The sequence below is a fragment of the Macaca nemestrina genome, chromosome 4, assembly GCF_043159975.1.
Source record: "Macaca nemestrina isolate mMacNem1 chromosome 4, mMacNem.hap1, whole genome shotgun sequence".
Classification (NCBI taxonomy): Eukaryota; Metazoa; Chordata; class Mammalia; order Primates; family Cercopithecidae; genus Macaca; species Macaca nemestrina.
In genome coordinates this window covers 3,735,182-3,875,789 of record NC_092128.1, presented here as the reverse complement: position 1 = coordinate 3,875,789, position 140,608 = coordinate 3,735,182, and the positions used below count along the sequence as shown (strand labels likewise).

The 140,608-nt window shown below is 49.8% G+C and overlaps 1 protein-coding gene and 1 long non-coding RNA gene across 11 annotated transcripts; both read right to left on the bottom strand.

The window, feature by feature from the left end:
* Positions 1-22,550: 22,550 nt before the first annotated feature.
* Positions 22,551-107,316, bottom strand: LOC105474961 (canopy FGF signaling regulator 1). 8 transcript variants are annotated; one of them, XR_011621825.1, is made up of 7 exons: positions 107,235-107,305; positions 82,414-82,526; positions 44,866-45,069; positions 42,982-43,078; positions 39,027-39,111; positions 34,613-34,699; positions 30,769-30,872 (listed from the first exon to the last, which is right to left on the bottom strand). XR_011621825.1 is itself a non-coding variant. In XM_011729904.2 (6 exons), the coding sequence occupies exons 2-5, from the start codon at positions 82,510-82,512 to the stop codon at positions 39,074-39,076; spliced, it is 438 nt and encodes a 145-aa protein (XP_011728206.1). In that variant the 5' UTR covers positions 82,513-82,526; positions 107,235-107,308; the 3' UTR covers positions 22,551-30,754; positions 39,027-39,073. The 8 variants fall into 8 exon arrangements, 5 of the variants coding, with proteins under 5 accessions (XP_011728206.1, XP_011728204.1, XP_011728207.1 ...); XM_011729904.2 differs by lacking the exons at positions 30,769-30,872; positions 34,613-34,699 and adding an exon at positions 22,551-30,754 and having other exon boundaries at positions 107,235-107,308; XM_011729902.3 differs by lacking the exon at positions 30,769-30,872 and having other exon boundaries at positions 33,697-34,699.
* A 5,405-nt stretch (positions 107,317-112,721) lies between these two features.
* Positions 112,722-139,891, bottom strand: LOC105474962 (uncharacterized). Of its 3 annotated transcripts, none has more exons than XR_011621823.1 (3): positions 138,770-139,891; positions 113,953-114,120; positions 112,722-113,274 (listed from the first exon to the last, which is right to left on the bottom strand). It is a non-coding gene; the product is annotated as an uncharacterized lncRNA (long non-coding RNA). The 3 variants fall into 3 exon arrangements; XR_011621822.1 differs by lacking the exon at positions 138,770-139,891 and adding an exon at positions 121,645-125,311; XR_011621824.1 differs by lacking the exons at positions 112,722-113,274; positions 138,770-139,891 and adding exons at positions 113,304-113,664; positions 121,645-125,311.
* Between the last annotated feature and the right edge of the window lie 717 nt (positions 139,892-140,608).

Below are 140,608 nucleotides of genomic sequence, written 5' to 3'. Positions count from 1 at the left end.
AGAAACTCAGAGACTGACGAGGATCTTCTGTTATGGAAGGCGACTTTTCAGGCGTTTTCTGTTTCCCCAGGCAGCTGGGCCGTTGGCGTTCCCAGGCGGAAGCGGGGCCTCTGGGCTGGTCCTCTGCCCTGCCAGGAAGCGGTCTGGGGGCGGCCCCTCGGGATTTTCAGATCCCTGGAAAGAGAGAGCTGGGATCTAACCGCGGAGACTCCCGAGTTCTCGTTGCCTGGGCCCGAGCTGCGCCCCAGGGTCATCACTGATGGGGCAAGACCACGCATTCCCCACGACCCCCGACTTCTGAACATTTCAGAAAGTTTGTAGTTTAAAAACCAAACAAAAAATACTGGCACAACTTCTATTGCCGTATTGGCCTCTCTCTTAATAAAAATACGGTAACATGAAGCGATCATTTTTTAAAAATCTGTTTTCAAATTATAACACCGAAAAGGGGCAAGGCACAGCTTTGTAAGGTAATGAGTTCCCCGTCCTCAGAGGCGTTCAAGCAGACACTAGGCTTACAGTGGCATGGAGAGTGTTCTTTCTCTTTGGAACTGGATGAGCCCTCAGACCCTTGAAACGCCGAGTTTTTTTGTTTTTTTGTTTTTGTTTTTGTTTTTGTTTTTGTTTTACTCCTATGTTTATTACATTTTAATCCAACAGCATATAATCTAAACTGCTCCCTCACGGAGAGCCGCGGCTGTGCCACCTGCCTGCTTTGGCCACGGAGACCGGAGTCAGGCCTGCGGGGAAGAAGGTGTGCCTTCCCAAGTCCTTAGCCAGCTGGTTGCCCCCGGGCCTCCCGGACTCTGCGTGCCGTGGATCTGGACCCCGACTGCAGACACCGCCCCACGACTGGGCCTCCGGCCAGACTGTTGCCCCACAGGAGGAGGGTTCCCTCAGTGTGCAGAAGAGGAAAGTTCATTTATAAAGAAAAACCTTGCTCCTTCGAACTGAACGACCCCCACGCCCGAGGCCTAGCTGTGTCCCGCCGGGCCCAGGCGGAGCTCACTCCACACTACTCCATAGCAGGGCAGACACTCCGAGAGGGCCTGGGAGTCCTGGCCTCAGAGGACCCACCGCCCCGCAGGCCTGCCCAAGCAGGCGCCCCCGAGAGAGTGCGGGACAGAGGGCCTGGCGGGGCTCCTTGGTGCTCAGAGCCTTCCTTCTCCGCTGCACCCAGCTCTGCCAACGGGGCTGGATGAGTGGGGGCTGGAGTCAGAATCCCAGGGTCCACACCCGCCGACGGCCGCAATGCGGACCCGCCCCGCCTTTCTCCTAAGGGGAGAGGGAAACAGCCCTGCGGGTGACCCCAGCCTGACCACCAAGAGAGCGCCAGCGTTTCTGTTTTCCTAGAGTGAAAACGTCAAATCGATGGGGGCTCCTACGCCGCTGGACACAGGTGTGCCCGGGCGTCCAGTGCGCGCAACACACGCCCAGACACTCTATATGCAAATACGCCCGCCGCCGCGGGGCCGGCCGGGAGGCAGCGTTTGTTCGCTGGGGCTCTGCTAGAAGTCATTCTGTCTCCCGCTGGTTTAATATCCGCCCTCTGCGGTCTCCGCTCGCCTCGGCCGCTACCCAAGCGCCCCCGGGAGGGTCCCGGCTCCGCCGAAAACTGCAGCCTGCCAGGCGGAGCCGCCGCGCGCTGGGAGGTTAACAGCGACTGACGACAAAGGGCCAAGGTGCAATTCCGAAAGCGGGGATTCGCCGGGCGAGGCAGAAATCGGCCTCCAGGGAGACGGGTCCCCCCTTCCCGACGCGCCACTACAGCCCGGCGCCGGGCCTCCGGGCGGGGATCCTTCTTCCAGGCGTCGCGGCCCCATTCGGCGGAGAGCTAGGCCCTCCCCAGGCCTCCGAATAGGGAGCGGACAGGGGTGGTGGGGAAGGGAAGCCGCCGGCGGGACGAAGAGTGGGGTCCCCTGGACCCTGGGGCGGGCAGGCCCGGCGCGCGGGCAGCTCCGTTGCACTGATTTGTGAGCGATGCCGATGGCCTCACTGCCGCGCGGCGCGAACCCCAAGTAGACCATTCATGTTTCTATTAATAATCTCAAACACTTCATGATATTTATGCTGCCTGCCCAGAGAAAATAAAAGGCCATTCTTGAACCCGCCTGAAATGTAATAATATTCATTAAAGCGGCTCCTAATTATGTGATTTAATCAAGCGTGGTGCGCCCGCGCTCTCGGCTCTCGCTGGAAAGGCTGGCGATGACGGTTATTATTACTGCTGTTGTTAGTGGCCTCGTGCTAGCAGCCGGCCAGCTCTTCAGTCCAGGCCCAGTTTCCTCAGAGAGACTCGAGGAGTCCCACTTTGAGGGGTGGGGTTCCCCGGAACGACTCCGAAGTCCCGGAGACCAGGCGCGGCCCAGGCCCGCTGCCCTTCTCCAGCCCCAGCCCCAGCCCCAGCCCCAGGCCTGTGCAAGGCCTGGGCAACTCTCCCAGGCCGAGGGTAGGGCTTTCTCCAGACCCTTGGGGCCCTCTGTGTCCCCAGGGGACGCCCGACCCGGCTTTCTAGGAGGAGGAACTCCGGGTCCTGAGCCGGGGCCCCGCCCCGTTGACTGTTCCGCCCCTCCAGGGCTGAGCCCGGCGCAATGCCCGAAGCACAAACAAAGAGTCGCCGAGATCTGCCTCCTGGGCCGCCTTTTCACCCGCTCAGCCTGGAAGGCGTCCCAGAGAGGCCCCACCCCCAGCCTCACGGAGACCCAGGAGGGAAGAAGAGCCGGGACCCGGTAGCCCTGAGGGGCTTTCTCCGCCGCAGAGGGGTTGGGTGGGAGACGCAGGCGGGAAGGACCCTGTCCCAGCCGAGGGTCCTCTGTGGGGACGAGGAATGGTGAAGATCACTGTTGGCACCAACTGTCTGGAAGGAACGGGGCGGCCAGTCGCTCGACCCCATCTGTCGAGATGTGAAACTTGGCCTCGCGGTCCGGGCGAGCGCTGCCTCCGCGGAAGGAGCTGCCTCCCTCCTTTCAGCCAGCGCATTCGGGGTTCTCCCCTCCCGCCAATTCCTTTGTCTGGAAAGGGACTGGCAGGCTCTGTCGTCGTGGTGTGCCCCCCTCCTTTCCCTAGCCTCTACCCCCTCCACTAACTTTCCTTTCTTTCCTTCTCTTTTCTTCCCTCTCTGGATGGGTAATCACAGGCTCCGCTGCCAAGCGCGCTGCGAGGAGCTGCTGCCCGTTCCCGTCGGTGCCCCCTCCCCGCGGCAGCCTGGCCGCGTCCGCCCAGCCTGCCCAGGACATCCCTGGCCCCCGCGCTCGGTTTCATTCAGTGGCCATGGGATGTTGCATCTGAGTTTTTCCTTTACACCAAAACTTTGTGCCGAGGTTTTTCTGAGAGGGTTTTATTCTCCTACTCCAACAGCAACAACAACATGTAAATTCTGAAAACCAGTATTTCTTTAGATTCAGGCAGTCAGGGAAATGGCAGAATCACCAGCCGTTTGTAGAATTCTACGCTCGCCAAGGCGAGTATTATTAGCATATTTTCTCCCATTTTTGTTGTTGTTGTTGTTGTAAAATACACATGACAAAATTTGATCTTAACCATTTTAAGTGTACACTTCAGTGGCATTAAATAAACCCACAGTTTATTTAATGCAACATCGCCACCATGCATTTCCAGAACTCGTTTTATATTGTAAAACTGAAGCTCTGCACCCATGAACACAACCTCCCCACCCCCCACCCAGCCCCTGCCACCCACCACTCCACATTCTGCCTCTATAACTGTGACTGTTCTAAGTGCCTCATACAAAGCTCTTACTATGTGGCTGCAAGTAAGGATCCCCAGTAAGTCATGTCCATTATAACACAGAGGCTGCCTGGGTCAGCCTCACCATGCCTTCCAATGCTCGTGAAAGTTGAGAAACTCCCAGTCACCCAAATGAATGGTGGAAAGACTGTAGCCTGCCTGCAAAGAAAGCTTTAGGTTGAGCTCTTCAGATGTCCAGGAGTTTGCTGTTGCACACTGGCTTAGGACAGCTTGGGTACCATGTTTTTCATGCAAATACTTCTACAGCATCACTTAGCACTGAAAGAAGTGTGGTTCGGTGAAAAGCATAGAATTTTGAAATGAGACAGCCCTGTGTTCAAATCACAGCTTGACTGTTCACTAACTCCTCCAGAGTCCAGCCATTCTCCTCTTACTCAGAAAGTTCATCTACCTAATGAGTTTCTGGTGACATTGTTTTGGGAGGTGAGGAACACACAGCACCTGGCATAGAACAGAGAGGGGATAGGGAAGCGAAACTCTCCCAGGTGAGCCTCTGCACCCCCCAGCAGTGGCACCCTCCACAGCCCAGGTACGATTTTCAGTAGAACCCTTACACCTCCTTGTTTCGCCCAACCCATGAGGCATCCATGTAGCTACTTAGGAGTAGGGGAAAGGATGTAATGCACGCAAGAGGCAGTGTCCACACAGTGAGAAAAAAAGTTGGACAGAGGCAGGAGGTGCGGGAGAGTGGGACAGGATTCTGTCCATGAGGCCCAGGATGCTGGCCAGCCCTTCCAGGAACAGAACTTTCCTGCTCGTTGGAAACTGCTGTGTGAGTGCTTGTTTGTTGCAGGGCTCAGACAGGCAAAATCTTCATTTCAAGATTTTTTTCTCCACACTTGTCTTGACCCCCAAAAAAGCAAGGTGTTCTGCCGTGGGTTTCTATAGACACCCAGTACTTTACACACCACTCTCTTTTCCATTGCAAGTGATAATGGCCACACTAAGCAGGAGCCCATCACAATGAGGATTGGACTCAAAGCACAGACAGGAGTGTTTCCCGTCGCCAGGCACCAAACCAGGCAAGAGGGCAACAGGCAAAGCCAGCCTTGCCTGTGTGTCGGTCAGTGCACGCCCCACGCACCGTGCCACCCCATCCCAGCTCTTCCTCCAAGAACGAGTGGGCGTCCTAATGGTGGGATGATCTATTTTGTCTAAAAAGCAAAGAGTCTCAGTAACCCTTTTAAATTAATTGCTGTTCCTATAGCTAAAAGCATAACAGGCTTTGATTACATGCTAAATAGAATGAAACATAATCCTGAGTTAATTACATGGAGATAATTTTATAATTATATCATTCAATTTAAGAACCAATGTATTGCTAACCTCCAACTTTAACAGAAGTGATTATTCAAAACAAAAACAGTCACAAATCTGAACCTTTTGAAGGACCCAGCAGAGCCATCTCTCCTTTCCCTCAAGTGGCAGAGAATGCGCATCACTCAGCCATCCATGGTCCGTCCCTCTACCTGCAAGTCCTCCCTCTGAAAAAGTGAAAACATTGGAAACTCCCAGAAGAAAGGGGCTGTCTGCGGAGAGCATTTTCCAGCATCAACCTGCCGTCATCCGCTGGAGCAGCCAATCTGCATTTCTGTGCTGCCTGGCTTGTATGTGGAAGTAATGTCCTAGGGTCCCTGACTCCAGGAGCCCCAGGCAGGATGCTTTGGTCTCTAATCAGGTATGAATGGAATCTGTGGCCAGAAGCTGGGGTGAAGGTCAAAGCCCCACCACCTCTACAGGTGGATCACTTCCTGTCCCAAATACTAGTGCCCTTGGATGGCAGTGGCCACTACAGCTAGCAGGACCAGGACTGGTCATCAGTTTGTACCTGTAACTCCCTGTCACAGTGTCTCCCCTGCCCCACCCACTAAGCTTTAAAGGAAGAGGCTTCTGGTGGCCTTCGAGGTGAGGTAGCTTTAGCAGGTGCAACTCCAGGGCCACTCTAGGCCTATTCCCATGATGGGTCCGCCTTTCTGAACGAAGGCCAGAACATCAGGTCTGGATGGACAGTTAAATGTTCTGATTCTTTTAAAGGTGATCAAAGACCAGCTGGGCCCATCGCCCCTGGGAACTCAGTGAGCCTTAGAATTTATTTTCGTGACTGCCTCAGAGCAGGCGATTCCACCAGTGACTCATCACCGGGAGAAAAACATCTTTTATATGTAGAGACTGGAACGCGCCCTGTGGATTCAGAGCCCCAAGGAAACAAAAACAGCACGTCAGAGGAAGAATGTCATACAAACCCGCTGGAGTCACAAGGCAAAACAGCCCCCATACCTAACGCCCAGCGTGACAATGGCCTTTGTGCCTGGCGCCACCGGAGGGGAGGAGTTGGGCGCCTCGCGGGCGGGGCAGGCGGAAGTTGGACACATTTCCACGCAGGTGAGACCATCTATGGGGCGATGAGGGTGTTGGGGCTCGCTGCTTTCGCTCCATGAAGATTTGCAGCCCCCCGCCAACCCACCCCGTCCCTTCCCCCCACAGGGGTGTTTCATCCACGCTGTTTTTTAAATGCTTCCTAGTCAAACTTGAATATGCAATGAGACGCGGGAGCTTTGTGGCGGAAATATAATTAAACTGGGGAAAGATGTAAAAGCTGAAGAATGGGATGACATCAGGCTGATTTCACACTCGGCAGTCGGATCGCTGGGCCCAAGCCGCGCTCTTGCCACGCAAGGCAGATCAAAGTGCCCTGCCACCGCTAAAAAGGCAAAAGGGGACTTAAGTATGCTAATCCCCAGGACAAATATATTTTAATCTTGTTAGAATACAAGTTAATGCTGCAGCTCAGTGGCTGAACTTGGTCAGACTGTAGAGATCCATTTTTATTTTAGCTATGAATGAGCTAGACCTCTTGGTTTATTCATCGGTAATAAAAGTAAATTTACAAAACGAACCCCTCTTTGGGCTGTGTCACCCCCACCTTGAGCTCTCCTTGCTGGGGGTTGGGGAATTCCAGAGGCTCCCAAGATGGGAGTATCCCTAACACCATCCATCCCTCTCCAACCTGTCCCCTTCTGTAGAGCATCCTGATGGCCGAGGAAGGAACTCAGCTCACGCAGCAGAGAAGAAACAGGGAAACTCAGAAATTAATTAAAAGATTCTCCAAAGCAATGTTTCCCTTTAGGCTTCAGGTTTGACAACCACACCAATTCCTTTCTATCAGCCCTCTCACTTTAATTTTTGCAATGTCAATTTTCATTACTATTAATTATTTGCCGAGCTCCAACTGTACATTTGGCATTGCTCTGATGAGCAAGAAGCTCTCAGGTTCCTGCCTCTTTAAGTGTCTATTCCTGGAAGATATGAATATGCAAGTTTGTGCATGTGTATATATGTAAAATGTTGTGCACACGTAGAAGAAGAAACATCAGCCTGTAGAGTTCCCCTTGAAATAAAACCACTGTGGTAAAATATTAAGTGGAACCACCGGTATATCTGCACAGCAGAATGTGTGTGTGTGTGTGTGTGTGTGAGAGAGAGAGAGAGAGAGAGAGAGAGAGCGCCAGCCAGCGAGCCAGCACTTAACTGTAAGGTTACAGAAGGTTAAACTGCCCTGCAGAGCCTGCCTGCTAAATATTGCTGATGGCAGCCGTCTAAAAGGCAATTTCTGTCTTTCTGCTCTAGTGTGTGTTAGAATTCCCTCTGCCTCAGGCAGAAAACCTGACTCTCACTAAAGTGTGCTGCACAGCCCTGCATTCCAAAGCCCGTCTGTGCCCTTCCGGCTCCCTGGCCTGGGGGCGGGGTTCGGGGGGGGTGCAGGAGGCTACACACACACACAGTCCCCCAGGCAGGCCAGGCAACTGGCAGCTCGAGGGGAGGGGCAGCTGGCAGCACTATCCCTTCCCCCACAGAGAGCTTGGAAGGTTGGGAGGAATCCACCCACCGACGACTGTCCCTGGTTTCCAGGACTTGGGAATGTCCATCCCTGCCATATTTCTGTCTGTGTGAGAAGCAGAGACACTCACTACTGTAAGCACACAATTGATAAATGATGGGTTTTCAAATTCCCAGGAAGAAAAGCTGGACAAAGACCCTAGAAGGGAAGTGTCTCCTGTGTTCCCATTTCTCCTAATCCCTTCAGTGCTCTGCCCTTTAGCTGTAGCCAGCTTAGTACACACTGTAGCACTTCCGTTGTGGTTCTTGTTCTGGAAGTCACGTTTGCCAGGCATTGGTGTAATGTCTCTTCCTGTCTCAAATAATAATAACACCCAATATTGATTGAGTTCCTACTAGGTCCCGGTGTAGGAATTTCTGAGGGCTGCCGTAACAGCAGCACACACTAAGGGGTTCACACGACAAAAGTCTATTCTCTGAGTCCTGGAGGCTAGAAGGCCAAAATCGAGGTGTCAGCAGGGCTCTCTCTGAAGGCTGCAGGGGAGCCCCTTCTCACCTCTTCCTGGAGGCTGGCAAACCTTGGCTGGCAGCCCCTCACTCCAGTCTCTGTCTCTGCCATCACACGGCCTTCTGCCCTGTGTCTGTACCCAAATTTCCCTTTTCTTGTAAGGACACTGGTCATATTGGATTTGGGACCCCCTTAATTTGATGTGACCTCCTCTGATCACATCTGAATGGCCCTATTTCCAAATAAGGTCCTGTTCATATATTCCCAGGACATGAATTTGGGGATACACTGTTCAACCCAGGACAGCCAGTACTCAGTATTGTATGTGGGTTATCTTCAGTCCCTCTCTTAATGCACCCCACCAGGTGGCTAGTGGTCTTAACACCATTTTACGGGGAAGAGGACTGAGATCAGGGAAGGAAAGCTTTCTGGGCTGGCCAACGTGTGTGGGGCTGGGTGAGCTCTTATTTGCTGTGTGGCATTGCTCTCCGTGACCTTGGCTGGTTTACATCATCAACAACATAATCCTGACTTGGTTCAGGCCTGGCCAGATTGTGTGTGTGTATCCCCAGGGAGACACTGTCCCCTGGCACCAAAGAAATGCATGTGAACTTGCCTCGTAATCTTCAAGGGTGAAGCAAACACCGATGGCACTGGTGTCATGCCTGCTGTGCCTTTTCCTCTCTGGGCCTTGGTTTCCTCATCTGAAACCTGCAGATAATAGAATTAACTGGAAAGCCTGCAGTGACAATCACATGAAAGAGTGACCATGGGCACTGGGATCCCACCTGGTATACAGTGAGCACTCAGTAAGCGTCTGCCAGGGCTGGCCGTGATTTTCTAACTGCAGACATAGCAAATAATGAACTCGTGTGTGCTATCCTTCGGTTGTTTCAGTTCCACGTAAGTCCCGCCTCTCTCTTCCTCCCTCCTAGAGATCTGAGGCTCTGCAGCAGCCTGATGCCACCTTCAGGGCTCTGGAACCAGCAGGCCAGAGGGAGACGCCGTACAGCCTGCCCTTGCTCCTTAACTGCTGTGCCTTGGTTTCCTCTATGCCAGATGGGGGAATTCATCTGCCTCGAAGGACTGTTGAACTTAGACACGTAACAAGCCCAGCACAGAATAAGTGCCCGGTCAAAGGCAGTGACTGTTCTTACGGAGGCAGGAGCCAGCTGGGATCCTCCCTGCCCACTGCAGGTCGTACCATCTCAGGATCCCCTCGGGTGCTCTGTGTTGCACGTGCCCAGTAAGGTGCTGAGCAAATGGAGAGCACTCACCCACCTATTAACATGGAGCTGTTACTGTTGCTGCTATTATTACTGCTTGGCGGACTTCCCATGCAAGGGAATCTGGTTCCCATAGAGCAGACCCATAAGGTCTAGAGCTGAACTTCTCAAAGCGGAAGCTAAAGAGCTTTGTATGAGGCTGTGAAATACAGGTACATAAAACTGAAAATGACTGGACATATAATTTTGCACCAAATCAAGCACCATGTTATTTTCGGCAGAGAGTAAAGGAAGATGTTCGATTATAATATTTGGGGGAAAAGCTAAAGATGGAGCCCTCCCTTTCCCAGCTTCTTCAGTGGCCCCCGGAGCACATCTGCAGTGGAAAAAAGCTGCAGGAGCCTCCCTTGTCTGGGGCTTTGCCTGGCCTCTGTCTTCGGCTCTTTCTGGGCTCCACCAAGCCTTGGCCTCAGGGTGTTGAGAGACCAGGGATGCGATTCGCTTGCCTCCACCAAAGGGGCACCATTAACAACAATCATGAGCATCTGCCAGGTGCTCAGGAGTGGGATGCGCTGTGCCAGCCACTTCACAGGTCACCTCACTGTCCGCTCACACATCCAATGAGGTGAGCCCTGGGACTAGTACAGGACAGTCCTAGGGAGGCATTGAGAGGGTGAGCAAGCGGCCCAAAGTCACAGAACTGAGATCTATCCCTCCCCAAGTCACTGCATTTTAGAGAGAGTCACTGAGAGGGCAAGGGCGACACTAATCCCAAGGAATAGCTAGTCCACTATGGAAATGCGGGCATGGGCACTCAAGGACAAGTATTCGGTGAAGAGGACCGTGGCATGGAGTGTGCTCCCCAGACATTCCATCTGCACCTGCCTGTTTCCCAGCCTCCTTTGTCGTTAGGTTGAGGACATCAGCTTAGTACTGACCAATGGTCTGGGAGCAAAAGTGACCCAATAGCACCCTTTGGTCCAAGACTCTTAAGAGTGGATGTGGTTCTCCATGTCCTTTTTTTTTTTTCCTGCCTTTACACCTCTGGATGCCTCCAGTTAGACGATGTGGTCAGCACACTGAAGTGCACATCCCCTTGATCCCTGCATGACTGTGTGAAGCAGAGTGCCTCCAACTCACCTTGGACATATAGAGTTAGGTCAATGAGATGTCGCAGTTAACTTAGAGCAGCAAAGGCCAGCTCACTCTGGCCATACATGATCTACCTGGAACCCTGCACAACACGACAAGGTGACAACAGCCTGGCCCTCCTGGCACTAGGGCCAGCCCCTGTCCTGACAGAAGACTCCTTGTCCTGACTCTTTATATTTATATTCTTATTCTTTCCCACTTCTTACTCTACGTGCCTAACCTAGACTAGACTCGAGGGGCAAGATTATGTTTTGGACATCGCGCCCAAGTTGTTCCCTTTATGATAATGACTGGCTCCCACTGTTATAACTACTCAGTGTTCAATTAGGAAATGGCAAGATGGCCCATCTGAAAATTTTTCTTGAGGACTGAGAATGTAAAGCTGAGAATGAGTTAAATGACATACCGTGTCTTCCTAGTATGTGTTACATCTGCTGCTGTGTTAAAGCCGTTTGAGTGATTCCACACACCCTTCCCTCACCCAGGGTTCTGATGTGACACTGTTTGAATATGTTGACTTTAGCACCATTCTTGTGATCTTGATATCGTAAAAAGCAAACGCTAACACAGTTCAGTGCTCTTCCAATGCCTCCTTCCGCTGCCCGTGGAAGGTCATGATTCTGGGTGACACTTGCCTAACTCAAATACACTTACATTTTCATCTCTACTCACTTAGTAGGAGAAAGTCCTATATTTGTGCAGACTTGTATGACCCCCCTCCACTCAAAAATATAAAGTGTGCACACACTACGGAATACCATAAGCAGTGAGATGTTTTTTCCTTGTTTTTCACAGTGTTCATTAACCTACATTTGGATTTTCATATTTGCTAGTATAGAGATAGAAGGTCGTGGAGAAATAGGTTGCCCTGCACAGTTGAGCAGGTTGTTCACTGCACAGAGCAGCCTGCTGAGGTGATCAAGTTAAAACCCGGCTTAGATTCTGTTTGCTAAGCTTTGTGTCCTGGCATAGGGCAGCATCCACCTTGGGAAGCACAAAGGCACCACCCACTCACCAAGGTGTGACTGCCCAAAGAGGGAGAATTCCTCTAATTGGTACAAAGACATGAGTGGGTTCCAGTAGCCTGGTAGAGAGGGGTCTAGGGAGTACAGAAAAAGGAGGTGGAGAAGAGGCAGTGACTACACTATCAAGACAGGAGTGCCAGCACCTTATTTTTATTTAAAAACAAGACGAAACTCAAAAACAAAAAAACTGGCCGGGCGCGGTGGCTCAAGCCTGTAATCCCAGCACTTTGGGAGGCCGAGACGGGCGGATCACGAGGTCAGGAGATCGAGACCATCCTGGCTAACACGGTGAAACCCCGTCTCTACTAAAAATACAAAAAACTAGCCGGGTGAGGTGGCGGGCGCCTGTAGTCCCAGCTACTCGGGAGGCTGAGGCAGGAGAATGGCGTAAACCCGGGAGGCGGAGCTTGCAGTGAGCTGAGATCCGGCCACTGCACTCCAGCCTGGGGGACAGAGCGAGACTCCGTCTCAAAAAAAACAAAAAAACAAAAAAACTCAACAGCTGCAAAAGCAAACAGCCACTGCCAAGGTCTCTTGAGAATTGGGCTTGTTTTCATGTACAGCACACAGAGGCAGTCAGACCTCATTTTCTTGTACCCCCTTTATCGTGCTTCACAGAGACTGTGTTTTTGCAAATTGAAGGTTTGTGGCAACCCCGTGTCAAGCAAGTCTATCGGCGCCATTTTCCCACCAGCACTTGCTCACTTCTTGTCCTGTGTCACGCTTTGGCAATTTTCACAATATTTCAAACTTTGTCATTGTTATGATATCTCTCATGGTGATCTGTGATCTTTGATGTTATTCTTGAAACTGTTGTGGGGTGCCATGAACGACACCATATAAGATGATGAACTTAATACATAAATGTAGTGTGTGTTCTGATTGCTCCACTGATTGGCCGTTTCTGGTCTCCCTCCCTCTCCTGGGGCCTCCCCGTTCCCTGAGACACAACAACATTGTTGGGTTTCAACAAGTTTGAAACCCAACCACAACCACAGCCTGTAAGTGTTCAAGTAAAAGAAGAATCACATATCTTTCAGTTTCAATCAAAAGCTAGAAACAATTAAGCTTAGTGAGGAAGCCATGGTGAAGGCTGAGATAGGCTGAAAGCTGGGCCTCTTGTGCCAGTTAGCCAAGTTGTGAATAAAAAGAAAAGTTTTTGAAGGAAATTAAAAGTGCTATGCCAGTGAACACACGACTGCTAAGAAAGTGACACAAGCTCCTTGCTGATGTGGAGAGAGGTTTAGTGCTTTGGATAGAAGATTAAGCCAGCCACAACATTCCCTGCAGCCACAGCCTAATCCTGAGCAAGGCCCTAACTCTCTTCAATTCCGTGAAGGCCGCGGGAGGTAAGGAAGCTGCAAAAGAAGAGTTTGAAGCTGGCAGAGGTTGGTTCATGAGGTTTAGGGAAGGAAGCCGTCTCCATAACATAAAAGTGCATGGTGAAATAACAAATGCTGATGGAGAAGCTACAGCAAATTCTTCAGAAGATCTAGCGAAGACCGGCAATCAAGATGGAGCCACTAAACAACAGACTCTCAATGTAGACCAAGCAGCCTTCTATTGGAAGAAGATGCCTTCTAGGACTTTCATAGCTGGAGAGAAGTCAATATCTGGCCTCAAAGCTTCAAAGGTCAGGCTCACTCTCTTGTGGGGGAGATAATGCAGCTGGTGACTTTAAGTTGAAGTCAATTACACCAATCCAAACATCCTAAGGCTCTTAAGGATTGTGTTAAACCTACTCTGCCTGTGCTCTGTAAATGGACTTACAAAGCCTGGATGATGGCACATCCGTGTACAGTATGGTTTGCTGAATACTTTAAGCCCACTGTTAAGACTTACTTCTTAGGAAAACGATTCCTTCCAAAATATTACTACTTACTGACAATGCACCTGGTCATCCAAGAGCTCTACTGGAGATGTACAAGGAGATGAATGTTGTTGTTTGTTTGTTTGTTTTTGAGAAGGAGTCTCATTCTGTCACCCAGGCTGGAGTGCAGTGGCGTGGCGTGATCTTGGCTCACTGCAACCTCTGCCTCCCAGCTACAAGCAATTCTCCTGCCTCAGCCTCCTGAGTAGCTGGGATAACAGGTGTGCATCACCACGCCTGGCTAGTTTTTTGTATTTTTGGTAGAGACAGGGTTTCACCATGCTGGCCAGGCTGGTCTGGAACTCCTGACCTCAAGTGATCCACCTACCTTGGCCTTCCAAAGTACTGGGATTACAGGTGTGAGCCACCATGGCTGGCCTGAATGTTGTTTTCATGCCTGGTGACACAATATCCATTCTACAGCCCATGTATCATGGAGTCATTTCTACTTTCAAGTCTTATTATTTGAGAAATACATTTCATAAGGCAATAGCTGCCATAGATAGTGAGTCCTCTGATGGAGCTGGGCAAGGTAAATTGAAAGCCTTTTGGAAAGGATTTACCATTTGAGATGCCATTAAGAACATTCATAATTCATAAGAGAAGATCAATTATCAATATTCACAGGAGTTTGGAAGAAGTTGATTTTAACCCTCATGGACGACTTTCAGAAGTTCAAGACTTACATGGAGAAAGTATCTGTAGATGTGGTGGAAACAACAAGAGAAATGGGATTAGAAGTTAAGCCTGAAGATGGGACTGAATTGCTGCAATCTCATAATCAGACTTGAACAGATAAGGAGTTGCTTCTCATGGATGAACAAAGAAAGTGGTTTCTTGGCCAGGCACAGATTACAGGCTCACCCCTGTAATCCCAGCACTTTGGGACACTGAGGTGGGCAGGTAACTTGAGCCTAGGAGTTTGAGACCAGCCTGGGCAACATGGCGAGACCCCATCTCTACAAAAAATAAAAGAAATTAGTCAGGCATGGTGGTGCACATCGGTAGTCCCAGCTATTCGGGAGACTGAGGCAGGAGGATCACTTGAGTCTGGCAAGTCAGGACTTCTGTAAGCCAAGATCGTGCTGCTGCACTCCAGCCTGGGCAATATAGTGAAACTCCGTCTTAAAAAAAAAAAAAAAAAGGCTGGGCGTGGTGGCTCATGCCTGTAATCCCAGCACTTTGGGAGGTCGAGACAGGTGGATCACTTGAGGTCAGGAGTTCGAGAGCAGTCTGACCAATGTGGTGAAACCCCATCTCTTCTAAAAATACAAAAATTAGCCATTCGTGGTGGCACATGCCTGTAGTCCCAGCTACTTGGGAGGCTGAAGTGGGAGAATTGCTTCAACCCAGGAGGCGGAGGTTGCAGTGAGCCGAGATCACGCCATTGCCCTCCAGCCTGGGCAACAGAGTGAGACTCCATCTCAAAAAAAAAAAAAAAAAAAAAAGTGGTTTATTGAGATGGAATCTAATATTCCCGGTGAAGAGGCTGTGAACATTGTTGGAATGACAACAAAGGATTCTGAATATCACGTCAACTTAGTTGATAGCAACAGGGTTTGAGAGAATTGTCTCTAATATTGGAAGAAGTTCTACTCTGGGTAAAATGCTATCAAACAGCATCACATGCTAGAGAAGTCTTTCATGAAAGGAAGAGTTCATTGATGTGGCAAAATTCATTGTCTTATTTTAAGAAATTGCCACCACCACCCCAACCTTCAGCACCCTGATCAGTCAACAAGACCCTCGACCAGCAAAAAGATTATGATTTAAGATTCATATGATTGTTAGCATTTTCTAGCAATAACATATTTTTAATTAAGTTTTCTTAGAGTTGTTTACACTATACTGTAGTCTATTAAATATGCAATAGCATTATTGTATTTTTTTAGAATAATGTTATTGCAGGCCGAACACAGTGGCTCATGCCTGCAATCCCAGCAATTTGGGAGGCCCAGGAAGGTGGATCACTTGAGGTCAGGAGTTTGAGACCAGCCTGGCCAACATGGTGAAACTGCATCTCTACTAAAAAAATACAAATATCAGCCAGGCATGGTGGTGCATACCTGTAGTCCCAGCTACTTGGGAGGCTGAGGCATGAGAATTGCTTGAACTGGGAGGTGGAGGTTGCAGTGAGCTGAGATCATACCACCGCACTCCAGCCTGGGCAACAGGGTAAGATCTTGTCTCAAAAAAAAAAAAAAGTTATTGCATATCTAATAGACTACAATATAATGTAAACATAGTATAAGAAACTAAAAAATTCAAGTGACTCGATTTACTGCAATATTCATTTTATTTAAGTGATCTGGAACTGAACCCACAATATCTCTGAGATATACCTATATATATTTATATACAGGGTATCTATTTCTCAGCCAGTAATCACTTCTCTCCTCCCCTTGACCCCTTCTGTGTGATGAAGTATGCTTTCCCATGCTCTTTGATGTTGAGCTTGGCTGTGTGACTTGCTTTGGTCAATGAAACATTTGCAGATGTCTTTGGCTTTACTTTCACTCTCTGGTGATTAGCTATGAAGGGAGCATGCTCCAGGTATCCTGGACTCTAGGATGAACACATGTAATGCAGACCTGAATCCACTCTGCGCCCCTGCAGCAAAACAGCCCCACTGAGCCCATGCTTAGGTCTACTGCAGTGGACCCGCAGACCCAGGAGCATAGGGGGAAATGCCTGCTTTTAGCAGCCACCAAATCCTGCCCTGATTTGCTGATGCAGGATGATGATGGTGATAGCTGACTCGAATGACCTCTATCAAAATTAACTCCTTGTCCACATATGGAAGTTGGGGACTGATTTTTGGAGGGTTTAAAATAATCATCCTGACCCAGCTTTGATTTTAAATTCCATGTAAAGTTTAAGCTTGACATTTCAAAGTTTCTGATTTCTATTTAAATTCTTGGCTCTTAGTGGTGTCTACTCACTGCTCATTGAGAGTTACCTGTAAATCTCCCCAATTCACCACTACAAAATGATTAAGTGCTGATTCCCATTGTTCTCTTCCAATGGTAAAGCTAACATGCAGTCTCAGAACAGTCATTAGATGTGAAATGAAGCCGAACACAACTGGGGACCTGGTGGTGCTGGGTCTAAGCCCTCCCAAGTGGATTCCCTCTGTATAAAGTTCTTTCATGTTTTTGGGTGCTTTTTGGCCCATATATTTGTCCCAAGCCGTGTAATAAGCTTTGCTCATGGTATTCCCTAAGACAAGATCAAATAATTTCCCAAAGTTCCTCACCTACACTAGAGGACCTGTGTTTCTCTGCTCCCCGTAGCCTGGCAGCAGAGACCTGGAGTGGACTAGGGCGAGGCTGTGACTGCATCACCTGCCCAATGCCACATCCTTCTTCCTCATGCACATGGCCCATGAAAGCCAGACTATGCTCAGAACATGCTCAGAACATGCTCAGAGCACACTCGGAACATGCTCAGAACATGCTTGGAACATACTCAGAACATGCTCAGAACACGCTCAGAACAGGCTCAGAACACACTCAGAACATGCTCAGAACACGTGCAGAACAGGTTTGGAACACACTCAGAACATGCTCAGAACATACTCAGAACACGCTCAGAACAGGCTCAGAACACACTCGGAACACACTTAGAACATGTCAGAACACACTTAGAACATGCTCGGAACATACTGAGAACATGCTCAAAACATGCTCAGAACAAACCCAGAAGAGGCTCAGAACACATTCGGAACACACAACACTCTCAGAACACCCTCAGAACACCCTCAGAACACACTCAGAACATACTCAGAACACAGAACATGCTCAGAACATGCTCAGAACACACCCAGAACATGCTCAGAACATGCTCAGAACACACTCAGAACACGTTCAGAACATGCTCAGAACAGGCTCAGAACACAGAACATGCTCAAAACATGCTTAGAACACAGAGCAGGCTCAGAACACAGAAGATGCTCGGAACATGCTCAGAACATGTTCAGAACATGCTCCGAACACACTCAGAACACAGAGCATGCGCAGAACATGCTCAGAAAATGCTTAGAACACAGAACATGCTCAGAACATGCTCAAAGCATGCTCAGAACACGCTCAGCTCTGCTCTGTGTCAGCTTCCTAAGTAGCCCCACCCGTGACGCCTTCAGAGGCAAGTGGGGGCTTTCCAAGTCCTCATTCAAGCTGCTTTCCAGTGCAAGAATACTGCCTCATGGAAACATTAAAAATACCATAGAGAAGTAGAGAAAATGCCAGGATTTTTAGGAGTAGACTTGACAGACTTGCCTCACGTGTGAAATGGGTGGCTCTAGGAGGTGTCCGTCACACTTCGGGCAGACGGAGAAGCTCGTTCGCTCATGCCATCAACCTTCACTGGGTATCCAGCAGGGGCCGGACACAGGTCTCAGTCCTGGGAGTGCAGGGGGCACACGATCAGGTAAGCCCCAGCTTTCAGCGAGCTTGTGTCTCAGTGAAATGCCAGGAGAGGGCCACTTGGGGAGCACTGGTCACTTACACGGGGTGATAGTGGTGTCCCCCAAGACAGGAAAGTAGGACTTTTTCCTACACACATGCCACTCTGAATCTAAGCATTTATTTTGTTTCTTTGATGTCCAGACCCAAAGTGTACAGCAACTTTTCCTTCTTGCTGCTTTTCCTCTCTGCTCTTATCACAGACGAAGCCCTTCCAACCGGACCCTCAGTCTCTCCCTCCCTCCATGGCTTCCTGCTTTCTCTTCCACGCTGTATTGATTTTCTTTTCCCCCAACGTGGGCTTCTGTGCTAATGCCTTATTCCAGTGAGGGAGGCTAATAGCGGGATTTCGGGGACTGAGGCAAGGCCATGAAGATCTCGTGCGCGGGGAGGCCTTTGTTCTGCAAATCTTAGCGTGCAGCTTGCACTCTCCATTCAATTAGGATCAGACTTGAAGAGGAGACGGGGCAAAGGTGACTCATCCTGTCTTTTTCAGTTTCAGCATTGTGTGTAACACGATGTTCCAAATCAATGTAAAAACCGCAATAACAAAATTGTTACTTGCCATAACTGAAGCCCATCCTGTGGCCCACAGAGAGAGCCGGGGAGTCTCAGGTCTGTATGTGCGAAAGGCTCAACTGTTCCTTCCACTGCCTCCTCGTAGAAGGACTGGGGGCTGGCATCCAACAGTACACAGTGATAGAAGGAACTCCTGTGAAGAATCAACTCAAGAGGTGTTCGACAGGGCTGCGTCTCAGAGACTTCCTTTTGGTACACCCGCCTCTTAAAGCCTAGCACATAAGTGGAGCCTCCTCTGGAGGGAGACAAAAAGACCAGAATGCATTGCACGCAATGTGCTGCCTCAAACCGGATGTACAGGAGTCTCCGTAGTGGGAATCCTGCCCTGGGCACTCACAAACCACATCTTTGACCACACAGTGAGCTTCAAGTTTGTTTAAAAAAAAAAGTCTGGCCCTGTCTAAGTGGCTGTGCTGGAAGCTGCAGCGGAGGCCCAGGTCACTGTGGACAGCCCAGGCAGCTCTGGGTCTCCTGCAGCTGTGCCGCATTGCCACTGCCTGGGACCTGGTCATCTGCCAGCAGGATGACCGCCGGAGTAGGAAAGACAGCTCCCTGTCATGACAGACACACGGGCGAGCGGCCGTGTGCACGCGTGTGGGTGTGTGCATGTCCATGCATGCGTGTGAGTGAGGCGTTTGTGGGGGTGAGGCCCTGTTTCCCTGTTGGATGCCAAATGTTAATTGCTTTGAGGACCAGAAATCAAACTGTGATGCGGTGAAAAAGAGGACAAAACAGCTTCCCACAGGCTTTTGGGGAACTAACTGGGCAGCCACTCAGAGCCTCTGAGTTTCCATCCCCTGCTGTTTAAAGGATGTTGAGGGTGGGGGACTCCCAGTCTCTAAGACCAGGAAGGGGGCTGGTGACCTGCAAGGCCAGCAGGGCTCCTAGGGAAGTTCAGGGCTGGTACACGAGGTCCAAGGTCTAGGGAACCCCCACTGCACTTTTGCCAGGCTGGTGCCACAGCACAATCCTCAGTCCCGCCAACTGCACCCGGCCAGCCTCCAGCTTTCAGGGTGGGAGAAGAAACCAAATTTGGGAACAATTCTGAACAAACAGGAATACCTCCCACTTTTTTCCCTGCACACACTATAGTTGTCTTCCTTGGTGTGGCTGGCTCCCTGCGTTGAGTACGAGGCCTTAAGCGCCCAAATGTGAGGGCCACAGCCTGACAGAAGCTGTGCTTGGCCACCTGTTCACTGAGGAAGTCCATGATGAGTACACAGAACAATGAATTCAGTGACGCTTTGGAATACAGTGATCACACCAGCGCCTAAGGCCTTTGAGGGAGAGCATGTTGTCCAGCCTTGTAGGCATTGCTTCATGTAAAACGGACTTACAGCTGTCAGGCCAGCTTCGTCACAGTCACAGAAAAGACCAACCCAAATGGGCTTAGACAACAAAGGGGAATTCTCGATCCACCAACCCCAAAGTCCTGCAGCCAGACGGGCTTCAGGTAGGGTTTGACCAAGGCTCAACAATGTCCCCAGAGGCTGGTTTCTTTTGGTCTCTTCCCTTTGCCTTCCATGGTTTAGGCTTAATCCTGAGGCTTCCTCCCTGCATGGATACAACTTGGCCTCCAGCGAAATCGGCCCGTGAGCTTCCTGGTTTGTATCTGGAGGAGAGGAACCCCCATCAGGTTCCATCAGCTCCCAGTGAACATTTGTGGATGCCTCATTGGCTCACATGGGGTCATATGCTTTTTCCGAGCCAATGACTTGAATGATGCATGGACGGCCCATCTCCAAGGAGCTGGGGGCAGGGCCACCCTTGCAGACCTCAGCCCTGGAACCTCAGCCCAGGACCCTGCTGAGAAGGAGGGATGTAGGGACTGGGTTGGCCTGGCACATGGCTGAGGCAGCCCCCATGACTGCCAGGGCCTCCTCTATCCTTCTGTTCAGTCACTGTCCCCTCCTCTGGCCTAACCCAAAGGACACTGTCCCTTTGCTAATTCCCTGGGGCCCTGTTTCCATCCCAGGAGGGATGATTTTACCACCTGCCCAACTCCTGCTTTTGGGCTCAGATTTAATAACAATTATCCACCTGCTGACATCCATCAGATCCGCACTCCACCCCCAGCGGCCGCCCACCCTCAGCGGCTGCACCTGGGCAACTTTGGCTTCAGGAAGCCAGCAGGTCCTCCACTATCCCCCCAAGGCCGGCTTTTCCTTGCCAACAGCACATCCTGGGTTCTTCCAAACTGCTGCCCTGGCTCTGTTGCTTCTCTGTAGGCTGCACCTCCCACCGCAAAGCCCCCTCCCCATCTCACTCACCCCTCCCCAACTCCTGCTGAGTTCTCTGTCCTCCCTAAGGTCACAGTTACTCAGGAAGGTTAGCATGTGTGACTCGAACCCCGGCCCCTCTATGGGTCCCCGTGCTGTGTCCACAGTCAGGTCCAGTGGAACCCCAAAGCGGGGGTCAGAAAACGGTGTTCTTCATGGGGGAGGATTCTAGGGCCGGAGGCTATTCACTCGGTCCTTCGGCCTTCATTGGCTACAGGGGGTCCAGGGCTCCAGGAGGCGATACAGGGATACAGCAACACTGAGCTCCCACTGGACAGACGTGGCTCTGTTCACCACGTCCCCGTCGCGGTGGCCCGGGAAGGACAGAGAATCATTCTTACTTAGCACAAGGTGCTTGTTGACCTATACAAAATTAATTTCTTGACTGTCGCTGAGAATTCCCAGCGGAGGTGTTCACATCAGGGAGAACTAAGCGCACGATCGCCTGTTATCTGACAGCCTGAACAAAGGCTAGCAGGTGCCTGGCAGGCTGGGAAGACCTGGGGTAAAGGGAGATTTTTCCTAGTTCAGTGGTGAGGCCTCCATGAAGCAAGACACGCCTCCATTGCTGCAGCTCCACGTGTCACTCCAGCCACCACCGAGGTGTCCAGAGTGGGGCTGGGGCCAGGGCGCCTGGCTCTGAAGCTTGACTGTACCTCTCCTAGCTGTGTGCCCCTGGGAATGGGACTCAACCTCTCTGCGCCTCAGGTTTGGCATCTGTAAAACGGGGATGGGAAACTGAGTGCTTTCTTCAGCTGGGGACTCTTGTGTGCCTTAATCACTTCAAATCATGTGCTTCACCTATTGCTTTGTACCCAGGCCAGTGGGCAAAATCCAGCAGTGCCCATGGCAGCTCCAGGCATAGCAGGGTGCAAGAAGCCAACCCGGGAGGCCTCTGTCTCCTCCACAGACCCTACTTGTCGCTCTCATCTGGTTCCATGATTCCCAAACTTTGCAGGTACAAAGATCTCTTTTTGGCTGGGAGCGGTGGCTCAAGACTAATCCCAGCACTTTTGGAGGCTGAGGTGGATCACCTGAGGTCAGGAGTTCAAGTCCAGTGTGGCCAACATGGTGAAACCCTGTCTCTACTAAAAATACAAAAATTCGCCAGGTGTGGTGGTGGCGGTTGCCTGTAATCCCAGTCACTCAGGAGGCTGAAGCAGGAGAATCGCTTGAACCCAGGAGGCAGAGGTTGCAGTGAGCTGAGATCACGCCACTGCACTCCAGCCTGGGGGACACAGTAAGACTCCATTTCAAAAAAAAAAAATATATATATATATATTTTAATATCCACAGACTTTGAGGTCTGTAACCAGATGGTAGTTTATTTTTAGTACTTTCTAAGAAAACATACAAAGTCAAAAAAACAACTCTGAGTTCTAAAGGGCCTTTGAAAGGCTCTGCATTTTCTCAGTCACAATAGCACCCACCTATGCATTTGAGGCCTGATTTATATACACACGAATAGGCCTACAACAAACACATATGCATTCAGAAATACATACATCCACAATACATATGTATAAATACATACATCCACAAATACACATATGTAAAGCTTGGGTGGCTTAACAGAGTCTCCCCAAAATACAGTGACCTAGGGAACGCAGGAGTTTACTTCTGTCACGACATCCTCCTGCTGTTAACGGGCCCCAGACCATGGGGCAGCTGTGTTCCTAGGGGTCATTTAGAAACCCAGGCTCAGCCGGGCACGGTGGCTCACGCCTGTAATCCCAGCACTTTGGGAGGCCGAGGCGGGCAGATCACAAGGTCAGGAGATCGAGATCATCCTGGCTAACACAGTGAAACCCTGTCTGTACTAAAAATACAAAAAAGTAGCTGGGAGTGGTGGCGGGCACCTGTAGTCCCAGCTACGCAGGAGGCTGAGGCAGGAGAATGGTGCGAACCCGGTAGGCGGAGCTTGCAGTGAGCTGAGATTGCACCACTGCAGTCGTCTGGGTGACAGAGCCAGGCTCCTTCTCAAAAAAAGAAAAAGAAACCCAGGCTCCTCCTGGGTGCTGCCTGACAGACTTCCTGTGACGACAGAAGTGACCTGAGCAGGTGCTGTCCCATACTATGGCCACCAGTCCCTGTGGCTACTGGGCATTTGAATTGAGCTAGTGCAACTGAGGAAATGAATTTTAAATTTTAGTTAATTTGAATTGGTTTTAATAAAGTGGCACATGGGGCTCGTGGCTACTGTGCTGGAGAACACGGCTCTCCTCGTCCCCAGGGCCTCGCTGCCATCTGCCCAGCTGAAGTTGTGAGTGGCCTCACTGTCCGGCCTCCGCTGCTGGAGGTGTGGAGAGGTGGCACGGCCGGTGTCTAGAGGCCAGGCCTGACCTTCCTTGAGAACATGTCACCACATGATCACACTCAAGCACGAGGAGGCAGGGAATGTGCTCCGACCAGGCAGCAAGTTGCTGGCTCCAAGTGCGGGACTCAGGAAGGAGGGAAGGAATCCCGGCGCTCAGTGAGCTGAGCCGGGCCATCTAAACCCAACGCCCGCTATTTCTTCCAGATCTGAAGGCTGTTCATCAGGACTGTACGCCCCCAGGGGTCTGTGGTGAGAGGATGGAGACCACTTACCCAGCTCAGCTGCCTACTCAAGTCCCCATTCACTCAACACCACAGGCGAGTGTCAGCTATTCTTGGGGTACAGGGAGCCCTGGGGAGTTCCCAGGAGATGATGTGGCCCCTACTGCTGGCCCTCCTCTGGCCCCTTCAGCCTCTGGCACTAAGACATCGTCTGTGGTGTGGCCCTCTTTTTAAAAATCGTGTTTCTGTTATTTGGGGTATATACACCCAGCCATGGAAATGTGGGCCATATAGTCATTCTAGGTTTAGTTTTTTGGGGAGCCGTCATCTGGCATTCCACGGTGGCTGAGCCATTTTTCACTCCCACCTGCAGGGTACAAGGGCCCCAGCTCCTCCCCATCTTCACCAGTGCTTGTTATTTGCTGGTTTTCATAGCTGTGGTCTGGGCCTCCCGGCAGGGCATGATGTCCTCCCAGCAGCGGGAGACCCCGGGTCATTCCCTCTCTCCTTCGGCACCCAGGCACCCACCATGCTATCTCCCGCAGGCGCCCGTCGGTACCCAGGGACTATGGACAGCGAGGAGTTGTAAGAGGTCCTGCCCCTCCCTCCGATCACACCGGAACAGTGACTTCTCTGAGGAGGAAGCGGGTGTGGGGCCCTCTACCCAGGACAGGGCGTGGAGGGACACAGGCTTACAGCCAGCCCCGGCTGGGTCCAGCCGTCAGCCCCTGGACCTCAGTTTCCTCCTCTGTAAAGGAGAGATGATGGTGCCTACTTTGCCTGGCTATTATGAAGATTAAAGGAAATCATGTTCACGAAAAGCTTAGGACAGCCCTGGCATGTGAAGCGCTGGGGAAACATGAGCTGTGGTTATTACTGTTGCACAAGTCGGCATCTCTGCTTATACAAAGCCATTGTCTCCTATTGTGCCCACACCTCTCCAAGTCCTCCAGCCAGCGTGGGGAACCCGAGGGCATCCTGGGTGCTGCTCAGCAGCAGTGTCTCCTCCTCCTGCTCCCTGATGTGGCCTGGGGGCTGCAGGACAACCCTCACCCCTTCTTCAGCCCTGCCCTCTCCCCAGCCCACTGCGTTGCCGTCTGGACTCGCGCTGGGCTTTCCTCCTAACTCTATCACCTGGGTGGGGTGATCTTGGCTCGAGCCTCTGTACTCACAAGGGAGCTAACAGTCCAATAGTGCTCAGCGCCTGGTGGCAGGAAGAACTCAGGCAGCAGCAGGCTGTGGTCACTCGCACGTTAATGGGGCACTGGGCTGTCAGACTGCACTCCGCTTAAAGGTCTGTGCCCCTGGAGGCTCCCAGCTGAGGGGGAGGGCAGGTGTGCATTTGGGTGGTGGTTGGTTTTGGGTGGGGTAAACTGGTCTCCAAGCTAAAATAGTCTCCTTTTGCCAGAAAATTAACTTTTTGCCCAAGACAGACACCTGGTGGCTCTTGTCCAGGAGTCATCCCTCCAGGTGTGCAGGAAGGCGGCAGAGATCCCCTGGCCTACCCTCAACCATCGTCCTTCTGTCCAGCACCCCGGCCCCATCCTTCAGCCCAGTGTGGGCCAGTTCCTCGCCCTCTGAGCCCAGGCCCTCCCACCCTTGGTGCTCAGCTGCTGTTGACACCCATCCCTGCAGCCGAAGGGACACCCCACCCCAGGCCTGGACTCAGTGGGGCAAGGCCGCATCCTCCCATTGTATTCTCTAAGCAGTGTGAGGATGAGCCCTTCATCGCATTCCTCCTGCAACCCTGAGAGGGATAAAAGGGCTGTCACCACCTCCCTGTGGGGGACACTGGCAGGGTGAGGTGACTGCCCAAGCCACGCCAGCCACGCCCTTTGGAAATGTCCTGCACAGCGAGCTCTTCTCTCTGCAGTGATTCTGCCTTCGCTGCCTCCACAGCCATCTTCCAGCCCTGTCCCAGTCTGGGACCCTCTCACCACCCACAGATGCTTGCATGTCACATTTGTTACTTGGCCGCTCCCTGCCACTTCCCATTTAGTCTGGTAAGAAACCCGGCTGCTTAACATTTTACTCAGTCTATAAATACTATTTGCTGAGCGTTTTCTATAACAATAGGAGCTGGAGACTCCCAAATCTGGCTGGCTCGTCTCATGTCTGTTGCCCTGTCCACTCCCCACAACTTCTCAAGCAGCTCCCTTTGAATGATAAGCTCCGTGTGTGTCTTAGAACTGACATGGCTGCGTCCCATGTGCCAGGTGTCGTGCTGTGTGCTTGAAGTTACAGCAACCCCTCACCACAGCTCTGCGAGGCAGCGGCGACTTCCATCCTTTTTACGGCAGGAGACGCTGAGGCTCCAGCCTCCACGGGGACTTCAGGGCTGAGTTTCCCTCCTGACAAGCAAGGCACTGTGCTGGGTGGGGCAGGTACGACCGGCCTCCCAGAGTTCAGGAGCATAGGGGTCTGGGAGCGAGATCCCCCCACCGCACACACACTCCTGCAGGGACGCTCTCAGGGAACCTGGGTGCCCTCCTCCTGGCTTCAGCCAGGTCTCAGCCTCCTGGAGATGCTGTTCAGGCCAACCCTTGGGATGCTGCCCTGTCCTGCCCCTCCAGGGCAGGCCTCCATGAGCAGGGGCCTGGACTCTGTGGGTAGACAAGGCTTGTGTGGATTGAGACCGGGGCTGGTAAGGCTGGGAAGGGGCGACTATAGGCACTGCCCAGGGAGGGGCAAAATCATGCCATTGCCCGGTGATGCCAGGTACACAAAGGCAAAGCTGGAGGGACAGCGTGGAGGCCCAGACTCATGTGGGTGCATTGAGAGCCAGTGGAGGCATGCAGGGCAGTGTGATCATAGGACTGCTTCTCGAGACTTCTCTGGCAGCGGGTGGGAGGGAGGCCGCCACTTTGAGGCTGGGACAGAAGGGTGAGGACCTGCACTGGGCATGAAGGCAATCGCAGCCACATGCAGAGCCAGGGAAGCCAGAGCTGTGGAGCAGATCTGTGCCCAGAGCCGGTGGGGCAGGCTGGCTCCTCCTGGGGCTCTGTGTCTGTCCTCTTTGGGCCCAGGCTGTATCCAGCTTGCCAGGCAGTGGGAGAGAGGCAGCATCCAGGCTCCCCTTCCCATATACCAGGGGAGCGGCACCGGATGGGACCACCAAGCTGCCCTGGCAGGACAGAAGAGTATGGTCACTTTCACACTGCGGAGGGGAGGCTCCCTCAGTCACAGCCTCCCATCACAGGAGGGAACTCAGGACACAGAACCACGGGGACAGGGGCCCAGCTCCCGGCCTTGCCCCGCCCAGGGAGGATTGTCCTGAGAGCCACTGCCCAGGCCTTCATGCTTCAGAAGCCACCAGAAACAGAGGCTGAACGCGGCTGCCCTGGCCATTGCAGAGCCCAGGAAGGGCAGGGCGCTGAATGGCCCGCCCAGCTGCACGCATGGCTGCGTCTTCTGTGTGCCCTGGGAAGAGAAAAGGAGGGACCTCTCAGGAAGTGGCGGGGCATCTGCTCCCGCAGGAGAAACTCTTTTACATTTCTAATCAGGAGCCTGGGCTAGGGAGTGTCCTGCCCCCGTGCCCGCAGGGATGGGGGACGAGGAGGCTCCTCAACTGTTCCAGGGTAGCCCTTGCAGGCAAATCGGAGAAGGCTATGGCTTCAGAAGGAAAAGGATCAGGGAAGAAGTCCTCGCAGGAATAGACCAGGCCTTGGGCGAGGCTGAAATTCTTCCTCTACGCCAGGACTGCTACAAGAGGTTGTCTGGTTTCTCTGCTGGTACTGTCTTCACACACTTACAATTAACATTATTAGCAGCAAGTGTCACTAAGGAGCAAGGAGCGATTTCTCCAGGAATCGGAAACTCCCCTCTGCCCCCCGGCAGCACCCGGCAAACTGGAGCTGCCTAAAAGCCTGCCACAAGGGGCTGGGTTTCTGGAATGTTCTTTCATCCCCTGGGAGTCCTGGGCTGCTCCGTCCGGCCCTCCCTCCGTGAGAAGGGGAAGACGGGGCTTGGATGAGCTGCCCTGGCCGGCTCCGGGCTCCACCCCCTGCACCCCGGCTGTTGCCATGGTTGGCCTCAGGCATCCGGCTCGGCCTACAGGAAACACGCTTATAGGACTTGCTAGGGCAGGAGGGAATGGGGTAATGAGGAAGATGGATTTTTTTTTTTTTTTTGAAATGAGCAAACTGTTTAGAGAACCCCACAGAAACAAAAGGGAAAAAGAAGGAGACGATCCAACAAAAGCCACTAGAGCGAAGAGCATCAGTGACAAGACGCAGCTACGAGGGCGACCAGGTGGCGGAAGGGTGTGGCCGCAGCGGGTGTAGAGACCGCAGGGGGCCAGGGTGGGGCAGGGCCTGCGGCAGAGGGGTTCCCGGGACCAGGGTGCGGGAACCCGACAGGCAGGGAGACACCAGATGGGAAACAGGTGGACAGACAGACCTCCAGGGCTGAGGCTGAGAAACATGACCCAGGCTGGAGAGGGGAGGGCTAGAGACGGCTACCACCACAGCACGTGGGAGTGGGTGCTGGGAGTTCACGGAATCGTGGAGTCATCAAAGGAACTCAGAAACCATCCCGCGGACCCTAGATTTTACCGGGTTTTCACAGAAACTGAAGCCAAGGGGTCCAGCACACAGCCCAGGGCCATCCCTCTGGCCTGAAGCAGTGTCCTCACCACACCAGGTCTCCGTGGCCAGCTCCTTTCCTGGGCCCACCCGGCTTGCTTTGGAAATACCCAGATGTACTTGAATACCGGGATAAAAAAACTGGAAGGAGACAGGAAAATGCAGAGAGAGGGGGAAGGGTTAATCCAAGAAGGAAGAAACAAGCAGGGCAGGAAGCAGGAAGGAGGAGGAAGCTGGGGCAGAGAGGAGAGGGACCTGGTGACGTGGGGGGCTGAGGGCGCAGGGACCCCCTAGGCATTCTGGGTGCCATCTCTGTACATGACAAATCTCCAGACTCAAGCTCACATCGGCCTCTCTCAACTGTCTCTGTGAAGCAGGAGAAGGGGCTGTAGGGTTATCCATGGCTGAGACTCAGAGGACGGGGGGAGGCAAAAAGAAATAGAGCCGAGATGAAAGTCAGGGGACAGACAGAGGAGACCAGTCCGGAAATGGCAGAGAGGGAGAGTTTGTCTCCTGGGAAGGTTCACCGTGAATGGGTTAGGACGTCTTTATTATGGAAAGATGACTGTGGTATCGTGCAATAACCTTGGCGGGTCGTGGAAAAGAAATCGCTATGGGAACTTATACTTCTGATTTACGATAGAGTGAAAGAGTTACATTACCCATGCTTTCATGTAGATTATTAGTTAAATGAGGACATAACCGCAGACCATTCCATTCTATTTGGCATACATTTCTAGAAGTCTATGAAATCAATCTGTATTTGGGAAGACCACTGCCTCCAGAGTGCTTTATTTTGTGAACTATTTTGGCCCCTGAGGACCCAGTGGTCATGGTCCCCTCTGCCACAATAAATGGAGTTTACAGCTGACTTCTGTAGAAATGTCCATTTCCTTTAAGTGTGGATATTGGTCTGAAGGATTTCTTCAAACAGTCTCGTCACTAATTTTATCACGTGACCAAAACTGAGCACTGGACATTGGATTTTCAAGATTTTCTCTGATAAAAATGAATCTTCTAATCCTCCCTAATTGAACAATTCTGTGTGTGATTTGGGTTTGAATTGTAAATTATAACCCTTTTCCTATTTTCTAAAATGCTCCTTTAAAAGTCTTATAAATTCACCAGTAGTCTTCATCATTTGAGTAGTAAATATAGTCAATTAGTCTTTTTGGAAGCATTTTAGGATGAAACTTCCAGATTAGTATTCATTTTAAGACCGAGAGTTAATGAGGAAAAAGCTGGAGATGGCACCAGCCAGGCAATGTATTCAACAGAAGCTCTAATTTGCTGTGCTGTCTTGGACCAAACACTCAGCCTCTCTGTGTTTCGGGCTCCTCTAAACAGGATTACTTATTTCTGTTTACTTTAAAGCAGGTGTTTTAAATCTGGATCCTGTGAACTTGGATGGGAAAAGTTCATCCTTGTTTTTACTAGTCCATCTCTAACTGGAATCCACTGATTCTTTTCATTATGAAGTAGACATCAAACCCTTGCAGGGTTTAGCAGTGCCTGTGACATTGTGGCTGATTTAAACCACAGATATTTTCATATCATGTTATACCTACAGATATCTCAGAATATCATTTCTGCTCCTCACTACTTCAAAATTTGCCAATAGACCTGCTGCTACATCTTGTTATTAAAGATATTAGTAAAGAAAGATGCATCACAATGAAAATACATTTTGTAACTATTTAAATCTGACTGGTTCCCTTGAAATCCTGTGTATGTTATTGCATGCATTTAAATATATTCATCTCAGAAGGGTATGTCAGTAGGCTTCCCATGGCTGCCCAAAAGATCCATGGCATTAAGAAAGGTGAAGAAGCTCTGGTTTACAGGAATATGGAAAGGCGAAATGAATATTTGCTAAAAGGACGTCAGCTCTCTAGAGCCAAAAATAAGGAAGAAAAGTAAGGTCAACAAATCAGTGCTACCACGCTGAGGAATCCATACAATCAATAGCTGTGCCAGGTAAAGGGTTTGACCCTGTGGCCACACTCTAAAATTATTTGTATTCAAAGGAGTCAGTCCCCGCAAGGAGGATTTCTGACACACTTGGCCCTGTGTTCCTCTCTGGGTCAGCAGTAACATGTGGGTGCTGTTTCTGTTCCCCACCACTGGGCCATGTGGGGCCTCAGGGACCCCCAAACGCCTTGTGCTGCCACGGAGGCCTGGGAATGAGCATTGGTTCTGTGGTCTGCTCTGCTGCAGCCACGACGCTGGGCCCCCAGCACACCTTTGCGGTATGTGTTCCTCAGGGTGCCCTCCTGCCTCTCGTTGGCATACATGTTCACACCATGATCTTTAAGAGAGATGTCACCACGGACAAGCCCACGTCCAGCCTGTCCTGATGAGCAGCCGCCAGGCTGCCCAGAAAGTCATGGTCTTCTCAAAGGAAATGCTTCGGTGCTGATGTGTGACCCCACCACATCCGAGTGCAGAGCCCTGCAGCCTGGATCTCCTGACACCCTGCTCCTGCGTCAGAGCCGAGGGCCGCAGGCACTGTCTGGTCCAACCACTGCCTTTACAGGGTCTGGCCCATGAGAGCAGGGAGGGCAGGAAGCCCAGGTCTGGGGTCTTTCTCTGCCTGAGCGGCCCCTCAAGGGAGGCACGGGCGTGCTGCAGAGCCAGGAATCTGGCCTTTGATCTGGGCCACTTGTAAGTCTCCAGACCCTGGTTTGTTCTTTCCAACGTGGAGATGAAAATGGCACTTCTCTACAAAATTTGTACAAGGATGAAATAAAATAGTGCCCTCGGGAGGGACGTATAAACTGTAAAGGGCAGTGCTGAGCTCGCCACCATTGCTGTGCTAGCAGGAGCCGTGGCGCGCTGGACTCACCTGGCCGAGGCTCAGCAAACAGTCCTGCCGCAGAGCGTGGGCGGGCGGGGTTCGGGTCCGTCCGGGTTCCCTGTCCTGGAACTGAAGATGGGAATTTCCCATGGGCAGGACTCTTCTGCCTCCTCACCTGTCCAGTGCCAGGTCTCCCTGGAGGACTCAGAGTCGCTGGAAATGTGGGTCCAAATCTCCCTAGACCTTCCTAGAGCAGCAAGAAACCTGGTACCACTGGCCTGCCCCAAGCCAGCCTCTCCCACCATCACCAGCTTCCCAGCACCGACTTCCCCGGGAGCCTTTCACCTCTGCAATTTTACCTGACGGAAATGTTCTTGAATTTGCTAAATATTCTCTTACAAAAATTAATCTCTGCATTGTTCTCAATAATAAACACTTGAAAATAATCGAAACGGCCTAATACAGGAGATCTGTTACATAAATGTGGCTTGCAATACGTGAAATAAACACTTTGCAGCCATTAAATTTTATGCTGTAGAAGAATTTGAGTGACATGAAGACAGATTCACAATACATCAAGTGAAAAGGCCAGGTCATAATACGGTCGATAAGATATAATCTAATTTATAGATGTGTGTATATACACACACACGTATTAACAGATTTGCATGTGTATATATAGGATGTAAACAATTATTTGGATGATGAAATTTTGAGAATTTTTATTTTCATGTTTTTAAAATGTGTTTTCTAAATGTTTGTATTTCTCTTATAAGAAAAAATATATATTTTTCCAATTTTCATTTTGTTTTATCTGGTTTTAAATAAGAAACCCAAGCTAAAGAGGTTGGCAGCCCTTTTCCTCCATAGTTTTCCTGCCTGAGCAGCCTGAGGTGGTAGAGACCGTCTGCCCCATCCAGGCTGGGCCTGCTCTGGTCGAAATATCCCTCCAGAGGAGCAGAGTCTCAAGGCTCCCCAGAGCAAGGCTCACACAGGCCCACCCTGCTCCTCTGAAGGGTTGGGGAGGGCAGCTGGGACAGTCCAGCTGCATCTGCAGCACGGGAGGAGGCTCAGATGAGCATGAGTTGGTCTCTAAAGTGGATGCAGTGGAAAGAATTAGAAACATCCCCTCAATGGGCACGAGGCAGGAGGCTAAGCCCGCTGTCGAAGCAGGCCTCAGTGAGGAGCTCCACGCAGTGGCAGTGATATCTTGAAAGGAGAGAATCCCCCGACCCAGGACCCTCAGGTACCAGCCTGTGTTGGAGACACACTCCCTAGGCCTGGCTTTCAAAGGGAAGCTACCAGGATGCAAATTGGCTTCAGGCCCACCACCGAGTCCATGTGTGCCGAGACAGGTGCAGCGACCTTACAGTCAGAGTCTGTGTTTAGCTTGAAATTTCACAGCACCTGTCCTCCAAGGTCTCCGGGCTACCCGCGGGCACTTCCTGTGGACATCCTGTCCCAGGCACGGCCCCTGGGGTCTACGCAGTGGCGTGGGCAGGGGGCGGTGCCTGGAGATTCCCAACACTCTTAATCCTCCTGCAAAACCAAGTCCCTGCCTGAGATCAGGAAGTTCTCTGTCACACAGCCTGGGAGCACTTGCCCTGGTTTTTGGGCTAGGACAAAGCCTGGCTGGGTGAGGCATTCTGGGCCACCATGGGGTGGGGGGCGGGGGAAAGTTCCCTTCTGGATCTTCCCAGCTGGGTGAGGCATTCCAGGCCACTATCGGGGTGGGGTGGGGGGAAGTCCCCTCCTGGGTCCTTCCAGCTGGATGAGGAGTTCAGGGCCACCATCGAGGGTGTGGGGGAAGTCCCCTTCTGGGTCCTCCCAGCAGGTACTGAGTCCTCCTGATCTGACTCCTTCACTCTCAGGCGAGAGACTCCAAGGGGCTCCCTTATTCCCCGACGTCACTGGAGCTCTTGGCCTGGCCTCCTTCCCTCATGGCTACCACAGCCCACCCAATCAAAGAACACGTTTTTTGACTTAAAGTTCTCCAATTTTGGTGTTTTGTGTAAGTGCTTCCAGACAGCCAGCGGCCTAGTCTTTCGTGGTCCCTGCTCTCCTCGCAGCTCAGGATGGAGGCCCTGTCCAACTAAGCAGAGCACCACCCTCCACATTAAATGTCCTCACCAGGCCGCACCACAGGTCGCCCTCCTGCTATGCTGGTCTGACCTCGGGGGCTCCTCTCCCCATGAGGACCTCTGTGCCCCCCCTGCACCACTCCTTCTCGGCACCCAGCATGGGGCCTCAGGTGCACTAGGGCTTCCCGAGTATTTGCTTATTTAAGCACAAACCCAAAAAGGCCAAGGGCAAGGGTGAGTGTGTTCAGAACAGTGAGCACGGCAGGTTTTAGGGGGCTGGGCACTCAGAAGGGCCCACTGGGCATCTGAGTTCTCTGCGGAAGATTAAACCAAGAGGAATTTCAGAGAGGAGCGGTGGTTACTTGGAAACCATCATCGGCTACCAAGCTCAGCTGCAAGACCCCACCCAACTGTTCCACAGTCCTGGAGGGGCTGAGGTGCACTGCCCCCAAGCCAGGGGTGCGGGACTGGATCACCAGGAGGCTCCTCAAGCCCTTTCTCAGGATTCTGCACCACAGGTTCCATTCAGATCATGCCCAGGGGGAAGCGCTCCTCAAGTGGGGACAGTGGTAACTCACAACTAACCGGAAGCGCGGACTCATTCTGCCAGCCGCGAGCAGGGCCCTGAGCTGTGCTGGGGCCTTTCCCAGGTACAAATCAATGTGAGAATGAATGGGCAGGAAGCAGTAGGCTCACCCTCCTCCCAGAGATAAAGCTTTGTTTGAGCCTATGCTGTGGTGTCTGCTCCTTTGGGATCCACACTGGCAGGATGAGGATAGCCTACGCTCAAGGGCATGGACTGCCTGGAGCAGGGATGCAGGACAGCCAGGGGATCCCGAGGCACAGATGCTGCAGCAGCCAGCCTGGGCTCTCTGCCCTCACAGCCTGTGCCCAGGGGCTCCGCCTGGGCCAGCCGGCCCTGGGCTAGGTCACCCAGCTGGCCTGTGCAGGGCCCAAGTTGGGGCCTCTGCGCCTGCTGCCGCCTGGGCTGAGGCATAAGGCCAATGGTACCTTACTTAACACTGCCGGTGCACAGGAGAAAACACGCCTGGTCTGTTAATGAATCACCAGTTACTAGAAGGGAAGCACAAGAACTAGAGATGCTATCGTTTTCTTGGACTTGAGACTCAGTTATCAGGTACAAAGGAAAGCATTTCTTAACAACAACAAAAAAACCAAACGTGTTTCTTTCTGAAGCCCCAGTGCATCACACCGGTTAGGAAGGCAGAGCAGCATCTTTTACTGGGCTTTTGTTTCAGAAGGGGATTTGCTGCAATCAGCCCTCTCTTCCAACCTCGACACAGCCATCTTTCTACAGCGGGATCTTGCCATAGGACCAGTGCATGCTCAAGAAAATGGCTGGGATTGTTGCAGTTTGGAAAGAGAGAGCCACACCACATCCATGGGCACACACGAGCTCCACCAGGCACAGCTGACCCTGATCCCTGGAATCGAGTGAGGATTTCCAGTGGGGCTTCCACTCTCGAAATTGGTCAAGGTGTCAGCATCCACAGCATATGCAAAACTGAGCTAACCTGCAACATTTTCTGTTTATCATTTAGGGGCACTGCTTCAAAACATGCACGCACCCGTGACCCTTTAATCTTAGGGCCTTAATATTTCATCATGGCTTTGATTGCATATAAAAGCGATTCAAGGGTATATTTTTACCTGAAGGTCTAATAATTTAATAACACTTGTTGAAGCCACATTTGTATTAGATTTCACTCTGTTTTAATACCACATTGCTTTACATAGGGTCCATTTTTAATAAGGACCAAATAGTCTATTTTTTGGTTCTCCGCTTTCTTCTGTAAACCACAGGGCATGAAGGTGCTTCATCAGCGCCCTTTGATGAAGAACAACAGAGCCATGAAGATTACTTCTATCAAACAATGAAAGTCACCTGATTGAAATCTTCTCTCTCTCTGTTGACAATGGTGTCACCTCGTGGATTACAGTCACCTTTTATCGGCCAATATCAGAGAATACGCTGTAGAGAAATTCCCACTTATTCAGAAAGCTGCTATGAGGCAAACCCTTAATATAAAACGTCAGGAGTACAGTCTAACTTTTCAGGTGCCGACCTTGTTATTCCTAAAGTCTGAGACAGCTATTCTTGTTTTTCCTAAAGTTTGAGACAGCTATTCACATTCTTACTTACAGTATACCGGATCTTTCTGAGCCCTGGCCATGCTTAATCAGCTGACCCTGGGCATCCGATGCTTCAGTACATAACCTGCCTTCCCTAGACGCTGGTGTGTTAACAATCCCAAAAGGAGAAGAAAGTTACTGGAGCCCTTATCAGCTCCATGGGAAGGCCATGTCCCTCTGGGTCACATCTTGGATTCACTAAGCTCATGATTTGCGAACTTCCCCCTGCCCTGTGGTTTTGAGGGAGCAGGACTGTCTATCAAACTGCCCACCTTACTGTGTTGGGCTTTTACTCTGTGCTACTATGCTTTAGAGGGAAATTGTTTAATCTGTGGTTTACTGAAATCCGTGTTCCATATAGTGACACACCCTATAAGATTCTATGCTAGTTCCAGTGCAGCCTCATGGCATTTTTGTTTTCCAGCAACTTCATAATAGATTAAATATGTTTTACGAATATCTTACCGTGGTAGAGGGTAGAATCTTTTTTACGTCCACTGTAATTTTTTTTTCTTTCATGAAAATCTGGAGATAATTCTCCAAGATACGGAGCACAGGAATGTTTCTTTAATTAAGGAATTTAAAAAAATAAAGACCTTATTTTTTCCCTGAGAGCTCCACACTGGAAATCTGAAGCTCTAGCCGATCTCCCTGTGTCCTTTCTATTATGTATGTCCGTGTCTGTGTGCTTGTAGGCATGTATCTACACTTCCATGTTTCTATCTAGCTGTTTATCTCTTTATCCATCCCTCTGTTTTTGGACTTTCCTGAACAATCCAGAAGGGAGAGAGCTATAGGTGACATCCAAGACTCTTCTTCCACAAACTGTCCTTCTGAAGCAAAGCCCCATGTTTCTGGTGATGACCCCACAAGTGAACGAGCCAATATTATATTAAATCTCATCACCAGCTCCTGCCCTTGGAGCAGATCGTGAAAAGTGGGCTACAAAGAGCAGAGCCTCTCTCCTCAGCAAACACACGTTTAGGGGAAGGGGCAACAAGTTAAACTTCGTGTGAGAGCAATATCATTTACTGTATCTCTCCCCAGGTCATGTAAGGGCGATACATTTTTACGACTTCCATAATTCCATGTCATTTACTGCATTTGATCTTTTTATCCACTTGGTTTCTTGGTCTAAAAGCAACTAATCTGAGGAATTTAAGCAACGTATAAAGGGGAGTTAAATTACAGCTAGGGAATCATAATAAAAACACACTTGTATCTCACAGGGACATTCATAGTGTGATGGTTTCGTATCATTGTTAATTGCGTCTTGGTATCAAACTATACAATATCCTATTGCGTGAGCTTCAGCACATTTAAGATTACCTCACAGACTTGTACCAAGTTTTAAAACAGACCGCAAAATCACATCAAAGAATGACTTTTCTCATATTCCATGACCATCTGAATTTTAAGCTTGATATATAGTTTATCATTTTTTATTTAGATAAAGTGATTACGTATGTGAATAAATATCAACCTAAGCCGAGAAACAGATAAAAAAGCACAGCCAGCTATTGACTCTATTTTTTTAGGGTTGTCTTAGTAAATAAAGTATTGATCTTTCCCGTTTGGGACTTCAGCACAATCCCACTCTCCACTCCTCAGCAAAACGGATTCATTGTCCTTGGCTTGTTCTTAGCAAATAGTAATCCACATCACAAAAAATAAACTGGGCATCTCAGCCAATTTGGTCTTTTTTTTTTTTATGAGAACAGGTTCACACGTCTTCATGGAGACCCAAACCAACCATCTCATAAGACAACAATCTGAAACCGTCCAGCCTCAAATGGGTCTTCTCTCCTCATTATTTTAATAGGCATTACACACCCTACCCTGTGTTTTTGCAGGGATTTTTTTTGGACATGGAATTAGGTCGCTTTTCATCAACTCTGAGAAACTTTTCTCTCACAGCATAACATTGCCTTGTTTCTTTTATTTTGTTTTTGTTTCCTCCCCATGACTTGTTTTTATTTCGGTTTTGGTCAATAAATGTGACTTACAAGGCACCGAGGTGGCTAGAAGGATGCTAAAGTGAGTAGCTACTCTATCTCATTGTTCATGAGCAAAAGCAGCACCACCTAACAGTGACCCACAGGGAAACCTAAGACTTCCTGCAACCATGAGAAATCCAGTGGTTTGTGCGTTATCACTCAAATACAGGTTTAATCAGTAACTTTGTAAGCTACAAATATTTACATGAGTTTAGCAAGTTTGATCTGGAAAAAAATTCTAGAAAGAAAAAATATACAAGTCATGAGATATTAAAAATTTGCAAGACACAAGACTATTTTTAATGGGAAATCCAAGAAAAAACCTGAAATGCCATATTTAGCAAAACCTTAGCTATTCACTGTAAGTCAAGGTTCCTGGCCCTCTACATTCAAAGCAAAGCATCCCTGTCAAAGAAAGGCACCCCTCAGTGACAGGAGATGCACCTCCCCGTGTCCGTTTAGTCACAAACAGGAGTCCACATTTTCTTAATTTCTATAATTAGTGTTAGTATTGTCTACATTTGAGAATTTTTAATGATGATCAATGAGAGTATGAAAACAAATTTGGCAACACTTCTACAATTACAACTGTTAACATTTTTCAGTGAAGCTTTACTTAGAGTCACAGTTCCCACCATGTTCCTGTGAAGGTCACCAGGTTTTTGGGAATAATTTTCCTGTTTAGTGCATTTCCCAAGAAAACCCAAGTTAGGAGAATGTTCCTGATTTACTACTTTAAATGCCAAATTAACCTTAACTAGGTACATTTAAATAAAGCTATAGGGACTACGTTTTAAATAACAATTGTCCTACCCTACTGGAAAATAGTGTTAATTATTATTCAGTTCTATTTCCATCGTGTGTCAGCTAGAGTGCGAGTTCATTGGCTTATGTAAGGAGCCATCATACTTAAGCAGCTACAGACAAGACCAAAAAAAAAAGCACCCAAATAATTAAGTGATATTAACTCACTAACTTTTAATCAGAGTTGAGGTGGGGAGGGGGCATGGAAAGCCCTTTCCCTTAGCTTTGTTAAATTTTCCTAAATATAAGGATTGTTTCCTGCTGAAGAGTCAGGAGAATGATTTAAACACATAATGTGCTTTTTAAGCAACTGAGTAACAATATGGCAAAGAGTTTTAGGTTTTCCGGGCAGAATGTGTAGCATCCTACCCACTTGATTGTCACCAAAGACAATGAGAATCTCTTTGTAGAAACTGGTGTAGACTATACCCTGACATTTTTCATCATTAAAGTCAGATTCCATTGAATGCAAATTTAACAGAGATAAATAAATTTCCGGGAGTGATTGTTACTAGACTTTGTATATTAAGTGTGGTCAAAGGATAATTTCCCACCAGGTCCCAACTCTCTTTCCATTCCTGTAGAAGAATGGAAGATTATTTAGTAGTAAACTCAACACACTAAATGTGAGCCAAAAAAATAAAAAATAATAAAAAAACTTTAGAAGAAAAACAAACAAACCAGAAGAGTTTGGAGTAAAACAAAACACAATCACTAGCGTCATCTTTTAACACATGATGCAATAATTCAACTTTCTAAACCATTTAAACTCAGATTGGTGCTTGAGAGGCCAATATAATTGTTTACTATAAATTAAAGCATTCATTAGTTTTTACACACTCCACTAAATTTTAGAGATGAATTTTTAAACTTGTGATTTCTAAAAATTTAAATTTCATTCCTGACAAAAAGTGAGTTTGTTTCTTTCACCAATAGCCATATCTCACCCAGAAGACCACATTTTGAATTTGTTGCCATGTATTTCCTTAAATTTATAGGCAATCAAGTATTTGAGAACTCAAATTCAGTTCTTATCAGATAGCTACTGCACTTGTATACGTGCACATACACTGTTATAAAATAAACAGCATACATTATGAAATCCCTATTTTGTTTATGAAATGTCTTCACTTTTTCCCCCAATACAGAATTAAATTCTTTCTTGTCAAGCTTGATTCATCAAAATCTGCAAAGGTTAATTTAAGTTTCATGTACTCCTCAGCTTCACCTATTAAAAAACTCAGGGTTTGTCATGATGTCAAACAACAGATTTTCAAAATAAATCATAAACGGAGACAAACATGATATGAGACAAAATTTCTTATCATGAAAGATAACATGCAAACATAAAATGCAGACATTGACCTTTGGGTGTGACTTTACTCCTCTCTACAACTAGCAGCACGGCACTCCTAGAGCTCAGTATGATTAGCAGAAGTTTCACACAGATCTGGAAAAAAAAAATTAGATAGCATCACTATTACTTTAGACACCAGCCCATTAAGTCATTTTCATTATGCAAAAACGACGTTCTGGTGGAAGCATATTTTAAAAACTTTTATTATGGAAATTTTCCCAAAATGTTATTATAGAAATTACCCCAAAGCAGAAAGAAAGGTATAATCTATTCCCCTGCACCCCAAACCCAACTTCAACAAAGATCAACACTGCTGTTCTTGCCTCATATTCCAGTCTTTTTTGGCTGGAGGATTTTAAAGCAAGGCCAAGATATTGTGTCATTTCACCCATGCTCCACTCAGAGATATTTCACAGCTTGTAAGGGGCACAGGACATCTGGCGTTTAACCCAAGGACCACAGCAGCAACTAGATACTTTGGTAATACTACTTTTCCAATTGGAAGCAATTAATGCAAACTTTATTGAAAAAGGCTATGGATTACTTTAGCTACATAACTTTAAAAAAATATGCTCGCCTTTGAAAGTAATTATTTCACGTATTAGAATTTAACATTTCCATTAGTGTTGAGAAGTCTACATAAAAAGGGAAAAATCTTTTACTTTAAATGTAGGCTCAACATTTCTAGATACATGATCTCATCTTCATACGCTGCATTCAAAATTGTTATGGGGCAAATTCATCAGTGATGATGCTTTTAAATGTTAAGTTTGATATGGAAGCAGAAGTGATACATACAGAATATATTTGTGTATTTATTTATGCCATCACATACTCTATTTAACAAATACTTCCATGAGTATTAGAAGATCCATTCATTTCTAAGCTACAGTACTCTGTTCCATACCTTGAGTGGCAAAGAGCTGCACTTTTCATCACAACCCTATAGCACATTAAGATTTTAATCATTTTGACTCCAAGACATCAAAATGACATTCTAGAGAAGTCTGGGCTATATGCCCCAAGATATTCCACCAAGAACATCTAATGAACTTGCCTTTATTTCTTGCCTAGGAAAAAAAGAGATTATCTGAGGAATAACCCCTTATTATTACTCTGTCTCACACTCCAAAAACCGAGTACATTTGATGACTTTTATTCTATCCAGTATATAAACTGCAGTGGCAGCCACAGATTCACTTGTAATCCTATAACCTTTCATTGAGATTTTTTTCACTCATCAAAAAAATGACACACAATGTTTATGAAAATCTCAGTGATGTGTTATATTTTCATCCAAACACAATCATCTTAAATCTGACATATATATTTTCTCCATTCTTCCCCACTTATTTTTGTGTATGGGTGAATGTTAGAACTTAAATATTTGGAAGAGTCTGTGAACATGCCCTTACTGGCCAACATGTGATTATTATAAATAAAGTGAAATAATTTGCATTAAGAAGAAAAAAAGTGAAACTCTTATATAAACAAGATGTATGTAAAGTGTAGAAAGGAACTAAACTTTCAATAAAACCTCTAATTCTACCAATGTCTATTTTCTAAATATTTATCTTCCTAAAAGCAGCGTGTGAATATTTTAATAGCATAGTGTCTTTGCACTTAGTATACACTCAGTAAATAGTTATTGCTTAATGTGCAGTTCCATACCCTCCAAAACACACACACACGCACACACACACAGAGTCACATCTTTAAGACACTGTTTAAACTCTAGAGAATCTATCACAGCAAAGCTGTAGTGCTAGATCACAGGGCAAAGTATCGCCTTCACAAAGCAGAGTGTGACTGTCATATTTTGGTTGTAAAGTGGCTGTCCTTGTGTTTTCGATTAGGCACCAGTGCATCTGGAGTTTTCTACTATACGAACATCTCATCCTTCAGTTGTCTGAAACCATCCTCATGTGTTAAGATGCATGAATTCTCTGTTGCTTTAGTCGCTTATCACAGTTTTTATCATTGATGTGTTGCTTGAGCTTTTTCTATCAAAAATTGTTCAGTTTGAAGAAACTCTCTTCCTTGTTATTGTGGTATTAACTCACTTCAACAGCAGGGCTTTTCGAGTGGGTGGGAGAAGTCTAGTCCCTTTCTAGGAGTAATTTATTCTAGGTTTTTAACTTATGAGTGGTTCAGAACATCCATAAATATGTTTCAGGAAGAAACGTTACCTGAAAGGACTCACCCTGTTTCACTACGTTGTGGTTCAATGATGGCTTGCACCTTTGAGCATCTTTCACACCTTTTACTTCCAACACTGCTGTTCATAGTGGTAAGGACTTAATCAGTGTTTTAAAAATCAAATGCCAATTAAGAATTATCTAATCAGGTTTCATTTTATCCTTGCAAAATTGCACCTATCTTAGGTTTATTCTTTAGGCTTGCATTTTCCCAAGGTTAGTGTTAATTTTTATTCCAATTATAAATAGGCAGAAGGAATGAAGAAAGGTAGTTAAGATTATTGAAATTAAGTCAAATTGACAAACTTGGGAGTAGTCTTTCCCCAGGATATTATTATTCGGGGTGACCACTGCTGGGACTAGTTACTGGAACCCTCTCTAGTCCTCCTGGAGCATCTGAGAGAGGGCCCATGTAGCAGTGGATCTGCGTTTGTCATAGACCACGTCCTTTATGAGGAAAAAATCGGAAAATCAACATTTCAAATATTGTTCATCACATTTTTGCTTATATCTGAATGCCTACATACATCTCTGAATTGTTTGAAACACTTTAAAAACATTTTCTGTGGGAAGTTGTGGCTATGGACATCACACATTTCTATAGTATATCTCCAACATCAAAGAAAACTACGCCAAATGCCTGAATAATCCTGACTACATCGTCTCACTGTATTCTTTTGCAAGCTTCATTAAAACTGGATTTTAAACAGGAAACAACCCAATTATCTACTCAGAGTAAAAAAAAAAAAACTTTACTTGTTCTGTTAATGGGGGATTTGTGTACTTCTTGTTTAATGGCTTTTGATGACATGAATATTTATCTACAAATATGCAGTAGCTGTTATTTTAAGGACTTTGGCACTACATTTGATATAATGGATGTAGGTGTATTCTATACTTTACTGTAAACAACTGCTGAATGCTAATTGTCTCAAACTTCCACATTGTTTAAAAGTACCCCACTGGCTTTAAGTCATTGTCTTCATATCTACTCACTCATTTCTTCCCAAAGATATCCAAAAGGAATGCACAACTGTGTACTCCATTCTTATAAATGTATTAAACAAGCATCCAAGTTAAGGGACTAGAAGGTCTACGTACAGCCAACAGAGTGGAGAGTCAGTGACCACTTTCAACTCTGTATGTTATAAATACAATTCTGCTAATTTTTTCCAGCTTCTGAGTGTGTGGATATGCTTAAGAATTAACTTATTTTCCATCCTCTGAGCCAGAAAAAAAATTTTTTTAAGAAGTGGATACAGGAATGGAACCTGGAAAAAAAAAATCCAGCATCGCCCCCACCCAAACAAGCAAACAAAAAAAACTTTAGAAAGTTCTTACAAAACAAAAATCGCACCTTCTGCTGGTGTAGCAAATACTCAAGCCATGAAGTGAGGGTCTCCTTCCCTGGTCCAGTATGGAAAAATCCTCTCTCTCAAAGTTCTTAAAAAGAAAGTACTTTGGAGTCTTCTAATGCTGAACAAGAATTTTCTCCTTAACAACTGGAAATCAAGAATGTTTGAATTCACTTAACATGTAGAGGAAAGAAAGTAGAAAGAGGAAGGCCACACAGCCCTGTGGTTTCTGTTTATCTGTTTTCCCTCACATGCTGTTGTTTCTGATTCAGCGGAGACGGGGGATCCTGTGTCAGAGCTGTGGGTCGCAGAGAGGCAGCGAGGCTCGGTCTGCAAACAAGACGCTGCAAGGCTGAGTGAGAGACAGAGGGTGTGTGAGCAGCGAGTACATGTTACATCAGACACAGTACCTGATTTTTCACTGCACAGCTTGTCAGCTAGATAGTGTGCCTCCTGGGCGATAAGTGAGAATATTTCATCTTCATACTCTTCTATTATAGTTTCACACTGCAGAAACATAATAACAACATACGTGGATAGACGCACACTGGCGGGGCACTTTGTTAGGAAGGACTTTGCAACAATTTATTAGCTACACATAGGAAATCATGTAACCAAGGTGGTCCATTTTTATTAGCCCTTTTGGTTTAATACATCATTGCATTGGATTAACCCTCTTCCCAGAATGTTAATTGCATCATTTTCCTGGGGCTTAAGTACATGATGAGTTGTGTTGGAAGATGTGGGAGGCTGAGGAAGGAACATCATTCTTTGCATGTTTCACTTCCTTAAATTGGAATGGAAGCCATAGGAAGAAACGGGCCTCCCATTTAAGGCGCTGAAAAGTCTAACGGTTTTTAAATTCCAAAAAAAATATTAAAAGACCACAGTTCCTCGAAATGGTTAAACCAGTTTCCTTCAGATTTAACATAAAAATCCATTTTGTGGCTTGAAAGTGTGAAAACAATTAAGACTTCTCAGCAATCAAAACAAACTCATCTTCAGTTTCACTGTGGAGAACACACCTGACAGTTACTTCGGGAAGTGTCTTTTCATACTATTTAGAGATCCATCCAAAATTTCACTTCACTAAAAAAAAGGAAAAACAAAACAAAACAAAACAAAAAACCCTGACCTTTCAGAGAAGAGGGTGCTCAAATATGCCCCCGCATTTGATAATCTTAAATTCTAACTGAAGTATGTTTCTTTGTTAAATAACTACCAGGTTATACTTTTAGGAGCTGTGAAGTTACCCAACGGTATTCACTAGAGACTTGTAAATCATTTTCTGAGTTCATTAAGCAAGACTCTAAAAATTTTTAATGGCATTTTAAAAGATTTAAATTTCACAGGTTTTGCCTATTTAAAACCTGTGAAATACAAACGCACTTATTCATTGCCATTCTTATTCTGTGGTACTTTTAACCCTGATAATTGCCTTTACTTTCTAATTAAAATAAAATCTTTAAAAATCGGCTAAAGCCCTTATTTCAAGGATCCAGCAGGCCTGATATTCTGGCCAATGTGTGAACTTAATAATACATTTTTAAAAACAGGACTGCCCATCACTTTGTCTGATTCAACAGCATTGACTAAAGTGAAATATATTGCAATGTACTTTGCCAAGCATATTCTAGCAAGCCAGAGACTACCATTCATGAAAAATCAACATTATACTGGAAGGAAATTTGACATCAAGCCCACTATCATACCTAAGCCTTTGTTTAACTTAGCTTGGTCTAGAATACTTGAATTAACTCAGGATACAATTCTCCCTCCTCTGTGAAGCCTTAGAAAAAAAGAGATGGTTGCATCACTCTCCCTCTAGCATTTGGTTGTAAATATTTGAAAGCGACATTCGTTTTAATTTGGCTTTTAACCTGGAAACCACAGCCCCTGATTCCTTACGTGGAAACCTGTGAGAGAACCTTCCTCGCACCAGCACGGAGACCACTCCGGAGTCCCTACACAAATGTTTTAAGCAAAACATTGTGCAAAACTGTGTCTTCAAGTCCCCAGGATTTGTGAACAGCACCTTCCATAAAGTATCACTGAAACGTGTTCATTGATCACCACAAATTGCCACAACCCCTTAGGGTCTCAAAAGTCAAGTTACCAAATGTATAGTGAGCACTTAAGCAGCAAGATAACAAAGTCAGCAGGTGACATTTTAATGTGCATTGTGATGTTCCATATCTTGAAACTCAACTACAACAAGAGTAGTAAACAACAAAAAAGAGTTCCAAAAACACGTTTCTGGATCATACGATTCATCTGCAAGGAAGAGAGCTTACCGCAAATTTCAAAGGTCTGTAAGCATCAGAATAAAAATATAATTTTTTAAATTCTTGGTATATTCTGTCTCCTTTCCTAGGAGCAAATCTCTTGAAAGTTCTCTCCTTCGTCACAGGGTCTTCCTCAAGCTTGTAGTCGTTCATTCGCTCACAGACTTTCTCCAAAAGGTCCGTTAGGAACGCCTCCGACTGGGCTAGGGGAATCTAAGAAGAAAGACAGGGCGAGGAAACTTGTCTTAATGTTAATGTTACTTCAAAGACCTTCCGGCGAGTCCACATGGAAACGCCACACTCTCCATGAATGCAAACGTGTGCCACTTCCCCAGCACAGACACAGTAGACGGTACCGTAGACTGTTATTACAATGTAACAACAACCTGCTTTACATCATTACGGGGTTAGCGTAAATTCTAGCTTTTAAAAAGTGCATATATTTCAAAGTGTACAGAAAAAAATACATTCAAACTAGAAACTATACCTCTACATAGAATCATGTTTAGAAGTCACTGAGCATGTAGCAAAAAGCATGACGCATAGAAAATGGCAGTTATTATCCATCTACTTGTCAGACAGAGAGGAGAGAGAGAGGAGGGGGAGAGACACAGAGAGAGGGAGAGAGAGAAGGAGGGAGAGACAGAGAGAGGGAGGGAGAGAGAGGGAGAGAGAGCGCGCGCTCAGCTGGCTGCAGACCCCCTTAGTCGGGGAGAAGTTGAGGAGGCCCAAAGTCTGGCCCACCCCGGGGCTGCCCTTGGCTGCGCGTCCCCCGCGCTGCAGCCGCGCGATGGCCCGGGCTGGGGTGGACGCGGGGCTGGGAGAGGAAGGGGCTCACGGACGGGAGCCCCATCTCTCAGGCGGGCTCCTGGGCTGCTTTCTTTGGGAACAGCTGGTGCACGTTCCCGCTCGCCCCTCTCCCTCCGGAATTCGGCGAGGATTCAGCTGGACCCTTTGGCCACCACCTCCGCCCCGGGCGCGGGTCAAAGAGCACCCCTCGCCCTTGGTAACGGAGACAAAACGTTCGGGGCCGTCTAGACAGGTCAAGGTGCAGGATGCGGCGTCCCCGCGGCTCCTTCCGGAAGGGGGCGTGGAGCCGCCAAGGGCGCCGGACCGCGCCGCAGCCCGCGGCCTTTGCGGGCTTTTTCCCTCTCCACCCTCTGCTGATCAAAGTAGGAAGTTTGCATGACAACCGCAGTGAAAGGGGCTGAATCACAAATGAACTCGATTTCTGCAGTGTTGATCTATCCAGCCTCCATTGTCCCCTTTCAGGCGCAGTATGAACCCTTCCGGTGCCAGCGACCGCGCTACATTCACAGGCGCGCTCGGGGCGCACAAAGGGTCTCCGCGCTTCACCGCCATCTGGCCACAAATCTCATCAGCGGCGCGGCGGCGTCCCCTTGAAAGCGCGGGCGGAGGGTGCGCCTGTGTTCTTTAGACCCAGGTTCCATTACAAACCGCCCCGCCTCGCCACCGGCGCCCCCCGTTTCAATAAGGAAGCCAGTTTGTCAAAACATTCTAAAAGAAACTTGGGAAGAGGACGCGCCAGAGAAATACAGCCGCCGATTAACTATCAGCTGCGCCTCCCCTGTGCACAGGTAACATCCCTCCTCCTCCCCCACGACTCCACTGGAGCTTGATTTTGAGCTGCTCTCAAGGCCCAAGCACTCGAATCGGAAGTCCAATAGCTTATGGACTATTTAATAGCATATACCACCACATGTATCTAATCACTCAAATGCCACGTTTTTAAAACTCACGAATGTTTTAATCTCTAAAAATGTCTGCCCTCAAAAACTGCAGCCTAAGCGGCTCAAAGTGCACATTTCAAACACAAGTTGCGTTCTACTTACGCTTTAATTATGCCGTTCATTAATTTTCATTGATTAAGTTGTAAAACATGCACACAATACGTAGATTAACAAACAAAACTGAAAATCTGTTTTATTAATTTACAGAAACAAATAATTAAACACATGCTAATCATTGGAAAAACTGTAAAATGCAGAGGCAGATTTTAAAATGTAATTTAATCCGGACAGATCACTAGCGGAAAGATTATGGAGGTTTTCGTTTTCTGTGATGCATGTATTTTAAGTATTATTTCCTTAGCTGATACATATACAATATATTCATAGTAGCTTCTGGATGTCAACAGAGTAGCATTTTACCTGAAAGTGAAGAGTAGACTCTTTCATTAAAAAATATCTAACTGTAATCAAGAAATTCATTCTCTCTCTTCTTCCCTTCCTCCCTCCCCCCGTCTGGTTTCCCATCTGAAAAGTAAACATACTTGATGCTTGGGGGGATGGGGACAGAGCCAGGAGGCACTATGGTCTGATCGCCGGGGCTTTCAGAAACTTAGGCCTTTCTTCCATTAGAACACCAAACTCCATCCTAATACACCACCTAATTCATGTTGAGTAGAGACCACGCTGAAAACTAATTTTTCAATTCACAGAATATTGTGAGCTATTTGCAAAAATTGCTGAGCATATAAGTTTTGAGCAAAATTGTGATGCTTGTGTGGAAGGCCTTCCACAACTCACTTCTGCGGGCCATTTGATTCACTTCCTAGGCTGCACCTTTTGGAAACAGTTCCCCATGTTACAACTTTCCACCTCCCAGTGGGTTGTTTTTATTTTGAAAGTGTAATTTGACCTGTTTGAATATACTACCGTTTTGCCTATTTTAACACAAATATGTTATGGCAAGGTGCAAACGTGTGAATTTCTATAATTTTGTCAGTCTATGAAGGTTGACTGGCTTTTTGATGTGATTCACTAGCCCTTTAAAGTAAACATCCTTTAAAACTAGAAAATGTTTGCTGGCAGCTAGCTCGGAGACACTACCTTATGATGTTCGTTAAAAAAAGGAAAGGGAAAACAGCCAGCGTGACACGAATGGAGCTCATTTTTGCAGAAGGTTAAGAAACATTTTGATCCTAAAATGCCAGAGCATCAATTTTTTTGAGAAAATATTTAAGAAAAAGATGCTATGCATTACAGCTCTTTATACATTTATTCAAATGTACATGATTAGAGTTTAAAATGATTCTAAGCAGTTGAACTACGATGAGTACATTTAAAGACTGTTCACAGAATAACTGGGCTTCCCCCCTCCCACTTCAAAGTGTTTTGATTATAAGAGGCCAATAAGTATTGGGACAAGTGGAATAAAACGAAGTCTTTCTATACTGTGAAGATTTTGAATAGTACTTGTCAATAAAGCACCTCCTATTGTAATCTTAGGGAGCCTTGCTTCTGCCCTCCAAGGACTGTCTCAGAGATACTAACCTCATTAAAATATGAATGAGAAGGCCTGTGTATCCAGAGAAAACCCACGCACTGGCACAGTTTTCTTATCTGCCATTGCTTTTACATATGGACTTGTTTGGTACAAGTTATAAGTAGAAAAATGATCCATGATAATTTCATTGCTATCTTAGAGTACCCCAAGCACTCCAAGTAAATCCTAACTTTTCCTAAATTTTAAACCCACCTATAACTCTTAATCATACTTCCTAAATGTAGTGCCTATTTCTCCCCCTTTACGTTTCTTCTGACCTTGTGCTTGTTACGTGAGCAATGGAATGGGGGTGGGGGGATACCCACATCCCTACTTTAGAATGGAAAAAAGTACTTGAAAGTTCTGACTTTGACTTCTCTAGAAAACCGGAGCTAGGGAGTTTATTACAGACCGCTATGATAACGCTTTAATAACGGCCAATTACAGCATGCCTCCATGTTTGTTCATTACTGTGTCTCTGTTAATCTTGTAGTAAATTTCTTGCTTGATAGCTGTCACAATCAGCAGGAATACAATTATGTTACAGTGGAAACTGTCGTTGTAGTATATCTGTCTCTGCCATTACAGTCTGACAACCTCCAATAAATTTCACTCATCTTTATCGTTATTTTGGAGTGTCCTTCAGATATGAAACCAGTACTTAACCTGCTTAGTGACTGATAATTAATTTCACATTGTAGCAAAGATTTTCTTTCTGGAGGTTTAGTTAATGTAAAATTTTAATTGCATTGTAGCAATATTGCATCTAGTTTAATCACTAACTTTTCATCCATAAAAATTGAAATCACTGCTGATATTAGTTAAAAGTCAATATTTAGAAGTGAAAATTCAAAGCTCCTTTGCTCTAGGCTACAACAGGGGAAGCATGAATTCAGAAACTCTTGTAAGCTGATGAGATATATAATTAGCTTTTATGTTAATTGACTGCTATGAGTTTGTTGTATGACACTTCTTCATATAATATGCAAATAGCATTGACTGTTTAGTTTTATTAGACAATATAATTAGAAATCTAAAGGCGCTCATTTCGATGAGGAATAATAAAGGCTGATACATTTCCAGTGTTCTGCATATCAGAAACAAATGAATTGCATCTGGACGTAATAAGAGAGGTTTTAGCTAGACATTATTTAGGGAGCCAAAACCACATATAACAGAATTAATAGGAGTGCTTCCAGCCGCCGTAAATTCCATATTTAAACAGGTGAATTTGTGGTGTCCATAAGACCTTGGGGGGGAAACACAAATGTTTCAGCACAATTTGCCACAAATAATAGTGTACTTAATGAAAATAATACCTAAATGTTGCCTGCAATAATTAGAGTGAAATGAGTCATTCTTACTTAAAATAGTTTGCAAGTAAGTGTTCCTGTTCTTGTTACTCACAGACACTTACCAATAACATATACGCTTAGGTTTTTCAAAAAAAAAAAAGTAATAAAATAAGAACAATGTGATTTTGGGGGGATATTTTTCCAGAATTCTTTTTTTTTTTTTTTTTGGAGCTTATTTTCAACTTAACAGTGACCAAACAGAAAAAAAAGGAAAAGGCATAATACATCAACATTCATGATCTTTCCAAATGGGAATCATCTAACAATTTGATTCTTTATGAAGTTAAAAAACACACTTTCCTTTTATTATTAAATGCAAAATTGGTACTAGCATTTGCTTTCCTATTTTAAAATGCATTCTGCCAGTTTAAAAAATAAACCCTTTAATTTTTGAACATTTTAGGGAGAATGAAAAGAAATACAATCTGTCACACGAAAAATACCATAAGCTTAACCTCTGTTAAAAAATCTAAGCAAGGACTTTGGGCGCCCAATTCACACTGCACCTCTCGGCTGTGCCCTCCAGTGGGCACCGCTCAGAGGGCTCCTACTGGTTTCAAAAAACTCCTAAGAGGAGAAAGTGAGAGTACCTAAAAGGGCAGAGGTAACAATATTGCAGCATAAATGGAGCATGATGCGAATTTGTTCATTCGTTCAACAAATATTTACTGAACTCCGTCTAATGTCAGACAAATACACTTCTGTAATTCCAGCGTTTAAAAAGAGGACCCTTCCGTGATTCTGCATAAAAATTAAAATAAAATTTTTGAAAAAGAACATGTGCCCAGTGGAAGTCCAATAAACATGAATTAATGATAATATAACCCTTTGTCATCAATTGAGCTAAACACTGAAATTCAATATCTGTTTCCTTATTTTACAGTTTTCCGCCCAACAAAGAGCTGCATGCTTCACCGTCCTGTTACTGAGAACATAATGGTTGATGAGTGATGATCTGTTTGGAACCACCTCTGCAAAACATTTCCCCAACCTAGAAAAGGGGAAAAGTCCTATTTTTGGAATCTGTTGGGGCATTTCCCAACTTGGCCTTCTGAATACTTGCAGGCATATGGCAAGACTTCCTTATAAAATGTTAGACGTCTGGCCGGGCGCGGTGGCTTACACATGTAATCCCAGCACTTTGGAAGGCCGAGATGGGTGCATCACCTGAGGTTGGGAGTTCGAGACCAGCCTGACCAACATGGAGAGACACCGTCTCTATTAAAAATACAAAATTAGCAAGGTGTGGTGGCACATACCTGTAATCCCAGCTACTCGGGAAGCTAAGGCGGGAGAATCGCTTGAACCCGCGAGGTGGAGGTTGTGTTGAGCTGAGATCGCGCCATTGCACTCCAGCCTGGGCAACAAGAGCAAAACTCTATCTCAAGAAATAAAATAAAATAATAAAATGTTCGATATCTAAGAGGAAAAAGGACAAATGAACTGGATGATGAGTCAGGAAATTCTGCATGCTTCATCTCACAGATGTGAAAGCACACACATACTGCACACACGCACACACCACGCCATGCATACAGGCACACAGATGTGTACACACACATGGATTATGCAGAAGGGGCCAGCTGGCTTCTGGCAAGCAAACCAGAAAACATTGTATGGCTTCCGGGGAGGCAGAGACCACTGCAAGCAGAGGGGCTTCAAGGTTTCCTGACCCTCTGCTCTTCCTGACCTGCGGTCCCTGCACAGGGCCACACCTCAGGGGAGTCCCTGCTCATCTGGTCTCCACACCCTCGTCCTGGTCTCAAGCCCCACCCCCCAGGAACTCTTTCACATCCCAAGAACAGGCCTTGGTGATTCGAACAAGAGGCTGTTCCACCTCCCAGACCACCAGGCCATGTCTGAAGCCACACCTGGAGAGCTGCTGCAGGGCACCGGGCTTCCCCCATGGGAGATGCCTCACCCACTGAAACAGACATAGTTCACCTCCCCCATCCGAGGGACCTGGGGACTGCAGGGTGTCTGTGCATCCCAGATGCCCAAAGTGAGTCTCTGATGTCCAATCACAAACTGAGAGGGTGGAGGGAGAGACCAGGCTGCCTGAGGAGTCGACTAGAGGAAACGAGGGGATTCGGGGATTTCTGGGAGGTGTGTCTCTCGGCAGGTTTGTGCTGCTGACTAGGAACTCTGGGGAAAGGGAGACGTCGTCTGGAACTGGGATGAAGTGAGGCCTTTCTGTAGTGGGGAGGGCAGAGCCTTTTTTCAATGAGCATTTATTTTCTGGTTCCCAGGGGCTAGAAAGACAGCTCTTTCTTTAAAAACATCTGTTAATGGAAAAAAGTAATACATCAATTGATTTCTTTAAAGCAAAAACAAAAAGAACAGAAGGGTAGAGTAAAAACGAAGGCTCATCCCTCCCCCAGACCCCTCAGGCCCCCAGCTCTCCTCCCCCGAGAAACATTCCAGGTGTGTGTCCACATGTGTGAGCACATGAACATCCACGCATGTCTGTGTCCCTCCTCCTCTTTGACACAGATTGAAGCACAACATGCACCCTGTTCAGCTGCTGCTGTGTCTTTGTCCTTTGATAGACCTCAGGGCTCAGAGGACTCATTCTGTGTCCAGGATTCGAAGGGACAAATGAGCTGGATGATGATTCATTCCCTGACCACTGACCATTCCCTGAAACAAGCAACTCAAAAGTCAAATCCACCCCCATAGGAGACAAGAGTTAAAGAATGCCGTCCACCCGGAAGGCAGTTTCAGGTGGGGTGCTCCCAAGAGTTCTGAACGATGGCAGAATATGGCTAGAACATTTGTGAAAAATCAGTTATGTTGTTTCACTAACAGTGTTCGAGAAGTTTTTGGATAAAATTTACCTTAATCTATGCCAAAACAACAGTCTCAGTGAGAGAGGATGAGAGTTTTTAACCCCACTTCCCAAGTGCAGACCCCAGGGTTTCAGGGTTGGCCAGTGAGGAGTGGGCTGGCACAGGATGACAGCCAGAGCAGAACCGCGGGGACCTCAATAGAAACTCTCAGATGAGGAGGCTGAAGTATGATGAGGAACACGGTGTCCCCAAGGAGTCACAGGCTAAGCTGGACGGAAACCCACACAGAAGACTCCGACCCCAGCCTGGGGCACACCCAGTGCCTCCAGAATGCTCGGTCACCCAGTAGGAGCAACGCTTACCTCAGCTGACTGGGAAGCTGGGGATGGCCCAGCAGGAGTCTACTTCTTGGGGTCACAATGACTCAGACCCAGTGTGCCATATCCAGGAATGTTCTGGGCCCAGGGTGACACTCAGGCCATTCCCTTGGTCCTGCCTGGCCACCTTCTGTTCCCTCCTGGTGCCTCCTCACCCTCCTAGATCCTCAGCAGCCCTCCTGGAAGCCCTTAGGTTGGGCTGAGCTGTCACGGGCATTGCCTCTGCTGGGCCAGCAGATGGGCTGAAACTGCTGTGATTGGCGTCTCCACCACCCTGGCCTTTAGCTGAAACATGGCTGCTGGTCCTTGGGGCATTCTATTTCCTAATCAACTTCTGCAGCAGCTGCTGCACGTACCATGCCTTCCACAAACGACCAAGTAGGGCCATAGCTGTGGGCTGAATCATGTCGCCAAAATCCATATGTTGAAGCCCTAAATCCCGGGACCTCAGAAGGGGACTGTATCTGGAGATAGGGACTTTGAAGACGGGATTAAGAGCAGATGAGGTCACTGGGGTGGTCAATGAGACTGTATCTGGAGATAGGATCTTTGAAGAGGGGATTAAGATCAAATCAGGTCATTGGAGTGGTCCCTTTTCAAATCTGACCTGTGTCCTTGCAGGAAGAGGACATTAGGAAACCGACATGCACAGACGGACAGCCATGTGAGGACGCAGAGGGAAGACGCCATCTACAAGCCAAGGAGAGGCCTCAGGGGAAACCAGGCCTGAGACACCTTGATCCTCCTAGGTTTCCAGCCTCCGGAGCCGTGCAAGAACGAATTTCCATTGTTAGGGGCTCCTGTGTGGGGGACTTGTTACGCAGCCGCGGCTGTATCCACAGTCACAGAGCGTGACATCCTCCTGCCTCAGACTCTGCTAGCTGCAGCCCACGCCCATGGATCTGAGCATTCACCAAGAACAGGTGACTCCACCTCCAGGAAGCCCGGACACCACGCAGAGGCGGCCAGCGGGTCCACCCCACACGCCGAGCAACACAAAGGTCCCTGCAGGGCTGCACCTGCATGCGCAAAAAATGGTTGGTCATCTGAATTTGCCCTGCAACACGGCAAAGTGGGGGCACGGGGTTCGGGGTCCGCCCAAACACCTGAATGCTAGCCTGGCTTCACTTTTATTCACTGGCCATGGGCGGGGACATTCACACATCTTCTTGTCTTCTAGTGTCCTCATCTGTGGAACCGGGGCGATGATATCTGCCGTAATCAAGTAATTGGTTGGAAAATCCTTCAAAGCATTTGATGGGATACAGAAAGGTGCAGTGTTATTACTTTACCTCTGATAGCCATCATCGTCTTAGATCTTAAACACCTTTAAAATGACACGCATTGAAGCAGCACAGTGCACAGTGATTTCTGTCCTCTCCCTGCGGGTGGGGAGCAGGAGGAGGGACACCGTCCTGCATATGGCCCAGAAGCAAGGCCGACTGGTCCCTTCACACCAGTGTGCATTGAAGAGCTTTCCCGTGAAGCTCTTTCTGCCGAAACCCTTCTCCTCCCATCCTCTCAGGAATTGGGAGCTGCCAGGAGGGGTGGCCAGATCCACAGTGCTCAAAGTGTGGTCCAGGGACCAGCAGCATGGCTCCCGTGGGAGCTCATCAGTCATGCAGAGTCCCAGGTGATTTGTGTGCACAGCCAAGTGTGAGCAGTGCTGGTTTAGGAAGATGAGGAGGAAGAGGAAGATGGTAGCTACCTGGTGATTGTTTTGTGTTCTGCTTTTGTGCTTTATCTAGAAAGCATGCAGCAGAGATCGGAGGAAGGGCCATTTGGTCCAGAGAGACCCTGGTTCACAGGCTTGTCCTGTCCCACACAATGTTGGGATGAACTGAAGAAAATGCCTCCATTCTCAGACCCAAAAGGTGCAAAGACGGCACCTTTGGGAGAGCCAGGCACTCCCAGTGTCTTGAGTGCTGAATTTAGTAAGACACCGTATTGTGCATTCAAAAGCAATTAGATCTCTAGAATGAACTTTTCACTGGCACTCAAAAGAGAACCAAGGAAGCAGAGAAGGATGATAAATGGCATCTTAGTGGTTCCTGGCACCTGTCTTAAGAGTAAGATCTTTTACTACATTACAGGGCTGGACATTTTCTCAAAATTGTATAGATCCTTCGTGTCATTATTTTCTCCTGCATTTCTGGTCATCTGCAGCACACTCCCCAGGCGGGTGAGTGGTGTCCGAGGTCTCACCCTGCGGGACTGGGTTCCACTACTCAGTAACCGGCAGCCTGTGTGGGGGAATGCTCCTCCCATGCAGGCACACACCTGCCGGACCATCCAGGAAGAAAAAGGGGTTGTGTTTTCTCTGATCCACCAAATTCAGATCATTCTAGAGCGAAATCCAATTTCAGTTTAGAAATGGGTTTCAACACTTAACATTTCAGACACTGCATCTTCTCCTGGCTCCAACATTTTTTGTCTTTTAAGAAATATCCAGTTTTGAATAGGCTGTGACCAGACCTGTCATCACTTCAGGTGGAGACAGGGCAGGTCATCAGCGAACACCTGGAGTGTTTGAAGAGGCCACCACACCCCAGGGGCCGGGGAAGGGGCGACCTGTGTCTTTCTGCTTGCTTAGTGGTTCCTGGATCCCAGGTCCATACCATCTTTGCCAGACTGGAAAGAATGGATGCAGGCTGGGTGTGGTGGCTCGTGCCTGTAAACCCGCACCAGAGAGGCCAAGACAGGAGGATCCCTCGACCTCTTGTTTGAGACTAGCCTGAGCAACATAGTGAGAGCTCATCTTTACAAAAAATGAACAAACTTAGCTGGGCATGGTGGTAAGCACCTGTGGTCCCAGCTACTTGGGAGGCTGAAGTGAGGGAATCACCTGAACCCAGGAGGTGGAGGCTGTAGTGGACCGACTTCGCACCATGGCACTCCTACCTGGTGATGGAACAAGGCCCTGTCTCAAAAACAAACACACAAACAAATAAATAAATAAGAAAGAAAGAAGAAAAATGGGTGCAAAGTATAAAGAACAGGTTGAATCCAAACCTGACCTGTTATCAGTGGCAAAAAAGAGACTATTAATACGTTAATACTGTTCTGGTCAAATAAAATCTTTTGTCTTGTTTGCCTATTTACTCAAGTAGTGAAATTCAAACCTGAAGGGAAGCAATGAACTCACAATCTTAGCATCCTGACAAATCGAAGTGTCTCTTTCCAGCCTTCACCCACATGTAGCTCTCATTCTCTTATCCTCCATCCCACATATTCACACTGAATTCAGACATTTCCGTGGTATTACACAGCCTCCATATCCGTAGTTAGTGGTAACAGAGTGCTCAATAAGAATTCATAGCTTCTTGACTTTGGGACATTTGGGATATTGACAACATTTTTAAAATGGTCAATAACTCTGCTGTGAGGATTTCGGTATCCCTTTTTCCTGTAGAATTATTTTTGCGGAACATATTCCTAAATTTGGGGTAACTAGGTCGAAGGAGGTATATATTCCCATAAGCTCATATTTCTGGTCGAGGAATGGAAGAGCACTCAGCTAAGATAGAGACATCTATAAAATAAGCTGCAAACCAAATCATGCTATGAATTTCTGTAGTGGGCTCCCCTCTCGAAAGAGGAACAGGCAGCTCATCGTTTGGGATTCCTCTGAAACCTCTGGCTCTCGTTTATCCTGTCCACTTGGAGGCGAGAGCCCGTGGTAGGACAGATAGTGTGAGCTTCATCGTGCCGGCTGAGAGGACCCACAGGCGGTCCCAGGGTATTTCTTAGCGCCTGCTGGGAGTGACCACTCTGCACAAGGGCCCTGCTGGACATGAAGACACAGCTGTGGACAAAGTGAAGGGCTCCCTGTCCTCCCAGCATTTGTGGTCTGGGTCTGAAGTCGCCGGGCGGCAGCTTCCCTCTTATACAGAGTCCCTGGGCTGCCGCCTTGTTTATGTACAGTTGTCTCTTTTCCTTTTTTCTCTTTATTTTTATTTTTTTGAGACAGTTTCACTCTTGTCACCCAGGCTGGAGTGTAATGGTGCGATCTTGGCTCACTGCAACCTCCGCCTCCCCAGTTCAAGCGATTCTCATGCCTCAGCCTCCCGAGTAGCTGGGATTACAGCAGTTGTCTCTTTTAAGTCCTTCATGTCATGTGTTTCCATTTTGGCCCCTGCTGATTTTTTAAAAAGTAGATAGATGTGAGATAATTTTGTTCCATTTGAACAAAACGTTTTCACTATTTAAAAATTAATAATCTCGAGATTACATTAAATGTCTTCCCTCTTGACACTGTGTGCATTTGGCTAAAGGTTATCTTTATGTTCGTTGATACCCACCTCTTGAAAGAGGGTTATGTTTCTAAATCTGGGGTATGAAACATTCCCCTTTGGCCGGGCGAGGGGGCTCACGCCTATAATCCAAGTACTTTGGGAGGCCAAGGCAGGCGGATCACTTGAGGTCAGGAGTTCAATACGAGCCTGGCCAACACAGCAAAACCCCACATCCACTAAAAATATAAAAATTAGCCGGGCGTGGTGGCACACATCTGTAATCCCAGCTATTTGCAAGGCTGAGGCGTGAGAATGAAAAAAAAAAGAAAAGAAAAGAAAAGAAAGAAGGAAGGAAGGAAGGAAGGAAGGAAGGAAGGAAGGAAGGAAGGAAGGAAGGAAGGCAGGCTGGCTGGCTGGCTCCCCCTCCGAAGCTCCTGAAGAGAAGAAATCTTAGTCCCATATTCTTCCAGGCCCAAGAATCCTTGGCTGAGGGTGGAGCAAGCCTTCCAGGAAAGTCGCAGATGGGACTCTGTGATTGCAGAGATCACATGCACTCCGTAAACTCCACCCAGGAGCTCTGTGCGAAGGACTGACATGAACAAAAACAAGTGGTGTTTCTAATGGGCAGGACCAGGTTTCTTTACATGCAGGCGACCCAAGAATGGCAAAGAACCCCCCGGAGTAGAAAGTCTAGTGCACGCCACAAAGCCAAACGCTGAGATCCGCTTGCTTGCTCATGGCCCCTGAGCACCCCCTCTGCTCCAGGGTCCTGCTGGACATGCAGATACAGCAGTGGACAAAGTGAAGGGCTCCCTGTCCTCCCAGCATTTGTGGTCTGGGCCTGAAATCACCGGGCGGCAGCCTCCCTCTTATACAGAGTCCCTGGGCTGGCGCCTTGCTTATGTACAGCCCGTGAGCTGAGATTGGTTTTTACATTTATAAAGGATTGAAAAAAGGTCAAAAGAATAATATTTAATGACACACGAAAATGATATGAAATGCAAATTGCACTGTCCATACATAAAGTTTCGTGGGACACAGCTGCGCCCACATTTGCATACTGTCCCCAACTGAGCCGAGTGGTGGCAGGCGCCCAGCATCCAGCACCCTGAGCTCTGGACTGTGTTTACAGAAGATGCTTGCCAGGTTCCAGCATGCCAGCGTCACGTCAGGGGCCTTGCACCTGCAGTTTGCAACCTGCGTCCTGCCCTGTGGCTGACATCACCCTACCTCCGCAAGGGCAGGTCCCCAGCTGCTCATGCCCCTGCCAAATCGTCTTCTTTTCTCTGGAGGCCAACAGCATTTTCCTCCTACTGGGCACAACCGAGGTTCCTCTAGACATGCCGAACACGCATGTGCGCACGTACCCACATGCATCCACACACACAGCTGTGGCACCAACTGGAGAGTCGGGCTGCGCTCACCCAGGCACTGCATCTTCTACCTGTTGGCGTTGACTGAGGATGCCTTCTGGGCCAGGAGCCATGAACGGGGCTTTGCAGATAGAGGTGCCGTCCTCTGTGACAGCCTGGCGGGGTGGGTATCGCTACCGCATGTTGTAGGCCAGGAAACTGAGGCCCTGAGACACACTTCAAAGTGGGGGAGGCCGAGGGTGTGACTGACACACCAGGCCATGTCTCTGCCTATGCCATCATGTGGTGCACACTCTGTAAGTGCCCGTTGACCTGGTTTCCTCTCGGCCTAAGGTGGGTGAGTGGTAGCCACGTTAGGGTATTCCTGCTGGGGGCTTCCATCCCTGCTCCAGTTCCTACCCTGAGGTTGGCGGCCCACCCCATTTCACAGAGGAGGAAACACAGCCTTCGAGAGGGTGAGTCTCTTGCTCAAGGTCACAAAACCAGTTTAGATGCTGAAGCCAGAAGACAAACCAGGTCTATCTGGAGCCAAAGCCTTTCTCCGAGTGTCAGGGCCAGAGGGGGTGAGCACCTCATCTTCATGGAGGTGCTGGGATACCTCCGCAGTCCTCATAAGAGATGCTGCACCTATCCACACCACCATGCACACTGCCCTGGGTTGCTCCTTACAAGCACACCAGTCACAAATAGCACCAGGCAGGTGCCCCCAAATGGGTTCTAGACCAATCAGTGTCATGGAACTCAGCCTGCCCTCTCTTTTTCCAAGACAACCAATGCATCACTTTCCTGACGAACATTCTATGGAAAGAACCATTTGAAAACAGCCAGACTCAAAGCCAAAGCACATTAAATCCAGCCTCCCTCTATGGGAGCCGCACGGTGCCCACTGTGTGTTCTGGCTCCTTTTGTCCTGGGGGAAAAACACTGCAATCCTCTAAACACATCCCATTATCCTCCATTCTTTACCCGATTTGTGGATTCAAACAATTCTTATTCAGTGGAATAAGGAGCAATTAACAGGACTAGGGATTTATTAAGGATAAGTCATGCCAGACAGTTTTGACAGCTTGTTTTGAGTGTGACAGAATTACAAAATCCGAGGCTAGATGCATTATGTATTTAGGTTTTTGTGCAGCATCTAATACCAGGCTTGTGAAATTATTCTTGCCAAATGGTCTGAACCCGCCTGGATGAGAACAGTCTCATGTACCGGAAACTGACTCAAAGATCAGAGACAAAGGATAAATGACATTCAGCCATGCACCCAGATGGGGGTCGGCGTGGCAGGGGTAGGGAGTGGTGCTTCACGAGGGGCTGCAAAGGTCAGTGTTAGGGTTTGTTTCCCGTAACGTCTTCATTATTATCTGGAGGGAAGGGCACACTGCCGGCCACCAGGGCTGTGTGGGAGGGTGGGAAGCTCCAGCCTCTGAGAGCTGATGCTCACCCTGCAGCTACTCAGCAGTGACCGAACATGAAGAGGCCACAGAGGGACTGGAGCAACACGGGGGCTGGGCCAGTGCCCCCAACACCCCTGCCGCCCAAGAACAACCCACGGAAGGCGGGAGGGGACAAAGCCCATCAGCCTCATGGACTTGGAGAGTGGGGAGGGCCCCGGGGTCCCCCAGCCATAAAGCCTCAGTGGGTTGGGCTGTGTCCCCAGAGAGACGCTCAAGTCCTAACCCCAGTACCTGTGAATGTGACCTTATTCAGAAAAAGGGTCTTTGCAGATATACTCAGTTAGGTTGAGGTCATATTAGGATAGGATGGGTTCTAATCCCATATGACTGGTTCCTTACAAGAAGAGACCCAGACCACACGGGGGAGGAAGGCCGTGGGACCACAGAGGCAGCGGCTGGAGTGATAGGTCTCCAGTCCCAGGAACACCAAGGGTTGCCACCACCACCAGAAACTAGAAAGAGTCACGGACTAGATTTTCCCTCTGAGCCCCCAAGAAAAATATGAGCCTGCCAACACCACGGTCTTGGACTTCTGGCCTTTGACCTGTGAGGGAATCGTTTCTGCTTGAGACACCTGGATTGGAGTGCTTCGTTATGGAAGCCTGAGGTCACTAACGGAAGTCTGATTTCAGAAGTGAAGAATTAATAATGGAGTCCAATGGTCCCCACTTCTGTCTCAAGGCTAGAGGTGGGGTGGTAAACTGAGGCACTGCACAAGCTACACCTGCCAAAGGGTAGATTCATTTTCCCTCCAAGATACAAATGACAAAAGAAGAACTTTTCTCTAAGGCAGGGGTCCCCAACCCCCAGGCCTTGGACCAGTACCAGTCCATGGGCTGTTAGGAGTCAGGCCACACAGCAGGGAGTGAACGGCAGCTGTATTTACAGCCGCTCCCCAAAGTTCACATTACCGCCTGAGCTCCACCTGCTGTCAGATCAGCAGCGGCATTAGATTCTCATAGGAGCATGAACCCTATTGTGAATGGCATATGCAAGGGATCTAGGTTGCACGCTCCCTATGAGAATCTAATGCCTGATGATCTGTCACTGTCTCACATCACCCCCAGATGGGACCATCTAGTTGTAGGAAAACAAGCTCAGGGGCTCCCACTGATTCTACATTATGGTGAGTTGTATAATTATTTATTTATATATTGCAATGTAATAATATAAATAAAATGCACAATAAATATAAAGCACTTGAATCTTCCCCAAACCGTCCCCCTAACTTCATCATTGGAAAAATTGTCATCCACGAAACCTATCCCTGGTGTCATAAAGGTTGGGGACCACTGTTCTAAGGGGCCCAAGGGAAGGTTCAGGTCTGTTAGGTGGTGGCTAGCACAACCCTCAGCGCCTGGCGGCACAGCTGCACCTGTTGTTTGTATTTATGAAATGGAACACACACGCCATTGGCACCTGGTGAATTACCCCTAACTCTGTGCTATGCTACTATCATCTCTCTCTCTCTCTCAGCACTTCACACCCTCAGATGATGGTTTTATTTGGTTTGTTCAGGAGTACTGAATCACCTGTTTATTTCTTCCCCCTGAGGATAGTATAGCATTTCATCTTTCTTTCTTTCTTTCTTTTTTTTTTCTATTTTTTGAAACATAGTTTCACTCTTTGTTGCCCAGACTGGAGTGCAATTGTGCAATCTCGGCTCACCGAAACCTCCACCTCCTGGGTTCAAGTGATTCTCCTGCCTCAGCCTCCCGAGTAGCTGGGATTACAGGCATGTGCCACCATGCCTGGCTAATTTTTGTATTTTTAGTTTCTCCATGTTGGTCATGCTGGTCTCAAACTCCCAACCTCAGGTGATCCACCCGCCTCGGCCTCCCAAAGTGCTGGGATTACAGGCGTGAGCCACCACACCCAGCTCATCTTTCTTTATTCCCAAATTCTAAATGCAATGTTTCCCCTTCTTAAACAGAATATTTGGTTGATCAGAACATTGTGCTTCTACTCATGTAATATATTCTCCTACAGATTTTCAAATTCGTCCCAGCCAGTACTGGTAAGACCACAGACTCCATCTCAGTCCCACACCCAACAGGTCTTACTGTACTGTAAAGCTACTGTCTGGATAAACAGGACTTCCTAGACCCCAAAGCCACACTATTTGTGTCTTTTCTATGAAACCCCAATTCTGGTCTTGTGGACTCTTTTTATATCATGCTAGTCTTGATCAGCTAAAACCTGACATCCCAGACACAATGTCATCAAATTAAATACCCAGTAAGTGAACAGGTGCCTAACATCAAATTAAATACCCAGTATGTAAACAGGTGCCTAACTCCTCTGTTTTTCTTGACATTGTATCACTCTCCTAGAGTCTTCACAAAATATCAGAAATGGTCCCCAACTCCTCATAGAATTAACATAACAAAGCTATAATCAACTACTTATTCTTTCATTTTCCAGACATCGAGAACCTATTATGAGCAAAATATTGTGTTAGGGAATGGGGGTACAAGATTAAAAACATAATTAAGGATAGAAATGTGTTACAGTACATACATAGCTAGAATAAAATGCAGAATTTAACAAATATCCTAAAAATGCTATAAAAATACTTTTGATATCCCAAAGTTGTGAGAGGATATCTGATATCTTAATTTTCCACAAATTCATTTTTGTGAAAAAGTGACAAAGTGTCATTCCAACTCAGTGTGGGGGAAGCAAGGCTTATTTCATAAACAAAGCTGGTACACACCGTGATGTTCACCCAGAGAACACCCTCCATACCAACTCTGCATGTAGATGGAAAAGATAAAGCATGCACTAGTGGGAGAAAATTCAGAAAGCAATTTGTATAACAAAAGGCTGGCAGGGGACATTCTCAAACAAGACGGGGTGCCCAATGCCTTCGTGGATGGGGAGGTGTCCATGGGGGAGAGGAGCCACCACACACGGATCACAGTCAGGAGGAGACACGCATCAGGCAGGCCAGGGAGAGTTACTATCCCCATATTCACAATGGTGTAAAAGACAAACCACCCAGCAGAATACTGGACAAAGGCTACAAATGCACACCTGGAAATAAGAAATCCAAATAGCACGCTGGTGGAAAGATGCTGAACTATACTAGTAGTCAATGAAAGGGGAATGAAGGCAATAGCGAAATACCATCTTTCACTGGTCAGATTACCAAAATTAAAAGAATGCTATTATCCAGTGCTGGCAAAATGCAAGAAAACAGCCTCTGTCATCCACTGCTGGCAGGAATATCCACGCTGCAGCCTTCGGAGAAGCAGTCCAACAACATAGGTTCGGGTTAGAATCTTCCTACCTTTTGACCCCTGCCTTTCAGGAATCTGTCCTGGAGAAATCCAATCAACAGTACTTAAGGACGCATCACCATGGGGGCTTGCTGCAACGTCGCTGGTGGCAAAACACCAAAAACAATGTGTGTCCATCTGTAGAATGGTATTCTTAACTGGAAAACGTCCATATCCCAGGCAGCTACACTTTTTTTTTTTTTTTGAGGCGGAGTCTTGCTCTGTCACCCAGGCTGGAGTGCATTGGCGTGATCTCAGCTTACTGCAACCTCCACCTCACAGGTTCAAGCAATGCTCCTGCCTCAGCCTCCTGAGTAGCTGGGACTACAGGCGCCTGTCACCACGCCCAGCTAATTTTTGTATTTTTAGTGGGGATGGGGTTTCACCATATTGGCCAGGCTGGTCTTGAACTCCTGACCTCAGGTGATCCGCCCACCTCTGCCTCCCAAAGTGTTGGGATTACAGGCATGAGCCACTGCTCCTGGCCGCAGCTATGCTATTAAAGAAGTTAGATCTCTGTCTGTTGACCCGGACAGTGTGTGGGAAGCCAAATGCCTGAGTCTGTTAAGACTGCTATCACAAAATACCGTAGACTAGGTGGCTTAAACAGCAGAAACTTGGCTGGACTTGGTGGCTCCTGCCTGTAGTCCCAGTGCTCTGGGAGGCTGAGGTGGGAGGCTTGCTTGAGCACAGGAGTTGAAGGTTACAGTGAGCTATGATAGCACCACTGCCCTCCAACCTGGGCAACAGAGCCAGCCCCATCTCAAAAAAAAAATACAGACAGGATCTCATTCTGTCGCCCAGGTTGGAGTACAATGGTGCAATCCCGGCTCACTGCAACCTCCACCTCCCGGGTTCATGCGATCCTACCTCAGCCTCCCGAGAGGCTGGGACTATAGGCGGCGTGAGTCACCATACCTGGCTAATTTTTGTACTTTATGTAGAGATGAGGTTTTGCCATGTTGCCCAGGCTGGTCTCAAACTCCTGAGCTCAAGGAATCCACCCACCTTGGCCTCCCAAAGTGCTGAGATTACAGGCGTGAGCACCATGCCTGGCCCCAGCATTTTTTTCTTATAAAACAGATATGTATTTTCTCATAGTTCTGGAGGCTGGAAGTCCAAGATCAAGGTGCTGGATGATTCTGTTGCTGGCGAGGGCTGTCTTCTCGGCTCACAGTGGCCCTCCGGGGAAGCATCCACAGAGGCAGGGCGTGCTCCGGCGTCTCCTCCTGTCTTGTAAGCACATCAGTCCCACTGGATCCGGGCTGCAGCCTCATGATCTCGGGGGACCTTAATCACCTCCATAAAGGCGCTGTCTCCATCCAGTACAGTCACAGCGAAGGCAGGGCTTTATCATGACTTTGGGGGGCACCGCCAGGCCATTGTGTGCAGAAAACATTTAAACTTATTTAACATTTCCACGTTCTTCAGTGGAATATACGTAGCATGATTTCACTATTATTTTAAAACATCGAAGCCAGAAACCTGCATAGCTGCTGCCTGGTGTCTGAGCAAGTGCAGTGTTGGCAAGGGCGAGGCTCTTGACTTCAATGGGAATGGAGCAGGGTGGGGAGGTAGATATGCGTCTTTTCTCTTATCTCTCGCTAAAATCATCTTGTGTTATTTTGATAATTAATTTTTTTGGGGGGGGGTCAAGGTCTTACTGTCACCCAGGCTGGAGTGCAGTGGTGCGATCATGCAGCTCATTGCAGCCTCACCCTCTTGGGCTTAGGTGGCCCTCCCTCCTCAGCCTCCTGAGTAACTGGAGACCACAAGTACACGCCACCACACCCTGCTAACTTTTTTTTTTTTTTTTGTATTTTTGTAGAGACAGGATCTCCCTGTGTTGCCCAGGCTGGTCTCAAAATCCTGAGTTCAAGCTATCCTCCCACCTTGGCCTCCCAAAGTGCTAGGATTACAGGGAGGGGTGAGCCACGGCAGCTGGCCTTAAAATTTTTAACAAAGGAATATTTGAAAACCCACATAGAGTCATGAGACACGTGAGTATTTGGCCTACCTGATTTGCACAAGGCCTGGAAAGCCACACACAGGGGTCCTGGCCACTGCTGGGCCAGTGCAGGGATCTCCAGGAGCCTCTCCTGAGGCGTGCCCTGGTGGCCCCAAAGGAGTTCAGGCTCCTTCCCTAAAGCTTCAGGCAGCTTGAGAGCTCCTTTGCTAAATAGATGAGCTTATGAGTGGACCTCAGGAACCCCCTCGAATATTAGAAATGACCATTAATCCTGCATTTTCGTAGAGAAGGGACAGCAGAGCGCTCCAGGACACGCACGCCCAGCCTCCATGTGGCTGGAGAGGGTTCCTTTCCTCTGATGTTTTCAGAAACTTCAGGAAAAAGGACATGAGAAGGGCCCAAAGAGCCTAATTAACTTTGACTTGACTTCAACAATGGGCAGGAGAATAAGACCCCTTTTAATATAAAATTAAAATCTCTCCACCGGAGCCCTATCCTCACCAGCGCTCTCTCTCATTGCTTTAAATTGGTCTTCTTGGCCGTGTAGGACTGTGGCGGGCGGGCCCAGGAGCCCAGACTCGCCCATTCCCAGGCAAGTGTGTTCACAGAGCTCTGACAATGCTGGCTCTCGGTCATTGTCACTCTCCCTTCTCTGTCCCAGGTTAAGCTACCCTGTGGGGGGATCAGCTGCTGCCAACGTGGAGGCCAAGCTGGGATCACTTCTTCATTCCAACTGGAGAGAAGGGAAGTTCAAGTCCAGCAGAGGGTGGGTGGGTAGACGGTGACATTCAGAAACGTCAGCCGGACCCCTGGCCCTGCATAGGCAGGACAGCAAGGCTGTGGCTCTTCAGGGCCAGCTGAAGAACAGGACACTGTCTCCACTGCCACAAAGCATCAGAGATTCCCATCTTCTTTGAAGCACGGCCATCTTGGTCTTCCTGCACTTCCTGTTCTGTTAGAGACCTAGTTATAGACAAGGCTTCTCCACCTAAGAAAAAACAACTTTGTCCCAGCCATGAGTATTCTGGGCTTCAGAACCTGGAGGTGTTGAAGACCCCAGGAGGGGAACTGGACCGTCGGCTCCTGGTGAGTAGCCAGAGGCTGGGAGTGGCTGTTTCCCAGTCTTTCATGAGAAACCAGAAGTCTGATGTTCTATATGAAATCTTGATCCACATTGGAGGCCCTGAGCCTCCAACCTTCCATGTGGCTGGGTCCTTCCGCCATCACCCTCACCCATCACAGCTTCAGACACCTCTGGCCTGTGTTTGTTTCCTAACCTGCTGTAACAAAGTGTCCCAAGCTAGGGCCTTGAAACAACAAAAATCCACTCTCTCACAGCTCTGGAGGCCAGGCGCCCAAGACTGAGGCACCAGCAGGGCCGTGACCTCCCTGCAGGCTCTGGGAAGGGTCCTTCCTTCCCTCTTCATAGTTCCAGTGGCTGCTGGCAACCCTCGACATTCCTCTGTTTGTGGACGCATCACTGCACCTCTGCCTCCCAAGGCCCTTGGCATTCTCCCCGGTGTGTGTCTTTGTGTCTCCATCTTATCTTCTTATGAGGATGCTGGTCACTGGATTAGGCCCTGCCCCACCCCACCCTGCTCCAGTATGACCTCATCTTAACTGACAGCGTCTACAAAGGTTCTATTTCCAAATAAGGTCACCCTTCAAGTTTCTTTTCTTTTTTTTTTTTTTCTTTTTTTTTATTTTTTGAGACAGAGTCTCATTCTGTCGCACAAGCTGGAGTGCAGTGGTGCAATCTCGGCTCACTGCAACCTCTGCCTCCCTGGCTCAAGCGATTCTCATGCCTCAGCCTCCTGAGTAGCTGAGATTACAGGCGCCCACCACCACACCCAGCTAATTTATTGTATTTTTAGTAGAAACGGGTTTTACCATGTTGGCCAGGCTGGTCTCGAACTCCCAACCTCAAGTGATCCACCCGCCTCAGCCTCCCAAAATGCTGGTATTACAGGCGTGACCCACTGTGCCTGGCCCACCCTTCAAGTTTCTGAGTGGATGCAAATTTGGGGGGCACTGTTCAATCCAGTGCACTGCTTCATCGGATTTGGGGCATAGTTCCACAACCACCTTAGCCTCTTCCTATCCTGCTGATGTGTCTCTCTCTCCACACTGGCTGTCTCTTTCTCCACACTGGCCCCAACTATAGTCAGAGGTCCACAACTGGCAGCAAAGGTTTTTAAATGGAAATAAACACACATCACCAGCAGGGTTTTTTTGTTTTGTTTTGGTTTTGGTTTTTTGTTTGTTTGTTTGTTTGTTTGGAGACAGAGTCTCACTTTGTTACCCAGGCTGGAGCACAGTGGCACAATTATAGCTTACTATAGCCTTAAACTCCTGGGCCCAAGCAATCTTCCTCCCTCAGCCCCTCTCCCCTCCACGACCCCTGCACCTGCCCAAGTAGCTAGGACTACAGACCACCATGCCCAGCTATATTTTTTTAAGAAAGTTTTTTACAACTGGGGTCTTGCTATGTTGCCCAGGGGTCTTGAACTCCTGGCCTCAGGCGATCCTCCCACCTTAGCCTCCCAAAGTGCAGGGATTATAGGTGTGAACCATTGCCTAAGGCCAGGCAGCCTTAGATCATTCTTTATATGGTTACAACCCCACATCTTTCTTTAAACATTGGCAGCTGGATTTGAGTGAAGAAAATTCCAGACTTTTATAGAACAGGGTTTCTCCATCCTCGGCACTACTGTTGTGGGGGACCCAGTGATCCTGTGTTGTGGGGCCGCCCTGTGCACTATGGTGCTGAGTGGCATCCCTGGCCCCCACCCACTGCATACCAGGAGCCTCTCCTCCCCTCCAGCTGTGAAAACCAGGAATGTCTCCAGTCACTGCCAAATGTCCCTTGGGGAACAAAACCATCCCCAGTTGAGAACCACTGGCATAGAACCTCGCTCCAAAAGTAGAAACTTGGGCTCGGTCATTCTGCTGAGATGAAGGCTCTCTGCTCTCCAGTCTGATGGCCTCCCTGCCTTGGCTCCCACATAGTTTTGTTCAGGTGGAACCCTTTGTGCAGTTTGACTTGATATCCTTGGCTATAAACTGAGCCCAGAACCAATCTGACTGTCCCCAGACACAACCCGCCTAGTTCCCACAGGCACGCGTGCCCTGCGTCCTCAGGCCTCGACTGAGATCCGATGCTGCAAACTGCGTGACCGTTCACCCTTTCTTCTAGGTGTTAACAGGCTTCTCGTTTCAGAAAGGCTTTTTTAAAAGGAAAATTTGGGCTCATACTATGCCAAAATTCTTGGCAAATAATTGCCTTCTATGCTAAATGTTGATGTTCTTAGAAACAGAAATTCAAGAAATGGAATCTAAATAACCTGTAGATAATTAGGCTAGCTATGACATTTAAGTTCGAGAGGCTTCAATAACCAGCTTAGAAGTTTTAAAACAGTGTCTGGACAGCGTAGTCTGGTGGTGGACACCACCAAGCCTTCCACCAGCCAGCCCTGATTTATAGGCTGGTCAAAGCGTGTCCTTCTCTTCCTCTCTCCGCAGCTTAGGATATCGGCACTTCCCTGTCAAATGGGGCTGTGCCCACGGAGACACGGCCAGCATTCAGAGAGGGGATAACTCCTTATTTGTACTTCTGTTTCCTAAGACCCCCCCCCCCACGTTGACCCTCTGGGAGCTTTCTCTGCATTCAGCTTCACACAGTCACACCAGGCAGACAGCAAACAGGGAATCCCAGCAAGAATGTCAGGCCCAATGGGTGCCGGCCTAAGAGACAGCCTGGACAGAGCTCCAGGGCGGTGCCTCAGAAGTGGGGAAACGGCTTGTTTTGCTTCACCAGTTCCCTAGAACCACCTAAGCCCTGGGCCTCTGGCCACTGTCAGCCCAAAAGCAACAGCAAGAAGCCCTGAGCAAGATGAGTGGCCCTTGCTGTGCGCACTGTCACTCTCCCTGCGTGGATTGGGTTAAAGTGTGAGAACCAGACCAACCTGGATTCCACACTAACAGCTTGAGCAAATAAAGAGGATATGCGTCAACATCTGCTCAAACTGATACATAAGATTTTGCGGAGATCAGTGTCTAGGAGGATACTTCATAAATTAAAATGATACTAAAATTTAGAGAGGAAAAATTGGTTCTGAAAATTCAGCATGATTGGCTTTATAGCTGATGGATGACAAAGCTAGCTTCGTGGCTTCTGCTGCCAGAGGGGAGCTGTGTCTCTGTGCGTGCCTGCAGGCTCTGTATCTTCCTGTAGGCCACTGCCTTTCTCACCTGTTCTTGGACAGTGTTCTCCAGCTCTTTAGAAGGAGGACCCCAGATGACCCACTGCTCTATTTTATGGTTCCTACCACCTCCTCTGAAAATATGTTGCTGAGAATTTTTTTCAATCAAATCCAACTGAAAAGAACTTGAATTTTAAAATCCCATAATACCTCTACAATATCTTCCCATATTATTACAATGGAAAAACTGCCTGGCTCATAGAGTTGGGTCTGCAACACACACGTGCTTGTGCCTCACCGTCTCCTGGCCATGCGTGTTGGGAGTCCCTGGGAAACACGACGGACAAAGTTCATCTCATCAATCAGGAAAATGCATGCCCTCACACACCACCTGTCTGAGTCTACAGTCAGAAAACAAAACGTGCTCATTTCTCCTTTACCGGTATTACAACCAAAAGAATCCCAAATCGATACCCACTCAGTGTCCTTCTAACAGATACAAGCTCTGCACATCACTCGAGAATCTTCTATTGCAGTGAGAGTAACCAAGCTTAAGCCCTACAGTGAGAACCTCCGTGTGGCTCACACCACACAGGCAGCCGCAGAAACAGCGCCTCCCAAACGGCGCGGCCTTGCTCAGCCTCCAAACCCGGGCCGCGCCCGACAGGAACGGCTGGAGGGAGGAACGAACCAGGCACCTCTCATTCAGGGTCTGACATTGTAACTTGGCACATCAGCGAGTCTGCTCGGATCTTCCGGCTCCGAACATGCCCGTTTGCCAGAGAGGGAGGGGAAACATAACGAGCTTGTGCCGCATTCCCGATGGCTCTCCACGCAAAGTTAACGTGTTCAAGCACACGCCCAAGCGAGGCGTGCACACCCACCTCCCCGCGGGTGCAGGGCGCGCCTCCGAACGGCAGCGAGGCGGACGCTCCGGCCAGCGCTGAGCGGGGCCAGCTCCGCCGCCCGGTGCGTGGGAAGTCCCGCGGCACCAGCAGGGTCCAGCGCTTCGCTCCATCCTGGTCCCGCGTGAAACCCCCGAGGGGCCAAGTGGGTATCAAATGTGGATTCCACTCGTCCACAGCGCCGAGCATGATGAAAATCTGAGCGCCTCTGACCGGGGAAGCCATAGCTATGGGATTAAGGCGAATTTCTCGTGGAGACGAGGAAGACGTGCAGTTTGTAATTACCTGCTCCCCGTGGCACAGTCCGTCCTCCATGCCTGGCTCTAACCGGACAAACCCTCGGCGGCTTTGCTCTCCCGGCATTGTTTCAGCACCCACCAAGAGGATTAAAAATAATCTCTTTCCCTTTTAATTTTGTGTCCCCCACATCCCCTCCTCCTCCCCACAGCCCCTGGGGACGGCATGAATTTTTAATCCCTGAGGTTTGAGCGGGGGAGGGGGTGTTAACCCCTTGTGGAGGTGGCGCCCGAGGCCTGGAAGCCCGGGGGGAAAGGTCCCCCTGCTGGCCCCGCCGGGAAGAGCACTGCGTGCCCCCAGGACTCTGACGATGCCCGTCGTGTGTGTGCACTGCCCAGGCCAGCGGGTTAGGGGCCCGAAACAGGTAAACAGGAGAAGCTGCCCTTCCTTTCCCCTGACCCAGGCACAGTCTCCTGATGGCCTCAAGTGCCTCCCCTGGTGCCCAGATAGGCTGCCGGCCACACAGCTGCTCCACGCCTTCCCTGTCTCTGCTCTTTGAGCTCAAACACACACGCACACGCGCATGCACACAGACACACACACATGCACACACATGTGCACACACACACCGTGCATGCATAGACACACAGACAAGTGTACATACGTGCACAGACACAAACACACATGTGCAGTTGCCTGTGTGCACACAGACACACACACACGATGCAAACACTTGCTCCTGTTCCCCCAGGTTTGAATTTCCACCCTGGCCTTTCTGATGACGTCAGACCTCAGCATGCGGGGCGGATCGGCCGCAGGCAGGGGCCGCTGTCTCAGCCTGCTCCACTCACAGCGTCGGGGGTTGGCCAACTGCGCTGAGCCAGGCAGCCCTGGTGGCAGGTCTGGGCAATTCATAGAATTGGGTCCTGAACGCCCCCTACTGCCCCCACAGCAGCAAGGGGCTGGCGTGGAGACTGGAACGTGATGGGACGCCAGCCTCTAGTGAAGGCCACAGTCAGGCCACAACTAACATGCAGAGCACAGGGCTTTCTGGGCACTGAGGGAGTGGGCACTGGGCAGCTCCTGGGCAGGAAAGATCAGGCTGGGGAGTCAGAGCTCGGCCTCGGCCCGGTGTCTATGGGCAAGGGACACTGGAGGGCATCACCTATCTTCCTGGGAGGATATGACTGAGGAGGTCGGTGGTTCTCTGGCTCTGGTGGGCACAGGACCTCAGCTCGGGGAAAGGGAGGTTGCGACAGCCCAGTGGTGACCTGGCTGATGTGAGAGCGGGACTGTGTTCAGCAGAAAAGGCGGCTGGATGCGCAGCACATTGCAAAGGGCAGGGAGAAGGCTCCGCTCAAAAACAAACAAGTGGCAAAACACTCCTGCATCCCGAATTCCCTAATGCCAATCCAACATCTGTGGGGCTCCTGCCTTTGTGCCCGGTCAGCATGCAAGTACTTCTGGGATGGACCCAGCATTGGTGCCAGGGCTCCAATCATCATGGACTATGAATGCCAGCTGTTCCCATGTGCCCTGCCTCCGGGAAGGTGAGCTGCGCCGGACCAGCAGCAGAAGCTTCAGGGGAGAGCCTTCTCTCTGCTAATGTTTGATCACTTGGGAGAGGAGGAAGGGAGCATTTCAACGGCAGATGAATCATGATCCAGAGATGGGAGAAGCCAAGAGCTTACAGGTAGGTGCACACACTCAGGCACAATGGCAGCCAAACACATAAGGCATAAGGATACACTCAAGAAATGTACAGAATCCACAGGAATAAGACAGAAAAGCTTTACTGAAGGACATGAAGGAAGCCGGGAATGAGCAGAGCACATACCATGAGACAGGTCCAACCGGCTGCCTCCCCAAAACGCCTTCTCCCTTCCTTGCTCACAGACGGGGCCTGATTTAATCCCAGAAGGCTTCGAATAGGGAGGTGACATTCAGGGCCCATCCTGCCTTCCACGGGGCTGCAGAGGCTGGAAAGCAAAACCCTACGCTTCCAAGACTCGTTTGCACCTGGAGGGCTCTATAGGATTGGGGCCATGTCGTCGGATGCATTCCTCTGTGATTTAGAAGGTGGTGGACAGAGAGCCCGACTTCTCACCGATTCTGCTGTTCTCTGGTAAGCACGGTTTACGGTCATCGGGATTTTCTGGAGAAGTCTACAACATCTTCCCATGGGAATCAGTATGGGGAGGGTGTTGTGATATGAAGAGGCAGGTAAATTCCTTTCCATTTAAAAGAGCTCAGGTGTTTCTGAGATTTGCAACTGGAGGCTGGCAGGTACATTATTTGGTGCAAGATTTGGCTGTAGGTAGTAAACCCTCCAGGATGAGATTCTGGGCTGGGCTGGCCTCACCTGGAAGGGTCAGAGGCAGTGGGGTCCAGGTGCCATTTGAAATGGTATGCTGTAAATCCATGGCATGCAGTGGCAAAACAGGGACTTGCAGCATTACCTGTGGTCACCTGGAGTGAAGTCCCCAGGGAAGGGGAGGCTGTGGACGACTGATCACCCACTGCAGCAGACAGGTCCTGGGTGGGGCAGGTTATTTCTGCAGTACTGGGAGGTTAGCAAGCCTACGGGCTGCTCTGTGCTTGAAACCTATAGTTACAGGTTTCAGGAAACTTCTCAGATTACCAAATGCATCCAGGGCCATACTGAGGTGCCTTTCTTTGTCCCATGCTACCAGGCTTCTCTCCAGTGACCAGTGACCTGCTGTATGGTCACCACACTCCACTTCATCCTCCTCCTGGACACAGCTCGACTGTTTCCAGCCCCTCTTCCAACTAAGTGAGGACATGTGCTGGAGTCCCAGCCATGGAACGTGGGTAGAAGCAAGGCCCCTTATTGTTGGCCCTGCCTGTAAACATTTCCCACAGAATCCTCCATGCTCTCTCTCCCCATCTACCTGCTGGATGAAGAGGACTGTGGGGCTTACAGGAGGAGGAGCCACAAGACAGAAGAGCCTGGGTCCCTGAATGACCAAGTGGAGCAGAGCCCCCTGCCAACTGACACTAGACTACAACATAAGCAAGAAGTCAACTCTCAACTCTCGTTGACACTGACACCAGGCGGTGTTATGGTTCTTAAACTATCCTGACAAACACACTCAGTAAAGAATGATGCCAGCAATTTAAATAAAAATGAGTGATGGTGTTTCTCTTTTTAAACAAGATAAAAAAGAAATAAAATAGAAGATGGTACACAATCAAAGCCACCAAACAAATTAAAAATGTATACAACCCTGAGTCCTAGGGACACAAGGACCAGGGCATCCACCTGTTCATGCCTCTTGCTCTTCTTTGAGAGGAAAGGAACATGAGGACTGTAAGTAAAGGAGCCAGGGCTATTTATTACTCAGCATGCTAACATCTGCTCATGTCCTCTACATGGCTGAGAGATGAGACCCACGTGTCTCAGAAGAGCAGGTCCTTGGCCAATGAGAGTTATGGAAAGAAGAGAGAGTAGCAGCAGAGATAAAGGGGGAAGCTACCTCCCCTCCAGCCCCTCCTTCCGAGGACTCTCAAAGCATCAAAGGACACATGCAAGGAGCAAAAATAGAGGATTGCATCAGTTCCTGAGGTTGCTCCAGGGCCAGTGACACCACCAGGAGTGAAGCTGGACAAATCAAGTGAGGGCCACATCACAGCTTTCTGTGGTTTTTGTTTGTTTGTTTGTTTGTTTGAGATGGAGTTTCGCTCTTGTGGCCCAGGCTGGAGAGCAGTGGCACGATCTTGGCTCACTGTGACCTCTGCCTCCCGGATTCAAGCGATTCTCCTGCCTCAGCATCCCAGGTAGCTGGGGCTACAGGCATGCGCCATCACACCCGACTACTTTTTTTTTTTTTTTTGTATTTTTAGTAGAGACAGGGTTTCATCATGTTGTCCAGGTTGATCTCAAACTCCTGACCTCAGATGATCCACCCGCCTTGGCCTCCCAAAGTGCCAGGATTACAGGCGTAAGCCACCGCGTCCAGCCTCTGTTGAATATTTTAAACAAAACAAAATCATGTGTCTGTGCATAGCTTTCCATCTTATGAAGAACAATGCTACTTTTTAGAATAGGAATTTCTACATTATCATGGAATTCTTTTGATTTCTAAAAACAACAACAACAACTTCAAAACTTTATGTTTTAAAATTCATAAGTAATATGTTTATCATAGAAAAAATTTTTAAAGATAAACAAAAAAAGAAAGAAAGAAGCTCAGCAGTAATACGGAGAGACAAGAACTGTGACTACTGCAGTGTATTTCCTGAGGCTCCCTCCTGCAGCGAACAGATACAGACGCGTAAGAGGGCATCAGTATGTACAGGTTAATAACCTCTTTTTTGCACTTAATAACAGGAAAATACCCTTCTGACTTTTTCACATGGCAATTTACAGGTTCCTGTGAACAACAGTTTCTTGCAGCATCATGTTTCTCAATTGTTGCTGAAGTAATTTACGTATTACAGTGGTATCCATAGGCCAACAACCCTTGTGAAACAATTTAGGAGTAGTCCCTGAAACTCCTGGTTGCTAAGTGTGGCCTCCAGCCCTGCTGCCCATCTGCACACCATCCCTTTCTCTTGTGCTTGCAAGAAAATGCAAGTAAGTACTAGGGACTGTTGTCACCAACCTAATTTTCAGACACTGCAGGCTGGTCTCACTGTCTTCTGAGCTCTCTGCTTTCGCCCGCGTGTGACCCTGAACTGTGGCAGATCTGGGGACCGCCCACCAAAGAGCCCTCCCACCCGCTTCCTGCTAATCCCAGACTCCGCCCCTCCTCACGTGCCCAGGACAGGTCGCGCCCCTACAAGGCCCCAAGCTTGGGTCTGGACTGATCTGAGGGGCGTCTGCGGATGCCCCACTTGCCCCACAGTTGGTCTAGCCACAGGCGTTAGAGGCCCTCCTGACCCATGAGATATGAGGGGGAGTTCTGGGGGCTGGGGGTCGGGGCTGCTGGACAAATATCCTCGTTAAAAAAGAGACCCCATGCAAAGCTGCTCACTTTTTTGCTCTGAGCACCACTGTGGGCTGACTCGCGCCCCTCCTATTCACTTCCTGCCCACCCCGCACCATCCACCCTTCACTCTCTAACACGTGGCGTTCACACTGGCGGCTGCTGAGGTCTCTGGGTCAGAGTGTAAGCTCCTATCGGGCAAGAATTCCTCCCCTAGTCCACACCACACATAGACCCGGAGTGCTGATCCAAAGGAGACCAGTGCTAGGGCACATCGGTAGGAATCTGAGCCCCAAGGCTGCTGCCACCAGGGTCCAGGAGCCGGCTTCAGGCGCCTTTCTTTGTCCCCCTCCCCACTCCATCCTGCCCAGCTGTGGTTCCTTGGTCCATAGAAAGTGTAGGCCGCTAAACCAAAGCTGTCACTGCTGTAATATCAGGATTCAGAGATGTTCTGATTTTCTTTCTGCAGACGGAGTCAGGAATGGTTGCAGCATTGTTTGGGTATTAATAATCTTCCCAAATGAAATACCTTTAGGCTACTGTATCATGCTGGGGACAGCCATCTGCTATAGTAGCTTTCAACTTTTTGGACATGACCCACTTCTTACACCAAAACTCATTACATAAAGTGTCACAAAACATACTTTCCTTTTATATAAGATGTACTCTGATATTTAATATATATTTCTACATTCTTGTATGCCACTACACAGATTTCATGGCCCTCTAGTGAGTAGGAAAATTGCTGATGGACTGAATTCCCCTGCACCTCCTGACTGGCCTGTTAGAATAGCCCGCCCTCTCATTTTGTCCATGTACAGTTGTGCAGGTTGCGCACTGCACAGCTCCAGGATGTTATAGTACCCTGTTGTTTCGTAGTACCTAATGGGATGGGGTAGCTCTGTCAATAGTGTGGGGGCAGTGGGAAGGCTTCCCTTCTGCTCCCTGTGAAGGTTTGTTGAAATGACTGAAAAACAGATTAATAGGGGAAAAAAGCAGACAAACGTTAATGTGTGTTAGCATGGGAGCCATATGAAATATGAGACTCCAACAAGGGCAAGATGGTTGAGACTTAAATATCCTTTTCATGAAGGAGAAGGAAGTGGGGGGCCATGGGCCATTTTAGAGGGATAGCCAGTGATTCTTAGGAGAAATGAATGGACCCAGGAGGCAGATATTATCTTGTCAATGATTCTCTTAGGAAACTGAATAGGACCAACAAGTTACGGGAAGGTGAGGGGTAGAACTGCACCGTGAACAAAGATTTGCTTCTCATGTGACAAAGCCTCCCAGGTCATCACTTTGAGCTGCCCTCAGAAGAACAGACAAAAAGTCTGTCTGGGGGTGGTGGCGACCTTTAGGCTTTTCTCTCCTCTGGTGGCTAAATCTTTCCTGGTTATTTGATCAAATTCCTCGGGAAGAGATCTTGACAATTGTATTTCTTTTGGAAAGAAGTTTCCTAAGTCGGATAAGGAAATTTCAGAGAGAGTCTCTCTGCACTTGGGGGCTGGAGGAGGAAACAAGGTTAGAAAGTTGAGGATTCTGAGAAAACTTCAAAGGGCTTCCAACGTCCTTTAATTCAAGTGCTCAGCTTGCCAAAGCACCGTGCGTTGGGGTCTCGTTCTCCTCATTCTAGCGCTAGCAAATGGGATTGGAATTTGTCTAAATTAACTTATCAGCAAATTAAATTAATACTAATTTGTCGAAATGAAGTGAGTCACTAAAGCTTTCTGGGCCTCATCTGCATTTCTAAAATGAAGTTAATTACAGCGGCCCTGTTTACTTCCCAGAGTTGTTTTTTAAAACTTCAGTTAAAGAAGCATGAGGCGTTGGTACAAACTTGGCCTTGTCCTCACTGCTGCTGTTGGTGCTTTCTGATTGAACTTCCCAACTTTCGTAGAGAGCGAGGCCTTGCTCTCACACTCAGCCAAGGCAGAGGATGCCCCTGAGCTCTGCTTCATCATTTACGATACCCTCGGTGAACACACATTTCCTGGGTCCCTGTGGGTAACACACACCTTGTGCTGGTGATCCTGAATCCAGTGACTGGAGTTCGGAGGCTCAAAATCTAAAAGCAAATGTGAGCCCCTCGACTCCAGCTCCCTGACCCTGGGTGCCCCCCGACCCTGGGTGCCGCCCTGAGAGCAGCAGTGCGTGCGTACCCTCATTCAGGAGGCCGGCCTTTCGTCACTGGGAAAGGAGGCGGGTAAGCAAATGAGAAGTAACTGCCTCCAAATTGTCTTCTGCTGTGTTGCTCTGTTTCAGGAAAAAGTGCCATTAATCCAATCTGTTTAATAAACAAATAAATAATAGGGAAATAACCGCAGTGCTGAGATGCTGGCTGCATTTTGCTGAACAGACGAGGCTTTGTGCCAGTGCTGAGGAGCTATCAAGTGAAGACGTCCCACCTACTGTGGCAGCGGGGGTGGTCTCCCACCTGTCACCAACAGCCTGGGGCCCGAGGAGGCAGCTCTCTGAACTCGACTGTAGTGAGCGCTCCCCCACAGAGCCTCGCCGTTCCCGCTGTTCTGAAGACAGAGACCTCTGCGAGCGGAGCACGCGCTCCCTGCGTATCACGAACATCGAGCAAGACGGGGCACGTGAATTTCGTTTCTCAAGGAGAACAGCACTAAAATCCTTGACTAGGGAGAATGTTTCCAATGGAGCAAGGCAATCAATCCCCTGAGATCTATGTACATCGTGTATTACTAAACAGCTTCCGTCCGCTGTACTTTTACAGGCTGTCCCATAAAGTTGGTAACATTGAAGGCTTCTGAGCTAGCTTGAGAATGATGTTGATTAGAATAATATGCATTATTTTCTAATCATTCCCCGCACCATACAACCCACAGCTTCCTCCCTTCTAGCCTGCTTGGAGGGTCAGCCTCAGATGATGGGAAGGGAGGCCAACCGGGCTTGGCTTTGAGGCTCCCCAGAGCACCCCCAGTCTGCTGAGTGTGGGGCGACCGTCCAGTGGGTCTTGCTCTGTCTAACTCAAGGGAAGCTGAGGCACGGTTCCTCAAGGGTCTTGCTGCCTAGCTGGCCAGGAGTAGAGTGTGGATGGAGCCACACGCCCTGAGGTCCTTTCCAGGAAGGAAAGTCTTCCAGCCTCACACGGGCCTCCGTAACCGTCACTCAAAGGCAGGTAAGCAGCCCTGGTGCTCAGAAACCACGGCAGCCCTACGGAGGGAACGCTTTGCTTGACGGGACCTTTCAGTACTGTCTTTGTTGGGATTCTCCCAGGGCTGTTTATTGGGAAGGTTCTGGAAACACTGGAGTGGAGGGGAAGTTCTACTGGAAGGCAGCCAATGAATGCTGCATTTGCAAGCCGGCTGCCGTGGCGGGGGCAGGGTGGGGGGAGAGAATTCTGCCGGGAAAATCCTAGAAGCCGGTGTGGAACGTGCAGTGGGATGCTCCCTGGCGAGTATTCACAACCCCTGCCCTAGGGCCTGAGAGCTGACTCCCTCCCTGCCAGGCTGAGTACTGTCAGGCAGGGAAGGCGGAGCTGGGTAGGGGAGTCAGGGGAGCCAGAGGGAGAGCAAGTCCTGCTTGGTTCTGCCAGCTGCTCTCTGGACCTAGGGGTCTGGGAGTCACCAGGCTCCAGGGAGTGACCCCCTAACCATGGTCAGGGCACCTCTTGCCCATGGGCGGGCATAGGGAGCCAAGTGAGGAAGGTCAGAACAGGGGTGAGGTTGGGGGCGCGATTCCTGCAGCCCTGGACGTGGGCATGGAAATCCTCTTCGTGGAGACCTCTGCTTGCTCCTCGGGGCTCACCTGAGCTTCCTGACCGATGCTGGGGCCTCACTGCTGGGCCTCACGTGGAAAGAGCCACTGCACACCCCTGGGGCTGGGGGGTTTCTGTCTGAGCTGCAATGGGGCTAGTAGCAAAGTACACAGAATAGAAAAAAAGCGGGATCCCCACATATCCCGGGGCTCCTGCGGCGCAGCCAGACCCAAAGACCCGCCTGCTGCTGGGAGGACACGCAGACCCTCATGGGCACCTGGCCCTCATCTGTGTCTGTCCAAGCCCCACATCCACACCGGGGACTGAGCCAGTGTGGGCAGAGGCCTGCCTGCAGCCACAGCCCTCTGCCTTGCCGCTCTCTGGGGGCCTCCTTTGACTCTTCTTCTAAGCAAGGGATGCCTGACCTGAGAGAAGCTGGTTTGCACATCTCCTCTGTCCACACTGCCCTCTGCAGAGCCACCCCAGCCTGAGGCTAGACGGAGAGAATAGCCCGGTATGGACACAGGCCACTTTGCACCCATAGGGTCTGCACAGTGCCCAAGAGGCCACTCACTCGCTTTGCTTCTTCCCCTGGCTCCCCTTAGGAACTCGGGTTCTCGGGGGAACCCGCCTCATCCCTCTCACAGAGGAACAGCCTCTCCAAGGACCCTGTGGCATCAGCACCCTCAGCTCTGAGGACACGGCCTTTGTTTCATTCCATCCTGACTGAAGTCCAGAAAGGAGGAAAATGCAGGCAGGGTGTCCGGCCACCCTGTGGCCAGCCGGACCGGGCTGGGAACACCTCTGGCTTCGAGGCTCCTCCAGGCAGGATGACGGAGGCCTGAGACCCTCTCATTTGGCAGCTGTGTACCTTCTTTTGTTCTTCACTGAAGGCCAAGCTGAGCACAGGCTCTGTGAGGTGCTGGGTGGAAGGAAGAGAGTGGCCCCCGCAGTAACACCAGCCTGGCCCCCATCCCAGTCCAAGCGGGGCAAGGGCAGAGCTGACTTCACACTGCCAGATCCCCTGCTTTCGAGTTTGGCCAAGTAGCCTGCTGGCAGAAGAAAACAATGCCACAGGAATGTCAATCACAGCAAGGAAGGGTTTTCTAAGTGGGAAGGATGAGAGACCTTCTAGAAGTTTCCTGGGAAAGATGGTGCAGCTCTTTGAAGCATGGGAGTGGTGGGACGTGATGGGGTCACTGCGTTGTGAGTTAGCCAGAGGCAGGAACTGCTGAGCCACACCCCCACCGCCAGGCCACGCTGTTCCCCAACACCAGGGCTTTAAAGACGAGTTCTCCAGCACGAGGAACCCACATGCACGCCTACAGGGTGCGCCATGTTTGCAGAGAGAAGTCTGTGTGTAATGCTGGCCTGGGCTACTTCTGACTGAGCAGGAGCCCCAGGCAGAAAGATCGCCTGAGATCAGCACCAGCTCCTTGTAGCTGCGACTCTGAGATTGCCCTGGGCACACTGGTGAATGTAGCAGCCGAGCTGCTTTCAAATTGCTTTGCAGACTGAGTGTTCCTGACAAAATCAGAAAAGTCATTTCAACTTGATCGCCTTGAAGTGGAACATCCTTCAAGACAACAGAAAGCAGGGGAGGGTGTGGCCCATTTTCTCCAGGCAAATTTAATTCCATTCTGGTATTAGACACATTGGAAAGGCTTAGGACTCCCATACGTGGACTCCTGGGTCACATCACTCAAGGATGAGGTGCGAATTCGAGGAGGGTGGAAGGTACAATTTGGTGCCATCCCAATCCCCACATGGCCCTCCATCCACTGTGAGAGCTGTGGCCACTCAGCCTGATTTCCCCCTGTTCTCATCAGTAATGCAGAGACGCTATTCTTTCTGCAGGGTCAGTGTCAGGACTAGAAAATCACTTAAAGACTGTCGCCCAGCAGCTGTCAATAAAGAAGGGCTACCCGGCTCCTCCCCTTCCAGCCCCTTCCTCAGGGCTCTGCAGTCATTTCCTTGGCTCTCCTTTGTCGGCCCGGTAGAGAAAGACTTCCTTTCTGCTGGCCCAGGAGCACTAATGATGGGTCTGATAGCCCAGATTGGAGTTATTGAAGTATTGAGACTCAACTTATCTTCAAAGCCATGCTAGCTGGCACAGACCCCCACACCTACACATATGGACACAATGCACACACGGACAGGGACTCACATCTTCCCTGGCCCTGCTTGACAGTGGGAATCAGCTCCCGGCCGGGTATCGGGGACCAGTACTGTTCTGGGTTTTGTGGAGGCACATGTCCTGCATTCAGGTGACCACAAAGGACCTTGAGATTCCTGGGTGCAGGCGTCAGACCTGCAGCAGAGCAGCCAGTGGGCCTGCACGGGGTCCCTCCGGTGGACTTGCCAGACATGCCTCTTGAAGGATTCATCCTTGAGTGTGCCTTTGGGGAGGCAACACACCCAACAGGGACTCCTGAGAGCCCAGCACTCTCCTTTAGAGGTACTGACCTGTGGATGGAAATTCCTCCCTCATTCATAACTGAGGCGCATTAGAAGCCTGAGGCACTTTCGGTAAGGGCTGCCTGTCACAGCCCCACAGTTCAACCACGGCACCCGTCGGTGACTCTCCTTTCCTGCCCTGTCCTCTTTGGATGGGCACACAGCTCCAGGAAGACATGGACCCCACACAGACAGCCTGGCTTGCATTATTTAAGGCAGGTGCAGTGCACCAGGACAAAAGAAAGCTGCAAGAAATCCAGACCCACTTCTGTTTAGCTTTGAGTGAGTTGGGATATATTGGGGAACACCTTTCTGTTAATATTTCTCCTAGAATGATGCTGAAATTGGCTTATGTGCTCTGGGCACCTAGTACCTGAGGGCTCAGAGGGGAAGGTGTCCCCTAATGGGTCCCTCCTGGTGTCTTAGATTCCATCCTTCCAGCACCCCACTCACCACCTCTGATCCTCAAGGGGAGCCCCTCTCTAGGTTGTGCAAGAACATTTCTTCTTTCTCCATAGCCAAGTGTCCCGTCTGTTACAGAAAGTGGGTCTTACAACCTGCACCCCCAACTAGAAATCTGCAGCTCTTGGAAGGGGAGGGAGTGTGGTACCCAGGAGGGGGCCGTTCTGCTTCGAGCATCTCTAGGCCACCCCTTTGGCCTCTTCTGGGCCCCCTGCTGGCCTCACCAAGAACCATGGATGCGCTATTTTTATTCTGATGAAGAACAGTGCCGAAACGTCTTTCGACTTGACGAGACACAAAATTTAGGTGCTGAGAGAGATACTTCAATTTCAAGCTTAAAGATTACTTTGGGTCCCCCAGGACTCAGAAGCAATTTAGAGCTGATACCCTGAACAAGAGAAAGGTTAGAAGATTAAGACCAACTGCTGTTTGGATAAATGGTTGGTAATTGCCCATATCCGCAATTATACACTGGCACATAATATCTTTTCCGCTACCTTTCTCCTCTCCTGCGTCCCATCAGGATTGATTCGGAAGGAGCCCACCTTGGCCTTCTTCTGCCGAGCCTTGGTGATGTCGTGCTCTACCTCATCCATCAGGGCCCTGCACGCTAAACAAGACACAAAACAGCTGTGATCAGAGGAGGAAGAGAGCCGAAGCCAGGCCTGTGCAGGTGGCCTCTCTGGGAGGGGCAGAGTGACTTCCTCTGTGCCATCCTCCAGCTAGAACAGGGACAGTGCCGATGTGCCCAGGACCTGGGGAGGACTCTCGTCCTCTGCAGAGTTTTCAAACACGGCAAGACAGACTTTTTTTTATGTTCCCTTTTGTATTTTGTGTTTTCAAAACCATATACAATCTACTTTTACATTTAAAATGTGCTTTTTTGTTTTTGAGACAGGGTCTCACTCTGTTGCCCAGGCTGGAGTGCAGTGGCACTATCTCAGCTCACTGCAGCCTCAACCTCCCACACTCAAGCCATCCTCCCATTTCTACCTCTGAGTAGCTTGGACTACAGGCACACATTGCCACACCCAGCTCATTTTTTTTTTTCTTTTTTTTTTTTTAGAGACAGGGTCTCACTATGTTGCCTAGGTAGGTCTTGAACTCAAGACATCCTGCTACCTCAGCCTCCTAAAGTTCTGGGATTATAAGTATGAGCCACCATGTCCAGCCTTAAAATGTGCTTTCCTATTTATTTATTTATTTATTTATTGAGACAGAGTCTCGCTCTGTCACCCAGGCTGGAGTACAGTGGCACAATCTTGGCTCACTGCAACCTCTGCCTCTCAGGTTCAAGCAATTCTCCTGCCTCAGCTTCCCGAGTAGCTGGGACTACAGGTCCTTTCCTTAAATACAGCAGACGCTCATCCACTGAGTCCGTGGGACCTGGAAGCCCCTCTGGGTTGCAATAATTACACCCAAGTAGCTTCTGCACTGTGAGAAAAGTTGGTCGAAACTAGGCCTTTCTCCAAAAGATACATTTTTGCTGGATTTGAAGTCAAAGGGGACTCTCTGAAATTTATTTTTATGGGAAATGCAGCTGGCTTTGTCCCCTAAAATCCCTTCTCCCCAGGCCATGGCTGCCCAATGGAGACAGCTGAGCTGTGCCCTTGGGTCTGAACTCTCACAAATAAAAGATAAATGAAGTGATGTGTCCAACGTCAGCCTCATTTGCTGAACCAAAAACGGATTCTGGCTTTCCTGTCTGTGGATGGAAGTCAGCATGTCAGAGCCAGCCCAAAGGGATGGGGGAGAAAAGAGACAGCGATGTCAGTGTCCTGACGGCCACGAGCAGAGGCTGCCCGCCCGTGTGGACCGCTCCCCTGACTGTGAAATGAGACCCAAAGCTTCCATCTGAGTCACTCTCCCTCTGTCTGTGTTTTGGTCCCTGTTAGAACAGCATAGCCTTTCTCTGCCCAGCACATGACTTGGGCACAGTTGATACCGCGTTTAGTGCTCCCTTCTCATCCTGTGTCCGAATGCTGGCACTGAGGGCACAGGCTGTGTGGACGAGGTCAAAGGCCAGTTGTGAGCATGAAGCTGGAACACCAGCATGCTCACTGCCTTTAGTTGCTGGGTATTGCATTCCACGTGTCATGCCCTGGTACACTCCAGGACGTTGTGGTGGTGATTCCAGCACTATCCCCATTTCACGGACATGGCTTGGAGAGATGGAGGGACTTTCCCAGGTGTCTCCCCTACCCAGTGTGCTATAGAAATCAGCAGAGCCACTGTTTGAGGACACAGATGGCACTCAGTCCTCGGAGGCCCACAGCCTGCGTTCCCTCCCAACCCTGCTCTTAGGGGTCAGTGACCTTCAATCGATGTGAGAGATCATTGATCACTATGATTACCTGTTATTGAGCAGTACATCTAACGAGTGTCACTGGGCTCCTCTGGGGCCTGGAGGTCTCTGACAGAGTAGCCTGTCTCTCTGAGGCTTCTAGGAGGAGAAGGAAGTTTCCATGGCAGAGGCATGAAAACCTGTGTCTCAGGTGTCCCCATTAGCACTTACTGTTTGTACTTGACACAGTGCACAGGGGCTCAAAGCTACTGACCACAGCCAAGCCCCTCTTCTCTAGGAGCAGGACTTACAGCTCCAAGAATAAACACTTCCTTTCTGGCTCCCTTGCAGCTAGGCCAGGGCCTGTAACTTGGTTCTACAACCATGTGTTCTGGAATCTTCCTGAAGAGCCAGTGCTCACCCTACGCCCTCTCTGACCCACTAAAGGTTGGATCTCAGCTCAGGCCCCAGAACCAGGGTGCCCTGGGAGATGTCAGCGTGAGGAACTCAAAGGCGGGTCCTGGGTCCTGCAAGGGGAGACTCTGTGCTGACTGGGACAGCACCCTCCACCCTTACGAGAGGGAGACGAGTGTCCAGGTTGTCTAAGCCACTGCTATTTTGAGTTCACTACACTCACACAGACGAGCATCACCTTCTACCTCTGGGATGGAAAAAGAAAGGATCCTCCGTGGTCAGTGCTCCCCAGTGGGGGATCTTAGCCAGGCAGGGCCAAGGCTGCCAGGGGAGTGTGGGCCCAGAATCCTGGGCCCGCAGGTGGTGGACAGCCCAGTAGGCTCAGATGAGGAGTCCTCTAGGAAGAGTCGGCGGTGACCATGTTACTGCTGAGAATGGGGCCGCCTGGGACCCCTGAGGACAGCAGGAGCGCAGCTTTCAGACGAGAGTAGGAGGAGAAGGGATGGGATTGTCTGATGTCCTCTACCCTGGCTCCTGGGAGAGGGAAGATGGTGGGAAATGGTGTCTTGGAAGTAGAGGCCAAAGCGGTCAGCACAAAGGAGGGGTGGCCCCTGGCCTCCAGGCCAACTTCAGAGGAGCCATGCACAGCCCAAGAGGGTGGCCGTCAGCCAGGTGTGAAGGTTCCCTGAGAACCAGGGTGGGCCCAGTCCAGCATTTCCAGGGGCCCAGGTGGCCTCTGCCCTGACAGCCACCTCCAGCCCTTCCTGGTGGACCCAGGAGCTGGAGATGGTGCATCCTCACCGCCTGGTTGGCAGAAGACAGTGCTGGCCAACAGAAAGAATGTGGCCTTGCCATCAAGTGCCCAGCGTCAAACCCTGCTGGGCTGTGGGTGAGCATCACCCGGCTTTACCCAGAGTCTCTCCCATCATAGGGAGGGGGTTGCACAAGTCTGTAGGCCACTTCACGCCTGCTGTCGTCTTCCTGGCCCCACACATGGCCACTCCACACCTGCTGTCCCCTTCCTGACCCCACTGGCTGCTTGGAATCCCTAACTTGGGCCCAGTGACAAGCTGGGGACCCCGTCTCTCCTCGGCATCTCTCTGCTTTCTGTGCCTGCAGACCTGTGCCCAGGCTCCTGCCCAGCTGCCCCAGCCTGAGCCCGGATGCTCCCTGTGCTGTGATCACTGTGGGTGTCCTTGGCTCCCTGGAGCCCCCAAGGCTGGACTTGCTGGCAGAAGTGGAAAGGGGCCAGCGAGTGGGCTCAGCTCGCAGGGCTCTCTGGGTCCATATTTTAATCTTCTGCTGCCTTCATTTCAGACCCACATTTCACAAGCACCAAGACAGGCCATGTAAAGGCAGAGCCCCTTGGAGTGCACACCTGTCATGCAGCAGCCCCTAATGTCCTAAGCATAGGTGTGGCAGTGGCAGGACCAGGGCACGCTCCCCCACCCAGGCCACGCAGGGCTTCTTGGGGTCAGGGTGGCCCCGTCAGCAAGGGAAGGTGCCGGGCTTCCAACAGGACAGGAGGGCCCCCAGGCCTGCCATCCCTGACCTCCCCTCGGAGGGGCCGCTCCACGAGAAAAGATCATTTTAAATTTCCGCCCCAGGTCACAGAACAAGTTAACAGAGTCACATCAGCGACCTGGGCTCCAGATTTCCAGTCCGGCATTAATTTAAATGTTAATCTGAAACCTTCACTTAAATCACAGGAGTTTAGAGTTTATTAGAGCAGGCGGCGGGAGTGGGGCCTCATGGGGGGATTGGCAGGTCACGTTGCCTGCCAGAGGGCAAGCCCCCTCCCGCTGGGCCCACCAGCCCCTGCCTTTCTGGCTGCCTCCTTCCTTCTCCCTCCCTTTCTGTCTTGGAAGATTTGGAAATGGGAAAGAGATGGAGGTAGATGTCACGACAGATTCAGATGAGCCCCCGGTGGCTCAGGAACCAGAGCCATCTCAAGGGGCTTGCAAGAGCAGGTGGCGTGCGCGCTGCTTCCCAACTCCACAGTTAGTGACACCACACAGGTAGCCCGGATCAACAGGGGTGGGAGCATTTACACAACAGGAATAGGCAGATGCTACAAATCAGGGCCCCGCCACCACAACACTCCTGCCCACACTCTGCACATGCCCACAGGGGCTGCATGTCCCTAGAGGTGAAGGGATCAATGAATGTCCAAGCATTTGCCATTTTCAAGGTTATGAGCAAGGTGCCAGGAAGCCACCGAGGTCTAAGTCCCAGCTCGTGCGCCCCAGAGAGCTCATGTGTGATGGATGCCATGCCTCCATTCCTCCAGGGTGTCTGGGCCACTCTCCCCACCAGCAGGAGTGGCTATGGGAACCAAGCCATCAAGAGCTGTGGGCAATGTGGATTTTCCTCCAGTGGCCTTTACGCCACAAGCAGAGGTGACGTCAGAACCACGCGGGGAGCTGCTAGAAGTACAGACCCAGGTCCCAGCCTTGGAGACTCTGAGTCGGGGTCTGGGTTAGGCCTTAGATCTGCAAATGTCTTTGACATGCAAGAGGTCAGTGTGCTCTGCAATGGGGGCCTCCCTGTCCCGAGGTGCACCAGCTAGCAGCAGCTCTCCTGCACCCTGAGCCTCTCTGGAGCGGGTGCTGCTGGCCGGCAAAGAGGGGTACAGGGGCCACTTTCTCTGGTACCTCAGAGAACATGGCTCATCTCCAGAACAAACAACTTTCTAGCAGTTTCTGTGAGCAAGGCAGGAGCCCCGGTACTATGATGGTGGTGATTAAAGTGCTCACACAATTCCTTCCACCCACATTGCATCTCCTGCATGGCTGTGCCCACACTCCTTTGAGGGAAGACGAAGCCCTGACTCCCACAGTTGCAGGAGGCCAGCAAGGCAAACGTGCCGGAGGAGCCCTCCCCCAGCTCCTGCTCCCCAGAGTAGAAATGGCTGATGCCACAGTCTTTCTTCAAGCCTGGTCTCTAGACATCCAAAAGCGTGGCGGGCCCCGCTCTGTGCTACGAGGAAGCCATGAGAAGAGGCTGAAACCCAAGGGCGAGCTGCGCCCGCGCAGAGGCCGGGGTGAGCTGGATGCAGCTGTGCACGGCCTCCTGGGCACCTCAGGCCTGACTAACTCAGGAGCATCTCCCACCGCCCACAGAATATCAGGGCCCACGATGGACTCGCAGCATCCTCCAGGGCCGCCGTGGTGCCCGTGGCTCGGGCAGGTGCAGGAAGGAGCGGGGCTTTGGAATCCAATCTCAGCTTCACCACACCCAAAAGCAGCTACCCTTCCCTCCTTCCTTCTTTCTTTCCTTCCTTCCTTCCCTCCTTCCTTCCTTCCCTCCCTGCCTCCCTCCCTCTTTCCTTCCTTCCTTCCTTCCTTCCTACCTTCCTCCTCTCCTTACTTGCCCTGTTGGCTGCTTCTGTCCCCCAAAAAGATATGCTGACATCCCAACCCCCAGTACCTGTGGATGTGGCCTTATTTGGAAATAGGGTCTTTGCAGATGGGATTGATTCAGATGAAGTCATACTGGAGTAGGGAGGGCCTTAATCCAAGGACGGGACCTTCTAGAAGAGGAGAGATGCAGAGAGGTGACCTCACAACACGGGAGAAGGCCACATGATGACAGAGGCAGGGACCGCGTTGCTGTCTACAAGCCAAGGAAGGTCCAGGACCACCAGCAACACTAGAGCTGGAAGAGTCAGGCATAGATCCACCCCTCCAGGTTTCAGAGGGGACGCAGCCCTGCCCATGCCTTGATGATAGACTTTGGGCCCCCAGAACAGGGAGGCTCTACTTCTGCTATTGAAGCCAATAACAATGGGGGTTGTGTGTGGGGATTATACAGCAGGCTCAGGACACTCACACATTCTCTGAACGTTGTGCTGCTCCGGGCCAGGTGTGGGAGGCGCAGCAGTGAGGGAGGCCGCAGCCCCATCCTCGAGGGTCCCAACCCAGCCGCAAAGACCCCATGAACAAGCTCGGCGAGCTGAGTATTGCTGCAGAGAAAGAGAAAGTTACAGGAATGCACAGTCACTCGGGTCCTGGGGAAGGCCTCCAAGGACAAGCAGGAGTTTCCAGGAAGGAAACCAGAGAGCACAGCTCCTGGGGCAAAGAGTGTGCACTCCCGGGAGGGCCCAGCCACAGCACTGGGTGTCTGAGCCATGGGAATGCATTCTTTATGCTCCGTCTTCCTCACTGCTTCTTATTCATTTTTCTATCATAAGGATTTTCCCAACTTGAGTGTGGTTGTTGCCATTTTAAAAACTGTTACGTAACATCCAATCAAGCAGATGCACCATCATTTCCTAAGCTTTTCTATTTGTGCGTGTTAGGTTGTTTCAAAGGCTTACAAGATGGATAATTTAGGCTTGTAAACCATCCTCATTTGAAACATAGCTGTCTTTTCAGGTTAACCTAGAGCATGGTTGCATTTCATTTGGTCATTTCAACAAACTTTAAACACTTCTCTTCTGAGTACTGTGTCCCACGGTGCTGGAGATGTAACGATGAGTGGGAGGAGCCACCATCACTCATGGAGTTTGCAGATGAAAGAGTAGCATCTACAAGTTCCAGAAAGGAGAAATGCAATGTGCTAAGCAAACCTACATGGATAGGGTGGCAGGTTAGAAAAAAAGACCGAAAGAAGACTGCAGTGTTTTGCCATCTTCCAAGAAGAGGTGGTGTCTATTGCCCCACCCAAGTCTGGGCTGGACCTGAGACCTGCTTTGGCCAGTACCTGTGGCAGAAGTGACATGCCAGCCTCCGGAGGCATCACCAGCCCACGAACCTCCCAGTCTATTCTCAGCCTGGGAGAAACAGTTAGCTGATATCTTCAGCCTCTGGCTTGGGGTGAGTTACTCAGCACAAGTGAGCTGGACCTTGTCAAAGAACACAGGAGGCTTCCCTAACAGAATGACAAGTAAGACCTGAAAGATGGTCAGGCATTTACCAGGTGAAGAGCAGATGAAGCTGTATTTGCAAAAACACCCTAGTGGAAAAGTGAAAGGTGAGTTTGATGCACAAGAAAAAACAGCAGCCCATGGTGGCTCACTCCTGTAATCCCAGAACTTTGGGTGGCCGAGGTGGGCAGATCACTTGAGGTCAGGAGTTTCAGACAAGCCTGGCCAACAAGGTGAAACCCTGTTTCTAGTAAAAATACAAAACTTAGCCGGGCATGGTGGTGGGCGCCTGTAATCCCAACTACTCAGGAGGCTAAAAAGCAGGAGATCTGCTTGAACCCGGGAGGTGGAAGTTGCAGTGAGTCAAAATCATGCCACTGCGCTCCAAGCAGGGTGACAGAGCAAGACTCCATCTCAAAACAAAAACAAACAAACAAACAAGAAACCAGTAGCTCAGATACCCGGGGAGAAAAGAGAGGGAGAAGTGTGTTCTGTGCTAAGGTTACAGAGGTTGGGGGCCAGGCAGAGCCCTGCAGATACAGGTAGGGAATTATGTATCTATTCTCAGCCAAGTGGAACTACTGCAGTATTTTGAGTAAGGTGAGATTTGATGAGATTGGATTTTTGGTTTTTTCTTTCTTTTTTGTTGTTGTTGTTTTGTTTTGTTTTGTTTTTGAGAGGGTCTTGCTCTGTCTCCCAGGCTGGAGTGCAGTGGTATGATGTCAGCTTACTGCAGCCTCGACTTCCTGGGATCAAGTGATCCTCCCACCTGAGCCTCCCAAGTACCTGGGACTCCCAGCATGCCTATCTAATGTTTGTGTTTTTTGTAGAGACAGGGTTTTGCCATATTGCCCAGGCTGGTCTCAACTCCTAGGCTCAAGCAATCTGCCCACCTTGGCCTCCCAAAGTGCTCGAATTATAGGCATAAGCCACCTCACCCAGCCCCAAGATGTGCATTTTTCAAAGACCATTTAGGCTGCAAGCCAGGACAGCAGACAGGAGAGGACAAGGACGCATGCTGGTAAGGCAGTTATTGAGCAACTGCAATGATCCAGGCAAGAGATTACTGCACGGTGGAGGAGATGCAGAGATGTGGATGAATTCAAAGCTTTTGGGGAGGTAAAAGCAATAAGACTAATGATGGGTTGGATGTGAAGGTTTGGGCGGACACTGCTGGTTGCTTCCTAACCAACATCCCCCTCCCACTCTCTTCTCAATTAATAAAGTACCCTCCCTATCCAGTGATTGTCATCCGTATGTGTCAAAGAAACAGGTTCATTCCAAGTTCAATTCAACCACAGCAATTCCATGCATCTTGCCAACTGCTGGTTTGGGATGGGTGTGTGTCATAATTGCGGAGACGGGTGGGAGAAGGGGTGGTTGGCAGGCTTCTAGACAGGCATCATTCTTCTCTTTTACAAAGTGGAGACATGTAGGAACATCCTAACACCTCGTTCCTGCCTCTGGATGACATCATCTGCAAGTGATCGCTGGAAATATGGCAGCCATTCTGGCACCATGAGGGAGTTGGCCTGAGGTTCACAGCAACAGGCTGAGTTGGGCAGGGTGGACATGTGGATGACACTTGAGCTCTGGTGACACTGCTGAACTTCCATGGGCTGCTTGACCTCCTGGCTTCATACATGTGCTTTTGTCTGTTTTCTCCTAATTGTCTAAGCCATTTTGAGTTAGGGACTATGTTCCTCACTCCCTAAGCCTATGTGGGCTTCAGCATGGTATTGGCCTGCTCAGGTCACCATAACAAAGTACCAGAGCTGGGGGTTTAAACCACAGAGACTTACTACTCACCGTTCTGCTGCTCGAAGTCCAAGATCAAGGTGTCAGGAGGGTTGGTTCCTTCTGAGGTCCCTCCTTGACTTGCAGATGGCCGTCTTTTCCCTGTGTCCTCGCATGGCCGTCCCTCTGTGTGTGTCTGTGTCCTAATCTTCTCTTCTTATAAGGACACCAGTCATAAGTTTACTATGGGCCTTGTCTAAAGGGTCCAGCCCAAAATCTCATGTTACCTTAATGGCCTCCTTAAAGGTCACTGGGCCCATCTCCACATACAGCCACATTAGGGGTTAGGGCTTCCACATGAATTTTGGGGGACACGATTAAACCATAACTAGCAATACCAGGAAATCTCATGTCCACATGGCAAGACGTCCACAGGTTGGCCGGTCAGCGTTGGTGGCCTCAGCCCACCAGGGACCTCCTGACTCTGGCTCCACCTCTCTGCAAGGTTCTTGGTTTTCCCACAGGGATGCCAGATGGTGTCCGCAGTTCTAAGCTTCAAACCCTCAGAGCCCTACATCTGGAGGTGTGGAGGATCACTCCTCACCTGTCAACTTCCATTTGTAAGGAAAACGTTGCCAGACACCCCCGCAAGCCCCTTCCCGCTTCCATTGGCCAAAGCTGTCCCGCAGCCTGGCGCAGCCCCGGCCCTGGCGTGGAGACGCAATGATGGTGTTTGGCTGAGGCCGATGGAGCTGCACTCTCGGGGGCTGGGAAGGCCCAACCAGTCCTCTGCAGCTCTTGGCAAAGCTGAACAAAATCAGGGTTTCTCTCAGCAAAACTACTCCTGGCCCAGACACCCCAGGACATGCTACGATGCTCAGAGCGCCGGGCAGCGATTCAGGGCGGCAGCCGGCGGGAGGGTGCTGGGCAGGGGCGCGCGGCCAGCTGGCGCGGAGGCAGATCGAGCCCCGAGGCTCCTCAGGCCGCGCGCCCCAACACAATCTCCACGGCAACCCGTCTGCAGGAGGGACTCCCCATTGAGTTTTAACCCAAATTATATTTTCCAGGTCTAAAATCAGAGCCACTGTGGAAGGAAGTGCTCATGGTAACAGTTTGGAGATGCTCTGCGTGTGAGGACCAGCGGGGAAGCAAGAGCCGGGAAACAGGATTTTAAATGGAGCAGCAAGCCCCGGCCGCTCGGGGCCCAAACTGCAGTGCGCTGCTGTGCTCCTTTAGAGAAAAGAGGCAACGTAGGAGGTTGTGGTGTTGCTGTTTGTTTTCAGGGAATATTGTAGTTTCAGTGTAATTCTATTTACCTACGGTCTTACTCAGTTACCTTTGACGTGCAGGAGAATGGCCTTTAATCATGTGACCAGCAAAGGCTGTTTCCTCTGGGGGAAATGCGGACAAATCCACAGTGGAGAGATTTTTGATCCTAACAGAAAAGGGTCTTGGGTTAGCCTCCAGGTAACCAGAAATCCAATCCATGTCTTATTTATATATTTGTTTATTTATTTATTTATTGAGACAGAATCTTGCTCTGTCAACCAGAAATCCAATCCACATCTTACTGATTGATTGATTGATCTGTTGAGACAGAGTCTTGCTCTGTCTCCCAGGCTGGAGTGCAATGGTGCAATCTCAGCTCACTGCAACCTCTGCCTCCTGGGTTCAAGCAATTCTCCTGCCTCAGCCTCCCAAGTAGCTGGGACTACAGGCACATGCCACCACACCCAGCTAATTTGTGTGCATGTGTGTATTTTTAGTAGAGATGGGGTTTCACCATGTTGGTCAGGCTGGTCTCGAACTCCTGACCTCAGGTGATCCACCCACTTCGGCCTCCCAAAGTGCTGGGATTACAGGCGTGAGCCATCGCACCTGGCCGGATGCACGTTGTTTAAATCTCACTTTTTATCTTTCTTTTATTCCAGTAAATCTTTTTTGTTTGTTTGTTTTTTGTTTTTTTTGTTTGTTTGTTTTTGAGACAGAGTCTTACTCTATTGCCCTGGCTGGAGTTTGGTGGCACAATCTCTACTCACTGCAGCCTTCACTTCCGGGGTTCAAATGACTCTCCTGCCTCACCCTCCCGAGTAGCTGGGACTACAGGCATGAGCCACCACGCCGGGCTAAATTTTTGTATTTTTAGTAGAGACAGGGTTTTGCCATTTTGGCCAGGCTGATCTCGAACTCCCGACCTCAACTGATCCACCCGCCCCAGCCTCACAAAGTGCTGGGATTAACAGGCCTGATTACTCTTTTAAAGTTTTTATGCCAAGTTTCTTGAGTACCAAATTTATCTTCTGTACAATATTTGATAATGTGAAGAAAAGTCTAGAAAAAAACGCAAACCAAGTTGCTTATTGTTAACTGTTTTCCCAAGGCACCCAGCAGAGCTATTTTTGTGTTGACTCCTGTCCCCTGGGTTCTTGCCAGTGAAAGTTACCCACTATGTGATTAAAGAGGCTTGGGGGCAGTCACGTCTACAGTGAGCCGGGGGAGCAGGGGCCCTGAAGCAATGCTTCCCGCACACACACCAGACACCCGCTGAGAATGCCGCGGGTGCCATCGTGAAGTCAGGGGTAGACTCTCTGGGGCGGATACTGTTCTTATCGAGCCCATTTAATGGACAGGGGAAACTGAGGCTTACAGCGGATAAGCATAGTGCTTCAGGTTGTCCCTGGCTGCACAGCCAAGATTCAAAAGCAAGTCTGTCTCCAGAACTCAGCCACCCATCACCCAGGTGCCGTCTGTGCAATAGAGAGGCCCTGAAGCGAACACTGATGGTGAGAGAGCTGGCAGGAGAGTGTGGTCCGAGAGCAGTGTGGAGGCGTGTTTCTAAAGCCAGAGCACCCCACACCAGGCTCCATGCACATCACAGGGTCCCTCATTACCAATGAGGAAAGTTTTATTATAGAAAGAACCTTACACGTACAACTTGTGTGAGTTCTGATAAACTGACGAGGAATGATGAGGCTGACCTCATCTCTCATACAGTGAGCCCGGCCACCTCTGCCACCTCGCGGCCCCTTCAGTCCCATCTAAAGGAATCCCACCTTTCCCAGCAGACTCAGGCACTTGCTGGCCTAGGAGGAAAATAATTTCCCAAGAAAGCATCTAAAGACAGCAGAGTGAGTTCTAGCTAAGCTCACAGCTGTCCAGCCTGTCCTGGGGCTGAGGAAGCCGGGGGGCAGGTGTGTAGACAGCCAGTCCCACTTGGGATGAGGTCACACAGTTCCTGTCGCTTTGTTAGGAAACCACATTTTGAGAGCTGTGGCATCAACTCCTCTTAGAAGGGGCGGCTTGGTATCCTCCATGGAAAGGGCCCCACCTGTAGAAGGATGATGGGAGAAGCCCCTCCCAGCCCCCATACTGCTCACTGCTCTGTGGCGCCACCGGCTCTAACAAGTGCTGTGCCTCTGGCAACGTCCTAGTGCAGAACCCAGGCGAGGCCAGCGAGGCACATGGTGTCTACTGCCTGTTCAGGCAAACCACTAATTTCCAGGTCAGCTCCAGGTCAAAGGCCACCATGTGCTCCAAGACAGTCCAAAGCCTCCCTCATCCACTGTGGACAAGTTGGCCAATCTCAGGCACTCGGAGCTGAAACAGGGATTCAGGGAGTGAAAGATGACAGGGACACACAGGCCGAAAGCCAAGCACCAACCAAGCCAGCCCCTCCCAGGACATCCCCTGACACAGGAGCCTGGGGAACAGCCGAGTCCCCCAACAACCCCCGTCTCGGAGGACAAAGCAAAGCCAAAGCAGAGCCGTGGCATTCTTTTTAAGCAGGTAAATAACCATTCTCCTGTCTCCATGTTTTCGATGCCATCTCTATGCATCTGAGTACAGATTTGAATCTCAGAGAAAAAGTACTTGAAAAGCAGGCATTTTGTGCATGGTTTACATTTTAAAATCAAGTGCAGAGGACTCGGGGAAAGGCCCACCCGAACCATGGTCGTCACCATCCATGGCACCGTTCGAGTGGGGACCTGCAGTGATGGTTCCCCGAACACAAAGCCAGCCCTCGCCTTTACCAAAGGGTGCAGAAGGTACACGTTAAGCCAGGATCTTGTTTTACTTAGAGAGGGACTGAGCCAGGTTTCCAAGGAGAGAGGCCATCCCTGAGGAAGAGACCGTGGGGAAGACGCCACCCTTGCTTGCAGAGCCTGGCTTAACTGTCAGAGGCAGAGAGGGCTGAACTCCATTTATGAAGGATATTTAAAGAAAAGGGGTGAGTCATGTGGCCTACTGGGTTATTGTCCAAATGTCCCCAATTTTTTTTACCCCTCCATCTCAAGGCCTTTGCTGTGTAACTTTGCAGTTCTTCCCAACTTGCCACTGACATTGGGCTCGGCCATGTGGCCTGCCAGGGGAACGTGGTAGAAGGGACAGTGAGGTACATAACTTCACCTGTTGTATGAAAAAATCATGGTGAGAACCATCAACCCAAGAGGCAGACACGAAACAAACCAGCAATCATGTGACCCGGAGTTCGCTGTGACGTGGAGCTGGCAGGAGGCCTTTGGGTTTGATTTTCGGCTTGGCCAATGGAAGGGACCCAGCCATGGGAGGCAGAGAGAGCCCCCAGAACGAGGGGCTCCAGGTGTGGCTGGGCAAACGGCACATGTCAGGGTCCTGCGAAGCACCGTGTGGTTCCGGCATTAGGGAAGGAGACACTTCTAAGTCCAGGCACACAGACCGTCTGCGTCCTGGGAAAGACTTGCAAGGGGCGGCTTCATGACCAGTGACCTGTGCCCAGAGCCCGCTCTCAGAAGGGCCCTGTGCCCGGGGCAGCACTCTGCTATCGCCATCGTGAAATTCTTACTGATGCTTCACACCATTTTCATTTTGCACTGGGCCCAAACAATTATACAGCCAGTCTGGTCACGGGGGACTACGTAACTGAGAGCTGATCAGCAGCTCGGAACACGGCAATGTCTGAGTCCACCCTGGCCACTATAACAAAATACCAAAGACTGGGCGGCTCAGAAATAACAGAAATGTGTTTCTCACCATTCCGGAGACTGGAAGCCCAAGATCCAGGTGCTGGCAGATTCAGTGTCTGGGGAGGAACCAGTTCCTGGCTCACAGAAGTCTCACTGTGTCCTCCCGTGGTAGGAGGGGTGGGGGCCCCTCTGGAGGCTCTAAGGGCACTAGCCCCATTCATGAGCCTCCACCCTCCTGTTCTAATCACCTCCCAAAGGCCCCGCCTCCCAACACCATCCCCTAGGCCTTCAACATCTGAATATGAGGGGACATGAACATTCAGACCACAGCAGTTAGCCCCCTGCACTGCACCTGCATGCAGGATGGGCCTGGGGAAAGGGGGTGCCAAGGCTGAGGTGCAGGTGGCCTGGCTCAGTCAGAGCAGCCTGACTCCGTGAGAGCAGCAGCAGGTAACCCACAGCCCCACAGCTGGCATGTGCAGGACCTCCCACATCAGTGCCTGGGTGCTGCCCCTGTGCCAGCCACAGTGCTTCATGTGTATTATCCACAGCTCCCTATGAATAAGCGGCATCACCGGTACTTTACACATGGGGCCTTGAGGCACAGACATTGTCAGTCATTTGCCCGGGGACCCACAGCCAGGAAGCAGCTGGGGCTCAGGTGGTCACCCTCCTGTAGGGAACACCATTAGAACCAAGAGGATCTTTACCGCCGCCTAATTCCCAATGAACTTGTTAAAGTTCTAGAAAATGGAGGGAAACCTAGTAGAAATGGCTGAGCTCCCAATGGACAGACATATAGAAGGACAGACGAAGAGGCTGAGACTCTGCACAGCATGGCTGTGGGCCGTGTGCTGGAGGAGTGGTGAAGAGGAGGTAGGGCCCTGGAAACAGGGGAGCCCTTTGTCACAGCAGCCACCCAGGGCTTCTGAGCCCAAAGCCCTAGCAGATGAGGCAAGGGGCTGGAAGAGGAGCTTCTTCCGGGAGGCGGCTCCACAGTGTCAGGCTGTGCGTCCCGGAGTCGTGGGGCACCTCTACCTGCGAAGGGTTCTCTCCTGTAAAGAACACCATCAGAACCGAGAGGATCTTTACCATCGCCTAATTCCCAATGAACTTGTTAACGCATTTTTAGTGTAATGAAAACATTAGATCAATCCCTAGCAGGGACCGTTGTCATTAAATCGATAGCCCGGGTGGTCCATCACGCTGACAGCTGACGCGCGCAGGAAGGTCGGCTCACAATGAGAGTCACACAGTGCCCTCCACAGCGATGGGGTGAGGGAGGGGGCCGGGAGAGATAAAAATCTCCATCTGAAGCACCTTGAAAAGAGAGGACAGATAGGATTGTGTCAAGGTTGCAGGTGCCCTGGAGAAGAGCAGGGTGACCATGGCAGCGGCTCGCTGAGAGCGCTCCTGCACGGGTGGCTGTTTCAGCAGGAACCGAGCAGGTTCTTACAGTGTCTGCAGTGCGTGCACCACTAGGATTCCCACTACACACTCCTTCATCATCGCTCCAAATGAGTCCCACAGACCAAAGAGAGGGACGGGGAGAGTAGGGGCAGAAGTAAATCCTATAAAAGACGCCCAGGGTGAGCGCTGGGAGTAACCTCAATGGGAAGCCAGGAAAGGGAACATGGGGCCCCGCCGCTCAGGACAGGCCTCCGCAGGCAGCGGCTAAACACGTCCCCCAGGAACTGTGGGTTTCGAGAATGCGTACACTGGGCCTGGAAGCCTCGTGGCCTCATGTTTTCGGCTTTCTAAGAAGGGATCTGTACTAAGAGAAAGGGGAACGGGGATGGGACGATGAGAACAGCTGTTCAGCACACCGATGTGTGCACCCAGAAGCATTATAACCGTAACTCTCCAATATATGCATATACATGTGTGGACACAGACACACACACATACACACACGCACATGCACACACACATGCTCATGCACATGCACACACACGCCATGTGGGCAGCATCTGAGATGGACTTGAGTTCACCACCAGACCTTAGACAGAAGCACAGAGGACAAGGAGAGGAGCTCAGCAGTGTGGCTTCTGTGGGTGAGCCTGGGGGGCCCAGCAGCTGTGGGGCCTGCAGAAACCGGCAGATGCGGGGGTGAAAGTCTGGGGTCCCCGTCAGCATGGGAAAAGATCCGGCTGGGGAAGTAGAACACACTAGAGAGGAAAGCCACTGGCAAGGTTGAGCCCAGTGTGGGTTTCTGCAGACAGTCCTGGAGAATGTAGACAGTCCACAGAAAAGACAGCAGAGCACTTCGAGAAGTCAGCCAAGTGATGATGAAGTGTACAGACAACAGCCAGTTGGAAAACAAAAGAAGAGGCCGGGTGTGGTGGCTCACGCCTGTAATCCTAGCACTTTGGGAGGCAGAGGCAGGTGGATCACCTAAGGTGAGTTTAAGACCAACCTGGCCAATATGGTGAAAACCCATCTCTACTTAAAAAAAAAAAAAAAAAATTAGCTGGGCGTGGTGGTGGGCGCCTGTGATCCCAGCTACCTGGGAGGCTGAGGCAGGAGAATTGCTTGAACGTGGGAGGCAGAGGTTGCAGTGAGCCAAGATCACGCAAAAAAAAAAAAAAAAAAAAAAAAAAAAAAGAGAGAAAAGAAAAGAAAATGAAAGAAGAAAATGTTATGTTAACACCAACAAGACAGGGTAGCCAGAAATAAATGAAGCACTGGTGCCTTAGGGCATTGAAATGACTTTGTCCACCTCTACAGTAAGGAGAGCGGTTAGTTAGATATTAGATAGCCCACAGAACGCACAGTGCTGGGAGCCGGGCACCCATGTGGAGCTGGACTTCAGGGGAGGAGACGACGTCCACGTGGGGTCAGCAATCCTGACCACTGTGCCACTCTGGTGGGGAACGCTGATAGTGGGGGACGGTGGGGGGAACAAGGGGCCCATGGAAAATCTCTGCACTTGCCACTCAGTTATACTGTATAGCTAAAACCACATAACAGAATAAAGTCTAGTTAAAGGAGGAAATTTACAGGATGCATTTGAAGAAAACCTTGAACTCTACTGGGAAATAGTAAAAAGATTCGAGCAAAGGAGATTGTTCTTAGATAGGAAGGCTAAGCATGGTAAAGATATAAACATGCATCTATATACATCTAATGAGATAAAGATCAAATAATAACCTTTTGGACCTTTATAAAATAACCTGAAAGTTAGTAGAAAATATGAGTAATATGTGATATTAAAATATAAATGTATAATAGGAAATATCTATAATAGTGGTGCAGAAATAGTTAAAAACAGCCAAGAGTCTAGAAACTTCCATGGAGTCCAGACTCTAATGTGCATGGGAATTGATTACAAGATATTATTTAAAATAATAACAGTAAGGTACTAAGCAAAGACTTAATGAGTGTATATTGTATGCCAAAGGTCCACTCATTAGCCTCAATTTCTACCACAACCCTTTACACCAAAATTAATTCCAGGTGGATTCAATATGATTCTTTGAGGTAATCTTCAAGTGTGCTCAGTTTTGCCAGGTGGGATTGTTCATGCCTGTGGTCACAGCTACTTGGAAAGTTGAGGTGGGAGGATGGCTTGAGCCCAGGAGTTCTGCTACACTCCAGCCTGGGGGACAGAGCAAAATCCCCAACTCTTAAAAATAAAGAAACAGGCCAGGTGTGGTGGCTCACACCTGTAATCTCAGCACTTTGGGAGGCCGAGGTGGGCAGATCGCTTGAGGTCAGGAGTTCGAGACCAGCCTGACCAATATGGAGAAACCCTGACTCTACTAAAAATACAAAAATTAGCTGGTCGTGGTGGTGCATGCCTGTAATTCCAACTGCTCAGGAGGGTGAAGCAGAAGAATCGCTTGAACCCAGGAGGCGGAGGTTGCAGTGAGCAGAGATCATGCCATTGCACTCCAGCCTGGGCAACAAGAGCGAAACTCTGACTCAAAAAGAAAACAAACAAAGTAACAAACAAAAATGTGTGCCTTGTTTTTATAAATATGAGATGAAACCAAGAAGTCATAAGGAAAAATATTAATAAATTATGTTACATCAAAAATTTGTAGAGAAAAAGCACCAAAAGCAAATTCAAAAGATAAATGAAAACCCAGAAGCATGCAATACCTATGAGAAGAACTATTTTAATTTTGCTTAAAAGGCTCTTATAAATTATTAAGGAAAAAATAACAGCCTAATTTTTTTAAATGAGCAAAACAGGCTTAGAATAATAAATAATTCTAAGCCTGCCTCTTCTCTTTGCTCATTTTATGCTATTTATACTATGCTCATTAAATACTATTTATTTTTTATTCTAAGAAGAATGGTCAGGTGAAAACATATCAATCTTACACATAATTTTAGAAATGCTAGGGCCAGGTGCGGTGGCTCACTCCTGTAATCCCAGCACTTTGGGAGGCCAAGGAGGGCAGATCACCGGAGGTCAGGAGTTTGAGGCCAGCCTGGCCAACACGGTGAAACTCTGTCTCTACTAAAAATACAAAAATTAGCCGGGCGTGATTGTGGGAGCCTGTAATCCCAGTGACTCGGGAGGCTGAGGCAGGAGAATCCTGCCTTGAACTGGGGAGGCAGAGGTTGCAGTGAACCAAGATTGTGCCATTGCACTCCAGCTTGGGCAACAAGAGCAAAACTCTGTCTCAAAAAAAAAAAAAAAGAAACAAAGAAAGAAAGAAAAGAGAAGAAAAAAGAAATGCTAATAAAATTAAGTGATGACTTTCTTTTATCAGATTGGCAAAAATTGAAAATATGCAGAGTTGATTGAAGCAGAGTTGATTGAAGAATGTGCACAAACCATCACATACTAAGTGTTAGGTAGTGAACTGGCAGAAACGATAGGAAGTCCACAAAAACTGTCAAGAAAAGAGCTCTAAAACCCTGTTAGTAAAAAATACAGTTAAGTAATTCTGTGTATAGCATGTAATTCATGTTTAAAAAACAAAAACCCAGCACCTCAGACCTTACTAGTAAGAGGATAGCTACTATCAAAATATCTGAAAACCATATGTTGGCGAGGAAGTGGAGAACCTGGACTCCTGGACGCTGCTGCTGGGGGTGTAAAACGGGGCAGCTGCAGTGAAATACAGAGCGGCAGTTTCCCAGCAAGTTAAAATAAGAACTCCCACAGGACCCAGCACATCCCATCTGCACATAGACAGAGAATTGAAAGAAGGATCTCAAGGAGATATTTGCACTCCTGTGTTCATAGCAGCAGGATTCACAGCAGCTAAAACATGGATGCAAACCAAACGCCCATCCACAGATGAATGGACAAACAGTGTGGTCTGTACGTGTGATGGGATATTACTCAGCCTTAAAAAGGAAGGGAATCCCGACGTGTGACACAACCTGATGGACCTCAAGGATATTTTGCTGAGTGAAATAAGCCAGTTGCCAAACGACAAATACAGCAGATTCCGCTTACCTAAAATCCCTCAAGTGGTCAAACCCACAGAGACAGAAAGTAGAACCGTGGGTGCCAGGGGCTGGTGGGTGACAGAGCGGGGAGTTCGTGCTTCATGGGGACAGAACTCCAGTTTGGGAAGATGGAAAGCTCTGGAGATGATGGAGGCAAGTGATGGATGCTCAGGAATGTGATTGCCCGTAACGCCATGGAACTAACTGTACGTTTAGACGGTTAAGATGGAAAATTGTAGGTTACGTGCATGTCACTGCAATTAGAAATGAGACCCGAGCCTCACGGATCAGGTAGCATTCACACAGTTGCACCAGAGACACTGTCAAGGTTCGCCTACCCTGGGGTGGGCAAGTGTAACTGGCTGCAGCTTTGGTTCAAGCCCAGGAGTGGGCAAGTAGGGGTGGAGAGGAGTGGCACCTACATTTTCCACAGCAAGCATGTACAGATTTTGTCATTGTTATTATTATTATTACCATTGAGATGGAGTCTTGCTCTGTCGCCCAGGCTAGAGTGCAGTGGCGTAATCTCGGCGCACTTCCACCTCCACCTCCCACGTTCAAGCGATTCTCCTGCCTCAGCCTCCCAAGTAGCTGGGATTACAGGCGTCCACCACCACGCCTGACTAATTTTTGTAGTTTTAGTAGAGATGAGGTTTTGCCATGTTGGCCAGGCTGGTCTCAAACCCCTGACTTCAGGTGGTCTGCCCGCCTTGGCCTCCCAAAGTGCTGGGATTACAAGTGTGAGCAGCCACACCCAGCCCACTCTTCGTAATTTAAAAGGAAGAAGAAAATGATCTGACATCTGCGAGAGGAACGGCAGCCGGAAAAAGCCCACAACCGAGGCATGACACTCAGCGGAGACCCCACCACTGGGCAGGGCCCTCTTGGGGCAGGCTCCAGCAGCCCTCTGTCCACACCTGCTCCCTGCAGCCTCCCTGGGGAGCCGGAGCCTGCATTTCCTGAGCTTGAGGCCAGGAGTAGCACCCACATGCTCTTCCCAGCATTGTCATGCTTATTCCATCACTAGGATGTGGGCCCCGAGGCATGCCAGTGCTGGGCCAGGCACAGAGGAGACACAGTGAGACACAGCGGGGAGATGGCACCACCTCAGCAGTCCCACGTGGATCCTTTAGGGGGACGGGTGGCCTAGAGACAAGCCCGGCCCACAGGGCGGAGGCCGGTCGATGAGCATCCGTGGCGAGGTCATGAAGGAGGCCGCTTGTTCCTGAAGGCCGTGGTGCCCCTTCCTAGCCCGTTCCTGCCACACCCTGCCAAAGGGGAACTGACAACGGCCTCAGGTCCGGCCTGTTTCAGAGGCCACCAGCAGATCACTGGAGGTCTGCAAGGGCCCCTGGAGGTGCCAGCCCCAGGGTCGACAGGCAGAATCCTGCAGCATGGGGCACACTTCCCAGTCAGAGCCCACCTTGACCCTCCAGACTGTGGGATGGCAGTAAAACCACAATAGCTGGTGTCGGGAAAGCAAAGGAACAAGGTCCAAAGGGTCTTGTCCTTCCAGGGTCAGGTACCACGACGGGGGGGGGTCTAAGCAGGGGCCTTATACTGAGACCCTGGTCACCCTCAGGGGTGCCCTGGTGGAGGATGGGCAGTGGTTGGTGGTGCCCAACATGCAGGGGCGGGCAGAGGTGGAGCAGCCAGCAGGGGAGGCTGGAAAGGAGGACCCGAGGATTGGCCATGAAAGCAAGAGGCGCCTGGAGGGGCAAGGGCCATGAGGCTGGGCCCCCGTCTCTCACCACATACAAAGGTCAACTCAAAACAGATTAAAGACTTAAATGTGAGACTGGAAACTATAAAAACTACAAGAAGAAAACATAGGAGAAACACTTTATGACATTGGTCTGGGCAAGAATTTGGGGGGTAAGACCTCAAAAGCACAGGTAATAAAAGCAAACATAGACAAACGGGATTCCACCAAACTAAAAAACTTCTGTACAGCAAAGGAAGCAATCAACAGAGTGAAGGGAAAGCCTGTGGAATGGGAGAAAGTATTTGCAAGCCATACATCTGATAAGGGACTAATAACCAAAGTGAATAAGGAACTCAACTCAACAGCACAAATCAAATGATCCTATTTTAAAATGGCCACCAGGTATATGAAAAAATGCTCAACATCACTAATCACCAGGGAAGTGCAAATCAAAGCCAGAGTGAGAGAGCACTGCACACCTGTTAGAATGACTCAAACCAAACAAAACCAAAGATGGCAAGTGTTGGTGAGGTTGAGGAGGAAAGCAGACCCCGTATACCATTGGTGGGAATGCTAATTGGTACAACCATTATGGAAAACAGTAAGGAAGTTCCTCAAAAAATTAAGAATAGAACTTCCCTATGATCTAGCAACCCCACTACCGAGTACAGACCCAAAGGGAATGAAGTCCCTATGTCAAAGAGATACACTGAAAAGTCACAGTGCACCTCATAGATAGGTACAATGATTAGGTGTCAATTAACACAAAATTTTAAAAGAAGAAGTGTTGGCTCTGCCAGCCCCAGCTAAATCGGATGGCCCATTGGCCTGTATTGGTCCATTCTCACATTGCTATAAAGAGCTACCTGAGGCTGGGTAATTTATGAAGAAAAGAGGTGTCACTGGCTCATGGTTCTGCAGGCTGTACAGGAAGCATGGCTAGGGAGGCCTCAGGAAACTTTCAGTCATGGCGGAGGGTGAACACAGACATGCCGAGTTGTTTACTGATTTTCTATGACTGTTGTTGTGCTCCAACGACAAAGTTCAATAGTTACAACAGAGACGGCACGGCCTGCGGAGATGGAAATACTTACCAGCTGACCCTTCACAAAAACAGGTGGCCACAGAGCCACGTTCAGAGTCATACCACGCGTGGTGGGGAGAGAGCCAGGGCTTTAGTGACCCACTTGGACGTTGGCCCATGGTTGTTGAGGGCTGTTCCTGGGGGCGCTAACTCCCTGGCATTTCCAGCCTTCTTTGCACTCAGCAGAGGAGGTCAGTAATCTGCTGGAGGCCAGAAGAAGCTCTTAGGAGCCCACATCAGGCAGCAAGTGGGTGCTAGGAGGTGTCAGCAGGGCACCAACAGGCTGGTGACCCCTTTACCTCGGAGGGAGGCAATCCACACAAAACCCTTCACCACTGCTCAGAGATGGCAGGTGCCAACGTTAGCATGATTTCAGTTCTCAATAGCATTAGCCTCTTCCCACAGGACTTACGAAGAACAGCCCAACACCACAGAACCCCATGGAAGGGGCTCAGCTGCAATGTCACTACCCAAATCCTCCAGGAAGGGAAACCAAGTCCAGGGCTGTGTGCTTTGCCAAGAGCCTCCCTCTGACAACATAGCAACGATTAGCAATAAGGTGAGAAAGAATGCTGGTTTCATGCATTTTATTACTAATATGACTCCTGGAAGGAGGGCAGGCAGGACACTCACTTCCCCCGAGTAGGTTGGGTTTTCTGTTTTATGAGGCAGAATCAGGAGAATCGCTTCAGGACATGGAGCAGCAGCGCTGCCGCCTCTGCGTTCACCGTGAGTACTCAGGGCCGTTCGTGCCAGAGAGACAGAATTCAACCAAATTGAAGGAGACGAGATGTCCCTGCCCAGGTCTCCCTAAATGGGTTGGCTTCAAGTGGAAGAAAATACTGAAAGAGATTGTAAAAGAGCAATGCAGAGTGAGACAGAAAAAGAGAAGAAGAAACCCCTAAGACAGGAGATCTCATCATGGAGTTGGAGCTGGACCAGGTGAAACAGTGAGATCCAAGAGGGGCCTGTGCCACCGCACCCCCTTTCCCAGGGGTCTCCATTTCTCTGTTCAGCTCGTCCTCTCTACCTCCCATGCCCTGGCCCTGGGGCTTGCTGGCTTCCTGACTCCTCACCCCACTTCTCCAAGCTCCACCTTTGCACCCACCTGACGTGCTCCAGCCCTGCACCTGGTCTGTTCAAAACTCATCAGCAAGTCAAAATGTCCCAATGCCCGAATACATGTCTATTTGCAATTACATGCACATGCTGCAAAACCCTATTAGGGACTATGTCCAGTTTTGAGATAAACATGACCAGGAGTTCTAACATTTCAGCCCTCAGGGGCTCATGGCCTCCTCTTGGCTTGCACCCTGCAATGCACATACCACACTCTAAACCTGAGGCCAGCAAGCGGCCGTGCCTGCATCTGCTCTTCACACCACTCTCAAGTATGGGAGGGATCCATTGCCAGAACGATTTTGAAAACCTTTTAGGCCTTTCCAGAGCATCTTCCCTAAAGCTCATCCCCCCAGAGCCCCGCTCTGTCCCAGAACACACAGCGCGCTCGCCTTGGTCTGTCCCAGAGCGCTGACAAGCTCATCTTGGTCTCTTCCAGAGGCACTGCTAGGGCCCCCAGCCTGGGTTACGCATTTGCATTTGAGCAGCAGCTTCCTGGAAACAATTCCTTAGAGTGAAAAGCAGGCCCTGGGTCTGGACAAAGAGAATGTATTTTGGGTGATGGTATCTTCTACTTCATCTCCAATCACCCAAACCCCAGGGGGTGCCTGCTGATGGTGTGTGGAGTGGACGTGGGGACTGACTCTGGGAAGGTTCTTGGAAAGGGTTCAACTGACACCCACCAGTGACACGACAGCCCCTGTGGAGACCCTGACTCACACCTCCTCCGTCATCAGTCCCTCCACCCTCCCACCTCAGCCCCAGCCCACTCCCTCTCTAGCAGCTCCCATGGGATGGGCCTTTGTTTCAGACAGTCTCTGTGGGCTCCCAGCCCTGCCTTCCCCTCCACACCCTGTCCCCAGCCCCTGGTGCCCAAGCAGGACACCTGAAGCCACCGCCCCTGTCCTGTCCCCCTCTTGGTCCCAAAACCAGGCTGGAGAAGCCAGCGCCAGTAAGAGAGCCAGCCTCGAACTGCCCAGGCAGAGCTCGTTCACTCCTGCCTGCAACCATGGAGCCAGCAGCCGTCCAGGAGAAGCACAGGCAGAGGCAAAGAGCAGAGGCCCCCCCAACCCAGACCTAGCCGAGGTCAGAGCCAGCGGAGGCATCAGGGGCTCGGTCCCAGCCTTCAGAGCCTCTTCTTCCCATGTGCCCAGTCCCTGCCACAGCGGGCCCTGTCCTCCTCGCTGGGGCCACTGATTCTCTCAAGGCTCTTACACCGCCCACTGTAACCGACGCGATGGAGGCCGCCTGCTCTTCCTCTGTTCTCTGATCAGCTAAAAGCCACCCATGAATTCCTGCATTGAGAGGGCAAGCTTCAGCCAGGAGACCTGAGAGTGTGTTTTTAAATCAATTGTAGCTAACTGGTGTCTTGTAACCAGGAGGCGTGTGAGAGATGTCATCCGAGGCTCAGGGACAGGTGCATGCCTTCCCTGGCCGCCAGGCTGAGCCATGACCCCAGCCCACCCCAAGTGAGCTCAGAGAGGTGAAATGCCTGTCCAAGTTCACGGAGCCAGGGCACAGCAGGGGCAAGGCTGGAACCCAGGGGACCCCAAAGCAGCTGCCCTCGAGACTGGACACAGGGCCTGGACTGGAGGTGCTGAGAAGGACCCCCAAAGGGCTTCTCTTTGAGTACCCAGGAGCCGGGTAACAGGGAAAGGCGGTGGCCCAGCAGCCTGGCCCCCTTGGGGAAGGGTTTGCTGAGCTCTCTGGAAGCCCCTGGACCCCTGTGGCACCCCCCTTCATACACACTCACCTCCACAGAACACCTCCGGGTCCCGGGCACCCCGGGCCAGCGCAGGCCCCAGCAGCAGGGCCAGCAGAGCCAGGGGCAGCAGCATGGGCCCCATGCCAGCCGACCGACTGTGCTGCCTCACACTGGCCTCCTCCCAGGCCCCTCCTGGGTCCTTCCGCCAGTGCTGGGCATGCAGCAGAGAAATGGCATACAAAGTCCCCGGGCCGCACTGCCCTAGATACCTGCCCCACCCTGCAGGTGCTGCACCTGGGCCCCTTCCCAGTGAGCCAGCTGCACCTGCACCACACAGCTGGTCCTCTCCTGGTCCCCGCCCACCCCCACCCCCACCCCAAACCTGTCCTGTCTGCCCTTCCCTCAGTACCCAATCACCCCCACCCCACATCCCCACACCTGTCTAAGGTTCTCACACCTGTCGCAGGTTCCCACACCCTCATCCCCATCCCACCACCCTCGCCTCCCTCCCCGCCCCTACCTTGCCCTGCAGCAGCTCGTGCTGCACCTGGGCCCACTTCAGGTGCTCAGCAGCCTCGGCCCAGTTGGTCAGCACCCTGTGCCTACCCTCACCCCTAGTTCCCCATCCCGGCCCTCCTCCTTCACCCCTTCACATCCCCACCCCATCCCTAGTCCCCACTCCAAGGCCAAGTCCCCACGCTTTGGTCAGTCCCCAGCCCTATCCCATGATCTCCACAACCAGCTGAAGTCTTCACAGCCATGTCCCTGTCTCCAACCCACCCCTGTCCTGTCCCCACCCCCTGCAGCCCCCATCTGCCAGGGTCATTTTACCATCCTCTGTGGACCACAGGTATGAGCCCTGGAGCTCAGGCCCTGCCACTCAAAGCCCTGAGGGCAAACCTTCTCCCAGCAGGTAAAGGTGTGAGGTCCCTGGGCCCCTCTGGGTGGGGGGACATCCTCCAGGGTTCTGAGAAGCTCCTCCTGTCGGGGACCCCGCCTTTATCTTCCTGGGGACCTTCCCACCCCCATGCCACTCTCTTTCTCCTTTGTACCCTCCCATGGCCCCCCTTTCCCCACTTTATCCCCGCACACCCCATAAGCCTCTGAGTGGGAGGAGGGGATGCGTGTGCACTCTGACAGGACCTTGCCTTGAAAGCAGCGGCCCCTTCGCAGAGGAGCAGGGCATAAAAAGCAGGGCGCCCCCCGGCCACCTCCCCTGGAGGTGGAGCCTCCACGGGGGTTGACTCAGAGCCTGCACTGGTGACCTCCCTAGAATACCCTGCTGTGGATCCAGCGGGCCCTGTGGAGCACAGGTGGTGGAGAGGGAAGGCTAAGTGTTTAGTGCAGGGAGGAGAATGCTGTTCTGAGTGATTGTCTCCACATTCATCTCATCTGCATTTTCCATGGTGCTCTGTTTGCTTCTGAGCACTTGGTCCCTAAAATAATGCTGGCCCCATTGAAGATGACAACAGGGAGTGACATTTAGAAGAAAATGGAGGTGAGGAAGAACAGGGGTGTGGGGAGAAAGGAAGGAAGGAGGAAAGATAGAAGGGAGGAAAGAAGGAGAAAGAGAGGAAGGAGGGAGGGAGGAAGGAAGAAGGGAGGAAGGGAGAAAGGAGGGAGGGAGGAAAGAAGGAGGCAGGAAGGGAGGAAGAAGGGAGGAAGGAAGGAGGGGGAAGGGAGGAGGGAGGGAGGAAGGAGGGAGGGAGGAAGCAAGGAGGGGGGAAGGGAGGAAGGAGGGAGGGGGAAAGGGAGGAAGGAGGAAGGAGTGGGGGAAGGGAGGAAGGAGGGAGGAAGGAAGGATGGAAGAAGGAAGGAGAGAGGAAGGGAGGGAAGGCAAGGGAGGGAAGATGCCCCAGGATCTCCTGGTAACCACTGTTCCATACGGACTCTGCATCCCTCTGAGGACCCTGGCACCTTTTAGTGCAGAACAGCATCTGGAAACCAAGCCCGGGGTGCTCACTGCATTCATTGCTGCAGGGGTGTCATGGCTCCCAGGTTCTCAGGGAACAGAAGGAGGAAATACCTGTATATATCCATATAGACAGACATGCTCACCCCAACACACATGTGTATGTCTCGCTGACTGTTGTTGGGTCTATGTGTACATTTTACTGAACCTGTCAGTTGACACTGAGACCCCAGCCCCAGTCTGGCCACCTCCGGTTCTTTCTCATTTTCTCGCTTTCCAACATTAGTAGGCCCTTCTCCGACAGCAAGAAACCGGGCTCCTGTCTTCCTGGAAAGGGGTATTTGCTCCATTCTCTGCATATCTCCCCAGCCGCCGCCACTTCCTCATGTCACTTGCTCCTCTCCCTAAGCTATGTCATTTACCAGGCCCCAAAGAATGGGCTCCATAAATAACAGCCTTGTGGGATCTTTATGGACAGTTTGCCGCATGCCAGGATCTGTGCTTTATGCAGGGATTCATCTTTAATTCACTCAATATCCCCAACCTGTAGATAGGAAACCGAGCCTAAGGAAGATGTAGTCATTTGCTCAAGTACACTTGCTCGTATGGTTAGTGACATCATTTTATTTTTAGCCAGGGCAGCAGTGTGCTCAGTTCCTGGTCACCTTGCTCCTAGGTACGTCTAGGAGACGAAGCTCTGGCCTGTGAGATGTAAGTAGAGGCTGTTGGTGGGGCCTCTGAAAAGTTTGTTGAAAGTGGGAAGACTGGCCGGGCGTGGTGGTTCACGCCTGTAATCCCAACACTTTGGGAGGTTGAGGCAGGCAGATCACCTGAGGTCAGGAGTTCAAGCCTGGCTAACATGGTGAAACCCTGTCTCTAATAAAAATATAAAAATTAGCCGGGTGTGGTGGCGGGCGCCTGTAATCCCAGCTACTCAGGAGGCTGAGGCAGGAGAAGCACTTGAACCCAGGAGGTGGAGGCTGCAGTGAGCCAAGATTGAGCCATTGCACTCCGACCTGGGCAACAAGAGTGAAACTCCATCTCAAAAAAAAAAAGAAAACTGAGTAAGGATGTGAGCAAAAAGAATAGCAAAATTAAGAATTTGATAACACAAGGAGTTGGTAGTGGTCTGATGAAACATCAGTCTCATATCATTTGTGGGAGTGTAAGTGGGTACCGCCTCCAGTGAGGGTTACCTGGTAATAGTCAAATAATCATTCAAATTCTAAGCAGGCATCCTGAGTGACCCAGTGATTCCTCCTGCAGGAATTCACTCCACACATACACTCGTACAGGTGCACAGTGGTTTGTGTCTGAAGTTACTCATTGCAGCATTGTTTGAAACAGCCAGAGATTAAAAAAAAAAAAAAAATCTGCTTTCAGTAGGAAACGTGTTTAAAGTATGGTGCAATGAACTACCGTGTCAGGGAAAAGAAAGGGAAATTTCTTTATGGAATGCTATGGTATAATCTCCAAAACGTATTTTTAAGTTTAAAAAAAAAAAAAGATTCCAAACAGTGTGTATATAGCAGGTCCTTGACTTGTGATGGTTTGACTTGTAATTTTTTGACTTTATAAGGATGTGAAAGCGACATGCAGTCTATAGAAACCATACTTCAAATTTTGAGATTTGATCTTTCCCAGGCTAGGATATGCATCACGAACTCTCTCAAACCTGGGCAGGGGCAGCCACAGCCCCCAGTCAGCCCTGAGACCATGAGGGTGAGCAACCTGCCCTCTGCAGTGGGCTGTGCTGCCCAGTGATGCTGCCAGCTGTGGGCTGATGCGAGTGTTCTGAGCATGGTTAAGGTAGGCGAGGCTACGCTGCGATGTTCCCTTGGTTGGGTGTATTAAATGCATTTTGACTTAAAATACTTCCGACGTATGATGGGTTTACTGGGATGTGATGTCATCCTAAGATGAGGAGCGTCTGTAATGTAATACGCTACTCTTTGAGTAAAATAAAATATTTCTGGAAGGATACCAAGATCAGTCTCCTCTGGGTAGAAAACCTAGTGGCTGAGGGCCCTTGGATAATACAAAATCTGGCCTTTGTCCCTGGTTCCTGGGTGGGAGACTCTAAGTCTTGGGAACTTCCCAAGTGGTTAAACTGTCTTCATTGTTCACATGACTCATGGTGGGCCCTGGTAGCTTGTACTGACGAGGTGAGCCAGCGTGGCCCCTGGATACCTGCAGGATGGGAGGTGGCCACTAGCAAACCCAATCATGTGATTAGAGGACTAAGACTTTGGGCGCAGGGCTGTCAGCCCAACCTGCTGACCTCTGGGAGGCGGTGGAGGAGCTGGAGACTGAGTTTTCCCCAGCTTGGCCGATCACTCAACCAATCGTGTTTATGGAATGAGATGCCAATAAAAGCTCTGACGGTGGGGCTCCGTGGAAGGCCCCGATGTGCCTGGAAGATGACGTGTGCTGATCCATAGGGCAGGACATGGAAGCTCTGCATTCGGGACCCAACCAGCCCTTGCCCCACGTGTCTCTTCATTTGGCTGGCCTGAGGTGTGTTCTTTATTATGAAAATGGGATTGTGGCTGGGCGCAGTGGTTCAAGCCTGTAATCCCAGCACTTTGGGAGGCCGAGACGGGCAGATCACGAGGTCAGGAGATCGAGACCATCCTGGTTAACATGGTGAAACCCATGGTGTCTAATAAAAAATACAAAAAACTAGCCGGGCGAGGTGGCAAGCGCCTGTATTCCCAGCTACTCGGGAGGCTGAGACAGGAGAATGGCGTAAACCCAGGAGGTGGAGCTTGCAGTGAGCGGAGATCTGGCCACTACACTCCAGCCTGGGTGACAGAGCGAGACTCCGTCTCCAAAAAAAAAGAAAGAAAATGGGACTGTGGCCAGGCACAGTGGCGTATGCCTGTAATCCCAGCACTTTGGGAGGCCAAGGCGGGTGGATCACCTGAGGTCAGGAATTCAAGACCAACCTGGCCAACATAGTGAAACCCCGTCTCTGCAAAAATACAAAAATTAGTTGGATATGATGGCTGGTGTCATCATGCTGGGATTCCAGCTCCTCAGGAGGCTGAGGTGGGAGAATTGCTTGAACCCAGCAGGCAAAGGTTGTAGCGAGCCGAGATCGTGCCACTGCACTCTAGCCTGGGCGACAAAGCACCCAGTCAGATTCAGTCTAAAAAAAAAATAAGGATTGTAAGTGCAACACTTCCGTAGGCTCTGGGAGTGTTCCAGTAAATTATAAAACCTGAGGTCATCAGGGGAGCCCCCGGATTTGTAGCAAGTTGGTCAGAGGTGCAGGTGGCCTGGGGACCCCACTTGGGGGTGGCATCTGAAGCAGGGGCCATCTTGTTGGGACCCTACCCTTAACCCATTTATGCCAGAGGTCACGAGGTTTTTTTTTTTGTGAAAAATCAGACCTTGACAATGACTTTGAGCAGTAGGCTATAAGTAAGTCCCACAAGCTTAGCGTTCCAATAATGGAACACTAGGCATAAATAGGTTAAACCTGTGGGGTCTGATGCTCACTGGGTGGCAGTTCCAAAGTGGAAACAAAAAAAGGGAAATGAATTTTTGCTATAGACATTTTGTACGTTTTTTGAATATATTTCCTATTTACAAACAAATGAAAAGAAAGGTATTTTTAATTGTAGGAAAAACAAACAGTTTTATACGAAAGCCATGGTGCAAACATGAAGCCGACTAAAACATGGCCTAATTTTGAGCTACTGACAGAGCTTAGAAAAAGACTTTCTTCCCGCGGACAGGGAGCCCTCTCCTTCCAGAGGGGAGTCTAAAGCTTTCCGCCTGCTTCATGTGTTTCAGAAGCTCTAGCTTTCATTCTCCGTTCGATTTTACCAACCAGCCCTGAGCAAACAGACCTCCGACCCTTGAAGTCAGGAACACTTGGAGTTTCTCCGGGCAAGGCACAGGTGGCCGGTGCCAAGCTGCCCAGGTGAGGAGAGTCTGGAGGACTCACGCCTTAGGTGTGTTTGATTTCACCACCGCAGGAGAAGCCTCCTCACGTGCACTGTACGGGCTTGCAGAAAACGGCCTCAGCCCGGAGAAAGGCGTTCGGAAAAGTGCGCTCCGCTCTGTCCCAGACACTCCCTCCCCCTGGCATCCTTGCAGCTCTCTGGTTGGGGTTTTTGGGGTTTTGTTTTCTTTCTCTTTGCATCCTCATTTCTCCTCTGGGCTTTTCTGTTGCACAAAACAGAAAAATAGAAGAAAAACACTTTGACAGATTGTTTTATTCTGTGGCCACAGGAAATCAGAGAGGACTAAATGTAGAAGGAGCTGAGCGACTCCAGCCCTCTCATTCGGTGTACAGAGCAGCTTAGCAAGAAGGCGTGAACTGCTGGGCTGGGCTTGCATTCTACAAAACTCTGCAATTCACCAGGGTCAGCCTGGGCAGGCACTCCAAGTCCATGGCCTGCGTCAAGTGAGTCGCACAGCTGACGCTACCTGGAGGCACTGGTGTCACCGACTCTTCCCCATCTGCTGGCCCAATCTTTTAGGCTTTCGCTGTCCCCTGGTTGTCTGTGGTCCTCCCCAGAGACAGGCTCAGTCCTGCCCAGCACTGTGGAGCACCTACCCGGGTGGCCGTTCCAAGCTTCAGCCCCCTGGGCAGATCCAGGCTGAGACACCACAGGAAGGCCAGGGGAACCCCTATACTGCCCAGACAGACCCCATCCCAGCATCCACTGACGCCACTGAACAGCCCCTTAGGGACTCTGGCCGCTGCTTCCTCTGCTTGGGGCAGCATGATGAGGCTTTGCAGGGCTGAGGAGGGGCAGGGTCCTCAGAATGACAGGTGCGTCCAAGCCACACCATGTGGCACTGTGAGTGGCCTGTCCCCCTTCTTAGCCAACCCTTTACCTGAGCATCAGTGCAGCATCGTTTGGGCCGGGATGAACGTAGAGTTTAAATAGCCATGGTCCCTTCTGTCTGCCGATAGTGACTCCAGGGCCTGGTGGGGCCGGCAGGGCACCCAGCTCTGAGGAAAATGCTGGACTGTCCCCTTCACATCCCTCCTCTCAAGCCCACCTGCCAGCAAGATAAGCATGAGCCCCAGTTCCCGACGAGGCTGGTCCAACGCCTCTGACCTACTCCCTGCAATAAGGATGGAGGGAGAAGCAGCACCTGGCTCCAGCCGCCTGGCCATGCAGGCCTGCCAGCTCCTGATAGAGACCAACTGGGTCCGTGACTTAGCCCTTCTGAGACTCAGTTTCCCCGATCTGTAAAACAGGATGTGAAGGTGAACTTTAGGTGATGACTTGACTGGGGAAGGCAGGCCTGGGTAGCTGGTGAGGCCTCAGGTCTGGGTGTGTCTGGAGGGTGTTTCCAGGAGAGACTGGTGTTGGAATCAGTGACTGAGGAAGGACGCTCAGTCCCCAGACTGGGCCGGTGCCACCCAGCCGCTGCGGGCCCATAGCACACAAGGCCGAGCACAAGCGTATTGCTCCCGCTCCCTCCTGGGCTGGGGCCCCTTCTCCTGCCTCCGGACATCACACTCCAGGCTCTCTGGCTCTTGGGCTCTGGGACCCCCACCCTGAGCTTGCCTGGGGTTGGCGGGGCCTCTGCTGAATGGCAAAAGTGGGCGGAGGAAAGAGCGGTGGCCACTGAAAGGCGGTTTGAAGAGGAGAGAGACTGAGGAGGCCAGGGCAGAACAGGGCCAGGAAGTAAGGTGGCAGCCAAGGGGCGCCCATCAGTCCCGTGACAAGGCCTGGTTTGGGGGCTCCGTGGAGAGCCCCCAGCCACTGCCACTCTCAACTACACTTGTGGAGCTGGGTGGCACACGATGACTTTGCCAGGCTCCACGACGTGGAGCTGCAACCTCTGCAGCAGAGCAGGTGGTGGAGGGCGAAGGGACCCTGTGCTCTCTGCATTTTCCCTTTCCCAAGTTCCAAGCAGAGAGCCAGGCCCAGTGCGCCTTCCTCCCAGGGATGCTTAGGATGCAGCCCAAGGGGACACCTGTGTCCCAGGCATGTTTAGGAGCAGCCCGGGAGAACAGAATCAGGTTATGTGTCGGGCTGGGAACTCTGGGGAAGCCCTGATCTCTGTGGCACAGAGAGGAAGAGACTGTAAGGCTGATTCCCAGGATGGTGGGGGGCCTGCAGTCTGCACTCCCATCCCAGCAAAGCCTCAGACACCCAAACTCCCACGGAGATGACTCCTCCAGGCGGACCTGGGGCTCTTGCACCTGCTTGGTAAAAGCCACTGGGACCAGCTGCCTTTCAGGGTCGAGAACAGGAACGCATGCATGGAGAAAGTTTCATAAACATCTCAAACAAGGGCACTGTTCATGTACTCAAGTTCCTGAATATAAAACTATAGTCTCTACCCCTTCCAAAGAGGCCCAGGCACATTGCGATGACATTTACAGTCATCATCATGGTTATTCTATGCATGTGGTTTCAGAGGGGAGGAATATCTGGCATTAGAAGACCAAGACTCAAGACTCAGCTCCACCCGTGTGTAGGCTGTGCGGCCAAGGATAAGTCACCAAGTCTCTACAGTCCTCCATTTGCTCACCTGTAAGTGGATTAACAACGCTTTCCATCTGCAGGGTGGTGCAAGGGGTACTTAGGATCCTGTACCAGAACTACTGCATAACACAGAGATCAACACACAAACACAAGCCAGGGTCCTCTATCCACCAGACGAGAGCCCAGGACCACACCCGCCATCAGCAGTCATTTTCCTGGGGTGGTATTTGCTCACATTCTGCTGTGCATGCAGTCACAGGGAACAGGCTAAATGAAGGCCTCTTTCATTCAGCCTGAGTTGTCCACCCAAGGAAAGACTCCAGCAAGCTTGTCTGGAGGCATATTAGAGCCCATGACCCCAAATAATTGACCTGAATATTGTGCAAGATGAAAATTCCTGGGCGTCATTCTGGCCAGATGTCCAGGAGCTGGTGAGGATAAAACTGCTAACTTGGGGAGAGAGATGGGTCGCTCCTGGGGAACCGCAGAACTGCTTTCTGCTAACTGCACTACCGGGCACCTGCCTATTGTTCTGGGAGGGGGCACAGGAAGGAAAGTCTGCTTTTCTGTACTGGGGGAAAGTCTGCTTTTCTGTACTGGGTAAGTAACTTTCAAGGTAAGGATAACCTGACTGCACTCACTGAGCCTTTAGAACAATGACCACTGTCTGGTGCATCCCAGGATGTGGCTGTTTATCCCGAGGCTTGTTCCATTTCCAACAGATATTGATCACATCCCTTCTCCATGCTGGGCGCTGGGGATGCGGGGATGAAAAAGCACAGCTCACTCTCCTCCAACCACCCGCCAACCCAAGCGTGTGTTCCAGTGTGCTGGCACCTGCAGAGCCCGACATTCTGATGCAACCTGTGGGTGGGAGGAGGCAACACAGAGGGAGGGTCTGAAATTCCAAAGCAAAGAATCTGATGCCTCAGCTTCCCAGGGCAGGAGTCACAACTGCCCAGAAGCAACAGACAGCAAGGGCGGCAGTGGGTACTGGACACGCTAGCGGCACCGGGCCAGAGTCCACAACCACCTGCAGCCTCAGAGCTGGCCCCTGAAATCCACCAAGACAGGGCGGCCAGAGCCTCAGATTCTCAGGCCAAACCAGTCTCAATGCTGGGCAGCCTTTTCCACGTGATGTTGCTAGATCCCATCTTAAATGGATACCGTAAATTTGTATTAACGTGGCATCTCACATTTAAGGAGTTTTTGAGGAAAGGTAGTGTTGAAAGTTTACCCTCCGGGCAAAAAAGAATGAATAAGAAGAGAAAAAGCCAATAACCTCACCCCTCTGAGGTTTAAACCACCGGCTCATTTCCCGGGATATATATTTCTCTTTCATTGAATTGTTTTGTCTCTTTTACTTAGATTGAAAACCTCGTGGGCAGGATCACGTGGCCCTTTTACCCCCGAGCATAACCAACAATAATCACTCGCTTTAAATAAATGAGTGTAAGAGTGAAGGCCTGTGTGTCTAGTAGCTACGCCAACATCTGTGCAAGTGCAGAGAAACGCCGTGGCCTCCCTTCTGTTCCGTGTTGCCTTCCTTGTGCGGACAAGAAGTGAGCCCCTTTTCCTGAGGTGGTCCTCAGGCAAATTGGGTGCCTGGGCTGGCCAAGAAGAGTGCAGGGAGGTCTCACCATGCCCCATTTGCACAGGTGACGGCCAGGCTTGAAGGGGGCCCATGGAATAGCAAAGCCCTGGAGAATGAATTCAACTGAGAAGGCGAAGGAGCAATCTTCCCCTTTTGGCATAAGGAGGGACAGGCCAGGAAACGGGCACTTGCAGAGGACAGGTGTAGAAAAGGCTGCACTTCAGGGAAGGTGACTATGAGGGTCTGAATGTTTGTATCCCCCCAAAATCCACATGGTGAAACTTAAGCCCAAATGTGATGGTATTAAGAAGTGGGGCCTTTGGGAGGTGATTACTCATGAGGGCAAAGCACTGGTGGAATTAGTGCCCTTATGAAAGAGGCCCAAGAGAACGTATTCACCCCTCCCACCATGGGAGAGCACATCGAAGACGTTATTTATGAGAAACCAACCCTCACCAGATGCTGAAGCTTCATGGCTCTTGATCTTGGACTTCCCAGTCTCTAGAATAGTGAGCATTAAATATCTATTGTTTTTAAGTTACCCAATCTAAGGTATGTTGTTAGAGCAGCCTGAAGACACTAAGAAAGAAATTGGTACCAGGAGTGGGGATATTGCTATAACAAATACCTAAAAATGTGAAAGCCGCTTTGCAGCTAGGTAACGGGTAGAGGCTGGAAGAGTTTGGAGGTGCCTGCTAGAAAAAGCCTACATTGATGTGAACAGAACATTAAGGACAATTCAGGTATGAGCTCAGAAGAAGAGGAGGAGGGCCTCTGAGAAAACCTCAATGTTCCTCAAGATTGATAAGAGGTCAGAATGAGAATGTTGGTAGGAATACGGTTAGTAAAGGCCATTTTGGTGCAGTTTCAGAAGGAAGTGAGGAATGTGTTATTGGAAACTGGAGGAAAGGCCATCTTTGCTATAAAGTGGCAAAGAATTTGGCTGAATTGTGTTCATTCCTAGTGCTTTGTGGAAGGATGGATTTGTGAACAATGAAATAAGGTATTCAGCAGAAGAAATAACTAAGCAAAGTGTTGGAGGTGCAGCCTGGCTTCTCTTACTTGCTTATAGTAAAATGAAAGAAGAGAGAAATGAATTAAAGTTGAAGTTTATAATCAAAAGGGAAGAGAACCTAAAGATTTGGAAAATTAGCCTGGCCATGTACAGAGCAAAAAAGCATGTTTAGGAGAAAAAATCAAGGGTGTAGCCAAACAACCACTGATAAGGAGATTGGTATGGAGAAAAGGAAGCTGGATGCTGCTCATCAAAACAGTGGAAGAGTGACCCCAAGAACTTCTGAGCTCCTCAGGGCTGCTTTGCCTGTCACAGGCCCAGAGTGCTAGGGCCTTGGGGATAGAATGATTTCAAGGCTCTGCTGCCCACACTCCAATGCAGTGCTCCTTGGCCACCCCAGGTGTGGCTCAAGCAGGCCCAGGGGTGGCTCAGCCCACCCCTCTGGAAGTCACAAGCAGTAAACTCTGGCAGCATCTATGCAGTGCCCTCTCCATAGGAGCTGTGGGGACATGGCTCCCTCCATCGAGATTTCACAGGATGACCTGGAGAGCCCCAGCACCCAGGGAGAGAACTGACACAGAGGTGGGGCCACCTCAGAGAGTTCCCACCAGGGCAATGTCCAGTGGGGTTCTGAGGGCAGGAGTGCCCACGAGACTCCAGTACAGTAGAGCCAGCAGCCCCAGCCTGGGAGGGCAGCAGGCATGGAGCTGCAACCCGGGAGAGCTTCGGGAGTGACCAATACCACACCCTCCGCGACCCCTCCATTCAACCACTGAATCTTTCAATACCTCCCAACTCACCTCCTCTTCACCCCCCATCTTCCTCCCTCCTCTGAACAACTGCAGACCCATCTTCCAGGCTCCTCTCCCCACTCCAGACTCTCCAGAACTTTCTCCACAGTGATGCTGCTAAAAACCAACCCAAATGTGACCCAAAGACCCAAAGGCTAAGTTCCACCAAGGGTTCCCACATTGCCTTGAGGTTAAAGAAGATTCATATGGAAAGAAGGAAGCCGAATGCTACTTACCAGGACAGTGGAAGAGGGACCCCAAGGGTTATCCTATGCATTGGCAAAAAAGCCCTGCACGAGGGGCCCCTGGCTGCAGCACAGCAGCACCATCCTCTGGGCACCTTGCTCAGAGCTCCATACATGCACTGCACCTCTGCGCACAGGCTGCCCTCAGTCTGAAAGGCTGAGCCACCCTTCCCAGCAGTTCCTAGTCCTTCAAGACTCAGTCAAGATTAGCTCCTCCAGGAAGACTTCCCAGAGCGCTGTCCTGCCCCTCCGTGTGAGTCTGAGCCCTGCTCCAGCACCTCCAGCCTCTATCGGAACCCCGCACCCACCAACCCTCCATAGAGGGGCTCCCTGGGCTGGGTTGGGCACCACTCTCCGTGGACCTTGGCACTGAACATAACTTCCAGTCTGGCACACAGTGGACAGCCAGTAAAAAGTGTGTCTGACACATCAATAATGGACTGATGTGAAGCAAGTCACAATGACCCCAGGACTCCACTTTTCCACCAAGTGAGGGGATATTATGCAGTGACCTACAAGTCCACTTCCAACCCTAGTATTGCACCAATTGTCCTTGAACTAAAGCCACTGAAAACAAAGCCTGGTATAAGAGGGTCTTTCTTAGATGGAACATAGCTGCTCTCATGATCTGTCATGCCACGTGACACGCCATATTCTGCAGGCTGCAATGCTGCAGCATTTGTGACCTTGGGAACCACAATTCTGACACAACAGATTAGACACTAAGCATGTCTAGCTATCATTAAACTTCCCCAGCAGCAGGGCGATGATCGGATCAGACCTCAATTCTGCTCTCAGTTGTAATAGGAGTTTAGAGCCATATGTGCCTCGTTGCCTGAGGCACAGTAAGGCTGTGTTTAACAGGGCTCACGCTAGGGAAATAATGTTCCAACGGATCATAAACAATATTGCATTTGCATCGTGAATGTTTTTCCCTGTTTCCTCTCATCATAAGAAAAGCTGTATGCATTTGGTTCATCCTTCCCCAAAACACATCCAGCCTGTTTTTCCAGAAGCACACGGTGAGAAAAACCTCCTCCTGTCTGATGGACCCTGTTAATCTGAGCACATCCGAGCTATACCTGGGGCTCCGGTCAAAAGCACATGCCTCAGAAATGACTGCAAGCACCCAGACCAGGGCGGGAACGAGGAACTTCAGATCAGCCAGACTCCTCCTGCAACATGGCCCGTCAACCCTCCACTCCAGGGGGCTCACCTTTTCTCTCGGCCGATTCTTCGACGTTTCAGGCTACACACAGGGGAGAGAGTGTGTGTGTGTGTGTATGTGTATATGTGTGTGTTTGTGTGTTTATGTATGTTTGTGTGTGTTTATGTGTATATGTGTGTTTATGTGTGTACGTGTTTGTGCATGTATGTTTATGTGTGTTTGTGTGTGTTTATGTGTGTATTTATGTGTGTGTTTATGCATGTGTGTTTATGTGTGTGTTTATGTATGTGTGTTTGTATGTGTGTGTTCATACTGCAGTGCTTTTGGGGGATATCAGGTTTCCTTTCAATGTTTCCCAAAGCAGCACATGTAAACCTGGCCCCCACCACACCTGCAGGGCTCACTCCCCAGAAGCAACACTTCCAGCTTTGCAAATTGTTTCCTGCTGAGTTCCACATTTCCAAATAGCCATGTACTGCCATCTCTTAGCATTTCAATGTTGCACTCACTGAACTTCCTATTTAGGATGAGGAGTTAGTAACTGCCCCCGACGCACACACACAGAGCTGCACACACACACACCCTGAGTTGCACACACATACCCCGAGTTGCACACACACAGAGCTGCACACACACGAAGCTGCACACACATGCACTGTTGCACACACATATTCTCATGCCCGCTGTGCATTCCTCGAGCCTGGGCATGTGGTCGTTTTTGTTAAATCTGTGTCTAGCATTGACATTCTTATTGTGACGCTGCCTCTCACCACCGAGCCCCTGCACTTGATTGTATTTCCTTTCTTGTACAAATTTTGCATATCTTGGAGTTAACTGACTTTTTTCCTCTTTCACTTAATTTTCTACACCCACCTTAAATTCATAGCCAGCTTTTCGGGCAGAGCTCAACCTCCCTCTCAGCGTGGTAAAGCACCCCTTGATTAACCGAACCAGGCCCTTCCCCATCAGCTCCCCCATGTCCTGGATTCCACGCCTCCCTTCTTGTTTACTCCCCTCTTTAAATGGAACAAAATCTCCACGAGCTTCAAAAGGAGGGTGTTTTGAGGCTGTTTTTTTTTTTTTTTTTTTTTTTTTTTTGAGGCAGGTTTCACTGTGTTGCGCAGGCTGGACTCAAATTCCTGGGCTCAAGCAATCCTCCTGCCCCAGCCTCCCGAGTAGCTGGGACTACAGGCACGCAACACCACACCACAGTGAAGACACTTTTTGAGACCTTATAAAATTATAAATATCTTTATTCCACTCACATACCTGATTGATGATTTACTGGGTATGGGATTCCTGGTGGGAAGTCATGTTCCTCCTAAATTCCAAATGCTTATCATGGAATGTGACCTTCTAGCTTGTGCCTGAAAAGGTGTGGAGGCATGAGAATGTCCCCCAATGCCTCCACCCCCACACCTGCTCCTCCACCCACCACCTGCGCCTTCATCCTCCCACACACGCCTCCTTCTGCCCCCACACTTCCATCTGCACCTCGCATTTCCAGCTATCAGGAGCATGGAATGGCTCAGAGTCCCAGCTGCATCGCTCTGAAATCTGTGGCCACATCTGTGCAGCCAGGGAGGCACATGACAGGGTTCCAAGGCAGCGCTGTTCTTGGAGGACCCTCGTCTCCTCTGATGGCCGTGAAGGCATGAGGATCCTCATGACCTTGGGCTGCTGCAGGCCACGGCTCTCCCCCATCCTTCCTCCCATCTCCATCACTGGGGTGTCCTCCTCTGAGGCCCAAGAACTTTTCCCGCCCCCTCCAATTTCTGTCCTGCAGCCGTGTTGCCCTGTGGGATCCGTGCACGTGCAGTTCTGTCTTCTCATCTGCTTCTCACAGGAACCAGGTGAACCCAAAAGTCAAAATGTCATTTTCCTTTGATTATTTGTTTGATGTGCTTTTTCTCTGGCAGCTTTTAGAAGCTTCTCTTCATTACTGGTGTCCTGAAACGTTGTGACAATATGCTTTCGTGTGAGTTTTTCCTCCCTTATGGGTGTGGGCATTCAAGGGGCCTGTGTTTATTTCCCGTGGCTGCTGAAATGCAGCACCGCGGGCTGGGGCTCATAAACATCCGAAATGCATTGCCTCCCAACTCTGGGGCTGGGAGTCCCAGAACAAGGTGCCAGCGAGGTTGGCTCCTCTTGGAGGTCCCTGGGGAGGATCTGTCCGGGCCTCCTCCTGCCTCGGGTGGCTGTCCAGCCGTGTCACTCCCTGGTTTGTGGCTGCTTCACTCCTATCTTCACATGGTGCTATCCCTCTGCAACCATCTCTGTCCAAATGTCCCCTTACAAGGATACCAGTCATATTAGACTGGGGGCCCACCCTGCTCCAGCAGGACTTCATCTAAACCTGACTAATCACATCTACAAAACCCTGTTTCCTAATAAGGTCACCCTGGGGTTAGCATTTCAGTGTATGAATGTGGAGCAGGGGACACAATTCAACACATGCCAGGGTCCCTTCGATTTGGAAACTCAGGTCCTTCCACCCACTGTGGGCTCCAGCCTCACTTTTGGGAGTTCCCACTTGTTGGATGTGGGGCTGCCACAGTGAGCTTCTGATGTGCTCGTCTTTTTCATGTATTTTTAAATGCTTTGTCCTTTTTTTCCTGGGAAACATCTTTTTGTCGTTGTTTTTAGAGGTGAGGGTCTCAAACTCCTAGACTCGAGCAATCCTCCCGCCTTGGCCCCCCGAGTAGCTGGGATTTCGGGGCACTCACCACCATGCTAGCTGGGAAATGTCTTTAGCATGTGTGGAGCTATTGAAATGTGAACACTCTGCCGTCCTGTGCTGTCACTGGCAGGGCATCCTGAGCTTGTTTCGGACCCAGCCCCACTCTCACCTCCACAGGGGACAGGTTTCAGCCATCCCGACTCCTTGTTGGTTTCCTTTTTATGGCCCCTGCTGGGGTTGTTTGCTTTATTTTGTTTTATCTGTATATGTTTTATGTGTTCCTGTCTATAAGTGTTCACATCTGTTTCTATGTGTTCATATCCGTTCCTGTCTGTCTGCTTTGTATGTTCCTGTCTGCATGTGTTCATATCCGTTCCTCTGTGTGTGTTCATATCTATCCATTCCTGTCTATATGTGTTCACATCTGTTTCTGTGTGCTCATATCCGTTCCTGTGTGTTTTATGTGTTCCTGTCTGTTTTATATGTTCCTGTTTTATGTGTTCACATGTCTGTTTTGTGTTCCTGTGTTTTGTGTGTTCCTGTTTTGTGTCCACATGTGTGTCTGTTTTACGTTTGTCTTATGTGTTCACGTGTGTCTGTTTTGTGTTCCTGTGTTTTATGTGTTCACATGTGTGTCTGTTTTGTTTTGTGTGTTCCTGTCGGTTGTGTTCACACATGTCTGTTTTGTGTTCCTGTTTTGTGTGTTCCTGTGTTTTGTCTTCACATGTGTTTTATGTGTTCCTGTTTTATGTGTTCACATGCGTGTCTGTGTGTGTTTTATGTGTTCCTGTCTGTTTTATGTGTTCGTGTGTCTGTGTGTGTTTTAGGTGTTCCTGTCTGCATGGTTTTATATGTGTTCCCTCACTTAGGAGGGCAGCTCTTTTGGGTCCATTTGCTGAGCAGGTGGGGCAGAGCCCAGGGGCTATGACATCCAACCGACCACCAGTGCCGCAGGGGCTGTGCTGGACCTCAGAATGGAAGCAGAGCCAAGCTGCAGCGTGCCTCAGCTCACCACGGGACATCAGCCTCATCGGCCCCTGGGGATCCAGCGGCCACTGGGTCAGAAGGCCCCAAAGTAAGGGGGGATCGTGGCGGAAGCAGTTTAGGGGACTGGGGAAGAAAAGAGGGCTGAAAAGCCTGTGTTGGTGCCACAGAGAGGCAGGCAGGTGTGGCTCACTCCCAGTGCCTGAAGATGGGGACAGGGATGCAGGGGACATGGGAGTGGGAGGGCTGTGGGAAAGTCGCCACTCCACCTGGAACCGGCCCTCATGATGCAGAGACACGGTGTGTGCTGTGAGCACAGGCATGTGACGTGTCACTCGTGTTTCTTTCTGAGAGGTCAGAGTGTCTGTGATAAAGTCAGGTGTCCAGAGGCACAAGCACAGCCAGGCAGTGCTTCCCGCGGGACAATGAGCTCACAGACCGCGTCCTTCTAACTCCCACTGTGCTTACAATCTTCACACAGGCGCTTAATTAGTCCTCAGTGGTTTCAAGTTCAGTAACTGGGTCTGTTTCCTTACAGTGTTTACCTCCACGCAGAGGGGTGTACTCCCCTTGGTTGCAGAGCCCCGTACTGCCTGGCACCAGCCTCCATGGGGGCACAGGGTGAGGACCTGCCAGAGCAACCAGTCTCTGGCTCCTCGAAGCCTGGTGGGACACCAGCAGCACCAGCATCGACTGGGCACCAAGAAATGCAGATGCGCAGGCCCCGCTGTAGGAGGTTCTGCACAGACAGGAGCCCGGCCTGGACTTCGCACACAGCTTCCAGTCTGGGAAGTGCTGGCCCTGGGCTGGGAGTCACATGGCACAGGGTGCACCTGCAACCCCCTCCCCTCTCTGGATCTCAGCATCCTTCTGTGGGAGGTAAGAGTCTGTCCAAGCTGTTTTCCCAGACCCTGACGGTCTGCAATTAATTGAAGGAGGCTCCGAACAGAGTAAGTAGAGCCTGCAAACATTTGTGTCTGTGCAGGGGCCCACCCGGGACCTAAGTGGACATAAAGTTGTGATTTCTTGCAACTTAATTTTTTATAGAATTTTAGAACTGGCAGATATCTCAGAGATCATGCACATTGCACCCTTGATTTTTACACATGAAAGAACGGAGGGCCACATCGGTCATGTGGCTTATGGGAGGCCAGAGAAGCTATCGGCAGTGGTGAGAGCCTGGATATCTAACTGGACAACAGCCAGACCAGCTGTGGACACAGAGCCTGGAGATACAAGCTGCAGCCACCAGTCCGGGAGCTGGCCCACTGTCTACAACTAGACAGTGGGTACAGGAAGTGAGGCCATTGTCTCTGCAGTAACCAACCCAGGAGCCGGCCCACTTTCTACAAGCCAGGCTTGTGAGAAGCGAGAGCACTGTCTCCACAGGAACCAGCCTGGGAGCCGGCCCGCTATCTACAAGCCAGGCTGTGGGAAGTGAGGCCACTGTCTCTACAGCAACCAGCCCTGCTATTTACAGGTTAGCTCCTGGGCTCATTGGAGAGGTACGGGAAGTGAGGCCACTGTCTCTACAGCAACCAGCCCGGGAGCCGGCCTGCTATCTATAAGCCAGGCTTGTGAGAAGCGAGAGCACTGTCTCCATAGCAACCAGCCCTGCTATTTACAGGCCAGCTCTTGGGCTCTTTGGAGAGGTGCTGGAAGTGAGGCCACTGTCTCTAACAGCCACTCAGGAAGCCAAACCATAACCCTTGTAACCATCGGCCCCAAATGGCCCGGGCTTGGTTCATAACTGCCGCTTCCCTAATTGTTGTCCCCACTTGCAACTCAGGACCAACCAGAGAAAGCCAAATGTGCCCCCAGCCAATCTCCTGGTGAGACAGGACATGATCTCTTGACTCCTTTGAGGATGGCAACTGGAGTGCCTGGTTTGGCACCGCCCCGCCCCCGCCGAAGACGCTGTGGCCACTCCTTGCAGGAGGGAGCATGCAAGTGCGTGCGTCAGGGAACTGCAGCAAACAAGCGCTTGAAGCTGCCCGTGGCTCCTCTCTGGCAGGAGCTGGCTCTGTGAGGGCCCTGCAGCAGCGTCCAAGCATGTTACAACCAGTGCTCTTTTAGCTCTGCGGTCCAGGGACAGCCAAGTACCAACCAGCTCAGTGGAGGGTCAGGGTGGCAGCCCCTGCCCTCTCGACACCTGGGCTCTTGTCCAGTGTCCAGGAAGGATCAGGCCACGCGAGCTGTTTGAAAGGTGATGAATGCGGAAGACTTTACTAAGTGGCGGGTGGCTCTCAGCAGAAAAGAAGGCTGGAAAGGGGGTGGGAAGGTGATCTCTCCCTGAAGCCCGGCCCTCTCTGAAGCCACACTGTCTGAAGTTAGCCACATCTAGCCACAGTCTCTGATGCTCAGCTGCTTGTGTTGCTCTGCCAGCTGAAGTCTTTTATGGGCAGAGGATGGGGCGGGGCAGGCCAAAAAGTTAACGTTCAGGTGGAAAAATGAGTCAGCTGTTTTCACTTAGGGCCACGGTTCCAGGCTTAAGGGTGGGGGTTTGCCAGGAGCCCAGCCCTTCTGTATCACTGGGACATGCTGCTTCTGAGCCACCTCCAGGTTCCCACGACAGCAGCCTCCAGCCAGGGAACCGGCCTGGTGCTCAGGCAGGAGCCTTCTTTTCTCACACTGAGGCCTACCCGTCCCCTGCCGACATTGGGGACTCTGCCAAATACAGGTGAGGGAGCGGCCCCCTTGCTGGAGAAGTTCCTGAGTTGTTAGTGGGGACAACAATTAGGGAAGCGGCAGTTATGAACCAAACCCGGACCATTTGGGGCCAATGGTTAGAGGGGTTATGGTCTGGCTTCCTGAGTGGCTGCTAGAGACAGTGGCCTCACTTCCTGTACCTCTCCAATGAGCCCAGTGCTCACTGTCCCTTCCCTCTGCTCACTGTCCCTTGCCTGGTCTTCAGTTGTTCCCACAGCAGTGAAGCGGGGATTAGATGCCAGGCCTCTGGGTCCTTTTGCCAAGCTCTCTCGATAGCCACACTGCCCAGAAGGAAAATATGGGTAGTTTTGACAAGTAAGTCATGGCTGCTGTTAGCTAGTGACTGGGCCTCAGAGGGCGGCTGGGAGGCCCCCGGCAGTTTTCGCGACGTTCCTTTGGTGACATGCATTATAAGGCCCAGACAATCAGTTGACCACTAGACTTCTAGAATTGTTTTCTCTAACATGGCACTAGCCGGCTGCATGAACCCACAGTCATCCGCCTCTATTTTGGGGTCACATCTCTTACTTGCTGTCACACAGATTCGAAAATGGGCCCGACTCCTACCACCTCTGCACGGTCTGGGTTTGGCCACCCAGTTTCCTCATGGAGGCTGAGATGCCTCAAGAGCGTTTCTGTACTCCAGTTGCACATCCCCAGACATAAGCACACGTTAAATTCCCTGAGAGGCCGTGCCTAGTTTGAATCTTTTTTCAGTCACTGTGCAGCGTGACAGTCGAAAACACAACTGACTCAACTAAGCCAGATGGGTGCAGAAACCTTTCGCATCATTTTAATATGAAAACTCCGCCAGGTTTACAATGTGGTCCATTGAAAAACAGGTTTAAAGAAACAATGCAGTTTACAATCCTAAACCCAAACTCCTCCTAAAAACAAATATTTCAGGGAATGAACCTCAGAGGAAGAAAAAAAAAAAGTACAAAACATCTACTTTGATTGTGATTTGTGAGAGAAAGTTCCCACGATCCGAGGGACTTGGGGGTTCTCTGTGGCCACCCCGCAAAGCCGAAACGTGGGAAGGAGGGCACAGGATGATTGACTTTGATCCTGACCAATCACCTGCCCCCGTGAATGACCCTTTTCTAGCTCAGTTGCCCGGCTGGGCTCAGGTGCACTCCTGGGAATGTGGAGTGCTTTTCTCCTGCTCATTTGGAATTCCATCCCACCCAGCACACTGGCCTTCCTCTCTGCGAACCCTGGTTTTCCAAACTGATAGCTCCCTTCTCTGCCACACTACAACCCACACTGCAAGAGAAGCTTACCAAGCACACACTTGCACTCAGGTTTGTTATGAATGACAGCACTGGTTCTCAAGTGAGGCCCGGGGAATAGGGGATTGGATTCAATACTGGAGCCTTTGCAAAACCCAGAAGCTTAGGTCTCTGGTCCTTCTCCAGGGGAGGGCAGGCCAGACAATCTCAAGTCAAGAACTCTTCAGAAATACCCAGGAACCGTAGACAGACCCACTGGCTGTTTCTCTACTGTCAAAGCATGGGAACAAATCACGTGGGTGCTCTGGATAAAACATGTACTTGGCCGGGTGCGGTGGCTCATGCCTGTAATCCCAGCACTTTGGGAGTCTGAGGCAGGTGGATCACTTGAGGTCAGGAGTTCAAGACCAGCCTGGCCAACATGGTGAAACCCTATCTCTACTAAAAATACAAAAATAAATAGCTGGGTATGGTGGCGGGTGCCTGTAATTCCAGCTACTCAGGAGGCTGAGGCAGGAGAATCACTTGAACCCAGGAGGTGGAGGTTGCTGTGAGCTGAGATTGTGCCGTTTCACTCCAGCCTGGGCAACAAGAGCAAAACTCTATCTCAAAAAAAAAAAAAAGAGTCTCCTTAAAACACACCCAATCCATGACATCAGGTTAAAATTAACATCTGAGACTGCTGAATAGGAAAGCAAATGAGGCAGCACTGGAGAAGAGGAAACAGGGCCTGGTGGCCAGCAGACTTGCCTGAGGGAGGGCGTCATCGTTTGCATCAGCTCCTAGCACCCTTCACCACAGCCAAGCCCCACCCAAAACCTTAGAAGTCTCCTTACCCCCCTAAGCCCCGTGAGCTTGCCCCCAGGAGAACTGATGAGGCAGGAAAGTGCAGAGGTGTTTGTAGTACCTCTGTCCCGTGTCCCCACAAAAAGCATCAAATCACAGGATATTTCATAATCTAACTTAGTATTACACCATCCAGCCACTTCTTCCTATGCCCTGCCCTTAAAGGAAAATGTCCCCACAAAGCTGAGCTCCTGAGGCCTCTGGCTGGTGCTGCGACTGCTCTGCCAGCTCTGGGGTGCACCCAGCTCCCCGACTTGTGTGGCCACTCCTGCACCAACCAGTGGCCAGCAGAGTCAGAGCTTCCACTAGGCCAAGGGCAGCTGGTCAGCTTAACGCATCCTTCTGCAGGGCACTCAGACCTGCATCTCACAGGCTGTTGTGTTCTCAGACCTCGCTCACTACCTAGCACAGGGTGGGGATCAAATGGCTCCCCAGACAACACAGCTCCTCGAGGCTCTCTGGTGGTACTGTGTCCACCTGCTGCCTCCACCTCCCAAGAGCCCGGCTCTCCACAGGACTCATGGGAGCCCACCCAAGGCAGAGCCAAGAGCCAGCCCCAAGGACAGACACCATGGTGACCCCAGGATCACCCCTGCCCTTTCCACACTGAGGCCAGGCTCTCAGACTCGCTATACATGAGAACTACCTGCAAAGCTTAAACATTCCAGCTGCACCCAGACCAGCACCATCCAGACCAGCACCACCCAGACCAGCACCACCCAGACCAGAACCAACCAGACCAGCACCATCCAGACCAGCACCACCCAGACCAGAACCAAACAGACCAGCAGCACCTAGACCAGCACCACCCAGACCAGCACCATCCAGACCAGCAGCACCCAGACCAGCACCACCCAGACCAGCAGCATCCAGACCAGAACCACCCAGACCAGCAGCACCCAGACCAGCACCATCCAGACCAGAACCACCCAGACCAGCAGCACCCAGAACAGCACCACCCAGACCAGCTGCACCCAGACCAGCACCACCCAGACCAGCTGCACCCAGACCAGAACCACCCAGACCAGCACCACCCAGACCAGCTGCACCCAGACCAGCACCACCCAGACCAGCAGCACCCAGACCAGCTGCACCCAGACCAGCACCACCCAGACCAGCTGCACCCAGACCAGAACCACCCAGACCAGCACCACCCAGACCAGCTGCACCCAGACCAGCACCACCCAGACCAGCACCACCCAGACCAGAACCAACCAGACCAGCAGCACCCAGACCAGCACCACCCAGACCAGCACCACCCAGACCAGAACCAACCAGACCAGCACCACCCAGACCAGCACCATCCAGACCAGAACCAACCAGACCAGCAGCACCCAGACCAGCAGCACCCAGACCAGCACCATCCAGACCAGCAGCACCCAGACCAGCACCATCCAGACCAGCAGCACCCAGACCAGCACCATCCAGACCAGCACCACCCAGACCAGAAGCACCCAGACCAGCACCACCCATACCAGCAGCACCCAGACCAGAACCAACCAGACCAGCAGCACCCAGACCAGCACCATCCAGACCAGCACCACCCAGACCAGAAGCACCCAGACCAGCACCATCCAGACCAGCACCACCCAGACCAGCAGCACCCAGACCAGCACCACCTAGACCAGCACCATCCAGACCAGAACCACCCAGACCAGCTGCACCCAGACCAGCAGCACCCAGACGAGAACCAACCAGACCAGCACCACCCAGAGCAGCACCATCCAGACCAGAACCACCCAGACCAGCAGCACCCAGACCAGCACCACCCAGACCAGCAGCACCCAGACCAGCACCATCCAGACCAGAACCAACCAGACCAGCAGCACCCAGACCAGCATCACCCAGACCAGCAGCACCCAGACCAGCACCATCCAGACCAGAACCACCCAGACCAGACCCATCCAGACCAGCAGCACCCAGACCAGCACCACCCAGACCAGCACCATCCAGACCAGAACCACCCAGACCAGCACCACCCAGACCAGCAGCATCCAGACCAGAACCACCCAGACCAGCAGCACCCAAACCAGCACCACCCAGACCAGAACCACCCAGACCAGCAGCACCCAGACCAGCACCATCCAGACCAGCACCACCCAGACCAGAACCATCCAGACCAGCACCACCCAGACCAGCACCATCCAGACCAGAACCACCCAGACCAGAACTAACCAGACCAGCAGCACCCAGACCAGCAGCACCCAGACCAGCACCATCCAGACCAGCAGCACCCAGACCAGAACCACCCAGACCAGCACCATCCAGACCAGCACCATCCAGACCAGAACCACCCAGACCAGCACCATCCAGACCAGCACCACCCAGACCAGCAGCACCCAGACCAGCAGCACCTAGACCAGCACCATCCAGACCAGCACCACCCAGACCAGCAGCACCCAGACCAGCAGCACCCAGACCAGCACCATCCAGACCAGAACCAACCAGACCAGAACCACCCAGACCAGAACCACCCAGACCAGCACCATCCAGACCAGCAGTGCCCAGACCAGCTCCTGCACCTAGATCAACTGCTGTAGCCAGACCAGCTGCCATAACCAGACCAGCGGCACCCAGACCAGTGGCACCCAGACCAGTGGCAAACAGACCAGCAGTGCCCAGACCAGCTATGCCCAGATCAGCTGCTGCACCCAGACCAGCTGCACCCAGACCAGCAGCACCCAGACTAACTGCAGTAGCACCCCGGGGGCTGGGCCCCTGCACAGGCATTTTCAAAGCTCCCAGGAGACTCTGCTGTGAGCCAGGTTAAGACCCTCAACCCAAGACATCCTTATCATGCCAGGCTTAGGACTCCTGCTCCTTCTTCAGCTAGTGCCCTCACCTTTGTTGTTCCACAGTCAGGCCACAATGCCCACAACTGTTTAGATTGAAACGGAGACCACCTCCCTTCATATTTCACCATGAATCCCTCCCCCGCCACAAAAGCTGTAATCCAGCAAACAGGTGGAGAATAGCGTGCTCAAAGACTAAACTACATGGGAGAGATCAGGTTTAAATTAACATCTGGGATGGCTGAAAGGGAAGGGAAGTCACACAGAGGCAGGAGGGGAAGGAGGAAGGCATGGAGACCAGTGGATACGCTCCCTGGAGGGCAAGGGTGTTGTTTCCATCCACTACCAGTTCCCTTTGCTTGACTGAACATTGTAACCCCAGATTTCCTATGTTGAAACCCTAACCCCCAAGACGAAAGTATTTGGAGGTGGGGCCTTTGGGAGGTGATGAGATCATGAGGATGGAACCCTTGGAGCCTTTCCACCACTGAGGTCAGAGCAAGAAGATGGCCCTCTGCAACCCGGAATAGGGCCCTCCCCAGAACCTGGCCATGCTGCGCTGCCACCCTGGCCTCAGACTTGCAGCCTCAATAAATGCCTGTTGTTTATTAGCCACCCGGCCTGATACATTCTTCCAGCAACCCAAACAAACTGAGACATGAAAGTGGCGTTGTTCATCTGGGGTAATACCTGAGGTTCACTGCCTCATGCCAAGGAAATCAAGGACGTGGACACATAAGGAGTGAGGTTAAGAGCGAAAGTGTAATAGGCAAAAGGAAGAGAAAAGCACTCTCCTGAAGAGAGGGAGGGTCCTAAGCTGGTCTTCTGGTCTGAGGTGAAGTGCAGGAGGTTTTTTAAATGAACTTGAGGCAGCACTGTCTGATGTACATAAAGCACAAAAGATTGGTCGCTCAGGTGTACAATATGCATGGTGTGCAAATAACTGGTTAGGACCATGTGTGCCATTTGCATCGCTCATGAAGAAGCTGACCGCCCCAGTCTTTTTTTTTTTTTTTTTTCTTTGAGACACAGAGTCTCTGTCACCCAGGCTGGAGGGCAGTGGGTGCCATCTCAGCTCACTGCAGCCTCCGCCTCTCGGGATCAAGCGATTCTCCTGCCTCAGCCTCCCAAGTAGCTGGGATTACAGGTGCCCACCACCACACCTGACCAATTTTTGCACTTTTAGTAGAGATGGGGTTTCACCATGTTGGCCAGGCCAGTCTTGAACTCCTGATCTCAAGTGATCCACCTGCCTTGGCCTCCCAAAGTGCTGGCATTACAGGTGTGAGCCACCGCTCCTGGCCTGCCACCCCAATCTTTTATTATGTAGGTGGGTTCTCTACCTGGCTGGCGCCATGTTGCCTGCCTCGTTACTGTACAAGTGGTGACAAAGGAAGGGAAGATGGCGCCTCCATGCTGAACATGCCCAGCCCTCAGGTAGCCCTTTTCTGTTGGCACAGCTGCCGGCATTCACCCACAAAAACTTCCAGCTTGCTTATTCATGTTTTCAGCTCTATTTTTCAGGCTGCTCTTTGTTTGTTAGAAAAGAAATCGGCCGGGCACGGTGGCTCAAGCCTGTAATCCCAGCACTTTGGGAGTCCGAGATGGGCGGATCACGAGGTCAGGAAATCGAGACCATCCTGGCTAACACGGTGAAACCCCGTCTCTACTAAAAAAATACAAAAAACTAGCTGGGCGAGGTGGCGGGCACCTGTAGTCCCAGCTACTCGGGAGGCTGAGGCAGGAGAATGGCGTGAACCCGCGAGGCGGAGCTTGCAGTGAGCTGAGATCCGGCCACTGCACTCCAGCCTGGGCAACAGAGTGAGACTCTGTCTCAAAAAAAAAAAAAAGAAAAGAAAAGAAAAGAAATGATCTGGGGACTGCTTCTTGTTAAAAAGAAAACCTTGCCAAGGACTCCTTTACCGTCACTACCTACCTAAAATAATTTCTTTCTAACTCCTGTATCAACATCCCCAGCCCTCCCTCCCTTTCACCTGGTCCCTGTCCCGCTCCACCCTGTCTGCTCACAATTGGCACCGATTTCCTTGATTGCAGAGATGCCTGGGAGCCCCAGAGCAACCTGTGCCTGGACCCCAGAAAAACCACAGAACCTAGGAGGGGAAACAAGAGAAACGATTAATTATTAGAAATAAATTGCATACATTAAAACGATGGTTACAGGAGGGCAGAGAATTCAAGAATTTAGGCTTTAGATTTTAAAACCACAGTGTTCTGACTCCAAAACATCTGAGGAATATGGGAAAATGCCTAGTTTCTCTCCAGGGAATCCCACATCCAGCTATTTTATTTGTTTCAAAGTGTTTTCATCAGATTTTAAAGATGGTTTACTGCCTGAAGATGAAAGGAATGCTTGTCGGAGTAATTTTTCATACTTCTGCTCTTTTATCCAACTAGATCAAGAAACTAAGCAGGTGTTTAGGAAAACGGCTGCATTTTGTACCTGTGGGAGCTTCAAAAGCAGTGGAGATGCAAAACGGTTCTCAAATCATCCAAACACATTTTGCATCTGGAAATACGTACATATTCATTTACCTTCAAATTGTTAAAATGATGCCTTCTGAAGTTGCCAGTTTTCCCTTCTGTTTGCAGTGTTGATGCCTCATCTCCAGAAGGTGGGGAATGTTTTGTTTTGTTTTTGTTTTTTTAGATGGAGTCTTGCTCTGTCACCCAGGCTGGAGTGCAGTGGCACAATCTCGGCTCACTGCAACCTCTGCCTCCCAGGTTCTCCCACCTCAGCCTCCCGAGTAGCTGTGACTACAGGCATGTGTCACCACATCCGGCTACTATTTTGTATTTTTAGTAGAGATGGGGTTTCACCGTTTTAGCCAGGATGGTCTCCATTTCCTGACCTCATGATTGGCCTCCCACCTCGGCCTCCCAAAGTGCTGGGATTACAGGTGTGAGCCATCCACCTGACCTGGAAGGCGGGGAATGTTCTTTTTGCTGCCCAAAGCAGGCAGGATTCCTGAGACTTACTCATCAGCCAAAAATATTCCTCAACTGCAAATCTCTTAAAGGCCACCTGGATCACCTTAGTCCCAAGCCTCGCCCAACTGGACACATCATACAACCGTCTACCAACAGGGTGTCTAGCTTTGGGGTTCTTCCAAACCACAGCAGCAAGCTCACAAATGCCTCCTCAGCACTGAGCAGATGGAGGGTGTCTGTGCTGAACATCCTGTGTCTCAGTGTCCCATCCAAGCTGTCTGGGGCTGGCCCCTATGAGAAAGGCTCCTCACTCATTAAAAACACATAAACATGGCAATGTGGGGTGGAGAGTGACAGCCCAGACCTGCATTGAGGTTTGGTTCCCAAAACTCACTTTGATTTTGTTCTGTTTTCTTTCCTAATAGCCATCTGATGGACTGAGAGCTCCAAATGAGAACACAAACTTAGACTAAATAAACTGCTAAGTTGAGAACTTGGATCGACCAGCAGGCATATCTTCCTAAACTGTGAGTCATTACCTGGGTCTCAGTCTGGCCTTGCCAAGTGCACTGCATTTTTGAAGTGGCCTAAATGGGTTTGTTCTGCTCCCATAGATCAGTCCTCATGCTCTCCCAGCAGGAAATTGATTGTGAAAGAAAATGTTCTGACTCAAAAGGAAAAGAAAAAAGGGCGTCTTTCATCAAATACTAAAAGTTATTTGATGAGTCATATTTCAGTTTGAAACTGACTTGCAGATGAGTCTTCTTTTACTCTTACCATGTAACCCATGCAAAATTTGCATCTAAGCGTAATAAAGATGAATAAGATCTCGCATTTCAAGATTTAGTAGTTTTAAGGTACTGGTGTTTCTGCACCCCCCAAAATGAATGATGTTATGAATAATGTGTTAACCCAAGTATTTTAAGTGAATAAAATATATTTGAAAGAAATAGGAAGCATATTTTCCCAAACAGAAGAATTCCTTTGTAATGCAATTAATCAAGTGCTACTTTTAAATTATTCACCTTATGAATTCGAGTTTTGAAAATCTCATTTTTCTAAAGCAGAATAGACCTACCCAGCCTGGTTTGAATGTCCTATCCCCCGCCCCGATTTCCCTTTGAGCAGACGAAACAAAGAAAGTCTGCAACCTTCAATGCGATGGCTTCCCTAAGGAGTTCCAGTTACTCACGCATTCTCTAAAATCCTATAGCAACTCTGCTGTTCAAGGACCCTTTATATAACGTCAACAAGATCTCTAGCGTTTCCTTATCGTCACCACCACCATCATCATCACCATCTCCATCACCATCAAATGAGAGCCAATATGGGAGCATCAAACTGTAAATCTGGATTGTTTCGGAGCATGTGTTCAATTTTGAATGAATTGACAGGCCATATTAAACAACACATGCTCATATTACATATTATCCAGAAATATAAAACAGGCTTAAACCCTCAACCATTTCAGCCCCATACTCTAAGACTGGTCCTTTCTCAGGAGCCGTTCACACGCAGTGCCGAGGACGGCCAGCAGATGGCAGCACCAAGGCTCAGACAGAGCGGAAACCAAGCGGGAGCTCAAGGGGCGTTCGATGCCCACTGTGATATCGTCAGGACACCTGAGAAAGGCAAATTATGTTCTTTCTTCCTTATTTTCTTTCTAAACACATTTGACAACCCACCTTTTATTAACACGTCTGCATCCTCTGAGAAAATGCTTTTGCACACCACCGCGCTCCTGCAGCACAAGGTCTCAATCGGGGATTAAGAAGGCTAAGATCCTATATAAAGAATTTTTATGTCTTAATTGTCTTGAAAGCTTGGCATGGTAATTGAAGAATTCAAAGGTCAAAAAATCTACTTTGTCTCTCTTATTTTTCAGAAAATCAAGAAGCCAACAACGCCAAGATTGATGGAAATACATTTTCCTTGTCTCTTCCGCATATTATACTAAGTGGTAATGTCAAACTGCCAGGACTTTCTGATGTTTTCTCTCTAAAGGTGAATATGCCTGAGTGTGCCCCGATAGAGATGCTCACTTATAAGTAAAAGGAAGAGCAGAGAAATCACAAAATAAGTCATCACAAGGATAGTAAACATTGGAAAAAATGTTTAACCTCACTAGCAATCAAATTCAAAAAAAAAAAAAACCCACCAAGATATCATGATTCACTATCAAATTATTGCACATCAAAATGTATTCATAATGAGTCCTACATGAGAGAAAATAAATTGATCCAACCTTTCTGGAGGGAATTGGAGCCAGAGACTCAGGAGCTTTAAAAATATTCATAGTCTTTGACTTTATTAGCAACCATCTTGGGACTCTAGCCCAAGAAAAAAATCTGAAATCCAAAATACGGAGTCAAGATTTTTCACTCTAACGGTACGTGTAACAGTAAAACGCAGGACGCATTCTAAATATTGCAACAGAATAGTAACTCAATTATATTTATATGACTGTATATATTTAGTCAATGAAGTAATGCCCATACATACTTTCAGAGCTAAGCATCTGAAAGGATATAGACAAGCTGCCTCTAAATAGTAGGATTAATGATCGTTTCATGCTATTCTTTTGCTCATCTATGTTTTTAAGTTTTATGCAACAAACCTGTTTTAGGAGGAAGAAAACCAGTAAAAGAGACTTCATTTAAAAAATCAGTTTACTGACAGCATAGGAGCAAGTATTTATAATAAAGTATTAAGTGGATAAAAGGGAGATACAAATTGTCTACACAGTCTGGTCTGAACTATGTGAGATCATACACTGTACATAAAAGAGGGAGATAAACCAAAAGTGGTTCTCACTTACGGCGGGGCTATGGGTAATTTTATTACTTTCTCCATTTTATGTTTTCTACAATGAGCCTACAATATCTTTTATGTCCGAAAATAATAATTTTAATGAAAATTTGAACTGTGATCCATAATAAAAATTAACTCAAAATAGATCATCCATACTTAAATGTAAAACCTAAAATCATAAAACTTCTTGAAGGAAACATAGAAAAAAATCTTGGCAACCTTGGGTTAGACAAAGATTACTCAGGACACTAAAAATACAACCCACACGAGAAATTGAAAACCTGGATTTCATCGAAATTTAAAACTTCTGCTTTTTGAAAGACACTTAGGAATACGAACAGACAAGCCAGGGACTGGAAGGAAATAATTTGCAAAGCACAGATCTGATAAGGACTTGTATTCACTTTATAAAAAGAATGATGAAAACTTGATCATAAGAAAACCCAATTTAAAAAATGGGCAGAAGGTTCGAACAGACTTGTCACCAAAGAGAGTATATGGAGGGCAACAGCGCTCATGGAAGAGCTCAACATCCCAGTTATCATTCGGGAGAAACAAATTGAGCCACAATGAAATACTGCAACCCATCTATTAGAATGGCTGATTTTTTTTTTGGAGTCTCTCTCTGTTGCCCAGGCTGGAATGCAGTGGCACAATCTCGACTCACAGCAATCTCCGCCTCCCAGGTTCAAGCAGTTCTTCTGCCTCAGCCTCCCGAATAGCTGGGACTACAGGCACCCGCTGCCATGCCAGGCTTTTTTTTTTTTTTTTTCTGCATTTTAATAGAGACGGGGTTTTACTGTGTTGCCCAGGCTAGTCTCGAACTCCTGAGATCAGGCAATCTGCCCGCCTTGGCCTCCCAAAATGCTGGGATTACAGACGTGAGCCACTGCACCAGGCTAATTTTTTTAAAAACCTGGCAATACCAAGTACTGACAGGGATTTAGAGCAGCTTCTGCCACATTCTGCTGGTGCAAGTGGCACAGGCACCTTGGAAACCGACTGGCAGCTTTTTATCGGTAAACATAAGCTTCCTTATTACCCACAAATTTCACTGCTCGGTATTCACCCAAGAAAAATGAAAACTTGGTCCACACGAAACCCATATACAAAGGTTTATAGCACTTATGTATGTAGGTATGTATGTATGTATTTTGAGACCGAGTCTCTCTCTGTCGCCCAGGCTGGAGCGAACTGGCGCAATCTCGGCTCACTGCAAAATCTGCCACTCAGGTTCAAGCGATTCTCGTGCTTGAGCAACACAGGGTTGTTGCCTGAATCTAGGTGTGGATTTTTGGAAACAAGGCCAATTAGGTCACTAATTAATTTCATTTAGTAGCGCAAGCAGAGGTTCCAGTCAATCAGATTTAAAACTTACTTTTAATACATACCTCTGTTTCATTAATTTTCATTTCAGGTCCCCCATATGGAGAAGAAAAGTGTGCCTTTATCTTGTTATTTGAGGATCTTTTTTAGGCTTTGTTGCTGCCCTAGCAACAAAGGAATTCTCCTTTATCCCCAGTGTCCCAGGAAGGAACCAGGAAGTAGAATGACAGCAATATTGGAAATTACTTTCCATCCAAAGTGATTTGGTACAATCAATGGTCCTTCCTGCATACAGACAACAGAATATACAGAGCTCTGTGGAAAGAGTGAAATGAATTGCATTTTTTAAAGATGCTGCTCAAGTTTGCATTCTCAGAAAGCCTCTGCTTCCCTAAACTCTGGGTTTCCCTTTTTACTATGCCCAGTAATGACGAGCCGAAGTACAAATTGCCCTCCCAACAAACTTCCAAGCAACTCTAGCACAGTCGCCTTCTTTTTCTTCAAACTGTGACTTCCAAGGACTTTTACACTTTGCCTGGTGACATGGAACACGTACGCTCTACACATAGGGAACAAAATTTCCTGGGGAAACACTTGAGCAGGTGCAGTGTCTTCTGCTAGTTTTCATTCTGTTCTCTACCGCACGTTTCATTTATTAAAGCGCTGGTCGAGACCCTCTAAAAACTCCATCCCTCAAGAAGGAGTAGAGTGATCCATGATGTGAAAACCACAACCCAGTGAGCCTGGCCGCACAACGCTTCAAAGCCTCATTACCGACTGTGGCTCCCTGAGGCCATGGGCTTCCGGCAGCCAGTGGTAGCTGGCGGCTTTCCTGACCGCACTGCTACTTCACGTCATTCTGTTCATGGCCTTCAGTGTGATTCAAACTGCTGTTTCTTTCAAATAAAAAATAATCTGGCTGGCCACAGTGGCTCACGCCTGTAATTCCAGCACTTTGGGAGTCCGAGGCAGGTGGATCACCTGAGGTCAGGAGTTCAAGACCAGCCTGGACAACATGCTGAAACCCCATCTCTACTAAAAATACAGAACATTAGCTCAGCATCATGGTGGGCGCCTGTAATTCCGGCTACTTGGGAGGCTGAGGCAGGAGAATTGCTTGAACCTGGGAGGAGGAAGTTGCAGTGAGCCGAGATCGCACTGTTGCACTCCAGCCTGAGCAACAAGAGTGAAACTCTGTCTCAAAAAAAAAAAAAAAAAAAAAAAAAAAAAAATCTTATTTTTCTCATCATTAGACCAAAAAAAAAAAAAAATCTGCAACTAGGTCAAATGAAATCAAGTAGGAATTCATCAAGGGGATGGATTTTGTGACGTTTCCGTTGACTGCACAGAGCAGGTTTGGGTTTCCCTGCACGTCCTCCCTTCTGTCTGGGAAGCCCCAGGGGAGGCTGTACTGCGGGTGGCTTGAGTCTCCTGGTCCCTGGGAGAGTTGCCCCCATGGCTCAAGTCTGGAAGCAGCCCTCCAGGATGCCCGTGCTGGTGCTCCACACTCGGGAGCCCCCAGGAGCTCCACGGACTCACTTCCCAGGCAATGGTAATTTCCAAATTCCCCAAGATGCGGCTTTCCTTGACTGACAGAAGCACCTTCTTGCTGCCTCCTGGCACTTCCTGCTTACCGGTGGGGGGAAACCATGTCCTCCTCCCCTCCACTCTCCGGAGACCACCCCTGGTGATGTGGATGTTTTTTGAGGGACACCTTTAAAGCGTGGGGTTAAAATTCCAGTAGCCGTCTCTCTTCCACCTTCCTTTGAAGATGTTATCTCCCAGCTTGTTTCTTCACATTCAAGCAGGGCACATGGCCTACAGCCTTGGCCTGCTAACAGCATGGAATTGTGACCACGGTGTCCAGGGCAGACTGAGAGGGAGGGTGTGTCTGACGCTGCCCA

What these genes read in the sequence shown, in the direction of transcription:
- LOC105474961 (XM_011729904.2), bottom strand. Translation starts at nt 82,512, where the DNA reads ATGGATGAGGTAGAGCACGACATCACCAAGGCTCGGCAGAAGAAGGCC. An exon ending in GGACGCAGGAGAGGAGAAAG is followed by an intron (nt 45,070 to 82,413) that starts GTAGCGGAAAAG and finishes CTTTCTTCTTAG; the next exon opens with ATTCCCCTAGCCCAGTCGGA. An exon ending in ACAGACCTTTGAAATTTGCG is followed by an intron (nt 43,079 to 44,865) that starts GTAAGCTCTCTT and finishes ATGTTTCTGCAG; the next exon opens with TGTGAAACTATAATAGAAGA.